The sequence below is a fragment of the Pleurodeles waltl genome, chromosome 3_1, assembly GCF_031143425.1.
Source record: "Pleurodeles waltl isolate 20211129_DDA chromosome 3_1, aPleWal1.hap1.20221129, whole genome shotgun sequence".
Lineage (NCBI taxonomy): Eukaryota > Metazoa > Chordata > Amphibia > Caudata > Salamandridae > Pleurodeles > Pleurodeles waltl.
The window spans coordinates 1,582,632,039-1,582,776,217 of record NC_090440.1 but is presented as its reverse complement, the minus strand read 5'-3'; positions in this window follow the sequence as shown (position 1 = coordinate 1,582,776,217).

Sequence of the window (144,179 nt, the reverse complement as noted above, 5' to 3'; positions counted from 1 at the left end):
GATCTTTGTCACCTCCAGGATCTTTGTCACTTCCTGAGGCTTCTTCTCTGTTGTCCTCAAAAGGATCGACTGCGTCTTCCTCAGAGAATATTTCTTCTTGTTCGCTTTCAGGCTCTCTTCGTTCTGTCTCAGTGCCTGGTACTTTCCTGTCAGTTGTTGGTAATTTCAGTGCTTCAATTTCCTCTTCTGTGGGACACGTCACCCTTTTCGTGTGACTGGCGTGAATCCAGTTGGGAACTCCTGCACACTTCACAGCGGTGGTAGTTGTCAGAATCACTTGTAAAGTCCTTTCCAATGGGGTTCCAGACACGACTTCCTCACGTGCTTCTTTATCACAACCCAGTCACCTGCTTTCAGGGTGTGTCCTGGACCTTGGATCGGTGGCAAGGTGGTTGCCTCCACCTGGTGAGAAAAAGAGCGGACCACATCAGCCAGACCTTTGCAGTAGTCCAATACCATATCATCTGTAATATTTACAAGAGGTTTTGCAGGAACTGCTGGAAGTCTCATGGCTCTGCCTATGAGACTTTTGTGTGGTGATAGTCCAGTTATTCTATCAGGTGTGTTTCTCATTGACATTAACACCAATGGCAATGCGTCAGGCCATTTCAAGATGCTTCAGGGCGGTAGCTACAATGCAATTTTTGTTCAATGTTCAGTGCTGCACACAATAATTTGATTACTTCGTTATTGAAGTGACTTCCCCTATCTGATTCTAAAGAGATCGGGAACCCGAAATGTGGTATTAGTTCTCTCAAGAGTAGTTTTGCAACTGTGAGACTGTCATTTCTGCGTGTAGGGTATGCTTCAATCCAATGACTAAAAATACACACAATCACCAACACATATTTCAAGCCTGCATGCATAGGCATCTCAATGAAATCCATTTGCATCCTGCTGAATGGCCCACCTGCTCTTCCAATGTGGCTCAAATTTATTACTGTTCTCTTCCCTGTGTTCATTTGTTGGAAAATGACGCAACAATGGCAAACTGCTTCAGCAATTTGGCGGAACTTGGGATTAAACCAAACAATTTTGAATAATCTAATCATGGCTTCTCTTCCAAGGTGGGCTTGTCCATGGTATAACCTGGCTAATTGCGTCAAAAGACTGTCTGGCAAAACCAATCTCCCTTCACTTGAAACCCACAAATCATCTAGTTTCTTTACGCATTGTAATTTACTCTTTGAGAGTTTTTCATCCTTACTAACATTATTTTGTTGGAATTTTAATTCTTCGATTGTGTCTACGACTTTTAGAGCAAAGGCTTCACTTGGTTCAAGTTCTGGCTCATTTATCAAGTTCCATTAGTCTCTGAGCAATATACAGTTCAATGCGCAAAACCTTGCGACTTGATCTGCATATCCGTTTCCCAAAGAAACAAAGTCTTGTGATTTCGAGTGTGCACTGCATTTTACCACTGCTACTTCTCCTGGTAACTGGATAGCATGTAACAATTCTCTTATTCTTTCACCATTTTTCACTGGTGATCCTGAAGAGGTCATAAAGCCTCTTTGTGACCACAATTTGTCCAAAATCATGCACTATTCTAAATCCGTACTGACTGTCAGTGTAAATGGTGACTTTCATTAATGCGGAGAGTTGGCAAGCTCTAGTAAGGGCTACTAGTTCCGCTACCTGTGCAGAGTAAACTCCCTGAAGCCAAGATGCTTCCAGAACACCAGTTACTGTACATACAGCATATCCTGCTTTCAATATTCCTAGTGCATCTCTTAAACATGAACCATCAACAAAAATAATTTGATCATTTTCTTCCAATCGGGTGTCTTTGATATCAGGTCTTGGTTTTGTACAAAATTCAGTCACTTGAAGACAATCGTGCTCTATATCATCAACACTTTCAATTTCAACATTTTCACTGGGAAACAAAGTTGCTGGATTCAATGTGGTGCACCTTTTCAATTGCACATTTGGTGAACCCAAAATTATTGTCTCGTACCTTGTAAGCCTAGCACCAGTCATGTGCTGTGTTCGGGAACGTGTCAAAAGTATTTCGACTGAGTGAGGGACCATAACTGTTAAAGGATGTCCCATCACTATTCCTTCACTCTGATTTAGGCTTATACCAACTGCTGCTACAGCACGCAAGCATCCTGGTAAGGCTGCTGCGACTGGATCCAAAGTAGCTGAAAAATATGCTACTGGTCTGTTTACGCCACCATGGGCTTGAGTCAAGACAGACAAGGAACATGCATCACGTTCATGACAAAACAATGTGAAAGGCTTTGTGTAATCAGGCATACCTAAAGCTGGAGCTCTGCACATGCATTCCTTTAATTCAATAAAGGCATCCATTTCATCTCTTTTCAACACTATTTCATCCTGTGCATCTTTCTGGGTCAGTTTCAGTAGAGGTTTGGCTAGGGTCGAGAAATTGGGAATCCATTGGCGACAGTAGCTCACCATTCCCAAAAACTTCCTCACCTCTTTTCTCGTTTTGGGGTGGACTCATTTGAAGTATAATCGTTATTCTTTCTTTCATGATTCTACTCGACCCTTTTTCTATTTGGTGACCCAAATATTTCACTTTCTTCTGGCAGAATTGCAATTTTGAAGGAGACACTTTGTGCCCATTCCTTCCCAAATGGTTCAGTAGGGCAATAGTGTCAACTGTACAGTCATTTTCTGTTTTGGATGCAATCAGTAAATCGTCAATATACTGTACTAAGGTTGATTCAAAAGTTAATTCCATTGATTCCAGATTTTTCTTTAGAATCTGATTGAAAATTTATGGTGACTCCAAAAACCCTTGAGGAATTCGACACCAACTGTAGACTCTGTCCAGGAATTTGAAGCAAAAGAGAAATTGGCTGTCCTCATGAAGAGGCACAGAAAAGAATGCTTGTGACAAATCAATGACTGAGAACCACTCTGCATCACAGAGAATTTGAAACATTATTACAGCTGGGTTTGGTACTACGGGACAACATTTGACTATTATGTCATTTATTTTTCTCAAATCTTGAACAATTCGGACCTTTCCACTTGGTTTTATTAGTCCCATGATTGGCAAATTACATGGACTACTTAGTACTTCTTTTAGTACTCCCTGTTTCACAAATTCGTCAATGAGTTGGGCGACTTTCATGAGAGTGTCTTGTGACATATGGTATTGTGGAGTCTGAGGAAAATTTACATTAGGTTTTACAGTCACTTTCACTGGTTCTGCTCTTTTGACCAATCCTACTTCTTTCCCTGTTATATCCCACACTTCCTTTTCAACTGTTTCTTGTAACTCAGCTGGAATATCTGCTTCAGTGAGCATTGGATAAGGAGTAATCAGGGGATACTCTTCATCGACAGTTTCCATTTCTTCTTCTTCTAAACTGTTCTCTTCTTCCTCATCACTGTTTGTCTGAATTTTAATTCCATTATTTGAGCACATGATGGAGCATCCCAATTTGCACAATAAATCTCTCCCTAATAGGGATATCGGACTTGAGTCACACACCACAAATTTATGTAATCCTTGAAAGTTACCAATTTTGACTTGCACTGGATCTGTAATTGGGTTTGTCAGATACCTATTTGCTACTCCCACTACTTGAACTGTTCTCCCTGAAAGTGGCAAATTTGGTACTTCGATACTTCTGACTGCAGAGCGCGTAGCTCCTGTGTCAACCAAGAATGAAACGCTGTGACCCATAACTCTTCCTTCCACATATGGTCCCTTTTGATCAACTTCCAAAGATGCCACAAGCATACAATTTCCCTCCTCATCTGAACTTTCACTCTCCCATTCATTGTTTATTCCATTCTCACTGTGTAATGGGAATTGGTGTACCGTGTTACTTTGATTAATTCCTTGACCTGTAACCTGTTGAGGAAGCATTACTTGTTGCTGATTCATTGGTGCTAAGGGTATTTGCATTTGCTGGTTAGGTACCGTAGGAAACTGCTGTTGCATTGGCTGCGATTGTACCATTTGTACACGGGGCATTTGCACCTGCTGTGGTTGTATGGGTTGTAGACCCTGCATCTGATTTACATTATTTTGGAAATTTGGATTTGGACCTCTCAATTTCGGTCCTCTCATATTCTGAAATGTATTGACATCATTGTTTTGCTGACCTACACCTTCCTGCACCAACATTGGGCACTCCCATTTCCAATGTCCGATGATTCTGCACGTGTGACATGGCATCACTTTCTTCATTGCCTGTATACCATTAGGAATCACAACAGTATTTAAATCAGGACCATTACTCACAAAACCTCCTCAGCCTCTGTCTCTCATCTGTGGCTGAAACATAGCATTTCCCTGCTGTTGCTGCTGCGCCAACTGTTGTTGGAAACCTTGCAAACCTGTCTGAGCTGCTCTAATCTGCATCACCATCACTTTTTCTTTCCACCTTTTCTGCTTTGTCTCAATCTCATCACTGCAGTATTTTGCATAGTTCAACACTTCATCGATCGATTTTGACTGCCAACAAATCAAATGCCTTTTAATCATCTGGCTGATTTCGGGTCTCAATCCTTCCACAAATCTGAACACAAAATGGAGCATGTCCTTTGCCTCAATCGTTTCCGTGCCACTGTAATTTTTAAATGCTTTCAACAATCGCTCATAATATGCATGTATCGACTCCTTAACCTCCTGTGCTGTTCTGTCGATTTTCTGCCAATCTACATTTTTCAACGCAACTTTTGTTTTCAGGTACTCAATCACTTTATGGTACATGCTCATTACCCTAGGCGATGGTGCACCTGTGTCCCTATCTCTTTCTGGTTCAATTGTTGGCCAATCTACAGCCCTTTTACAATCTTCCCACAAATCTGCCGGAACTACAATTTTGAATAAAGTATTCAGGTCTTCCCAAAGACATTTTGCGAGTTTCACAGATCTAGCTGTTTGTTGATACCATTCGATCGGTTTCTCTCTTAACTTAGGGTAATCATCTGTAAAGGATTGAATATCGCACCTGTGCCATGGTAAATGGACAAGTTTTCCCCCTGCTGTTTCTCTCATTGGTAACATGGTTATAAGATCATCATTCTGTTGTACTTTTTCATTTCGATCTGGGGTACTTTCTTTCTTCTTATCCTTTTTCTTAAGCCACCTGCTCTCCCACTTGTCTAAACATCTCCAAACCTGCGCGCTTTGCAGTATCTCTTTAAGGTGTGTTTTCATTCCTGCAGACCTCATGTGTTCAAAATCTTTTGTCTCAAAGTCTAACCTGTAACTTCTGCTCAAGTGTTTGGTTTTACCTATGTCTATTTTGTGTCTGTCTGCAATTTCTTGTAACCTCCTATGTATGCTGCTTACTTCTCTTGTAATTCTAGGGCAAATGTATCTCAGCTCTTCTTCTGTGTATGATTCTAACCTGTTCAGACCCATCGTTCCCTCTACTAGTTCATCTGCTTCCATGCCCAATCTTATTCTATTCAAATATTCTTCTCCTTTCCCGCTGGGTGTACTCTGTGGGGTGTTCAGGCTGTTCAACCATTGTGTTAACTGTTGTGCATTCAGTCCCATTAATGTGGCATTTACGTCTACTGCTACTGATGGCTTCTGTAACATTTCTGTTTTTGAAGTTAGCTGTACTATTAGTGGTGGACTTGACCTTACCACAGTTGACGGAGCACAAATTGGAATTGGACTAAATTCCAACAAAGACCCAGATCTATTTGACAGTGTTCCTACCGGAGTCGTTTCTTGAGTATTTTCTACGTATCTCCTTCCTGTCTCATTTTGTGTCATTACCCCTTGATCACATACACTTGGCTTTGCCTGTATATAAAATGGTACTGGCGGACCTACAGTGATAGGCAGAGATATTGCGTCCGGATTCGGTCTGTTCCCCAAATTCTGTGGCATGTTAATTCCCACAATATGGTTCATCATTGCTGGCATGTCTAACTGGTTTTCTGCTGTTTGAATGTACTTTGGCACTTCTTTCATCTGCTTTTGAGGCATCAAAATTTGTGTTGATTCGGTTTAAATCAATGTTGGTTTTTGGTAATTCTGTCCTCCCTGCACCATTAAATTAGAAGTCATTTCCAAATTATGCTCATCATAATAGCGTCTTTGGACCTGTGGCTGATAATCACTAACAGGTTTCAGTTTAGTTATGTCAGGATACATTCTCTGAACTTTTGGGATTTCTGGTGTAAAAGGCATATCGGGACTACTTTGCCTCTGCAATATTCTCAAATTCCGGGCTACAGTACCCTGTATTGGTTCTGGAGGGGCAGTACTAGTGCTTGGGCCATTTTCGTTTTCCACATATGGTGGTGGAGGGTCATTTAGCAATTGCAGAATGAACTCCTCATTGTCCGATTCGTCTGACCTTTTCGAGTTTCTATTGTTTTCTCTATCTCTGGACTGACTCCTTCCATCTCTGCTTCGTCAGTAATTGCTGGAAACAATTTAATTCCCTGCAATATGTCTGATCTCCAAACATTTTGAGTACTATCCCATCTAGCATCCGCTAGTGTCTTTTCTACTTTTCTCACTCTTGTCTCAAATTTCTTTTGTAGTTGTTCCCAAATTGCTAATGCTTCAAACTGTGCTGGTCTTGGAGGTATTTTCATGTCATATAGCGCAAATCTTAGATTCTCCAAGATTCTTAGGTTAAATGTCCCATGGATGGGAAACGCTACACTTCCATGATTTTCTGTTAACTTACACCATTGCTTTAACCACAGACATGGTGCGACACCCTTTTCTTCAATCACGATGTAAGCTGGTGTACCCTCAGGCGGTGTTTCTTCTCCTACATTTGCTTTAATATATACATCTCCCCTCAAGGCACTCTTAAGTGCTTGAAAAAATTTCCTCTTTCCGTCTTTTACTTTCTTAAAATGTAATCAATAAGTGACTTTAATTCCCAGAATACTCTTCGCTTGCCTTTCCCCACCAATTGCGCTTCACGGACTGCGTCCAATCCGTGCGCGACCCTTCTCACCAACCAACCTATCCCAGCGCGGCTCCTAGTGACGTCACACCCACACACTGCAGCTGACAAAGTCTCACGGCTTGTCCTCCTTCATTCAGCTTCACTCAAAACTAATTTCTGCAATATATCGCGAGCACTAACCAAAAAGAAGAAGACAAATCTGTTGGTTTACTACAGGAAGGTAATACAATCGCTTCAGAAACCTTAGGGATTTTTCACTAGCCTCGGCAGTTATTCCATCTTTTTCGGTTTCCCACTTTCGCAAGCAAAATTTGACCTGCAAACTTTACTCTCAACTGATCAATTAACTATTCTAGTGCACCTTAGAATTCATCAAATTTCAAAGTCGAAAATCTTCTTTTATTCCTCAACATTCGTACTGACTTGTTGACCACGCCCGATCAACCTATTAAACCGAACAAATTACAACATCAATCAAGTGTCTCATACACTTTTCAACATACTCCGGAGTCTCTTGACCTCGCAGGGCCCGTCTCAACATCAACAACCATGTGGACAATTTGTCCTGCACAAAGCGCTACACTCATATGAAGTTCGACGACATCCCTACTCTCACACTTTGGAGTATCACTCCTCAAAATTTTTTGATTGGAGTTCGTAACTCCCTAAAATCCTCACAAACTTCACAATTTATCTGCGGCATAAGCTATGCAAGCGCAAAACCCTAACTTCACTCATGCCGTCACTAGAAATGCAGAAAACATTCTCACACCTCCATTTCCTCCATTCGCAAGCTCCGAGATTCCGGGAAAGTCATTGGGGATTTAGGGCATCATCATCTCTCCAACTTGTTTTATCAAAGAAAATTCTAACTTGAATCCGTCTATTGTTCGGATGGGGTCCCAAAGGGCTAAACCATCAAACTCTGCTACCATGTACTGATAGCGCGACCAGTCCTTATAAATTACTTATACTTGGACACGCCGGCGGTCGGTGAACCTTTTGGCCGGGTTGAGTTCTCCTCATCCAAAAATAGTCGGATCCCTCAAATCAATAACCATTTATAATCAATGACTAATACTCAATTAATAAATCAAACAACAAATTAGTTAAACAGAAAATCAGTAATTAGACACACCATGACCTTTCAGTCATAAATAACCACACCTGTGTATTAAAGGTTAATGAGTTTATTTCCCTATATTAACAAAGCTAATACAATATAAGTAAGTCTCAAAATCAAATGATATATGTATACGAACATTACTAGCTGTCCATAGCGACGGAAGAAACGCAATCTATGCAAAATTTGGATTATAATGCACTCAGTTATAGCAATGCAAATCACTAATAAGAGTAACTGAATTTGACTAATTGCATACATCGGTCAGCATAACAAGATTTCAATTTAGCATGGTGCATCAAATGAATACCTCAACTAACCTCTGATTAACATTGGCATGTGGGGCTTCATGCAAAACAAATTTAGTCAACATAAATTTTGAAAACTTCTAGCTTGGGCTCTGCCAAAATAAGCAGTTGGTACTTAAGAAGGAAAACACAATGCATAATACAATTATCCTTTTATAATTACCAAATACAATCAGCATTCAAGGAAAGTCTTCGTCCTTCAGGTACCGGTTCGATCAGCATGGGGCAGACTTCAAAGGGGCAAAGTTAAAGGCAAGTTTTCCTTGCAGCAACAAGGAAAATGGGGCAAAAGTTATCGTATGGGCAAGACGGGGTAAAGTTAAAGTCTCTAGGGTGAGAATTCTTAAAGTCTCTCTCTCTCTCTCTTTGTGATAGAGAAAAAGCATTAAAGGGTTATCAAAATGGCTTCTTAAATCTTGCTTCAAAATGGCATCAAAGAAAATGGCTGACTTCTCTTTGTCCAGTTGGTTTAAGTAAGAAACTTTCAAATTCTTCAGGGTCTTCCATTGGAGGGTCCATGGGGTGGTTTCTCTTTAACCAATGAATAGTGTCTTTCTCTTAGTACTCATTTATGCAAAAGGTGTCCTTGGAGTTTTGGAACACAAGTAGCAGCAAAGTTTGCCAATTATTTCTGTATCAGTGTCTTTATTGTCTGCACCTGCAGAAACTGACCTTGCTTCAAAGGGGATGAAACTTGCCTAGCACGAAACTTTGAGATAAGTGTATTAGTAATTCTCCGGGAAAAATACAGCCCTTAAAGTTTAAACACGTTTTTGTTGATACAAGTGAAAACCACGCAGTTAAATTTGAGACCAGGCAACTAGGCCAAAGCCTCTGCTAAATTTAAGCTAAGCATATAACAGTTTTCAACAAGAAAATCATAGAATACATCTGCAATTATGACGGATTACTACATTGTCGATTCTTCATGATTAATTAAGCTCGTTTATAATAATGGCGAACTACTTCGTGGGCACATTTTCCTACATACATTATTTTTCTTTGCTAAAATCTCATTGCCTTATACGATTTTGTTACATGATATATGAATGTTTGATAGTCTTTCTTTTTCTGCTTCATCACAGGTACCTCGAAGAACAAGCACATCAAACCTGTTCTGATTTCCCTCAACTGTCTTACAAAATGTATTATAACAGGAAATCAGTGACATAGTCGAAAGTCATAAATTCTTATGCTTAAATACCCCATGTGCAGAAAGGAAGGACTCCGAAACAACGTTTCACTAATAATGCACCTAAATTGCAGAATTCAGTCCATCCAGTATCAGAATAAACCTCATGATGTGAGGTTTTCAATACAGAAATAAAGTGAGCATTAAAGCTTCGAAATCTTTACTGGGTACGAATGACTCAGCTGGAACGGGTCCCCAGTTTTACCTTCTCAATTTGTCCTTCGTCTGCTTCAACCTATTTTATAAATACTATGGAGCTTGTCATTTGCTCGTTTCTTTAAATATTATACTGTGTGGGCTATAGAGCTTTCTAATGATGAGGACAGCGAATATTTATATGCACGCTTACGTCTCTAACAAATTCGCTTTAACCTGTAATGTTTAACGTAGTCTGGACATAGTAAAGTAAACGGAATCTGCTATAGGTTTTGTTCTTAATCTGGAATCTCTGTGGAGTGCACGGCCACACCTTGGGTCTTTGTGTTATACAAAAAACACAAAATAAATAAGCATTCCCTTGCCTGACATGAAGACAGGATGTAGCATATATTATCTGGAGATACTTCTATGATCCTTCATTGTTTTTCTACAAACCCTATTGTCGCGTCTTTTAAAGAAATTGGTTGCTTTTCAGAGAACTTAAAAAGCTATACTATCACCCTTTCCTTTGCCACCACCCCATCCCCCCCAAAACTTTAAAACTGTTTCTTGTTTTGCAATGTGGGGTGGGTAGGGCTGTTTTTTGATTCCCAGGTGAGAGATGGTTGGGTTTACTAATAAGAATATATTTCTATCAAGCTAACCTTTTTTAGCAACATTAGGATAATTAAAGACTGGGTATAAACAAAAGATTCCAACCCTATGCCTTGCAGTTTGCAGGTAGTTCTTTGATTCCAGTTCATAGGTTACTGTGCTATATTAGGATTTTAATTTATTAAATGCAAGTAACAAAATACATTTCTCTGATCTCCATGGTACACGTTCTTTGCAGGAGGCATTTTAACTCTCTGCACTACTTTGTGATGAGTCACAACTGCTAGTAGACAATACTCGATCTCTCTCCAGCACACAAATAATCACTAGAGTCTGCATCGGATGCTTTTAAACACATAAGTTATTTCTAAACACAGCGCTCTCCCAAGTCAGCGCCTGGCGCGGCTGCACCAGTCACAGAGCTGTAGAGGGGACCGGAAGAATTCCACAGATGAAGAAAGCGAAGAGCAGTGCATCAGTGTATTGACGGTAACTATGGGGTTCTGAATGCATTGTAAGGGACCTCCACAAAAGCATCATATTCATTTTCTTATCAGAATGAGATTGTGTGCTTCTCTGGTTTTTTAAGTGTACAGAAGTAGTGGCTATTCATCACTGAATCCTTACATACCCAGAATTTTTGCATGTAACATGATTTTGACAGAGCCCTGCTTAATGGGTTTGATGAATAGGCTATCATTTAAACTAACCATTTTCTGCTCATGCTTTGTGATTATGCACTTGCTGGCCAGCCTCTTCCATGGTGATGATCAGGGGCGGCTCCTCCATAAGGGCGGTGAAGCGTCACCCCTCCCACCCTAAACTTTGTTTATTATTGTTTTTGTGGAAAAGGGGTGGGGCCTCGTGGGTGATGAGTGTGAGGGGCAGTGCTCAGCCCCTCCCCCTTCGTGCCGCCTCACCCCACCACTTCAGTGTCACGCGAGCCGCGGCTGTTGAGGATTTCTTATTCCTTACAGGGATCCACCACCTTTTGCCCAACAGTTAAAGGACATTTTTGCTTTTAATGTTTGTTATAGTCGTTACTCTTTTTCATTTTTCCCAATGATAACAAAGGATTTTTAGAAGGCAAGCCCAGGAACGAGTGAAAGTGATGGGCATGAAGTGGGCGTGGTTAAAAGCAGGTCAAAGCGCTTGCGCACTTGACCTAAAAATGGGAGTTTTTTTATTGGCAAAAATCAACTGGAAAAGATACATCAAGAATACACTGAGGGTACCCCACCACTTTAGGCTCCTACTCTGAACACACCAGATATAGACACTAACCAAAAATTGCCTTGATGAAATATTCAATGATCTATAACCAAAAACCTGACAATGAACAACACATACCAACACTTACACACTTATGAAAGACCCTTACACACAAATATTCAGTCACACATTTGACAGCTGTAAAGCATCTACAACATCATACAATGGAGACCAGAATGTATTCTGACAAGACACATCAGCAGCATTTGCAGTTGTACTCAACTCTGTTAAATCCACTGCAGGTATTTAACTGCGTATGGTTTAAGCGTAACACTTCCACACAGATATAATGCAGATGAGCTGGGACTAGTTTTGACTATGTTAACAAGTATTTTTAGAAAAGTATCAGGCGTGGTCCTGAACCCACTTTCAGTGCCACAAAATTATACACTTTTGCTTCGTTAATACACATCTTCCACCCATATAAAAATCTTGTTTTTATTAAAACAAAAAAATTGTACATTTTACGTCTGCCGCTTTTTATCTATCAACAAAGTGTAAAACCTATGTGAGCCTCCTGCTCAAAGCGCCTCATCGTCTGGTCATCCAGCTGATGCTTGGAGTTGAGCACAGTCTGGTTTCTGTGTTCTTGTTTTTGCAGTAATCGAAGTTCTCGCAGCTCCAGCCTCCTGAAGGGTTAGGAGGCAGACCATCTGCTTTATGCTATTCTGTGCATTTTTTTTAATTGAACCCTTCTGCAAGGCACTGGAATATAGGTAGTGGCATGTAAAACAAAACAAACAAAAAAATGGGTCTCGCGTTTGCTCGAGTTAGAGCTATTTGCATTGTAAACTCCTAACCGGACTTTTCTTGCCACATAAACTAAAATTGAAAAGTAATAAAATGTCACAGACGATTTGAAGCGCCACGCCATGAGCGTGAAGACCAGTCCGGTTTCGCATTTGCAAAGTAATTTAAAAAACTGAGCACAATCGTGCTGTGTAAAACCTTGAATTCGCAAAGGAGCGCTAGGATAAACAATTGAATTAAACTGGTAGTCATGAAAAGCGCTCGATTACTGCTCAGCAAGATCGAACTGCCTATGAAATAAAGAAAAAAAGTAGTCTAGAAACCATACGGAAAACATGAAGCCTCTTAAGTTTTCAGTAGTTTACCGGTGCTTTTGAGGAGGGCTAAACACTGGAAAAGGCATGACATATGCATGCCTTTCACTAATGAAATCAAGTAAATTTTAAAAGGCAATCCCACGAACCAACGAAAGTGATGGGCGTGACATGGGCGTAGTTAAAATCCCACAGAGAGATTACAACAGGGACAAAGCGCTTGCTCGCTCGACCCTAAAAAACGTCTGAGAAATGATTGAAGTTCCTGAAAGCTATGTGAAACAAGGGTAGGAATTTGACAAACAATCTAGAATGTATTTTGTGCAGCAACGCTTGTCATAGTTGTATGTCAAAATAACATGGTCCGTCATATTGACCTGCACTTATAGAGACTCCAAAATAGCAGCTACCTTAAGGTCATCAAGGTAAGGAAACATTGGGGAATATAGATTTCCTATTCTAACGCCACATCTACTTCACTTTACAATATGTTGGTAGTCGATATTGTGCAGTTGATGTAAGTGCCATGGGCATATGAGACATTTAAATTTTGGAAGATAAGGAGAGCCTCCAGATTGTAATACTGACCCAACCTAATTTGTGGTGGCCTTGGTACTGTGGTGGCATAGGCACTGCAAGTCCACATTAACCTGTATAAATCTGGAAAATCGTATGGCTTGGAAGGAAAACAGTGACAAAGAAACACATAAATGTGCATAGTGGTGATACATATGCCTTCTGCTGTCAGTGCTTCATATTTTTTTCTTTATGGTCATATAAAGCGCTACAGCTACCCACAGAGGGTTTCCTGGTGCTAAGCAGAGATTAGAATGACCTTGGCCACTGTTTAAAATAACCAGGTCTTCAAGCTTTTATGAAATTGGAGGAGTGAAGTGCAGTTTCTCAGAGACTCTGGAAGACTATTCCACAACCCACCTATGCGGGCAAATCTAAACCTAGGCACAGTGTACATGCTCTAATTCATTGATCTTAGTGTATGTATGTGCTGATAGGGCACCACCAGTTCCTGGATATACCATGGGCCCAAACCAGCTTTAGCCTTGTACATATAGCACAGGGTTTTGAATTGGATGCGCTTTGTGATCGTAAGCCAGTGGAGCTTGTGGACAAGATGTGAAACCGAAGCAAAGTTTGGCAGCCAAAACAGAAGAGCATCAGCTGAATTCTATACAAACTGTGCTCGTCAAAACAAAGCCCCATCAATGCCTAAATAGAATATGTTGCCATGATCTAGCCTCGATAGAATGGGGGTTTAAATCAGCGTCCTTTGAGCTGGTAGCAGAAGCTTTCAGATAATCTTTTTCACCCACTTGAGCACCACAAAGCAGGTGGAGGAGACCTTGGCTACCTGAGGCTTCATAGATAGATTTTCATCCAGCAACAACTCACATTTTGGTCTTGGGATTATGGTTTGGGGGGGAGCCCCTAGGGAGCCAAAGCTGTGGACCTTAGCAAAGTGGGTTCTTACCTAGGACCATAACCTCCATCTTACCACTGTTGAGCTTGAGAAGGTTGTTATTCATCCATAGGGAAATTTGGCTCAAGCTCTAGTTAAGAGCAGAGGAACCAGGGTCCTGTGCAGATGACAAAGAAAAGATGATCTGTGTGTCATCTGCATAAGAGAATAGGGTTAGGCCACAGCTATCCACTACATCTGCTAGAGGGTGGATCTAGATATTAAACAGCATGGGGGCTTAGTAAAGAGCCCTGGGGTACACCAGAAGTGAGAGCTCTTGACGCTAACCTCCCATTGGCTGAAAAAATGTGGAACATCCAATCATCAAGGAATGATGTAAGCCAATCCAGTGCTGTATTATCAAGGCCCATAGTTATCAGTTTTTCAACCAAAATAGAGTGAGGCACAGTATCGAAGGTAGCACTGAGATCAAGTAAAATAAGCATGACTGTTTCCCTCTCATCTAGACGTCGTCTAAGATGTTCGGTGACCCCCAGGAGGGTGGATTCAGTGCCATGGTTTGCCCTAAAGCCCGACTGTGAAGGATGTATATAGTTTTGAGCCCAAACAAATGATATAAGTCAGGTGTTTACATGTTACTCCAAAATGAGCAGTAAATAAATCAATCGGAAGTTTGACCAGTTGGTCGGGTCAAGATTGGGTTTTTTTAGAAGTGGGAGGACCATTACATGCTTCCAACTCTGGGGCACCCTTCAGACTAACAGAGAGTAATTGATAAGGTCCATCACCACCTGCAAAAAGTGCACGTCTAGAAGGCCAAGCTTATTAGGTGGCAAAGGATCAAGTGATGAGTCCGATTTAAGCGAGCATGAGATGTCCAAAAGATCTGGAAGTTCAATAGGGGCCATGACTCCATTTTAGATGTTGAGCCAGAAGTGAATGGGTTGCCGTCAGCCACGTCACGAGTGACGAATGAGGTGTTGTTACAGACAGCCAAACAAATTGATTGAAGGTTACCCACATTCTCCTTAAAAAAAGTGAAGATGATATCTTTCACTTTTTTGGTAACAAAAATGGACAAGCCCCTTGCATTTAGGCTGTGACAGCAGAAGGAGAGGAGACAATTTGCTTGGGTCAGAATGTTCTCTAACCATATTGAAGAGCACCTTAGGAATATTTTGGGCGTTGGTGATTTTGTCTGAATAAAACCACATTTGTGCAGCTCCGCAAAGCCCATGATAGCTTTTCATTGCTAGTTTATAAGTAGCTTTCAACTCCTCAACATAATACTTCTTCAAGTGTCTTTCAAAGCCCTTACAACATTTATTTTCGATTTGAAGTGTTTCGTTAAATCAAGATGTCGGTGAGTGAAGCCTTCCTGAACGTTTAGCTGAAGGCAGTAATACTGTCTCTAAGGTATTAGTAATCTATCTATCTACTAAATCCTGTTCCTCTTCAACTGTTTGTTTTAGGGCAGGCATAGTGCTCTGAAGTTAAGTATTCAAGGCCGGAATGTCCAGTTTGGCCCACTTCCTGGTCATATTTACCGAGTTCAACTGATCCAAACCTGGGGAGACCGGGATTCTGATGTGAAAAGGTACAGCTAAATGATCTGGCTAAATTAGTGGTTTAGGCGGATCCGTAGTCAGATCCTTTACATTGGAAAAAAACGGGTCTAAAAGGTGGCCAGCTTTGTGTGATGGTCAGATTCAAACTATTCAGATCTTCAATAAATGTAATGGCATAACTACACTTAGAATCATCCAGGTGGATATTAGTATCATCAAGCAACGTGAACTTGGCACATTTTAAAATATAAGGGGCTATTAGGTCAGGAATGGAGGAACACCAATTTTGAATTTGTATTCTTTTTTTAAACACAATAGCAATCCCCCCGCATGACCTATCCTGTGTATATTTCCTGACTATAGTATAGTTAGGTGGGCGTGCCACAATCACATATGGTAATGAACCCTCATAGAGCCATGTCTCTGTCAGAAACAGGACATCTGGGTTGTTTTCCCATAGAAAATTAAAAATGTGCTTCTGATATTTGGAGAGGTAGCAACAGATTATACAAAAAATATGGAAAGCATTAGCATCATCAGCCCCCTAGCAGTGGCAATTCAATGCAGCGCTCTGATTGCGACACTATCCGTAAGTTGGAAAGAGAAATCAAAGCAGTTGCTTGTCAGCTGATTCACCCGTAAGCCTAAAGACTGACAGCTTGAAGGGCAAGTAGGTCTTAAAGTTGAAAGTTGGGCAGATGAATATGTCAGTCTGTCTGACAGGGGGGTACCAGGGTCCCAGACCCCAGTCGGACATGGACAGACAGCAGATGAGTTTGCCTTTAGCGCACCAGCGGCACACCCGCTGCGCTTCCGCCCCTGACCTGCTCATTAAGCAGCAGCTAGAGCAGAAAGCACTAGAGCGCTTATCAGCTCTGTTGTGTTGGAACCAGGGGTATACCATGACAAAAGAGGTGTTCGGAAAGTGTTATCATCTCAAGCTGATGACAACCCTTTGTTGTGAGAGGTGCGGTTGGTTTTGCCCTGACGTCATGGGGAGAGAAAATAAAGGAGCCTGTTGGTTTGGCGCCAATAGGCAGTGACCACTAGCAATACTGGGTGTGGTGTCATTTCTTTCCTGCTGACAATTTATCCCCGGCCCACTACCACTGGTCCGATAGAAGGACCCAACAAGCTCAATGGCCAATGCAGGCAGGAAGTGGGACGAATTCCACAAGTGCCACACCCTCTCTGCTCAATCAGCTCCTGTTTGCATGGAGCTGCGTTGGACCGAAGGGAGGTAAGGCAGCACAACAATAAAAGATAAGAACAATTCTTCACCTTCCCCCAAACACAGTATAAATTCAAGATTAAAAAGGCTATTTTAAAGGAATGTCATGGGGAGCACCATTACCTACTGTGCGTCCGCGTTGACCTGCTCATTAAGTAGCAGTCAGAGCAGAGAGCACTAGAGCGCTAACCAGCACAACAGCCGATGCAAGCAAGAAATGGAACACAGTCCCCAGTCCCAAAGTAGTGGCAGCAATATCAACTTAAGCTTAAAAAAGATATTTTAAAACCAACAGCATGCAGAGATTGCTGATGTCTTCTAGCACTAGGAATTTGCTGCTGGGCACAGCACACAGTGCTGGGTCCTAAGACTGACAAGACACCACCAAGAAAGGTCATGTTGCTTGAGTTTCGTATCCCAAGACAATATTGGTTTCACCCCCAAAGTTGCTCTGGAAGGTTCAGAGCTATGCTGTTTCAGCAGTATGCCTGCTGACTGTGCCATATTCCTTCAAGCATTTGGTACTGCTTGAGTGCAATGGTCCTTTCAGTCCTGCGCTGGGACTCTAAAGAGTTATGGTAGTTATTAGTGAGGGCCTGCCGATTATGCTACACTGGATGGGCTACAGGGGCCTCCCTTGACCGGGCTGGTCCAAAGTTTGGTACTGCTGCAACCAAGGTGGGCCTCATATTGTTGCTGATCTAGCTGGCAAGTCACTTTGTTGACTCTAGACTAGGGCATGTACATCCTGGGCTTGAGATAATGATCTGAAGTCCTGAACACTGCCCTGACCCGAGAAGCCCTAGCTGCTGCTCCACTCAGACTCAGGTGGATCTCTGCATTTAATGCAAGTCTGGTTTTCTTAGGACTTCTGGCTGAACCTGTTTGACCAGTGGAATTATCAAGAGTGTCAAAATGGGCGCCAACCTGAGGCTGTGAGCTGCCCTTCTTCCGCCCCCCTTTAATGGTCATGGCTCAGCCTATGTCTATTGATAAAAAAGGAGTGTGATGGAAACCTGTCAGGATCACACTCCTCAATAATACTAAATAAAAAATAAAATCCTGCAGAAACTGTTTAAAGAGATTAATACCCGTTGTATTGAAAGAAATCAGTAATTTTAGGTGCTAACTGTGTTGTATGATAGGGATGTAAGTTATTGTCCTTTAAAAGCTCCTTAACATAAAACCTGTTAATTATGTGGATAAAGGTGAATGTGTACGTGTCAAAATAACTCTTAATTTGGTTGGTATTAAGAATAGCGAATTTTCGAAATGTATTCAAAGAAGTCTGCATATTTCAGTAGAGCAGATACATTTAACATGAGCTGAACATGATTTATCCAAATATTCTTTTGTATTTAATTTGGTTTGTAAAGATTTCTTATTATAGGTAGTCTAAAACGCACAGTTAAAAAAAAAATCCAAAATCAAAGCGTGTCTTTGACAGAGGTTGCGTTTCAGTTAGTTATTTTTTTAAAAATTAGGGCCATATGAACAAAACTTTTTTAGAAGTCGCACATGGCCCAATTTGCAGATTCCTTATTAGTTTACTGGCTCATCCAACTTTTAAAGGTGGAAAGTGATTCCAGGGTAAAACATACTGATACTAGATAAACAATGGATGGGATATACATAGAGAAGGGCCGTGAAACACAGATCGAATCATATATAAAAAAGACTGATAAACTCTAAACATGAATTTAGTAACTGCCATGCCACACCCCAATTGCTCTGATGACTATGCCATTACTGAACCAAGACTGAGGATATTTAGGGGCAGATATAAGAAAAGTGACGCTGCACCCAGTGCAGCACCACTTTCCTTGCACCCCTTAGCGCCCCCTACTGCCACCATGTGTGTGCCGTATCAAAAATACGGCGCACCATGATGCAGAGTTGGGGCAATAGCATCAGAATTTTTGATGCTATTGGTGTAGAGTTCAGGGTTGGTGCCAAAATGTTGCCGCTAACCCTGAACAGTGCATAGGAGCTCTTTGTAACCAATGGTGTGCCCCCTTTTAATGTCTGTTCTGAGCAGGCGTTAAAAATGCAGAAAAAAATGCTGCAAAGAAATCTTTTAGAATTCTTTGCACCATTTTTTCATCCCCCCCAACAGGGGAACGTCCTCCTTGCCTACATTATGCCTGGCACAGACATAATGTGGCGCAAGGGGTTACAAAATGGTGCAATGCATCCATTGTGCCACTTTGTAAATCTACCACGGAGATTTTGGCCTCGTTGGGCCACATTAGTGTCAAAAAAATGATGCTAATGTGAAGCAAGGAGGCGCTAGGCCCTCTTAAATCTGGCCCTTAGTTGTCTTGTAACCCCATTGTATTGCTTAGGTGCTATTATAGATGAAGTAGCGTGAGTATTTTAAACCATGTACAAGAGATGTTTTAGAACCGTGCCCACCCTCGAAGGTGCATTTTAAGGTGCTTTCGTGTGATAATTAGTAAAGCGAGGCACAGAGGTAAAAAAAGTTGTTGTCTAAGATCACACAATGTAGTTAGGTGGAAGCCACATGTTTCATGTAATGTTTCCAGGTTTCATATTGCGCAAGTCAGCCAGGAGAGTACTAGTTACCTTTTTCTTTCTCCTATCATACATCAGAGCCCAATTATGTGCGTTTGTCTTTGAGACACGAAATCAGTCATTATGTTACATTTATAGCACATTATATCATAAATCAAATTGACACAAGAAGCCTTGCTAAAGTAACAAATAAGGAAACCTGTGTTCACTTTTGTAATGCTGATATACCTCTGTAAAGCCAATTACACACATTAGAAAAACAATAGGTCTCAGGGATGCAACGGAATTGCACCTCTTCACTATAGTGCAGCGCTTAGATACAGACAGACACACAAGGAGCTTATATCGAGCAGGCTGTCTGCATTTCTATCACCATCTGTGAGGGCCGCCCAGGCCAGCTATTAAGACATATTAAGACCCTCTATAGAGCAGGTTAAAGTGCTTAATTGTAACAATCGGCCGATTTTACTGCAAATTCAATACAGCATTTGCATAAATAGTGCTTTCACAGTCCTACACTGGTCTTAAAAAACATTTCTCTGATCTGTAATAAACCTACAGCACAACAAAAAGCTGCACTTCAGCTTCAGTGGAAAATGAGGCTTTATGAAGGCTCGCTCTTTTTGGGTTTGAGGGCCCAAGAGGACCTCAAGCCGGGTCATAGCCAGGCATCAAGCAAGAATTTTCAGTAGCCCACCCACCTCGATTGCTCATATGCCATGCATTTTCTGTTTTTTCTTTCCCATATCTTTGCACTACCAATTTCCATTATATGACTGAAGCTCACCATTCATTTTCAATTATTTTTTGCAGCACTCCTTTGCTCTTCACATGGAGTTCTTTACTTCTCTTCCTCTTTCATTGGAAGTTTCTTTACAGTTTCTTAGTTTTCTTTTCGCGGCACCACTTACTTTTCTCTTCTCGTCTCTTATCCCTTCCACCTCAGAGTTGTGCCTGAAATGCCTGTTCTTATACCTGGCATCCTTAGGGTGGTTTTACCCCAGACTTTTTGCCTTTTACCTCCTGTTTGTTGCTGTATCTTTTTGTTGGCCTTAGGACTCAGAGCACTTTACCATAGCTAACCAGTGCTAAAGTGCATGGTAAACATGGTAACATTGATGTCTCCACAAATGGCAAATTTAATTTAGGTGTGAGTCCCTTGTAAAGTGGTATACCATTTATCCAGGGCCTGTAAATTAAATGTTATTAGTGGGCCTGCACACTGATTGTGCCTGCTACATTTGTGCATTCCCTTCAGACACCTACAACACAGGCTACTCCACTGCATCTGCATTCATCTGCATACTGATGGGTCTTCCTGGGGAGGAGGTTGGTAATGGCTCCCACTTACATTTCAAAGGGTAGTGGCCTGAGCCCACACAAAGGGGCTGATTTCCTCCCACTGATAGTCAGGAGCCAGGGCTGGGCTGAAAGGGGGACTTGTGCACTTCAGAGAAACCTTTTGAAGACATACCCCACATCAAATGCACTTTTTGGTATAAGTTTTGGGTCTCAGATCTCCTAAGATCAGTACACTTCTGGACTCAACAGAACTCTGCTCGAGTAAAGACTGATGTTTTGCCACTCTGCCAGGATTGTCTGTTCCCAGGAACTGCAGCTCCGGTGTGCTGTGCAGCCCTGTTACCTGCTGATCTCTGCCCTGCAGACAAAGAACTAAGAGCTATCCCTAGAGTGACTCCAAGGGCTGGCTGACTTGCCTCTGGTTCTACTAGGGGTCTCCAGGAACTCAAAGATCTAAGAGCGGCTTCCTTGCTACATGCTGCCCGCTTTGAGAGGACTGTGGATTGGCTTCCCTGCAACCAGCACCCGCTTCTGCAAGGACTGTGGAGCAACTTCATTTCGGCATCCGCAGTCTCCTCCCAACTGCTCAGGGAACAAAGTTGTGCTGCACCTTTGTGCACGCTTCTGCTTCATCGCCAACCTCCTCAATACTACCTTATTTTTCAACCAGTGGCCGCAGAGGTGTTTTCTTGGAGTCACCTGCTCACTTACTGCTTCCCCGTGGCCTTGACAACATTTCTTTCCACAGAGCTGAGGTGAGACCGGAGCATTGCCATTATTCACCTAAATGAAGTGCAGTCACATCATAGAATTCTCCACATCATTTTAGACCAGGTAACTTGCTAAAAGCTTTGTTTTTTAATAACTTTACAAACTGATATCAAGATCTGATAAAATTAGATTTTTTGTCATTTTGGTCTTGATTCACACAGATAAATAATCTGTAGTTTTCATAACCCTCTGTGGAGTCCTTTTGTGGTGTTTTCATTGTGATTGCTGCATGTGTTTTGCACAAATACTTTACACTTTGCCTTCTGCTCTGTGCCAAGCTATCAGAGGGTGAGCACAGGTTAATTTAGGTTGTGAATTTGACTTACTCTGACTAGGATTGTGGTCCCTATTTGGCCAGGGTGCATACTTCTGCCAATTGGAGGCCAAATTTCTAACACCCCTATAGGCATTTCACATTACTGTCAAGGTGTACACTTTGTATATGGCTTGGGAGCAGTTCTTGAAATGTGGAGAGGGTAGTGCACAGGTTTTTTTCTTCTGTGTGTGTGTGTGTATCAGGAGTGAGGTCAGCCTGTCTCCTCTTTCAATCCGACACACAAAAAAAGGGAGCACACTGCCTCACACTCCAGCATAAAATAGCCCCTATGCATCATGGTAAATGCAGTCATTTGATTTAAAGATAGAGAAATTTTTCAAAAAGTCTTTCACCTTAAGTAGGTGCAGCAAGTGCTGTATCTCTGGACACGTGTTTCTGGCTTTCGGCCGTCATCAGCAGAGAGAAAATATATCTGAAGGGGTTGCTTGAAGTGCCGCCGAATGTCTTCACAGGTTTTTGTACCACTCAGTAGGCGAACAGGTGCATCACCAGAGCTCGTCAGCTCGTAGGCTCACGGGAGCCGTCAATTAGACACACAAAAAAAGGGAGCACACTGCCTCACACTCCAGCATAAAATAGCCCCTATGCATCATGGTAAATGCAGTCATTTGATTTAAAGATAGAGAAATTTTTCAAAAAGTCTTTCACCTTAAGTAGGTGCAGCAAGTGCTGTATCTCTGGACACGTGTTTCTGGCTTTCGGCCGTCATCAGCAGAGAGAAAATATATCTGAAGGGGTTGCTTGAAGTGCCGCCGAATGTCTTCACAGGTTTTTGTACCACTCAGTAGGCGAACAGGTGCATCACCAGAGCTCGTCAGCTCGTAGGCTCACGGGAGCCGTCAATTAGACACACAAAAAAAGGGAGCACACTGCCTCACACTCCAGCATAAAATAGCCCCTATGCATCATGGTAAATGCAGTCATTTGATTTAAAGATAGAGAAATTTTTCAAAAAGTCTTTCACCTTAAGTAGGTGCAGCAAGTGCTGTATCTCTGGACACGTGTTTCTGGCTTTCGGCCGTCATCAGCAGAGAGAAAATATATCTGAAGGGGTTGCTTGAAGTGCCGCCGAATGTCTTCACAGGTTTTTGTACCACTCAGTAGGCGAACAGGTGCATCACCAGAGCTCGTCAGCTCGTAGGCTCACGGGAGCCGTCAATTAGACACACAAAAAAAGGGAGCACACTGCCTCACACTCCAGCATAAAATAGCCCCTATGCATCATGGTAAATGCAGTCATTTGATTTAAAGATAGAGAAATTTTTCAAAAAGTCTTTCACCTTAAGTAGGTGCAGCAAGTGCTGTATCTCTGGACACGTGTTTCTGGCTTTCGGCCGTCATCAGCAGAGAGAAAATATATCTGAAGGGGTTGCTTGAAGTGCCGCCGAATGTCTTCACAGGTTTTTGTACCACTCAGTAGGCGAACAGGTGCATCACCAGAGCTCGTCAGCTCGTAGGCTCACGGGAGCCGTCAATTAGACACACAAAAAAAGGGAGCACACTGCCTCACACTCCAGCATAAAATAGCCCCTATGCATCATGGTAAATGCAGTCATTTGATTTAAAGATAGAGAAATTTTTCAAAAAGTCTTTCACCTTAAGTAGGTGCAGCAAGTGCTGTATCTCTGGACACGTGTTTCTGGCTTTCGGCCGTCATCAGCAGAGAGAAAATATATCTGAAGGGGTTGCTTGAAGTGCCGCCGAATGTCTTCACAGGTTTTTGTACCACTCAGTAGGCGAACAGGTGCATCACCAGAGCTCGTCAGCTCGTAGGCTCACGGGAGCCGTCAATTAGACACACAAAAAAAGGGAGCACACTGCCTCACACTCCAGCATAAAATAGCCCCTATGCATCATGGTAAATGCAGTCATTTGATTTAAAGATAGAGAAATTTTTCAAAAAGTCTTTCACCTTAAGTAGGTGCAGCAAGTGCTGTATCTCTGGACACGTGTTTCTGGCTTTCGGCCGTCATCAGCAGAGAGAAAATATATCTGAAGGGGTTGCTTGAAGTGCCGCCGAATGTCTTCACAGGTTTTTGTACCACTCAGTAGGCGAACAGGTGCATCACCAGAGCTCGTCAGCTCGTAGGCTCACGGGAGCCGTCAATTAGACACACAAAAAAAGGGAGCACACTGCCTCACACTCCAGCATAAAATAGCCCCTATGCATCATGGTAAATGCAGTCATTTGATTTAAAGATAGAGAAATTTTTCAAAAAGTCTTTCACCTTAAGTAGGTGCAGCAAGTGCTGTATCTCTGGACACGTGTTTCTGGCTTTCGGCCGTCATCAGCAGAGAGAAAATATATCTGAAGGGGTTGCTTGAAGTGCCGCCGAATGTCTTCACAGGTTTTTGTACCACTCAGTAGGCGAACAGGTGCATCACCAGAGCTCGTCAGCTCGTAGGCTCACGGGAGCCGTCAATTAGACACACAAAAAAAGGGAGCACACTGCCTCACACTCCAGCATAAAATAGCCCCTATGCATCATGGTAAATGCAGTCATTTGATTTAAAGATAGAGAAATTTTTCAAAAAGTCTTTCACCTTAAGTAGGTGCAGCAAGTGCTGTATCTCTGGACACGTGTTTCTGGCTTTCGGCCGTCATCAGCAGAGAGAAAATATATCTGAAGGGGTTGCTTGAAGTGCCGCCGAATGTCTTCACAGGTTTTTGTACCACTCAGTAGGCGAACAGGTGCATCACCAGAGCTCGTCAGCTCGTAGGCTCACGGGAGCCGTCAATTAGACACACAAAAAAAGGGAGCACACTGCCTCACACTCCAGCATAAAATAGCCCCTATGCATCATGGTAAATGCAGTCATTTGATTTAAAGATAGAGAAATTTTTCAAAAAGTCTTTCACCTTAAGTAGGTGCAGCAAGTGCTGTATCTCTGGACACGTGTTTCTGGCTTTCGGCCGTCATCAGCAGAGAGAAAATATATCTGAAGGGGTTGCTTGAAGTGCCGCCGAATGTCTTCACAGGTTTTTGTACCACTCAGTAGGCGAACAGGTGCATCACCAGAGCTCGTCAGCTCGTAGGCTCACGGGAGCCGTCAATTAGACACACAAAAAAAGGGAGCACACTGCCTCACACTCCAGCATAAAATAGCCCCTATGCATCATGGTAAATGCAGTCATTTGATTTAAAGATAGAGAAATTTTTCAAAAAGTCTTTCACCTTAAGTAGGTGCAGCAAGTGCTGTATCTCTGGACACGTGTTTCTGGCTTTCGGCCGTCATCAGCAGAGAGAAAATATATCTGAAGGGGTTGCTTGAAGTGCCGCCGAATGTCTTCACAGGTTTTTGTACCACTCAGTAGGCGAACAGGTGCATCACCAGAGCTCGTCAGCTCGTAGGCTCACGGGAGCCGTCAATTAGACACACAAAAAAAGGGAGCACACTGCCTCACACTCCAGCATAAAATAGCCCCTATGCATCATGGTAAATGCAGTCATTTGATTTAAAGATAGAGAAATTTTTCAAAAAGTCTTTCACCTTAAGTAGGTGCAGCAAGTGCTGTATCTCTGGACACGTGTTTCTGGCTTTCGGCCGTCATCAACAGAGAGAAAATATATCTGAAGGGGTTGCTTGAAGTGCCGCCGAATGTCTTCACAGGTTTTTGTACCACTCAGTAGGCGAACAGGTGCGTCACCAGAGCTCGTCAGCTCGTAGGCTCACGGGAGCCGTCAATTAGACACACAAAAAAAGGGAGCACACTGCCTCACACTCCAGCATAAAATAGCCCCTATGCATCATGGTAAATGCAGTCATTTGATTTAAAGATAGAGAAATTTTTCAAAAAGTCTTTCACCTTAAGTAGGTGCAGCAAGTGCTGTATCTCTGGACACGTGTTTCTGGCTTTCGGCCGTCATCAGCAGAGAGAAAATATATCTGAAGGGGTTGCTTGAAGTGCCGCCGAATGTCTTCACAGGTTTTTGTACCACTCAGTAGGCGAACAGGTGCGTCACCAGAGCTCGTCAGCTCGTAGGCTCACGGGAGCCGTCAATTAGACACACAAAAAAAGGGAGCACACTGCCTCACACTCCAGCATAAAATAGCCCCTATGCATCATGGTAAATGCAGTCATTTGATTTAAAGATAGAGAAATTTTTCAAAAAGTCTTTCACCTTAAGTAGGTGCAGCAAGTGCTGTATCTCTGGACACGTGTTTCTGGCTTTCGGCCGTCATCAGCAGAGAGAAAATATATCTGAAGGGGTTGCTTGAAGTGCCGCCGAATGTCTTCACAGGTTTTTGTACCACTCAGTAGGCGAACAGGTGCATCACCAGAGCTCGTCAGCTCGTAGGCTCACGGGAGCCGTCAATTAGACACACAAAAAAAGGGAGCACACTGCCTCACACTCCAGCATAAAATAGCCCCTATGCATCATGGTAAATGCAGTCATTTGATTTAAAGATAGAGAAATTTTTCAAAAAGTCTTTCACCTTAAGTAGGTGCAGCAAGTGCTGTATCTCTGGACACGTGTTTCTGGCTTTCGGCCGTCATCAGCAGAGAGAAAATATATCTGAAGGGGTTGCTTGAAGTGCCGCCGAATGTCTTCACAGGTTTTTGTACCACTCAGTAGGCGAACAGGTGCATCACCAGAGCTCGTCAGCTCGTAGGCTCACGGGAGCCGTCAATTAGACACACAAAAAAAGGGAGCACACTGCCTCACACTCCAGCATAAAATAGCCCCTATGCATCATGGTAAATGCAGTCATTTGATTTAAAGATAGAGAAATTTTTCAAAAAGTCTTTCACCTTAAGTAGGTGCAGCAAGTGCTGTATCTCTGGACACGTGTTTCTGGCTTTCGGCCGTCATCAGCAGAGAGAAAATATATCTGAAGGGGTTGCTTGAAGTGCCGCCGAATGTCTTCACAGGTTTTTGTACCACTCAGTAGGCGAACAGGTGCATCACCAGAGCTCGTCAGCTCGTAGGCTCACGGGAGCCGTCAATTAGACACACAAAAAAAGGGAGCACACTGCCTCACACTCCAGCATAAAATAGCCCCTATGCATCATGGTAAATGCAGTCATTTGATTTAAAGATAGAGAAATTTTTCAAAAAGTCTTTCACCTTAAGTAGGTGCAGCAAGTGCTGTATCTCTGGACACGTGTTTCTGGCTTTCGGCCGTCATCAGCAGAGAGAAAATATATCTGAAGGGGTTGCTTGAAGTGCCGCCGAATGTCTTCACAGGTTTTTGTACCACTCAGTAGGCGAACAGGTGCATCACCAGAGCTCGTCAGCTCGTAGGCTCACGGGAGCCGTCAATTAGACACACAAAAAAAGGGAGCACACTGCCTCACACTCCAGCATAAAATAGCCCCTATGCATCATGGTAAATGCAGTCATTTGATTTAAAGATAGAGAAATTTTTCAAAAAGTCTTTCACCTTAAGTAGGTGCAGCAAGTGCTGTATCTCTGGACACGTGTTTCTGGCTTTCGGCCGTCATCAGCAGAGAGAAAATATATCTGAAGGGGTTGCTTGAAGTGCCGCCGAATGTCTTCACAGGTTTTTGTACCACTCAGTAGGCGAACAGGTGCATCACCAGAGCTCGTCAGCTCGTAGGCTCACGGGAGCCGTCAATTAGACACACAAAAAAAGGGAGCACACTGCCTCACACTCCAGCATAAAATAGCCCCTATGCATCATGGTAAATGCAGTCATTTGATTTAAAGATAGAGAAATTTTTCAAAAAGTCTTTCACCTTAAGTAGGTGCAGCAAGTGCTGTATCTCTGGACACGTGTTTCTGGCTTTCGGCCGTCATCAGCAGAGAGAAAATATATCTGAAGGGGTTGCTTGAAGTGCCGCCGAATGTCTTCACAGGTTTTTGTACCACTCAGTAGGCGAACAGGTGCATCACCAGAGCTCGTCAGCTCGTAGGCTCACGGGAGCCGTCAATTAGACACACAAAAAAAGGGAGCACACTGCCTCACACTCCAGCATAAAATAGCCCCTATGCATCATGGTAAATGCAGTCATTTGATTTAAAGATAGAGAAATTTTTCAAAAAGTCTTTCACCTTAAGTAGGTGCAGCAAGTGCTGTATCTCTGGACACGTGTTTCTGGCTTTCGGCCGTCATCAGCAGAGAGAAAATATATCTGAAGGGGTTGCTTGAAGTGCCGCCGAATGTCTTCACAGGTTTTTGTACCACTCAGTAGGCGAACAGGTGCATCACCAGAGCTCGTCAGCTCGTAGGCTCACGGGAGCCGTCAATTAGACACACAAAAAAAGGGAGCACACTGCCTCACACTCCAGCATAAAATAGCCCCTATGCATCATGGTAAATGCAGTCATTTGATTTAAAGATAGAGAAATTTTTCAAAAAGTCTTTCACCTTAAGTAGGTGCAGCAAGTGCTGTATCTCTGGACACGTGTTTCTGGCTTTCGGCCGTCATCAGCAGAGAGAAAATATATCTGAAGGGGTTGCTTGAAGTGCCGCCGAATGTCTTCACAGGTTTTTGTACCACTCAGTAGGCGAACAGGTGCATCACCAGAGCTCGTCAGCTCGTAGGCTCACGGGAGCCGTCAATTAGACACACAAAAAAAGGGAGCACACTGCCTCACACTCCAGCATAAAATAGCCCCTATGCATCATGGTAAATGCAGTCATTTGATTTAAAGATAGAGAAATTTTTCAAAAAGTCTTTCACCTTAAGTAGGTGCAGCAAGTGCTGTATCTCTGGACACGTGTTTCTGGCTTTCGGCCGTCATCAGCAGAGAGAAAATATATCTGAAGGGGTTGCTTGAAGTGCCGCCGAATGTCTTCACAGGTTTTTGTACCACTCAGTAGGCGAACAGGTGCATCACCAGAGCTCGTCAGCTCGTAGGCTCACGGGAGCCGTCAATTAGACACACAAAAAAAGGGAGCACACTGCCTCACACTCCAGCATAAAATAGCCCCTATGCATCATGGTAAATGCAGTCATTTGATTTAAAGATAGAGAAATTTTTCAAAAAGTCTTTCACCTTAAGTAGGTGCAGCAAGTGCTGTATCTCTGGACACGTGTTTCTGGCTTTCGGCCGTCATCAGCAGAGAGAAAATATATCTGAAGGGGTTGCTTGAAGTGCCGCCGAATGTCTTCACAGGTTTTTGTACCACTCAGTAGGCGAACAGGTGCATCACCAGAGCTCGTCAGCTCGTAGGCTCACGGGAGCCGTCAATTAGACACACAAAAAAAGGGAGCACACTGCCTCACACTCCAGCATAAAATAGCCCCTATGCATCATGGTAAATGCAGTCATTTGATTTAAAGATAGAGAAATTTTTCAAAAAGTCTTTCACCTTAAGTAGGTGCAGCAAGTGCTGTATCTCTGGACACGTGTTTCTGGCTTTCGGCCGTCATCAGCAGAGAGAAAATATATCTGAAGGGGTTGCTTGAAGTGCCGCCGAATGTCTTCACAGGTTTTTGTACCACTCAGTAGGCGAACAGGTGCATCACCAGAGCTCGTCAGCTCGTAGGCTCACGGGAGCCGTCAATTAGACACACAAAAAAAGGGAGCACACTGCCTCACACTCCAGCATAAAATAGCCCCTATGCATCATGGTAAATGCAGTCATTTGATTTAAAGATAGAGAAATTTTTCAAAAAGTCTTTCACCTTAAGTAGGTGCAGCAAGTGCTGTATCTCTGGACACGTGTTTCTGGCTTTCGGCCGTCATCAGCAGAGAGAAAATATATCTGAAGGGGTTGCTTGAAGTGCCGCCGAATGTCTTCACAGGTTTTTGTACCACTCAGTAGGCGAACAGGTGCATCACCAGAGCTCGTCAGCTCGTAGGCTTCTTTGTAGTTGCAGGGTACAGTAGTAAGTCATAAAGAGAACCATAATGTGTGTAATCTTCTCCCTAAGGGTTTTGACATCAAAATAAAAGTAACACTTGCTGTGTTTACCTGCTGCCAAAGCATAACTAGATACCGATGGATGGAGTGTCACACTGAGAAAACTACTGGTGGTTCACATTTGCACTGCAGTTTAAACGTATATTTTCCATCAGCCTTAGAAATCTCTGTATGGATAATTGAGCATCTATGTTGGCAGTAGTCTATTGGTTCATGTGGCATGTAGGCGGAATGCTGCTAGAAAGCTTCTCCCCCAAAACCCTCCTTCAGGTTCACGCAGCTATTACACTTGGCTTTCATTAGCTCCAGTTGAGGGTGAGTACTGGGTCAGTGGACTGGGTGTAGAGCCAGTGAAGGGAACCACTAAGGGAAATGGGCATTCAGTGGAAGAGGTGAGTGACAGCAGCCTAAGAAAACTTTTGGGTACCTGCACTTATTTTTTGTTAACTAAGCACTGCCAGCAAGCCACTATCCTGTTGATTGCTATGATTCCTAGTGGGTCACAAATTGTGACTTACTTCATTAATATTCATGAGGAAGGTCAATTTGTGACCCCACACTAGGAATCACTATTCTAACATTTATTCTTCAGTACATTAGGATTTGTGATTTCCAAATTGAAATGTAATAAGAATCGTAATTTGGAAATCATTATTTCTACTTTTTGTATGTATGGTCCTAAAGTAACGGATGTTCGTTTTAGTGGAACTGTGGAAAGAAAAGCAGGAAAAGATGTTCACTAAATCATTGTTTGATACAGCTAATTAAATTGTGATTTTTTTTAAATGATGGATATTTAGGGGCATCTTCACACAGAAGTGGTGCAGTGCAGCGCCAAAATTGGCAGCACTGCACTGTGTCACGTCTTAAATGCAGGGATTTGCCATATATACACAAATATGGCACACCGCTGTGATTCCTCATACTGCTAGCGCTAAATGTAGCAGCCAACACTAACACAGGCATCCTTGCACCATAGTGCAAGTACGTCTGCATTGAAGGGAATGGTTGTTTATGTGCAGGAAGGTGTCTCTTCCTGCACATAAAGAATCTACAATGGTGATTTGTTACACACAGTGCAACACACATAGAAGTAGCAACTCCTCATTATTGGATGTTTATGTGCAGGAAGGAATACCTTCCTGCACATAAGCAATCATTCTGGTGTTTTGTTCTTTCTATGTGTGCTGCAGAAGGCAGCACACATAGAAAAGGCAAAAACAAGGAGGAATAATAGTATTTCTTCTTGTTGCACCATGCTAACGCCACCCCCGGGGTGGCATTAGTTTTTGGCGATGCCACAGATTTACGGATTCTTGTAAATCTGGGGCAGCATCAAAAGCAATGGGTGTTGCGGTGGAACGCCCACAGCAATACCCATTGCACGCCCCTCTGCCATAAAAAACTGCATTAGAGGGACCCATATTTACAAGGTGGCGTTAAGCCACAAAAATAGTTTAGTGCTGTCTTGTAAATATGGCGCCATGTACAGAACCACCAAAATGCCACTAAAAGTGACGACCGAGTGGCTAGAGGCATGTAAATATGCCTTTTAGGGACATATTTAAGAGCCCCTAGCGCCACCTTAGCGCTGCCATAGCATCATTTTTTGACAGTAAGGTGGCACTAACGTGACTTTTTCCACATGCCATATTTACAAAGTGGTGCAATGCATGCATTGTGCCACTTTGTAACCCCTTGCACCACATTATGCCTGTGCCAGGCATAATGTATGCAAGAGGGGGTGTTCCGGCACTAGGAGGCCCGCAACAATGGCGCAATTAAATTTAATAGATTTCACTGTGCCATTTTTGCCATAATTTTCAACGCCTGCTCAGAGCAGGTGTTAAGATGGCACTCCCATTTAAACCTATGGGCCTCCTTGCACTTTACTACACTATTGTCAACATTTTTGACACTAGTGTAGCAAAACGCCACAATAGCGTCACATTTTTTTGCACTATTGAAATAACGACCGCCATAGTGCACCGTATTATAAATATGGCCATGGTGTTGTTAGGTGCCGGTAGGGATGCACAGAAAAAGTGGCGCATCATCTATGATGCACCACTTTTTCTTACACATGGGCCTCAGTCTGTTATTGTATATCGGGCTCCCTAACTGCTTACTTCATACTAATTGTGGAATCACTGTTGTAACGGCTCTCAATCAGTTTCTATAAGCATATATGTTTCACCCGAGGAGTCAGGTCAAAACAACACTGTCTAATCCTGGCTCTTCTGAGGTGACATGGAGTGCGAAACAACTATGGACTGGGATGCGGCCCGAGTAATTACCATTTGCTAAGATAAATTTAAGCATTCCAGCCATCAGTTTTTATACACTTTTTGTATACTTCAGTGAGAAGTAGAGCCCCGCACAGTATATTGCACGTTGTGTGCCAACTGCTGTGTTTGTTAACCAAGCGGTCAAAATAGAAACTGTACATCCTGGGGGACCTTCGGTTACCCTTCCCCCGTTCAAAAATCTGAGAGTGGGCTGGTAAATAAATCTCTTCCATGCCGCACTGTTCCTACGCCCTTAGTAAGTGTACGTCAATATAAAAACTCAATATTTTTGGAGACGCCTGCTTGTCATATCTTTTTACTTAAATAAACTCCTATCGTCATCTCCGCTTTTGTTTTAGTTTGACTCCTTGGAAATTATGATTACTCAATTACACAGTTACTTAAGAATGTGGCTGCTGCATCCCACTGGGGATGTTCATGACAATGAATTTATGCTTCTGTTTTTCTTCCTTGAATTGTCTCCAGATTTCTCCTTGCCCAGACAAGTGCACTACAGCAGAAATCACCAGTGAAATATGGAGCCATTAGACAGCACACAGAGTGCAGCTAAGTAACCTTAAGCCCAAGGAATGAATGATGGTGTGTTATAATATAGTGGATCTGTACAGTCTTCAAACCTTTCAACAAACTTTCTCAGCACTCTTTTAAAATCAATAAAAATGTAGACCTGCCAGAGGGGGAACAGTAGGGATGTAGTGAGGTAAGCAACGGCACACTGTTAGACCTGTCAGCCCTTGGCAAGGCTTCTCCAGTCTTTGGCTTCTGACCTCCTGTTTTTAATCCTGTGCTGAATTTCGTTTTTGCTGGCTTTAGGACTGTGGGCACTTTATCACTGCTGACCAGTGCTACAGTGCAAGTGCTCTCTGTCTAAATGGTATTTGTGATTAGTTTATCCATGATTGGCATTTTTGATTTACCAATAAGTCCCTGGTATGGTGCACCATGTACGTCCAGGGCCTGTAAATCAAATACTACTAGTGGGCCTGCAGCACTGATTGTGACACCCACATGAGTAGCCCTCAGACCTGCCACTGCAGTGTCTATGTTTGCAGTTTTCAACTACCATGTGTCCTGGCAAGTGCACCTACTTGCCAATGCCAAACCTTCTCTTTTATTACCTGCAAGTCACCCTTAAGGTATGCCCAAAGCAGCCCAATGGGCATGGTGGGCTTTTAAAAGGTAGGACCTTCACTGGTGTGTTTTACATGTCCTGATAGTGACATACTGCTAAATTCGGGTTTAACTATTGCAAAGCATATCTCTTTCGTAGGGTAACATTGGGAGTGCCTTGAAATATCTGTTAAGTGTAATTTTCCATTGGAACCAGGTAGAGATATGGAGGATGGGGACTCTGAACTCACAATTTAAAAATACATCTTTTGATGAAGTTTCTTATAAAATTTTATGTTGAAAAATGCCACTTTTAGGAAGTGGCCATTTTCTTACTGAACCATTCTGTGCCTCTGCCTGTCCGTGGAATATACGTCTGGGTCAGGATGACAGTTGGGCTGTTTGTAAATTCACTTAAGAAAGTCACACAAAGGGAGCTGAGGTGTGCCCATATCCTGATCGGTCTTCCTGGGCTAGAGTGGTGGGAGGAGCTGACACTTGCACCTGAATAGAGCTGTGTCTATCCTTACACAAAGCAATCTCCAACCCCCTTGAGTGTGTCTGGGGCCAGGGCAGGAAAGGCAGGGTCTTGTGCACTACAAATACTTTCCTTTGAAGTTTGTCTACTTCAAAGGCAGAAATGGGTATATGTACTGGACCTCTGACCCCACAAAGTTAGAATCATTCTGAAGAGTTAGATGCTGTAGGAGGGACTTCCACTCTGCCTGTTACTTTACTGTGCTGGCCTGCTGCTTGCTGTTTCTGTCCTTGAAGTGAAAGGACTGCACTTTGCTTTCTATATCCTGCGTCCAAAGGTTCTCCAGGGACTTGGACTGAGCTTGCATCCTGTTAAGAAGTCTCAAGGACATCAAAGACTTCAGCTCCTGGGCTCTCCTGCGGAGAGTCCTGGCTTGCCAAGTGGTGCCATATCCAGTTCCTGGCCCTTGGGAGTGAGTTCTGGTGCAACCAAGAAGAAGCCAGGCACATCGACTTCAGAGCAACTTGGGATCCGACGCCACTCTCTAACTCCATGCCACTGCCTGCTCCAGAGTTGTGGTCCCCGCTGTGTGCAAAGATTGCAACTGATGCCACAGGCCTGACGCCACCGCAACACCTCCAAAGTCCTGCCACAGCGTGAGTCCCAAGTGCCATGTCACCGACATCTGTGACATCTGACTCCGCCGCAGCACTTGTAGCCCTGTGGTGTTATTGTGACACTGCGAAGTTGACACCTTGCATCTAGACCTGCTGGATTCATCGACCCGCCCTGTTGTAAGGAACCGATGCCTCGCTATCGACACCCCATCACCTCCCCTGCAACCGTAAGGAACCAACACCTTACCTCCCTTGCCTAGCAGTGAGTAACTGCTGCTTTACCTCCACAGCAGCAGTAAGGAACCAACACCGCACCAGCTCCAGCGATGCCTCACCTCCCTGACTCCGTGCAACATCTTTGTTTCCTCGTTTTCCGAGGTACTGTACCTGGGGTCCCTTGCGAGTGGCGTCGGACTGTTGAAAACAACTCTGTCAAGCAGACGTGTTAGCCCCAGTTGGAGTTATTGTGTTTCTAAGCATTATACTAAGATTTAATCTTTGAAAATTCATTTCTTTGCTTGTGTATGTTGGATTTTTGTCATTTTGGTCTTGGAGCACTTTTGTGGTGTTTTCACTGTGTTACTGTGTGTCTGTATAAATACTTTACACATTGCCTCTGAGATAAGTCTGACTGCTTGTGCCAAGCTACCAAGGAGGTGAGCAGGGGTTATTTTAACTGTGTGAATCCCTTACCCTGACTAGATTGACGGTCCCTGCTTGAACAGTGTGCAAACCAATGCCAACTAAAGACCCCATTTCTAACACACCCAGAAATTTGAGGCTGCTTTATGCTTATGAAAGCTGTCAATGGGTTCAAAAGGATGCAAGGCAAGAGGAAGCAACAGGCAAAGATTAACACCATCTCAGAAAAGCAGCACACCAGACGATGTTGGCTTCAATTTGAGCAGAAGTGGCCCACGATTATCAAAGCAAGAGTAATGTGTGCGCCAAATGCCCTGCACTTTTCAAAGAGAATTCAATTAAATGGGAAGGAGAACCTCCAGCCTGCATCCACCAAAGTCAACCTTCACAAAACAATTAAAAAGAAACCTTCACACGGTCACCCCCACACTTACATCACTTTCAACTACTCAAAATGTTACTCCACATTAGAACACTAACTGGACTTGAAATCTGGATGTATTTGTTGTTTAATTAATAGACCATGAAAGAAATCACCCTAAATCTTCAAAGTACTATTGAAAGCTACTCAGGGAATACATTTGTTATTTATTCTACATCACAGTAGGTTGGACACACAATAAATAAACTAGGCAAGCATATTTCAAAGGGAGGCTTCTGTCTCAGAAAACGATCTGCCACCCACTTTTGTTGTCTTGAAATTTGGAACCTGCGCCAAACTTTGGTTAGAAAATCTGTGTTTCTAAGATGGTGGACATCAACTATATCATCTGCAGACTGTCATGATGTCTCTTTCAGCTGGTGGTGTAGCAAAGGTGCCTTGGGACCTAATGCTGCAACAAGGAGAATGGGCTTCTTTCCCTACCCTAAAGTTGGGTTGTAAAACACAACCATACATAGTGGGTCTCTTGAACACCTTGGCCCCCGTACCGCTGCATTTGCTGTTCCTTTGATAAAAAGGCCTTTGCTTTAAGTTCATTTGTGTTTTCCTGAATGAAGACATGGAAGTGTAGAGTTCCAAAAAACAGATCTCACCTACCGCTGATATGTACAAATTGAATTGAACATCATTCCCAAAGTTCCACTATATGTTTCAATTAACTGCTTGAAGATCCACAACTGACTGTACCATTGTATTGTGAAATAACATAAAATGTCTTCTGGTAATTGGAAACATTTCCATCACTGTGTGGATCTAATCATTTTCTCACCCAATCAAGTAAATCATTCTGATGTGTATGACGGGCCTGTGGAAGTGTTACAGAGGGAGCTGAATCACCTAGTAAATAAGGAATAATATATAAAATTATGCAGTGTTTGTTGGATGTACACTAAAAACAGTATTGCAGATGGAACTGTATATATTATTGCAAAGTGCAAGTGAGTTGCACAAAAGTAGGGCTAGAAGATGGCATGTTCACCAGCCACGTTCAGGTTTATGATTTTATAAAAAAAAAACATACCTTACCTCTGCTCTGCTCCGCTTCTCCCACGCCACCTCTCCTCACTCTTGCAGTGCAGGCACAGGCTCCCAGCCAGCCCTGCTGTCGGTTGGGACGCTGCTCAGAGAGGCGGCAGGATTTGCTAGGAGCGCCCTGGCTGGGTGCTCCTAGGCAGACTGGGAGCCTGTGCAGGCTCTCTCCTGCCCGGCAACATAGTGGCGGGCTGGAGAGAGCACACTGCGCATGTGTGTCTGGCCAGCCCGAGATGGCCGGCCAAACACACATGTGTTCTGAGGGGAGTGCACAGTGCATTCCTCTCGGTGCTCGTCACCCCATTGCCCCACCCCTTTTACAACAAAGGAATAATTGACATAGTTTATTATCCCTTCTTTGTGAAAGCTTTGCAGCTTCTGCTGCTGGCAGGGGGCGACGTTCCTCTGTAGAAGAGTAGCTGTCACTGGGCATTATCTTGTTTGTTGGGACGACCAAATTGGCGCAGTTTCTTTTTGGGGTTGAAGTAAATAACAAGATAGGTGGGACAGAAATTCTGGAGAGAAAGGGGGTCGGCACAATGTGAGGAGGTCTAAAGAATACTGTAGGAGACCTAACAGATCTTAGTCTGACATCAGGTTGTAATGTTGGGGGAAGAGGAGTGATGAAATTGTGGAGCAAGCCTATTTGCAAGGGTGGTTGTGTACCTCATGAATTTCTCATGATTTTTTGTCACATAAGAAATAGTCTTTTCCTCTGAGGGGTGGAGCGTAATTAAGCTGGGAGACGGGTGTAGGAGTGTTTCTTTCAGAAGCAACCACTCACTGGGCTTCACAGAACTCTACCCCTAGTGATGCATCCTGCCACAGTTAAATGTCACAAAGTAAGGGACTTCCAGACTGTCAAGTCACAATTGGGGAGACAGAAATAACTGTCTGAGACACTCTCACTTCCATTGTAGCGGGAAGACACATCAGGTTTCAAGTCAGCAACTCCTATCTCATGACCTTATCTTGTCCAGGGCTTTGTATAAACAGATGCCTCCCCTTGGATATAGACCGAGGTCTTGCCATTAACGATCCCTCTCCATTTCACTAGATGTAGGATTCAGGCCTGGACCATATGCTTCACTAAATTACTTACATCCTCTGAGATCCTCTTATTCCTTCCTTCCAAAACGTGACCACACTCATTGTGGCATGCCCTTCCTTTCACTCAGTTGTAAGCATTCTGGTAAGAATGGCCATCTCCCTCAACTTCCCACTGCAGGCACACTAGAGGTGCACATGCAGCCTCCTACCTTCTTTGGCAGCCAGAGGAGCTCATTGCTTCCATTATTCTCCTGCTCACACACACCCAACCCAGTAACAGCTGTTTTAAACTGCTAACCCGAATTTGCCATTTAAACAAATAGTAAATCCCAGAACTCCATTTTTTAGGTCTTGGTTCTAGATGGCTCGGGATGGCATACATGTGCTGTCTCAAACCGAGACATGCTCTATTTACTTTGTGAGCTTCAGCCCGCTCATAAGCTTCTGATTTGCTTGCTCCATCATTGCTCTCCTAATCTTATTCCTCATTTGTTATGGCATACATGCGTCATCCCTCTTCTAGTCTTTTTCCCTCCCATAGGAGCAAGGATCAAGTACTACCATACATCCACTCCTCCCATTTTAGATTTGTGTTTATGGACTACATTTTTAGTTTGTTTTCCACACCCAACACAAGTGCCAGTGCTCCCAGCTACTCTGCGATCCCACGCGCATCTCCTTGTTTCTTTTGAGCACTCAACCTGTCGTAGTTTGACTTGCTCTAGGCAACACTGCAGGTTTAAGGATGACAGTACTTGTGTTTGTAGGTGACTATGCCTGTTCTGCAACAAATCGCAACTGTCGTCCCAAACCTCCAGGCTCACAAGCAGCCCCTCACAAAAAACCCGAACAGTAAAAGGTGATTTGCGGCAGCCTTTACGCATGGACTCAAGAGTGCGACATCTCAGGGAGTGTTGTGGTTAAACGGAGAGTACCCCTTTCTCACATGAACAGTATGTCTCAATCAAACACAGGCAATGAAGGAGATGCAGTAAAGTTTTCAATAGGTTTTATGAACAAAACAGCAATCTACAATAAGTTGCATGGGCTGCAATTATAAGGATAATGAAAAATGCAAGAAACAGAATTGTGAACACAAGAGTCATTAATACGAAGAGCCCCACCATCTTGCAATAGCATATAATGACATGAGATATGAAATATGTCCTAATACCCTAGCATGATGAACCTAATCTCTAACCTAAAGAGAGCTAGCTGTGTTATACCTGATCTGCCAATGACATGTCCATGAGAAGAGCCCCCCAAACCTTGTTAACTTGGAATGAGGTCTCTAACCCAGACTCCGTAGGGACAAGAAGACTGGGTCAGCATCAAGGCGGCGTGCAGCATCGATAGCAGCGATGGCATCTGGCCGGAATCCCTCTGACTATCTGTCTATATGAGGTGCATTTATACAGATCTGCTTGGACCCCTGGCGTAGGTCTGTTCTCAAACAATAGATAACAAGACATGCTTGGGGCGGCAATTACATAAACAATTCCTCAAAAGCCCAAAGTGGGAAAGTACCTAATGTGAATACCTACATCTTATCTATCTACTGGTGCTGATAGTGACGCCTTAGCAGAGTGGCACTGAGAGCACAAAACTAAAACATTGTCCTAACTAAAAACAATGCAGCCATCTTAGAAAATATAATCAAATAATAGCGCTGAAACAGAGCAAGCTAAGTAGGGTAAAAGTCACTGGGTGACGGGGGCACAGGTCTGCAAGCCAGAAGGCTAAGCTAACTCCTGCTTCCCATTAAAACAAGATAGGATTCACTACACCCTCCCCATTGCCGGAACAAGCATGATGCCATAGGATGACGGCATTGAAGGCGAATGAATCCAAGCTAAAATGCTCTGGCCTAAAACAAACTAAAATAATTAAAAACTAGCTAAAAAATGTGTTTAAAAACATGTTAAACACAGCAAAAAAAAACATACAAATAGATATAGGCCTTCATTAGAACATTGGCGGTAAATGCCGCCTACCGCCGCGCTGACGCCCGCCAACATACCGTGACCACGGCAGTATACCGCTACGGGTATTATGACCCACACAGAGAAATCCGCCACAATACAGACACACACACACAAGTCCGCCAGCCTAAAGGTCAATGGTAAACTGGTGGTAGTAAAACCCACACCCTTACGCCAACAGAAATACACCCACAGCATCATGACCCACGAATCACCGCAGCGGACATTCAACCGTGGTAAACCATTGGCAGTACACACCGGCGCTCTCATAATACACACACACTAAAAAAACAGCACCACATTGGACAATTCAAACTACACACACACACATACACCACACCCACACAACACTATAAAACACACACAAACACTACCCACAACCCTTTACGTCCCAAAGAATTTGACAACGAGAGAAAGACAAGCCAGGAGCACCCACTGAATTAGAGCCACAGAACACCATCACCCATACACCATCCACGCACCTTATAGCACACACCCCAACACATCATCCCACACACACTCACACATACCACTCACACTACACCCATGGCACCCCAAAGACACCCCAGGTTCTCTGAGGAGGAGCTAAGGGTCATGGTCGAGGAAATCATCTGGGTAGAGCCACAGCTATTCGGATCACAGGTGCAGCAGACGTCTATTGCTAGGAAGATGGAGCTATGGCGGAGAGTCGTGGACAGGGTCAATGCCGAGGGACAGCACCACAGAACAAGGGATGACATCAGGAAGAGGTGGAACGACCTACGGGGGAAGGTGCGTTCCGTGGTTGCAAGACACCAGGTAGCTGTCACGAGGTCTGGCGTTGGACCCGCACCTCCTCCCCCACAACTAACAACTTGGGAGGAGCAAGTCTTGGCGATCATGCATCCTGAGGGCCTCGCAGGAGTAGCAGGAGGACTGGAATCTGGTGAGTCAAATCTTTACCACTATATCCCCCACTCTACCTGCATGCTATCACAAACTCCTACCCCTACCCTCATTCCTTCACTCCACCACCTCACATATACCAAACTATCATAACCCACCCATCCCAATACCAAGCCCGGGATGCAACACCAATGCATGGACACCCATCACAGACCTGCATGGACACCCACCACCACAGCATGCACACTAGTGACAATCACTTAGCTAAACCATGCACAACTCTCACAAGCCAAAGCTGCCTTGCTAATAACAACAATAGAGGGAGACATATCCATGCACAAAATGGCACACGCAGATACAATAACACTGAATTTACATCCCCACAGGACCCCTACTCAACGTCATCGGAGAGGAGGTGCCACCAACATCCAGCCCCCCCCCAGAAGAGGCCCACAGTGATGACAGCAGCTCTGCACGCCTGGATCCCGATGACCAACCTAGTCCATCAGGGACCTCTCGACAGTCGGTTACCCTGCCACAGTCCCAACCCACCACAGAGCCTCCCCCTCAGGAAACACCAGCACAGCACCCACCCTGTGGGCCCATTCCTCTGTCCCCAGGACACGTCAGTCAGCAGTGTGTACATCACTACAGGGACCCCAGGCAACCCCACAAACCTAAGACAATCAGAGACCTGGGGTCAGTGGCAGTGGGCACACGGTTCAGGGGACAGAGGCACAGGACAACAGGGAAGCTGGGAGGACTGCTGTGCGACAGTGGGAGGACAGGCCCAGGGAACCCACTCTCCACAAGGCACTTGCAGGGATCCTGGGAGCATACCACCATTCCCAGGAGACTATGGGCCAGATACGGTACAAGTTGCAGGAGACCCAGCGCCTGCAGGAGGGACAGTACCTGGGGATCAGGGAGGACCTCAAACACATCCACACCACCCTGTTCACCATTGCAGGGGTGCTGGCTGACATGGCCAACACGATGAGGGAGGCAGTGGCACACCAACGGGCCCCTGACACTAGCCACACCGAAGAACAGCCCTTAGCCTCCGCTAGAGCTAGTGGAGAGGAGGCCCCGCCATAGGACCAACAGGCCACCAGCACCCCACCCCTGCAGAAGGAGAACCACCCCGCAAACGGTACCTGCGATCCAGGCAGAAGCCAGAGAACATTGCCAAGACCCCAGCCAGAAAATAAGACTCTCCTGATTGTCACCCTTGTGTCCCACTCTGTCACCCTATCCACCTTGAACTGCCATTGCTCCACTTCCCATGCCACCTTGGACAATGTACCTATGATACAAATAGACTGTACTCTACCCTGGACTTTCCTCCATCAGCAACCCAGCCCATTTCAATGCCCCCTCCACTTATCAGCACCTAAATAAACACCCTTGGAACAAAAACAAGTATGGAGTCTGTCAACTGATTGAAATATGTATTCGTTTTACAAGCTGTAAACACTGCATTTCTGATCTACTGTAATATTAACATAGGTATAACCGTAGTGGGCAGCAGTAAACACACCAGGAGCCAGAGTGGGGCACAGAGATCTGAAAATAGAGATGCCAAAGGGTACAGTAAGTGGCCATAGACATAGGGAAATCAGGCTGCCATGTTCAATGTCAAACACAAAATTGTAATGGAAAGTGAAGTTACAGTGTCTTACCTGTGTGTCACTGGAAGTACTGTTGAATGAGTGTACATCTGTTGTCCACATCTTCTTCCTCTGCCTCCTCTTCGTCACTGTCCACAGGCTCCACTGCTGCCACAAGACCATCTCCAGGCTCATCCTCCTGCAGAAAAGGCACTTGGCGTCTCAAGGCCAGGTTGTGCAACATTAAACATGCAACGATGATCTGGCACACCTTCTTGGGTGAGTAGTACAGGGATCCACCTGTCAGATGGAGGCACTGGAATCTGGCCTTCAGGAGGCCAAAGGTTCTTTCAATTATCCTCGTTGTTCACCCATGTGCCTCATTGTAATGTTCCTCTGCCCTTGTCCTGGCATTCCTCACTCGGGTCAGTAGCCATGAGAGGTTGGGGTAACTAGAGTCACCTGTAAATATCGAGGGATACAAGTTAGCCACACACTCACCCTTAGGGTCAAGTTCACACCCATATACCTACATCGACTGGGTGTGGACCATGGGCTCACCTGTTAGCCACACCAAGTGGCTCTGGAGTTGAGACATCACATATGGAATGCTGATATTCCTCAAGATAAAGCCATCATGCACAGAGCCAAGATACCTGGCATTCACATCGGAGATGTACTGGTCCGCCAAACACACCATCTGCACATTCAGGGAGTGAAAGCTTTTTCTATTCCTGAACACTTGGTCATTTCTCTGGGGGAGGTGGAATGCAATATGTGTACCATCAGTGGCACCAATGATGTTTGGGATATGTCCCTGGGCATAAAAGTCAGCCTTCACTGGGGCCAAATCATTCACCTGGTGGTATACGATGTAGCTGCAAATGTGTTTCAGCATGGCAGACAACACCCTGATCAGCATGTTGGAGAACATTGGCTGAGACATCCCTGATGCCATGGCCACTGTCGCTTGGAAGGAACCACTTGCCAGGAAATGGAGCACTGACAGGACCTGCACTAGATGGGGGATAACTGTGGGGTGGCGGATAGCTGAAATCAGGTCTGGCTCCAATTGGGCACACAGTTCTTGGATTGTGGCCCTATCAAGTCTGTAGGTCAGTATAATGTGCCTGTCCTCCATTGTCGCCAGGTCCACCAGGGGTCTGTACACGGGGGATGTCTCCATCTCATATTCATCCTCAGCGGTTGAATTCTAGGGTGAAAAACGGTGAGCAGTGGGTCATATTCACATATATGTTAAAATAAAATGCATTTCTTCCTTTACAGAAACAGTATGTGAATTTGAGAGTAAGTTAATGTGCCAATGTCTGCTGTGACGCAGTTAGGTGCCATGGCCTGTGCCCCCCTGAAATGGCGGCTGCCTGACCTGTGAGGAGAGACAAGTGGAAATGAGGTAATCACCTATATGGGGTCCATAGAGCACTGAATAATCTCCCATGGGGGGACGCACTCCCTATGAGGTTCTCTTTGGGATATCTATGTATGTCCCAGATCTTGATGGCCCTGGTTTGGTGACAGCAGGTACACCTTTTGACATAAATGAACATCTCACTGTCTTATAGGAGCTTCAGCAATTTTGTGATGATAAATCATGCACCAGTGCTGCCACCTTAGGAATAAGAGATTTACCAACAACTTCTACTGGCTGGATTCCTAAAGTTGGGGATCTGGTAAGTGAGAAGATCGCTGTGAAGAAGGAATTCGGTCCATCCTAGAGAGCACCAGTCCCAGTCCTGGGAATACAAGGTGATGAAGCCAACTGCGGCCAGAACCAAATACTCTAGCTGTTAATGACTGCTTTAGATCATGATTCCCCCTCTCCACGACTGAATTTCCCTTGGGATGGTATGGTGAGGAGTAATGGAGTTCAACACCCATTGTCCCCATTGTATTCCTGAATGCCTTAGAGGAAAAAGCAGGTCCCTGGTCTAAATGGAATGCTGCAACTGCATATGTACCAATAAAGATCAGCAAGTCTTTTATAACAGTTTGAGCATCAGCCGACCGCTGAGGCCATACCCACAGGAATCTAGAACAGGAATCCACAGTGACTAACATGTATTTGTATGCACCATCAGGTTGAAGAGGACCGCAATGGTCCAGGTACACACATTGTAGTGGCCTGTTGGACATTAGGAGATATGTCTGCAGTGGACTTTTGATGTTTGAGCCCTTTATCTGCTGGCAGATGTCACAGCAAAGGACATATTGCTTGGTCTGCTTGTATAGACGTGGCCACTAGAAGTGTTTCTGTAAGAGTGTCACTGTGGCCGAAATACCAGCAGGAGCAGATGCAAGACCCTCATTCGCTGCTTTTATTAGATCTAATCTCTGGTCGAGATTGGGGGGTTCACTCGATCTCCAACCCCAGGAAGTGTAGAGTAGGCAACATTCTGTGCACTGATGTGGTAAGAGTATTTTGCGGGGTATGCTTTAGGGAGAGGCGTGCCTTCACCCCAAGCTTTCACGATAGCCAATATTTTGTTATTCAATCTCGTCTGAGAATGAGTTACTGCAGCCAAAGAAGTCGTACTTACTGCAGATTTGGCTGCTTCATCAGCCAAATTATTGGCGATAATGTGTACTTCTACACATTGGTGGTCCAATGTATGCACTACATGGATGCAAGGTAGCTGGTCCTTAAGATCAGCCACGCTCCCTCACAGAATTCTGTGTTTTATGGTGTTCCCTTTGGAATCTCTGAACCCATTCAACCTCCAATGATAAAGGTAATCATTGTAGGACTAGACGCAGTAGTATTAGTCACAGACAATCAAAGTCAGTAATCCTGTCTCTGTGTGTTCTAGTGCTATGATAAGGGCTTTGAGTTCAGCCAGCTGAGCTGTACAGCCCCCTAGGGTCTGTGCGTAGGTATTGTGAGGGTGGAAGACTACATCCTTCAGCACTCCGATCACAGCTGTGCAAGTGGCTGATATTGATGTTGGTACCTACAGATGGTTGTCTTGAACCATCAGTATAAATGACAGTATGGTATCTGTCAAATGGCAAAATATCCAGAGGGGCAGAGTACTCCTGTTCGTATTGGAGAAATTCTTGTGTCTGACATTTTGGATAAAAGATGTAATCAACATCGGTGGCAGTTAGGGAGGTTGCCCACTGAGTCCAGTGTGGATGTAATGCTTTAGCATTAGGAACACTTGCTTTGGTGACGGCCTCTAGGGCGGGCACGAGGTAATGACAATGATGCTTTTCCCTTGGGCAAGTGGCCTCTCCTTAATGACAGCCATCTGAACTGCAGTTAGAAATGTTTCTGTGGATGCAAAACGTTGTCCTTCATTGGAGTATAGATGTGATTTATATGCTATGGGCACGGTGTCACTCTCATTAAAGGTGACATAAGTGAACCCAATGGCACTAGCAGTTATTCTGATGACCACATTTGTTTTGTTATCACAGGTGTGCAAGTGTTTTGCTTCTAGCATGTCCTGTTACAATTCCCTAAAGATGTGTGTGTGTTCAACTGTCCAGTGTCTCTTAGAAAATCTGGGCGTATTAACTCGTAAAGTGGCTTGATACGTTATGCATAGTCAGGAATGTATGTTCTGCCAAAGTTGAAGTAAGACTGTAGTTTCTTGATTGTATTTGGTGGCTGTAGTTGAGCACATTTTTATAGAAAGTAGCGGGCCAGGCTCTTGCCTTCGTTTGATAGCTCGTATCCCCTGAATAATATGCTGAGAATGGCTATTTTATTTGGTCTAAAATTTAATTTGTAACCAATGGCTGCGAATCCTTGAATGATCCGATAAACCCTGGCAAGATGAATGTTGAGGTCTTCATCTGTAAGATAGATGTCATCCACGTAAGACAGCGCCTCGCGATCAATATCATATAATATTGATGTTACACGGGCTGAGAACAGCCATGGGCTGTACTTGTAGCTTTGGGGCACACGCAGAAGCATTTTTGCGAGCCAAATGTGTATGCACTCAGGTCTCGACTTTCTTGTGCTAAGTTCTGGCAGAAAAGACCGTTGGAAATATCCAAGGTTGTTTTGTATTTTTTGCGCACTATGCTGTTAATTAGTGCTGTACTATGTGAATTTTGTATAGTGTATGTGCGTGTATGACTGTTGAATTGCCTGTAATCTAAGAATATTCTGTAGGAATGGTTTGGCTTCGCAACGGGGAATAACAGGTTATTCATTGCAGAGACACAGGGCTCAATTACTCCCTGGTATTCGAGCTGAGTGGGGATCTCCCTCACCGGAGCTTTATGTTTAACATGATATTGTGGCTGAGGCTGGGGTGTAGACCTGATAGGTATTACATGACAAGGTGAGTCCTTGTCCCAACCTACATGATTGCGGTACAACGCAGGTGCCTGAGCTAAAGCCCAGTTGACAGCTTGGGCTTGTTTTACCACTTCTGGAACAAGATCAGAAAAAGAAGGCAAAATGAAATCTTCCCCATGTGGGAGCTTACGGACGTGCTCAGGTGGCCGGTCCCTTTCGGCCAGTAGGATATCACAACTAAGTTCATCCCAGAATATCACACCAACAGTGCGCTCTACGTCTCCCTCAATTTGGATATTTAAATCATAAATCCTGTCGGGTAGGAGAACGCACCCGTCCGCAGTCTCAACTGCAATTAAATCGCTAGTTGCTGCCGCATCCAGATGATCTTTCAGATCCTGGCAACATATTGTGACCTCTGCTGCGCTGTCTAACAGTGTCACTGCCCATGTCTTGTTCTTCAGCAATGTTCTCAAGTGTACTGGCATTTTTAATTGACAGTGCTGTCACCTTTTTCTTTTTAAACTGTGGCTTTTGTTGTGGGGACTTGTCTTCTTTTTTGTCTGAAGACTGTGGTGTTCTTCTGTTTCACACAGTCAGGACGTCGCTCTGACCGGCCCACTCTCTCACTGGTCTATCCGGTGCATCCTGAAAGGAACGAGAGGGACGTGAATCAGTATATATGACAGGAGCTTTTATATTTTCTCTGTTTCTGAGAGTATATCTCCTGTCGGAGTTCTCCGGGTGTGGAGAATCTGTTCTCTAATTTCATCTGTCTTTAAATTGTTTTTGTTTATTAACACTTCTGGTAAATTGGCAAGTGTTAGGGTACCATGCATGGTAGTATAAATTGCAGCGAAGACTGTACCCCATGTGGCGCAGTCATCCACAGAGGGAACCATCCGAAAGGGCAAGCACTCTGTGAGAATTCTATGTTTTTCCTGTGGTCCCATATGGGGAAACTCAGCTTCCAGCTGATTAGTTTTCTAGGCTATCCAGAATGGGATTGTGACAGGATCACCATATCCCTGCCTTCCAAGAGTCCTTCGGGGCCACCCAACCTATGCCCCGGGGGTACCGTGGAGTATATCAAACAGGAAATCGATCAACCAGATATCCAACCAGGAAGGCCAGGAAAAGGAGAAGCGGGAGGAGAGACGAGCAGAGAGGAGAGCGGAGGAGCGGGAGGAGAGACTAGCAGAGAGGAGCGTGACGAGTTAACAGCCCGCATCGAATACGCCAACAGATCCAGCCACGTCCCTGGAGGGACGTGGCTATCCCAGGTGCGTACATACATCCCCGGCACTTGGGGATACTGGTGGGCGTAGGGAGGCAGGAGAAGGGATAAAGGGCACAAAAAGGCAAGACTTTTGATCACTCGGGAGTGCAGCGGGGTATTGAGCATAAACCACGGCTCACTTTTCAGGAGCTAATTTTGTTTGGTGTGTATATTATGATTTTCCACGTACACTATCCCTCACAGTCCTTGTTTCACCTTCCCTTCCTCCCTAGTCCTTAACTATAGAAGGTCCCAGATAAAAGAAAACAATCCACTGACCGTGTAATTCTGGTTCTTCTTTCCTCCTCCCACAGCGCTGTAACCCCGAGGGACGAAATCCTGAAGGTCACCGACCTAGAAAACAAAGAAAAGAAGACTCTTTTATAGAGAGACAGACTGGGAAACAAAGGTCAACTAGCAGGGAGAACATTAAAGAGATAATACAAAGAAGAGAAACAAATATTGCATAAGAGTACAATGGAAGAATGTAAATAAAATAAAATACTCCTGAGAGTTTTCAGTTGGACAAAGAGGCTTGGTATCTTTCTTTTCCCGGGGGAACCCACTCCAGGGATTTTCTCTCGTTCTGGGGGTACTTTACCCATGATAGAATGTACTGTTTGTGGGACTGATCCCAGTAGTAGCCAATGGGTATCCAGCAGGTGCTGGTGGTGCTGGACGCACTGGTGTAGTGTTCAGAGTTTGCATTACGAACTGAACAAGTCGTCTATACAGTATAGTGTTACTAGCTCAATGTATAAATTGCGCAGGTCAGCTGCCTGCATGTTTTGTATACCTGGGTGAGGTGTGTGACCTAGTCTCATGGGTTGTATTATGTGTGGTAGGGCGCCATTAAACCAGTTCGGATGTTCTTGATAAGTAATCAGGATTTCAAGATACTGGTATGCTTGGTACTGTTGAGGTACGTTTGCAATTCTGTATGTGTGAAATGTAAATGATCTTTGGTCTTCCTCAGCAAAGGTGACCCAAGAGTAGAATGTTTCTGTTTGGTAAGTTTCACTACCTTTTACTAAGAATGTGACATCCCCGCCCTCATCTGTTAAGCCATGCGCTACTAGGTGTAATGTTAATGCTTGTCTAGAATTTTCAGAAATGTCTATGGCATTAGCCACATTGTGAAGTGAGTAAAGAGATGGAACACCAAGTGGAGAGAAAAAGTCCTTTTAAGTGTTCGAGCTCGAACTACCTATAGTCTATTTAGGTGCTCCCTGTTCAGCTGAGGAGCATCTTCCCCAGGACAACGGACGTCTCTATATAATAGTACTTAGGGCACCTATTGCATGTGAGACAGTGATTGTCAGGGTATCCGTGAATTAGTGCCTAAACATCATCGTTGGTGGCGCCATGTCGTAGTTTGACTCTTGCTCTAGGCGAAACTGCTGGTTTAAGGATGACAGTATTTATTTTTGTAGGCCACCATGCCTGTCCTACAACAAATTGCAACTGTCGTCCCAACCCTCCATGCTCACAAGCAGCACCTCATCCAAAAACCCAAACAGTAAAAGGTGATTTGTGGCAGCCTTTACGCATGGACTCAAGAGTGCAACATCTCAGGGACTGTCGTGGTTAAATGGAGATTACCCCTTTCTCACATGAACAATATGTCTCATTCAAACACAGGCAATGAAGGAGATGCAGTAAAGTTTTCAATAGGTTTTATTAACAAAACTGCAATGTACAATAAGTTGCCTGGGCTGCAATGATAAAGATAAGGAATAATGCAAGAAACAGAATTGTGAACACCAGAGTCATTAATACGAAGACCCCCACCATCTTGCAATAGCATATAATGACCTGAGATATGAAATATGTCCTAATACCCTAGCATAATGAACCTAATTTCTAACCTAAAGAGAGCTAGGTGTTTTAAACCTAATTTGCCAATGACATGTCCATGAGAAGAGCCCCCCAACCCTCGCTACCTTCGAATGAAGTCTCTAACTCAGACTCCGTAAGAACTCCGTAAGAACACAAAGACTGGGTCAGCGTCAAGGCAACGTGCAGCATCGATAGCAGCTATGGCATCTGGTCGGAATCCCTCTCACTATCTGTCTATGTGAGGTGCATTTATACAGATCTGCTTGGACCCCTGACGTAGGTCTGTTCCCAAACAATAGATAACAAGACATGCTTGGGGCAGCAATTACATAAACAATTCCTCGAAAGCCCAAAGTGGGAAAGTACCTCATGAGAATACCTACATCTTATCTATTTACTGGCGCTGATAGTGACGCCTTAGCAAAGTGGCACTGATAGCTCAAAACTAAAACATTGTCCTAACTAAAAACAATGCAGCCATCCTAGAAAATGTAATTAAATAAATGCGCTAAAACAGAGCAAGCTAAGTAGGGTAAAAGTTACTCGGTGACAGGGGCACAGGTCTGCAAGCCAAAAAGCTAAGCTAACTCCTGCTTCCCATTAAAACAAGATAGGATTCACTACAAACCCAAGCGCTCAACATGAGCGCCTGTCTTCCCCGTCTTTGGACAAAAACACAAATGCTCATGTTAAGCGCTGAAAACAAAAAATTCAAGTAGGAGCAACCGAAACACAAGCGCCCACACCAAGTGCTGAAAACAAACCAAACACTGAAGGGAATTTCAGTCTATGCCCTTAACCAAATCCTTTTCAGTCCCGAAGCATCTGATTCACTCATTTTAAGTCACATTTGAGGAGTCTATAGTTACTCTTCAGGGGGCGGTGCATGAACAAGCTGGGCTGACTTCTAAATTCATGGTGTAAACACTCCCTTGTCTAGTATGGCAGCCTCACACTGCAGGTTGGGCTTGTTTGGAGCTTCTTTTGGAAGGTGGTGGGGCTAATTGTCCAGACAGAAACTGTGCTCCTCTGGGCATGTGCCTTGCCTTCCATCACACTCCTTGTGCTGCTGCTTGCTGCAATGATTCCCAGAGACCGTATTGCTGGATTTCTGCCATCTGAAGCTTTTTGTCTGCGTTCCACGAGGGAAAAACGATGACAGGCGGATTTAACGTTGGCTAGGTTTGGTGGGAAGTTTGGAGAAAGTTTTGGATCCTGTGATCTTGCTTACAGATGGGCCACTGGAACGGGAATGTGGCAGACTGGGATTTAGGATCCAAGAACTATAAGCATTGACAATGTTAATACTTTGTGTATAATATTAAAACCAGCCTTAGAACGGTATCCAAATGCTTTAACATTGTTAACACCAATAGCTCTTGGATTGCAGAGACTTATTGGCCTTGCCAAAGCTTGTTAATGTATGTATGCCACCCCTACAGCAGGCCTATCAAGTGTTAGGACACGGTGCTTTATAGTAAAAGGTAAGACATCTGTTGTCAAAGTTTTCCAGTGGCCATTTTCAGATCCTGGCCACAGAAGAGACTTCTGCTCTCCTGGGGAGAGGTGTGAACAACTTCCAGGAATGGAAACAATAGACGTCTGCTGTAGGAGGAGGTGTCAACTATCCCTGGCAGTAAGCCAAACAAGGTCTAAGTCCATAAGGCGAGTGTTAAAGGGGAAGCTGCCTTTGAAGGACAAATAGTCGACATGTGAAGGCTGCTCTTTTATTCTGGTAGACAGGATGGTCTTGGGGACAGAAAGGGAAAAAGAGTTGCCAAACAGTTTTTCCCAGGGGCGTGTAGCCCTCAGGTAGCCACACCTCTACAGTGGGCCACCAAGCACACACACTGCAAGAGCGGTCCTGCCATCTTGGAAATGTGCTGAATGTTGCGCTTGCGGATAGATAGATGCCACACATCACAGGAACTCATTGTTAAGCATTAAGGGACCTGGTAGCCCATTGGCTAGTAACTGCTGCATCCCTCACAGGAGCTTTCTGGGCATAAATATGGCACCCATGGACCCAGACCTCAAATCATGTCTGGACTGGAGAGAGGACCGAAGGACTGCCCTGTTGTTCCCTGGACCTGGCAAGAGTGTCTGCACCAACCATTGGACCGCATCTGCTGATCTTTAGGGTGGCAAAGAGATGACTGTGTTTGTGGTGCCTGGCTAGTCTAATAGTCAACCTCCAGACAGAAGAGGGGAACTCCAAGAGTCGGTTGGCTGAATTCCTGTTACATCCACAGAGCAACAAAAGGTGAAGTAGTCCACCTTGGCAAGTCTATAGCCAGAATTGATTGATCACCCCTGATCACCGACGTACAGCATGTTAGTCTGAGTCCTGATACTCAAAGGTTGAACCCAAGTCCAGTGGACCTGGGAGAATCGTAGGAGCGCAGTTTGGTCACCCAAGGAGAACACTAGCTTTCACCAAAGATAACCAATGGTTTCATTGTACCAGAGACCAGAAGTGCAGTGGCGATTGGAACTTTGCTGGACCCATCAGGTCTTTGAGGGACATTGACCACTGCGGCCAGAGTCACCCCACAAAGATGGTAGACTGAGGAGCAGCCCTAGTAAGCCCCACGTTGACCGGACAGCTGTCATTGCCCCCTCATCTTTTTCCTCCATGACGTCTTGACCATCATCCTCATACCCACTGTCAAGGGTTAATTTCCATTTAACTACTTCTTGGGCTCTCTTGGTTTCATCCCAAGCTCTTAGGGCCTTTTCCATGTTCTTGTTCTTTGCAGCGATGTCCAAGCTGATTTTCCTGTCCGTGCTGATTACCCTCAGGCCGTTGATTGTCAGTGAGGACAGGGTGCAGCATGAACAGAAATGTTGCTGCAGCCATTAAAGGACTCAGGGACTTGGTCCTCTTGTCCTGAAAATTATTTTTTAAAAGGACATAATGGCGAAGATTTCTGGCACCTTGGGCCTACATTTATATACATGTGTCCTGTTTTTGCAGTAAATAACAAATGACAGAAATTCACTGAAAAAACAAAGGTTAAAGTGATTTTATAGTAAGAAACCAATAAAGATGTACTTGATGAAATATACCAAAGATTTGGTGTGAATTACTTAGAGACATTCAAAATTGATAAACCCAGTACTGAAAGTTAAATGAAATAAGATAAAGTTTGAGTATGTACCTTTGCTTGATGGATACAAAGTAAAATGTAACCAGCTGAGCTGGTTAGTAGGTGAAGGTTCCCAGCCATAGATTCCTAACACCGAAATCATTTTACTCTCCTTGCCACCTACTAAACCAGATGTCACTGGTAGAGATGATGAACTCTCGTAAGAGACATTGAACACTTGTAAACAAAACAACCGCACAACCTAAACTCCGTGGACACAGGCTGTGGCTGGCTGTTAGGGTAACTAAAAGGGTGATTGCAACCTTGTTTTTCCATGTGTATTTCTCTCCCTGTTTGCACAGACAGGTTTTAATATATTCAGGGGGAAAACACTAAGCATTAGAAGTGCCATAAAACTTCCTAAGACTATTGACCTAATAATAATAAAAGGCATATTTTCTAATCAGGAATCATTGCTTAAGCCTATATTTATTGTGAGTGAAGTTTCTGCTGCCTGTATTAGTTGTTCTGTCCACCCCACCCTCCAAGATTTAGACCTAAATGATCCACTTCCCATAGAAGCCACCCACCACTTGCAGTGGAGATACTTTCTAATTCACTGAGCCAGCAGTATCAATGGCTTCCTGTGCTTTGAAATATAGAGGTGGATCTCGTCACAAGGTGTCTAGCTATCCTTGAGTCACAGAGGCTCTGGAATATTGGTTTGACACTGGTGAAGAACTGTGAGTTAGGTATGGATGATATTTTTTAATGCGAAAAATGGCAACTGTACAACTGCCACTATAAGTAGTTGGGACCACCATCTTGTCCAATCAGCCATGCATTCCTCAAACCCTACACCTAGCCCCTATGCTACTGCCACACCTAAAAGGAGCTTGCACAGCACCACAGCACCTGCAGTCAGCTAGCAAATTGCATCAGAGTTCACTGCTGTACAGTCTATGGTTTAAGAAAAAATATAGATGTAGAGTGTCATTGTGAGAAATTGGGTTATTGATTGACTGAGGTGTGAGCCCTGGTCAAGCACCAACCACAATTCATGTTAGAGTAAGGCACGGGCAAACCCCAAACTGACCTGTGCTCACCCTCTAATAGCTTGGCACAGAGCAGTCAAGCTTAACTTGAAGGCAATGTGTAGAGCATTTATGCACCACTTCAAACAGTACTACAGTGATAATACACCACACAGAAAGGATTCCACACCAGATTAGACAAATAGAACTTAATTTAATAAATAAAACAAGACCAAAATGACAAACCTCCAATCAGTAGAACTTAAGTTATGAATTTTTAAACAATAAACTGTAGTAAAGCACATAAAAGCAAAAATGCGCCAACTGGGGATATCTGGTCATGCCGGACCAGGACAATTTCAAAAGTTCAGGCCGACCACGATGGAGTCCTTGACAGGGACTCAGTTAGGCCCACTGAAAAAAAGTACCTTAAATTTTTGTTGTGGAGTGTTGCGTGGATCCGGGTCGAAGATGCATTGTGATGTGGATGTCTGTGTCAGGGATCCTGTTTTGCTTTCCTCCTCTTATCTTATGACCGAGCTGAAAAAACTTCTCTGGAAGGCACTTCTTAGTTTAAAGAAGACATTTATTATTATTACTTCACCACGAGGTTCCTGAAAGACGAGATTAGTAGGTTGGAAGCACACGTTTAAAAGTAGTTGCAGCAATGAAAGCAAAATATATAAAAGTACTTCTCAATTGCAATGTACACAGCAAATACATGTGATTATATTATAGCATAACTTCAAAGCAAAGAATAAAAGTCAAAATTGCATCACCGTAGGGCCTATCACTGCTCGTCATCCTTCTCAAGCCTGCAAGTTGATGACTCCTGTTTAACTGCGAGAAGGAGATTTTCCACCCAAATGGGAGGACAGGAAGCTGACGTCCGCTCCTGACTGAAGTCCTGGAGACTCTCCTCTCGCTGCTGCACAGGGCCACAGTTAAAAGCCTGGCCCCTTCCTCTCAGACACTGGAAATAAAACAAGCCATTGGAGATTGGCCAGATCTCCTAAGCCTTTCCTCTTCCCAAGGCTGAGCAGAAAGGAAAACACCAAATATACGCTCTCTTATCACGTTAGGGTTCGTGTGAATTCAATTTGAAAAACACAGCTTGGTCTACCATGTGGAAAAACATAGCTCATCTGCAATGTCCCAACTGAAATGTCTAACTCCACGTTAAAGCCAATAGGCAGCTAAACTGAATACCAAATGTAATGTCTAATGCCATGTTAAAGCCAATAGGCAGCTAACCTAAATACCAAATGTAATGTCTAATGCCATGTTAAAGCCAATAAGCAGCTAAACTGAATACAGAATGTAATGTCTCCTGATGAACATTGAACAACTAATATGCTCAGTGGTGAAACACAAATTCATTGGTCAAACACAATTAATGGCATAACAGATCCATAGTGCAACCGGGGTGATGTGGCAGTTCTGATGAGCGGAGAAGCTGTGATGCAGAGCTTTAGCATCGTGTTTGAGGCTGCTGTCACTGAGGGATGCCAGGACCTGCTCTGGGGAACTACCTTTCAGCAGTTGTTTCAAAGGCAATGACCCAAACCCAAAATGTGGGATGCGGTGGCGATGCTAGTCTTCTCCGCTGAGTCCATGCCACACAGCAGCGATGATGCATTGGTTCTGCTTGAGGATGCACTGCTCTGCCAAGAAGATGGATCTGTTCTGCTCGGGGATCTGTCGCTCAGCAGAGAGGATGTGCCAATTCCACTGGGAAGCACCTTAGGCCCACTTCCAATGGCCCAGGGCTGGGGTGGCATTGTTTGTCAGGGTAGGCTCATAAATGTCAAAGTCCAGGTGCAGAAGCAAGGTGGTTGGAAATCTTCAGATTAGGAGGCCAGCCAACTAGACCTTGGAGTCACTCTGGGTTCTGGGTTAGAGGGATGCTAGTCTAGTCCTTTTTACTCCCAGGCAAGCGGACAGAAGGCAGCAGGTCAGCACAGTAAAGCAGGAGTCCAGCAGAATGCAGTCCAGTGGAATGGCAGTTTTTCTGCAGCACAGTAGTTCTTCTTTCTGGCAAAGTATCCACAGGTCCAGAAGCATACTGAAGTGGTGGTGTTTGAGGTCTAGTTCTTATACCCAGTGGTGCTTCTGATGTGTGGAAGGCCTCAAAGATGTCCTGCCCTCCCTTGCCCGGCTCCAGACTAACTACAGGCAGTATGCAGCCTTTTGCTTAGTGGCAGGACATAGCCTATTCAGGTGTAAGTGAGGCTGCGTCCACCTCCTCCCTCCCATACTGTCCAGGATGGCCCATCAAGTCACACCTAAGGTCCTATTTTATGTGGCCGTCTAGGAGGAATACACAAAGCCCAACTGCCAACTACACCCAGACATGTGACCAGAAACAGGCTGCAGGCACCAAATGACTAAGGTAAGAAAACACCCGCTTTCTAAAAGTGTCATTTTCAGAATTGCAATTTAAAATTACATTTCACATTAAGTTAGGATTTTAAATTGTGATTCCAGAGACACTAAACTTTAATGGTTTATCTCTTTCCAGCTGTAAAACAAAAATTCCAGCTATGACAAAGCTTAAAAAGACACTGAATAGTGGGAGAGGTTACTATTTTGCCCCCCCAAACCTAGGGTGGGGACCGAGAGATGACCTAGACAGTAAGTGCATGTTGTGCTAAACATTTTGATGGTGGTCCCATTGTCCTAGGACCACCACACTTTCTGAGTGCAGCGAATATTGTAGTATATTGATTGTAATGCTCAGAACATCCCCTAGAGGACACCATAATAAAAATAGGATTTGTAAGAAACATGTTCATGTAAACATATAGTCAGCCCCTAGAGGGCATAACGACATGAAAACAGAATGGCAGAAAGTAATGCAGTTTAACCATATATGGAGCCCGTAGAGGGCATAGTGCTTTACACATTTTCAGACCTAGCTGGCCTACTGCGATACTATTACAAACAAGGCCCTTAAAACACAACCTACTCTCAACTGTAAAACAAAAGTTCTAGCCACGAGAAAGCTTAACATTACACTGAATGGTGGGAGAGGTTACTGTTTTGTGGGGGCCCCTCAACCCAGGGTGGGTACTCAGAAATGACCTTGGTAGAAAGAGTGTGTCAAGCTGAATGTCGTAGGATCACCACAGGCTAAGTTATGGGCAAAAATGTTTTGAAAAAGAAATGCCCTGCAAAGCGTTTTGCAACAAGTTTCTCGTGTGCAGTGAATATTGTAGTATCAGCTCTCCTGTTGTGCTGGTAGAGACGCTTTGAGGATTTCTGTATTTATTGTTTTTGTAAATGCTCCAGTTTGTATATTTTTCAACTGCTAAACTTGTAAATTGGTCCTTATGTAAAGTGCTCCTCTGATTGAGGTTGTGCTATATGAAACTTCAGGCAGTCATGTAAAGTGCTCCTCTGATCAAGTTTGCACTATATGAAACTTCAGCGCTCCTCCGATTGAGTTTGCGAGTTTGTTGCAATTGGGTATATGCAAATGTTACCGTATTTTAGGGAAGAGCACAAGCAGTTCAGCACTGGTTGGCAGTGGTAAAGTGAGCAGAATCCCAAGGCCAGCAAAAACGAAGTCAGCAAAAACACGAGGCCTGAAGGCAAAAAGTTAAGGGAAAACTATTCCAAGAATGTCATGAAAAGAGGTTTAGACAATGAGAATATAAACTGTATCTAGCAGAACACAGCATGAAGAGCCTTGTGTTCCTGTCCGAAAACGTCTGTGCCTTTGTTGTTCCCAGTGTCTTCTTTGAGGGGCTGGTGGGGCCCACCAACACTTATTTTTCCTTATGAGACATTTCCTGAGAGCAAGTGATGGAAAAACAAACAAACAAACGGGAACGATGACGGAAGAGAAGATGGAAAAATTGTGAACAAGGAAGAAGGCGAGAGCATGCAGGAGCGAGATGAAGGAGCAGGGAATGTGGGGAAGGGATGTCTGGCAGTGGATTAAAGAAGGAGGATTAAGGACTACACAGCCTTGCTGTTCCATGTGGGGACATTAATAGCGCTGGTCGCTCTCTTTTGAGCAGTGTTTTGGGCACTAGCACTCATTATTATTTTTTATTTCTTTATTGGCATTTTTTGTGAATCATCACAGATGGAATTGGATACAGTAGTCAACATATGCAAGAGGTGTATTGACAGACTCCCGACATTATTGCAGCATTAACAACATTTATTTTTTAGAAGGTCATACAATGACAGGGGAGGGGTTACAAAAAGAAGTAAGGGAAAGAAGCAAAGGGCCTAAGAGGAGATGTAGCATGTAAATTAGCCAATGCATATATCGCTTAGCAAAACAAAGCAAAATAGTAACTATTTTTTAAGACAACAAAAAAATCCTTCTGGCTGGCACTGCCATTTGTAGTTATGTGGGATTAATTGGACATGGGTGGCCGGAGGATACTATACACATTAAGAGTGCAGGATAGCGGTTGATCCCAGGGGGAAGAAGGAGAGAGGGAAAGGGGGATGGGTGTATCCCATTATTTCTCTCCAGAAGAACACAGGGCCTCCTAATGATGTTTTGCAATTAAGTGTGGGGGAGTTGTATGGATTGCATATTGGCTCACTCCTGTCATCTGCTCTATTCATTATGGGGGCGCTACTGCCTATGGGGGTTGGATTCATTTTATCGAACAATTTAATAACTTATGTTTCCCACATTGTAGGTGTACCACCTCCCCCTCGCAACCCACGATTATGCATCAATGCATCTGCCTGCACCAGAGCCCATTTATGGGTCACCTGAAGCCAACAGCCATCCGTGGGTGGATGAGGGGCTTTCCAGGTCACTGCAATCAAATGCGTATAGAGGACCATCGCCAAGTCTACCAACTTCAAATAGTACTTATTATGCTTAGTTCCCTTTGTGATCCCTAAAAGCCAGAGGAGTGGATCTAGTGCCAATAGGACATCAATTATCGTCGACACAATTTCCAGAGTCAAGGTCCAGGTGTGAAGCAATGACGAATATTACTAAATCAAGTAAATAAATGATGCATCCATGTGACCATATCTTGGGCATGCTGTGTGTGCCCTTTGGAACATTTTGTATAGGCGGTGCGGTGTAAGGTAAGTTTGGTGTATGTAATTAAATTGCATGAGTTTTATATGAGCATTGAGCGAGGCTGGCTTTATTTGTTCCAAGGCCATAGTCCACTGTTTGGTGGTCAGTTTTGTGCCCTAGCAGCTATACCATCTGTGCTTACTCCGGGTCAATAATTTACTGCTTCCCCCTCTGTAGTGCCACATATAAAACTGAAACCTCCCAAGGGCTGAGCCTGTGTTAAAAAGAACTGCAGACCCAAGTGCAGTGGTAGCTCTGCCGATCCTGGTGTCCATATTTCGTCGATTGCTGCCTTGATTGCAGTGTGTCCAAGAAAGAGACCTGCTCCAATCGCATAAAGTTCCTCCAGCCCCTGAAAGTATAACAGAGCCACGTCGCTGTATAAATCACCCAATTGGGTGAGCCCGGCATCACGCCATGGAGTGCGACTGTGAACCGTAGCCGGCACGCTCCATAAAATCTGCTGCGCCGCATAGGGGGTCGGTGTGTGTCTGGGCTAGATATAACGATTCCAGATGAGCTTGGCCATTTGCTTACATTTGCCCATCTCTCTAGTCAGCCTACCTGGTGAAAACAGCCACTCCAATATATCCATGTCCCCCAGATCTGCCTGAACCAGGTCGCATTCCATCATTCTATCCCCGGCTAGCCAGCCTATAGGCCACTGTAACTGGGCTGCTGCAAAGTACAGGCCTTGGTTCGAGAACCCAAGTCCCCCCTTGAGCATGGGGGGCTGAAGTATGGGGATTGAAAACCTGCTTCCGAGCAGGTCGCCAAACAAGTTCGTACTCCAGACTCCTCAAAGTCTTGAAAAAGGACCTAGTTAGTATCACATGTAGAGCTGCAAAGAGATACAGGAGCCTCTGGAGAACCAACATTTTAGCCACTGATGCTCTGCCCATAGGTGAAAGGGATATTTGCGTCCAAAAGATCATGGTCTGGTGAATCGAGATCAAGGCCTTACCATGATTGCCATTTAGTAAATCCTTATCTCTTTGGTAGACATTTACACAGAGATATTAAAAGGTCTCAAAAGTCCTGGGGAGGCACCCTACATTTGGCACTTCTTGGCATTCCTGTTCAATCCAGCATAAAGGGACTATACAGGATTTGCCCAATTCACCTTGAGACCAGCTAACTCCTTGAAATAATTGAGTAGGTCGTAAAGGGCCAGGAGCGTGGATGCATGGTCCCGTAGATATACTAACACATCGTCTATGTATAGGGACACAATGGGCCAGTTCAGTCCCACCCTGATGCAACAATTAGGGCCTCTAATGAGTAGCTTGGCCGCTGGTGGCTTCATAGCTAAAGCGAAAAGTACTGGAGATAAAGAGTGCCCTTGACGAGTCCCTTGTCCTATTGGAAAAGAGTATGAGATCTGATGGCCAGTGGGGACCTGTGCCTGTGGGGTGGTGTATAAAAGCTTGACTCAACCTAGGAAATTGGACCCATCCCAAATGCCTCTAGCACCTGTATTAAATAGGACCAACTCAGTGTATCAAACACTTTCTCAAAATCCAGGGAGACTGCCACGGAAGGTTGGTCCCCCCTGGACAACGCATCCATTGTGTGACATAGGCACTCATTGTTCAAATGCATTGCTTTTTGAGGCACAAATCTACACCGTCTCAATGAACAAGGGTGCCAAGTATCGGAAGCAATCTATTTGCAAGGACCTTGCTCAAGATTTTGTAGTCAATGTTCAACATTGACAACGGTTGGTAAGAGCCCACCTCCAGTGGGTCCCTACCAGGTTTCGGGAGCACCACTATGGCAGCCTCAAGTAGGGAGCTTGGTTAAATACCCTGTTGGCGTGCTTCTTGGTAGACCTCTAGCAGGCAAAGAGCAATAGTGGTTCTAAAGGTTGCATAGTACTCCATGGGAAAACCTGTCGGTACCTGGTGTCTTGCAGCGCACCATCTGACAGATCACCAGGGGTTAATCTCTTATACCTGGAGAGGTTGATCCAAGTCCAATAACTGCAGTGGGGTTAGACGAGGAAGTGCCAGAGCTCACAGTTGATTCTGTATTTGTGCTAAAGCAGGTTCCTGGGAGAGGAGTAGAACTGCTGATAGTGCTGAGTGAACACTTCATTGATGTCTACTTGAGTATTTCTTATGTGACCTATGCTGTCACGTATTGCGCCCACCAGAGTCCTGGATGTCTCTGATCGCAGCAACTATGCCAGCGTGTGCCCTGGCTTATCACCATCTGCATGGTGACAGTTTAGTAAGGACTTTAAGTCCAAGTCACCAGGGGCCAGACATGCTATCATTTCATTTTGCAAGTCTCTAATTGCGATTCATTGCAAATCACAATCAGAGGCTCACAAAATGAAATGTACAAAGGTGTCTGAGGCACTCTTAGCAGTTCCCAATGGGATCGCAAATTACCTATCTCATTAATATTCATGAGGTAGGTTGCAATTTGCAGCCCCATTGGTAATGGCTGCACTCACAGGGATGGTGGCCTGCTGAGGACAGCAGACCACCATGTCTGTGACAGCTTTTTAAATGAAGCAGTTTTTTGTGTAGAGTAGCCCATTTTCCTTAAAGGGAAACAGGATGCATTACAAACAAAAAATTGACAAGTTTCCCCTTCATTTTTGCAGAGTAAGCAATGATCCGTGGGACCACTTCCTCCTCTGAAAAAATGTTGGCGCACCCTTTCACAAAGGGGAACGGGACCCTTTCCTGTTTTCGAATGGGTTATCACCAACTTGAAGTTGGTGGCAACTGCGATGGTTTTGCAACAGCATTCACGGTCCCAAATCAATCATGCATGCCGTTGTGACTCCGTATTTGGAAGGGATGCCGTCAGCACACCCATACCAAATAGTGACTTGCAGACCTACTTTGCGATTCGGTAAATAGATTCCCGAAGCGCAAAATAGCATCGGAACATACCACAATGTTATTTTCTGGTCACAAACGCCCCTATTCTGCAAATCGGACCGTATTCAAGCAGACAATAGCTACGTACATCTGGAACCATGTCCCTTTACCTCCTCTTGGTACTGGCGAATTTGGTTACTTTGTCTTCCAGAACTGTCTTTGACCGCCATTCTTTAAGAAATAATTCCACGCTAGGGCTCTCAGAGCATTCGGGGATGCCCAGTAGATGAATATTATTGCAAGTAGAGCACCCCTCTGCGTCTTCCGCTCTATGATGTGGGTTGGCAACCACCACTTCCATAAGCTTCAGCTGTCTCTTCAGATCCTGCACTGTTGGTCTCACTGAGGCGAGGTTGGACTCCTCTTCCTCCACTCTGTCTGCTAGTTTGCGGTGATAAGTTCATAAAAAATACACATCTAGTGAGACAGTGTTGATCTGGGCTTCCAGGGAGGCTTTAGTGTCCTCGATGGCCTGGAGTACTTTGTCAAATTGAGCAGAATGAACTTGAAGAGTCACTTCAAGGTGTTGGAGGCTGTCAATGGCCCTATCAGCCAGCACAGAGACTGTTGTCACCTCAGCAGTGCCAGTGATTAATGATTTCATGGTTTTGGTTTCCCCATCTTTATAGGCGAAGTCAGGTGAGCTCAGGAGAATGGTGAAGGAGGAATGAGCACAGCAGATGTCTAACAGTCGCACCTAGGACTCCTAGTCTTAAATCCTCAAAGCAGGGCACACACTGGCACACCTCAGGGCAAGTCAAGTGCACCCCTGCAGCTGTAGGCAGAAACAATCAGAGTGCAAATACAAGGTAACCGGCCACTCATTATTTGGGTGGATCCAGCTCACCCCCAACTTCGCATAGGGTAGCAGATTTAGAACAAAGGTGCAGGCCTGTATCTCGTGGCTGCCAGAGATGTACTGAGCGTAGGCAGGTCACTGGCACAAGGGTTAAAGTCATTGGGTATTGCGCACAGTTCATGGCAGGCCATCCATGCAGAGAGATCTACCAGTACAACAGGGAAGGCGGTGGGGGATCAGGAAGTCGTATCATCCACGGTCTCAATTTGTAGGGCAAGCCTCTGACCTCCAGTATGTGGGCATAGATATTGATAAAGTGCTAGCTATGCTCTCCCAGACACGCTGCAGTCAGCTCTTGTGGGCCAAATGCTGAATGTAAAGAGCTCCCTCTCAGGTACAGCCTCTATCAGTTAGGCACCTGTCTTTAGGACTTTTAGGTTCACAGATGCATAATAAAAGAAAGGGCCATGTATGGGCAGGAAGCGCTTGTCATTCACCACGCTCCCTCTGTGAGTACCTGTGGGTCTCGCTATGATTATCGTCGAGTAGGCAGGACCTGTCACCCACAGTGAGGCCTCTATTTATCAGGCCAAGTCAGTCCTATGGTGTGGCCCGCTTCTGTACATGACCTGCATCTCCAAAGGCAGGATGCCGCTGTTCACCGCTCACGCAGTCCACGGTCAACACAGGCCCTCCACTGCGATGCCATCTTCAGGCCCCTGCAAAGGGATCTACAGTTGTATCACTATTCGGTGTGCAGGTGAGGCAGCACGGGCTGTAGGACCCCACTCCAGGTACTCTGAAGCAGGGATGCAGGAGTGAGCATCCGTGGCAGCTTATCCCCTGGGGACGGGAGCCTCACGTCACCACAAGGCAGCTCATGTGGCCAAGTTGCTCCACTCCTCTTCTACGTCACCACTGTCACCGGTCGCCTTCCATGGGGCTCCGGCTATGTTTTCTGTGCTCCCGCAGTGCAACAATATTCAGGCAGGTCAACGCGAGTAATAAGGGAGTACAAGTGGGTCAGATGTTGCTGATAAAAGGCAGGATTCAATTTGGGCCCTAAACGGAGATCGCTTACAGAGCATCTGATCTGGCTGTCAGTTTGGCCATGCCTCCCTGGGCACCGGCACTCATTATGTTACAAATTAAGCACAAGGTTCTACTCATCCAGCACTGGAGGGTAATGTAAAGGGAGAACCAGAAACTGCATGCACGGCATGGTGTTTTACAAAATGCTACAGGTGAGAGGGAGAAACTCCTCCTGCACAGCAGTGTAAGCTGAAATCAAGTTGTTCTCTGTCAGGTTTGAGTAGTACTAGGAGGTTTCTGCAGAATATCATGGTGAGACTCATTTACGTTTTTTTTTTATATATATTGTGAATTCGACCAGAAGGCAATGGAGCGTTTTACATGAGCCACCATTTACGTTACACGTCGTCACAGTCATGTTTTTTAGGCAGGAAGATAGTATATGATTTGCCCAGAATCACCCAATGTGGAGCCAATACTGAAACTTGGACCCACTATCCTAGTTCAAAAGTCAGCAGCTCTGGCAATTATTGCCACATCCTCTCTCACTGAGATGTTATCCAGTGGAAACTAGAACACCTCAACCAGATTATCCTTTCACTGGCTGCCAGTGCATTAAACAATTAGATGTAATTTCAGCTGTAGTATCTTCAGGTGCCTGAACATCATCAACCTTAAATGCCTAGCTGTAAAAAATCCACTGTTGTGCCTATTAAAGAAAGCTTCACAGCAGTGGTTGTCATCGTCTGTTAATCACTCATTCTCAGATAGAATGCGCTGATCACAGGCTTGACACATTTTAGGGTGATAGAGTGTAAATTTTAGTGCTGTCCATGGTTTCACAAAAGTCATCAGACTGTGACAAGTTTAGCTTATGAACGTGAGAGAAAAACTAAAGTAGATAGCTGCACTGACAAGCATTTTAAATGTGCATTTATTTGTTTTTCAAAGTTCGATTTAGGCGCGTTTAAATTAAGTCATATGCTGGAAGGTTAAAACTGATGTTAAAATGTAATTTAGACTCTAAACCAGAGATACTCAAAGTAAGGCACTCAGGCCTCATGCGGCCCCTCTGACCTTCATGCGGCCCCTCTGACCTTTACATGCGGCCCCTGGGGCAACAGGAGCACTGAGCAACAGTTTGGACTCCACACTAACAAAAATATTAAATACACACACAATCTTTTATTTCAAACTCAATTGGTGCTAAAGAAAGGAAGTAACTAGGAACTCCTGCACTAAACTTTAGAAACGCCTTCATTTTTAAAGACATCTTGCAGCATAAGTGTAAAACTAAGACAGTCTCTTCAAAATGAATTAAGTGTATTTAGTTAACTTGCAGAACCTTTTTGCCTTGGAACAATTTATTTTATCAGTGCATTGAGATGTATTCATTTAAAAGTGACAGTTTTCAAACATAAATTTGGAAACATTAATTATTTCCCTTACCCTGAGAACACCACCAACTGTAAATTAAAGAGGCAAGTCACTTGGTATGTGCACTTTCTGGGTGGCCTGGGTTCCTATCATGCATAAACAACATTATAGTTTATTAAATCAAACATAAAAGCAGGTTTTGTGCAGTGCACACCATGAATCATGTATTTCGAGGTCTTCCTAAATGTGATAATGCAGAAAAAGGAGTGAAAGTGACACTAAACAATTGCTTAGGATCATACAATTTGAAAAGTGGTAACCCGGGATTAATTCCAGGTTTTCTGGTTTCCCATTGTTTATTTTAGCCACTAGATGTATAGCCTTTGCTTCCTCTACACCTACCTTGCTGCCAATGCCCCTCGTCACCCGACCGCCACCGCCCTGGCATCAATGCGGCCCCCAGGCATGTCACAAACCAAACTTTTTGGCCCCTGGGAAAATGTTTGCGAGTACCCATGCTCTAAACTAACAAAATATACAGAAAGGATATTACATTTATTGTGATTTATGAAATGTTAGTGACTAAAAGTATGTGCAAGTGAGAAAAATGCAGTTCTCTGTTATACTTAATGTAATGCAGTAACAAGCTTTTCCATTTATATGAAATGTTTCGCTCATACTGATGAAATATTATTAATGATGAAATTATAAGTTTGAATATCATATGTGGTTTACTAAAAAGTATTAATTCAATGCATTTTATATTTTTCCTTGTGTTAGCATAATTGTGGCCAACAGAGCTTGCATTCTGCAGTCATGTTAAAGTATTGAATTATTTTTTTCATAATGTGAAGTCTTCTTTCGGATTTGGTTTCCAGGAGAAGCAAACTCCATTTGTAATAAATCTGTGGGAGAACCATACCATTTGTCCTTGGAAAAAATGTTATAATGCCGGAACATGGACTGAGATTGTATACATTTGATTCAAACCTTCTTGGAGTCACACGGAAAGATGTTCCCATGACAGACTTTAGGAAATGTTCGAACTGTTGCAATGTGGAGTCTGGTGATAAGTTATGATTGGCTGCTGCTTAGTCAGTGTAATATGAACTGAGGCATTTGAATCAGAATACTTTATGTGAATTGATATACCAATGGAAATTCATACTTTAGTCAGAAGCAGTCTCGTCTTCGTCAGATCCATGATGATATCCTGATGCATGCAGATGCCTTGCTTACCAGATGCTTTGCTGATGAAGATTCACTGAATACTGGATCCCTTGGAGAGGTATCTTCCTCTCTGCCATTTACCATTGCCTGAAATGCCCTTTTATGTCAGAAACTCCATTATGCTGATTGTTAGAAATGGGGTCTTTGGTTGGCAGCCAAGTTACCTCCTGTCCAAGCACGGACCCTCACTCTAGTCAGGGTAAGTCACACACAATCCAAATTATTCTGTGCCCACCCTCTGGTAGCTGGGCACTGAGCAGTCAGGCTTAACTTAAGAAGGCAATGTGTAAAGTATTTGTGCAATAAATCATGCAATAACACAGTATAACACCACAGAAATACACCACACAGTGTTTAGAAAAATAAATAATATTTATCTGGTTAAATGCAGGTCAAAATTATCAGGATTTGATAAGTACATGTTGAAATATCACTTTAGAGAATGATAAAAAGAGTCTTTAGTCTTTAAAAAGCAACAAGTGTCTCTTGCAATTGCAAAGTACCTGGTTTGCGTTCAAATTCTCCGCAAGGGACCGCAGAGGATGACATGCGTGGAAAACAGGGAGGTGTGCATCAGTTTCTCCAGGCGCACACAGACGATGCAACGATAATTTTCCACGCAGGAAAGGCTTTGCGTCGATTTCCGGCGCGCTGACTTGGATCCTCTTTGGATTGGGGGGTATTCAGACGCCCCGGGGATGATGCGGAAAAATCCTGGGCGTGCAGGATGAAGTCACAGGAGCTGCGTCGATCCAGTGGGCGATGTGGAGAAATTTGAGTTTCACAGCAGGCGCTGCGTCAGTTCTTCTCGCAGGAAGTCAAGCTGCATCGTTCCGGCTCGGCTATGCGTCGATCCAGTGGGCAGTGCTTCAAAGTTCCGATTGCAACACTGGCGCTGCGTCGATCTCCACTCGGGGAGCCGGGCTGCATCGTTCCAGTTCGGTGTGCGGTGATTTTCTCACCGTGATGCAGGCTGTGCATTGTTTCTGGCAGGCTGTGCGTCAAATTTTCACCACACAAGGAGTTCTTTGCAGGATGAAGTCTCTTTGGAGACTTCAGGGAACAGGAGGCAAGCTCTATCCAAGCCCTTGGAGAGCACTTCTCAGCAGAGCCAGAGGGCAGCAAGGCAGCAAGGCAACAGCAGGGCAGCAGTCCTTTGCAGAAAAGAAGCTAGGTGAGTCCTTTGGGCAGCCAGGCAGTTCCTCTTGGCAGGTTGCAGGTTCTGGTTCAGAGTTTCTTAACCAGTGGTATCTTGGCTAGAAGTGTCTGAGTTGGTAGGGTCAGAAGCCCTGTTTAAATACCCAAATGTGCCTTTGAAGTGGGAGAGACTTCAAAGAGTAGCTTAGAAGTGCACAAAGTCCCCTTTCAGTTCTATCCTGTCTGTCAGGGCCCAGTAGGGGGGTTTGGCAGTCCATTGTGTGAGGGCAGGCCACGGTCCTTTCAAATATAAGCGTTCGGCTCTCCACCCTCCCAACCCAGGAAGACCCATTCAGTATGCAGATGTGTACAGGTGTGACTGGGCATCCTGTGTTGGGGGTTGTCTGAGTGAAATGCACAAGGTAGCTGTCAACTAACCTGGCCAGATGTGGATTGTAAGGCACAGAAGGGTTTAAGGGTAGAGAAATGCTCACTTTCTAAAAGTGGCATTTCTAGAATAGTAATATGAAATCCAACTTCACCAGTAAGCAGGATTTTTTATTACCATTCTGGCCATACTAAATATAACCCGGTTACTCCTCTCAGATCAGAATCTACAACTGAAACAGAATATGAGGATAGCCCTAATGCTATCCTATGAAAGAAGCAGGTCTCACAGCAGTGTAAAATGAATTTAGGAGTTTTACACTACCAGGACATATAGAACACACATGTTCATGTCCTGTCTTTTACCTACATAGCACCCTGCCTATGGGATACCTAGAGCCTACCTTTGGGTGACTTTTATGTAGAAAAGGGGGAGCTTAAGGCTTGGCAACTACTTTTAAATGCCAAGTTGAAGTGGCAGTGAAACTCCATACACAGGCCTTGCAGTGGGCTATTTATGTGGGTGGCACAACCAGTGCTGCAGGCCCACTAGTGGTATTTAATTTACAGGCCCTGGGCACATGTAGTAAACTTTGCTAGGGACTTACAAGTAAATTAAATATGCCAACTAGGAATAAGCCAATATCACCATGTTTTAGGGAGAGAGCACATGCACTTTAGCACTGATTAGCAGTGTTAAACTGTGCAGAGTCCTAAAGTCAGCAAAAATTAGGTCAGAAAAAGAGAAGGAGGAAGGCAAAATGTTTCGGGGTGACCCTGCAGAAAGGCCATTTCCAACACTGATGCTTATTTCTTCTTTTTATTTTAGTTAGTAATCTGTAGCCCGAGTTATTGTTTTCCCAATTATTTTCGTCCTTTTTGTATTTTCCCCGCAGGTGTTGCTCCCAACACATCTTTTCTCCTGATTTGGTTAGTCGTAGGGTTGCCCTGTGCCCAGACAAAGATTACTGACTCTGCTAAATTTGAATTGACTAATGATTGTAAATTCTGAGCAACGTGTTATATCTGTAGTTCAGATATTCTTATTGACTTTAGGTATCATTCTTTTTGAATGCTTAGTTTTGTTAACGCTAGTTTGCTTGAATCTATTTTGTTGCCTTGGGCAACCCTTGGTGATTATGTATTTTTATACTTATAGGATACGGTGACTACAGCAACAACCCTGGGAGATCCATGTTAACCAAGCATAGAATGTTTCTAGTAGACAGCCCTTCACCTATAGAAGTCTTTCTGCCATCTATCGCATTATCTGACCATTTACATATACAGATCAGTCAACAGGTCACTCCATGACTGAGCAACCTCCATTCCCCACCTCCTTCTTCAGGGTTCTTTACTTTCATTTTGCCCAATTGTTTAATTATTCACACCATTTCCGAATGCCTGGACCCTTAGGGTTCTTCCAAATCACAGAAATGCGACGCCTACCCAGTATCAAAGCTAGGTTCAGTAATCTACTTGTCACTCTGTTGGCCTTAGTCCTTGCAAGTAAACCCTGTAGGTATAGTCCAAGAGTACCAGAGATATCCTGCTAGGCAGCTTCATACCATATGATAAAAGTAAACCACTATTTCTCTGCATCTGGGATACCCAGGAGCTGCCATATGGAACATACAATTTAAATTTTTAGGTGTTCTTATACCCTGTGTATGTAGTAATAGTGTATGATTTTAAACCGCACAACTCTAGAGTGTTATGCCGTATACAAATCTAATCTGTAATCTACCTCACTCACTGGGGTCTCCATGTCCTCCACCCATTTATCACACACTGCCTTCAACTCTACTTTGGAATGCAATAATATTGCTTCTGAAGCAAGGTCACCCCTTTATGTCTGCCATCTAAGATGCATGTAATTTGCAAAGCATTGTGGACTAATGGTTCTGGTACTTCATTGTTCCTCCAGATACTGAGGGCCCTAAGCAAGTCTTCAAATGACAGGAAATGTATGCATAATCTCTGCAAAGATCCTGGAAACCATCTACAGTGCCTCCCTCATAAATGTCTCCTACTTCTGTGAGTCCCTTCTCTTTCAGTATCCTAAAGGCATGCCGATTTACACTGCGAGGCAGTTTGCTCAGTGAGAACAGTCGAAGTTCCCATGCGTATGGGGATCGAGTATGTGTTCTGAGCAATGCTTGCTAGGAGCCGGAGCAGACTCTGAATATGCAGAATGGATTTTCAGGTTTTTGGACTCTAGTCTGAGAATGCTTTTACTTCTTAGATGTTTATTTCATCCTGAGATGTTTATGATGGCTAGGCTGAATTAGATTTTGCCTCCTTGATTTTTGATGATGTAGGCTAGATTGAACTTGATTTTGACCTCCTTGGGGAGCTAGTGCAGTTCACATAGTACTGTGGTAATGTCCCCCTTTTGTTTGGGTGTCTAAGATTGGCTGAAACACTTCATGGATGACAGCTGTAAGAGGAGTGATTGAAGAGTCAAGAAATCTGATGAGAGTAATATTTACATAATCAATGCATAAGTTTACCAGGGCTTGGGCAGAAAGCCAATAGTTTATCGGTGGTGAGAAGGGTTGGAGTTGTTTAGGGAGAGCAATATTGATATAATCGCGTTCACTGCATGGTGATTTTTGAGGATAGTGATCCATTCTGATGCCTATTGATTTTACTTTAACATATCTCTTATGGTAGCTATTACCACTGAAAACTACATAACCAGCCACACTTATCCCCGAAAACAACATTCTTTGGGCACACCTCTCAGACTCCTTACTATAATGCATAAAGCAGCCCGCAAACCTGCACATTTTGTTGATGAGGTATGCACATTAGACAAAGCAAAATAATGTAAATCAAGCCTCTGGACTTCCCCACAGCTCTCAACACAGTCAATCAAAAGACGGTGCTCAAACTCATGACGTCACATATTGGGAGCAACGGCCAAGTACGTTAATGGTTCTAATTTTGTCTCCCCATCCAAATTCTACCAGTTAAATTAAATGACTTGAAATGTGGTCCCTGCAAATACTTTGTGGGGTACTTCAAGGAACAAGCAAGTCCTGCATGCCCTTTAATATTTACATATAATCCTATTGAGCAATGTATGGAAAATGGAGTATGAAAATGCGCCAATGTGCTGCTGGTTCACTAATACAGCTCAGAATAACATCTGAACAAGAAATCACCCATCTCTTGGGATACATTATTACTAATAAAAAATGTCAATTCCACCATGTCCAAACAGAGGCGAGCGTTCCAGTGAATTAACCACTGGACTACAATTAAAAAAAATAGTCACAACCTTAAATTCACCAAAATTAATATGGAACAGAATCTGTTTTGCACTCTTTACAGCCTGATTGGTGGATTGTTCCAAATATTTTGTTAAAACAGTGCCTAGTGCATAGGTTTTATATTCGTTCAGATAAGTAGACCACATTAATTGATTCCACCTGGTCCCACCTATACGTCCCATGACAACCCCTTCTGCGTTTCCAAGGATTGGACAGTGCTAGCTATCAGATGGAAGGCGTACCGTGGGTGAGAGCTCCATTTATCAGGGAAGGAGACACAGCTCTAAGTAAAAACAGATTGGAGACTGTGATTATGACATATTTATGGGTGGCCTTTTTTCCCCTTAAACGCTGCAAATCACTTCGGCACTCCTAATTTTATACTCTGGATTATCCCATGCACATATTAGGTATTACGTCATCTAACAGCCACCTAGTCAGACAATCCGCTCATGCATATCCATGCCCGACAGTTGCCCCCAGAGTCAGAGATCCAGCATTGTCAAAAACAGGATGAGGACAGATTCACAAGGACGCACCGGAAGTACACTGAAGCCAAGCATTTTAATTGCAGTCATGCAAAACTAGTGATGTCATCACTTCAGTCACAGTCCCTCAAACCTCGGGAAAGGATTACATCGTAAAGCCGATTCACAGGCCACGCCGCCCCTTAAGATCCTAATGAAATGTCTTTCAGACTTAGACGCTAAACGCTGGAAGCCCGTCACTCCCCCTGTGGCACATTCACTGGTTAGACTTTTCGTTGTCCATAGAGCCCATGCCCATCAAATAGGCGTTTTAGTGTTGCACGCTGGCGTGAAGCAGAGTTTTGTGTTATCGCGTTAGACATACACAGCGAAACGCGTATTCGCACACGTTTCAGCAAGTCCTCTAGAAACACCCTCTTCACCATTACACATGAAGGTCTTTCTTATTCTGTCATTCATTTCGTTTAATTTCAGACACAGCGTGCCCAGCAGTTTTCAAAATGTCAGTTAATTGCGGAGTTGCCCCCGGATGTGCACTGCTGGTTATTGCGTTAGGGCGTCATGGGGCTGCTTCGAAACGTGAAGCAGCAGTCTACGATTAGTTTGACGCGGGTCTGTTACTGGCTATCTCTTTAACCTCGTTACCATTTACAAGAGTCGTCACGTTTCTGGATCCTGTTTTGCTGCGGCCCCATTACATGATCCAATAATCCAAGTGCTCAGCTGTAGCTGGTGACCCCAAAAGCACCTGCAGACCCGAGTGGCCTGCTGTGGCTGCCTGTACCCGTCGCAACATGGACTCTTCCATCCTATTTCAAAGCTAATATCGTCTATTTGGACTTTTGGGTTAATGTGTTCTTGTTAGTGCATATGTTGTTGTAGATTTGCTGTATTAAAAAAAGTATTTGATCAAGGTACCTAGAAGTGATTTCATTCACCGTATGTTAGTTCCCTACAGGGATGAAATTATGTTTTCAGGGCCTCTTCCTCCTGCTGCAAATTCTATTTATATGTTTGAAAACAAATCTGCCATCTTTATTTATGACAGCAAATATAGCTCGAACCACTGGGTGGAGTCAGATACTAACCCCTTACCCTCCAGCAGGATTTTATTTGTCCCAGGCCTGCAGGTTCATCAATAGCATATTCCCAGACATCCTGCATCAGTATCTTGTGTAATACTTTGACGATATTCTGCCCTTCTTTGCTTCCCTTCTGGAGCATTGAGGCCATGTTTGTTCTGTTCTTATTCCTCTCAAGTAAAAACATCTATCCTATAAGTCGGGCAAGTGTGAATTCGATACAGCAGAAGTGGAGTATCTGATATTGTCTCTCAGAGGGTGGATTATCTATGGACCCTTTTAAAATCTCTGCCAGTTTAGAATGTCCATCCTCTAAGTTTTACAAGGAGGCTCAGAGATTTTTTGGGACTGGCTAACTTTTATAGACTTTTTGTTAAAAACTTTGCTGAAATGTATAGTCACATTTCTACCACTCTGAAAAAGGAGGACCTAACTAAAGTTTTTGCTTGGACTCCAAAGGCTCAGGAGGCCTTCATCAAGCTCAATAAGGATTTCACCTAAGCCCCTTTTCTAAGGCAACATATCTGTTCAAGAAATGTATGATGGTAACTGATGCCTCTAAGTTTGCAGTGGGAGAAGTTTTGCTTCGGCTCCAGCAGGAGGACAATATGGAGCATGCCATCTTTTATCTCTCGCATGTCTTGAGCTCTAGCGAACAAAGGTATTCCATTCTGTAATTCAAGCTCTTGGCCATTAAGCATGCCTGAATGGAGTGGTGGTACCATTTAACGGAAGCAGTTGAATCTTTTAAGGCTTTAACAGGCTATTGAAATCTCTAGTTTCTGCTTAGCATGCAGTGTAGAAATAGACAAGCTAGCTGGGTCTATTTCTTTTCGCAGTATGACTTTTTTGTAACTCGTTATCCAGGACATTCTTGCTGATGCCTTGTCTAGATGGGACATTGTACTGAGGATTCTGAGACACATGCCCTTTTGCTCCATGAGAAAGATACCTGTCCGATAACATCCTTCTTACATCGGGAATGAAATGGCGGAGAACATGGCGGCCGGCTAGAGTGCGGGCCGCGGGGAGGCTCAGACCCGATTAGAATTTTTCTTTAAAAACAAAGGAAGAACATCGTCCATGAGAACGCGCTAGCCTCAGGGAACCCCGCAGAACCCCTTTTGCTTACCGGACGGCAGCCGAGGTGGAGGAAGCAAGCCTGGATAGGGCGGCGCCGGCTCTGTGGTCCCGGGCTGCCTGGGAGCACCAACGAGGTAGGGAGGCAGTAATTAGAATTCACCTCCGGGGGAAAGGTGGCAGGGGCAGCACAAGACGCGGTGCTTCCCTAGACAAGGGGCACAAGGGCGACTTTCTAAGGGATTCATCTCCCTGCCTGGAGAAGGACTTTGACAGGAAAGGTAATGTGCCTCCCTTGAATCATAGGATTGCCCCTCTAGGGGGTATGCAAGAAGGAATAGAGGGTTTAAAGTCTGACTACACCGGCATGCTTGGCCCTAGGGGGGTGAGCAAAAAAGTAGGAAATACAGCAGGAGGGGTGACAGGAGTGACGGGAGTGACGGGAGTAAGTAAACCGAGCACAGTTTATTCTCTCAGGAGCGGTAAGAAGGTTTTTGGCTCTAAGGGGGAAGAGCTGAATACTGGGGGAGCCTTTCCAGAGCAAAGAACTCATAGCAGGCGAAACGACAGAAGGGGTGGAAAGGTCGTACCAAATTTAAAAGGAGGGACTTTATTTAATAAAGAGCGTAGAATTACCCCCTCTTTAAAAACTTACTTCAGAGTCCTTCCTAGCACCCTAAGGATGGAGGGGAGTGAACCTGGACAGGGGGCAGTTTCGGGAGAGGCGGTGGCCCAAATTGGGCGGATTCAGTGTGACCCGAATAGGTTTCAGGTGTTGGGGGACCCGCATGCGAACGAGTTGGATGCCCCGGGCTCCCTAGGAGGAAAGGGTGCGGTAGTTCAATGCAAGGGCATGCACAAAGACGGAGTACAGGCATCTGATTTAAATGACGAACAAGGGACTAGAGCGGTCAACCAACAGCCTGGTACGTCCCTGGGAGATCGCCTGAGATTTTCTCCCCGGGGTATAGAAGGGCACCAGTTGGGGTCAGCAGAGGAACCCTTGGAACAATCTATTGCAGGAATGTTGACAGCACTCTCTTTGGAGCTTAGGGCTGGTTTCGAGACTTCAAATGCCAATCAGAAGGAGATAAGAGGTCTGTGTGAGACTCTTGGCGGGAAAATAGACGAACTGGCAGGTAGGACAGCTGCCCTGGAAGAAGAAGTTGGAGATTTAAGGTCAGCGTTGGAAAAAAACAAGGTGGATTTGCAGAGTTTAAGAGCAGGAGAAGAATATGTCCTATTGAAATTGGAGTCTTTAGAAAACAACCAGAGAAGGAACAATTTGAGAGTCTTAAAAGTACCAGAAGGTATGGAGGGGGGGACCTGAAAGAGTTCATAGTCCGTTTGATTAAACAAGGAGCACAGTTCGAAGACACTAAAGATGTTATCGCGAAAGATATTCAAAGGGTGCACAGGGACCCCCCTCGGAGATGGCCCAATAAGGACAAGCCCAGGAGAATCCTGGTTTGCTTTCAGACATATGCAATTAAGGAGCGCATTTTGTCTGCCGCATTAAGAAAAGGAATGCTGACTGAGGAAGGTACGAAGTTCGAAATTAGGTCAGACCTATCAAGTATGACCTTAAATAAGCAGTGGGAACTGGGGAGAAGAATTGAGGTCTTAAAGGGGCTTGGTGCTACCGCCCAATTAAAATTCCCAGCCACTTTGAAGGTAATGGCGAACAACAAAATGTATAACTTTATAGACAGTAAAGAAGTTGATGAGCTGATAAAGAGCTTGGAACAAATAGACTAAGGCGGGGGTGACAGTTTTCCTTTTTTTTTTTTTTTTTTTTACATTACGTACACGGGTCTGGGGGCCTTCCCGAGGCGTTTTCGCCTTGATTAGGACTTGAGGGGGTTCTCCGAGGGTGTAGGGGGAGGGGAAATAGGTGGGGGTGGGAGGAGGAGGTAATCACAGGGTGGGGAGCATGGGGGAAAAAATAAAAAAATATGTCCTCATTCAGTGGTTTTTCTTCTTTGTGGGGTTTGGAAGATGGGAGATAATGAGCTGAGACTTTTGTCCTGGAATGTCAATGGCCTCCGGGTGGCAAAGAGGCAAAAAAGATTGCTGCAATACTTTAGGGACGTACAAGTTAATGTGTTGGCTTTGCAGGAAACTCACTTGTCTAATGAGGAATGCATTAAGTTGTTTAGAACATGTAGTTGGGTCCAGCAGATTTCGAGTACTATTCAGCCCGGTGGAACCAAAGGGGTGGCTATTGTAATAAAAAAACATCCAAGGATTTCCTTTCAGGGGGGATCAGTTGATAAGGCGGGTAGGTGGGTAATCGGGAAATTGGTAGCGTTTGACTCTACATTCACTTTGGTGGCTTATTATGGGCCTTATAAAGATGACCCTGCACCTCTGGAAGAGCTATTTCGGCAGTTGATCCATTTTCCAGACCCAGTAATATGGATGGGCGACTTTAATGTCGTGATGAATTACCAATTTGATAGATCCTCTGGAAGCAGATCGACATTTAACCATAAGATGCGATCTTGGTTATTAATTATGATGTCGCAATTGGGTCTACATGATGTATGGAGAGAAAAGATGGGGTTAAAACGGGGGTATACATACAATAACAAAAAATATAGGCACCAATCAAGAATTGATTATGTTTTGGTGGATGGGAGGATAAGAGATTGGGTAAGGGAAATAGCTCACGTTGGTGTCCACCTATCGGATCACTCGGCAGTTAGTTTGAGTATTCGGTTAAAAGGCAGGGTCGCCCAGGACAGGTGGACATTAGATAGAACTCTGTTACTAGATAAGGACATAGTAGCAGGATTAAGAGCAGATGTGGAGGAGTTTTTTGAGTTTAATGTGGGGTCATCGTCACTTGATATGGTATGGGATGCTGTAGGAAGTTGGCTCTGTATGTGCTATTTCAAAGTAAGGAATAGCATGCACAGAGTCCAAGGGTTCCCCTTAGAGGTAAAATAGTGGTAAAAATAGATAATACTAATGCTCTATTTTGTGGTAGTGTGGTCGAGCAGTAGGCTTATCCAAGGAGTAGTGTTAAGCATTTGTTGTACATACACATAGACAATAAATGAGGTACACACACTCAGAGACAAATCCAGCCAATAGGTTTTGTTATAGAAAAATATATTTTCGTAGTTTATTTTAAGAACCACAGGTTCAAATTTAACATGTAATATCTTGTTTGAAAGGTATTGCAGGTAAGTACATTAGGAACTTTGAATCATTTCAATTGCATGTATACTTTTCAAGTTATTGACAAATAGCTATTTCAAAAGTGGACACAGTGCAATTTTCACAGTTCCTGGGGGAGGTAAGTTTTTGTTAATTTTACCAGGTAAGTAAGACACTTACAGGGTTCAGTTCTTGGTCCAAGGTAGCCCACCGTTGGGGGTTCAGAGCAACCCCAAAGTCACCACACCAGCAGCTCAGGGCCGGTCAGGTGCAGAGTTCAAAGTGGTGCCAAAAACGCATAGGCTAGAATGGAGAGAAGGGGGTGCCCCGGTTCCGGTCTGCTTGCAGGTAGGTACCCGCGTCTTCGGAGGGCAGACCAGGGGGGTTTTGTAGGGCACCGGGGGGGACACAAGCCCACACAGAAATTTCACCCTCAGCGGCGCGGGGGCGGCCGGGTGCAGTGATAGAACAAGCGTCGGGTTCGCAATGTTAGTCAATGAGAGATCAAGGGATCTCTTCAGCGCTGCAGGCAGGCAAGGGGGGGGTTCCTCGGGGAAACCTCCACTTGGGCAAGGGAGAGGGACTCCTGGGGGTCACTTCTCCAGTGAAAGTTCGGTCCTTCAGGTCCTGGGGGCTGCGGGTGCAGGGTCTTTTCCAGGCGTCGGGACTTAGGTTTCAGAGAGTCGCGGTCAGGGGAAGCCTCGGGATTCCCTCTGCAGGCGGCGCTGTGGGGGCTCAGGGGGGACAGGTTTTGGTACTCACAGTCGGAGAGTAGTCCGGGGGTCCTCCCTGAGGTGTTGGTTCTCCACCAGCCGAGTCGGGGTCGCCGGGTGCAGTGTTGCAAGTCTCACGCTTCTTGCGGGGAGATTGCAGGGTCTTTAAAGCTGCTCCTTGAAACAAAGTTGCAGTCTTTTTGGAGCAGGTCCGCTGTCCTCGGGAGTTTCTTGTCTTTTTCGAAGCAGGGCAGTCCTCAGAGGATTCAGAGGTCGCTGGTCCCTTGGAAGGCGTCGCTGGAGCAGAGTTCTTTGGAAGGCAGGAGACAGGCCGGTGAGTTTCTGGAGCCAAGGCAGTTGTTGTCTTCTGGTCTTCCTCTGCAGGGGTTTTCAGCTAGGCAGTCCTTCTTCTTGTAGTTGCAGGAATCTAAATCTTTAGGTTCAGGGAAGCCCTTAAATACTAAATTTAAGGGCGTGTTTAGGTCTGGGGGGTTAGTAGCCAATGGCTACTAGCCCTGAGGGTGGGTACACCCTCTTTGTGCCTCCTCCCAAGGGGAGGGGGTCACATTCCTATCCCTATTGGGGGAATCCTCCTTCTACAAGATGGAGGATTTCTAAAAGTCAGAGTCACCTCAGCTCAGGACACCTTAGGGGCTGTCCTGACTGGCCAGTGACTCCTCCTTGTTTTTCTCATTATCTCTCCTGGACTTGCCGCCAAAAGTGGGGGCTGGGTCCAGGAGGCGGGCATCTCCACTAGCTGGAGTGCCCTGGGGCATTGTAACACGAAGCTTGAGCCTTTGAAGCTCACTGCTAGGTGTTACAGTTCCTGCAGGGGGGAGGTGTGAAGCACCTCCACCCAGAGCAGGCTTTGTTTCTGTCCTCAGAGAGCACAAAGGCTCTCACCGCATGAGGTCAGACACTCGTCTCTCAGCAGCAGGCTGGCACAGACCAGTCAGTCCTGCACTGAACAATTGGGTAAAATACAGGGGGTATCTCTAAGATGCCCTCTGTGTGCATTTTTTAATAAATCCAACACTGGCATCAGTGTGGGTTTATTATTCTGAGAAGTTTGATACTAAACTTCCCAGTATTCAGTGTAGCCATTATGGAGCTGTGGAGTTCGTTTTTGACAGACTCCCAGCCCATATACTCTTATGGCTACCCTGCACTTACAATGTCTAAGGTTTTGCTTAGACACTGTAGGGGCATAGTGCTCATGCACATATGCCCTCACCTGTGGTATAGTGCACCCTGCCTTAGGGCTGTAAGGCCTACTAGAGGAGTGACTTACCTATGCCACAGGCAGTGGGAGGTTGGCATGGCACCCTGAGGGGAGTGCCATGTCAACTTAGTCATTTTCTCCCCATCAGCACACACAAGCTGGCAAGCAGTGTGTCTGTGCTGAGTGAGGGGTCCCTAGGGTGGCATAAGACATGCTGCAGCCCTTAGAGACCTTCCCTGGCATCAGGGCCCTTGGTACCAGGGGTACCAGTTACAAGGGACTTACCTAGGTGCCAGGGTTGTGTCAATTGTGGAAACAATGGTACATTTTAGGTGAAAGAACACTGGTGCTGGGGCCTGGTTAGCAGGGTCCCAGCACACTTCTCAGTCAAGTCAGCATCAGTATCAGGCAAAAAGTGGGGGGTAACTGCAACAGGGAGCCATTTCTTTACAGATGCTTTTAAAGCTTTCCTAAGAGGTAGATTAATAAGGGCGGCCTGGATTAAAAGGAAAGAGTATAAGGAGGAAATCAGTCGGTTGGAAGGGGGTATTCAACAAGTGGAGCAGGAAATGGTAGATTTAACTCCCGGAGAAGAGGGGAAAATGAGGAAACTTGCCGAATTACATCAAAAGTTAAGGTATGAAATACTAGCAGTGCTGGACAGAAGGATTAAGGCGAGGGTTGAGGCAAATAGATTTGCCCATTATGAGTATGGAGAGAAAAATTGTGGGAAATTTTTGGCTTGGAAAATAAGGACAAATTTAGGTAAGAACAAGGTGGTTGGGATCTTGGATAAGGAGTCAGGTTCCATCTCTAATAGCGACGACGAGATTCGCGAGATTTTCCGAAACCACTTTAAGGAGCTGTATACAGAAGATCTAGAAGGACCTATAGAGAAAGTTAAGGAATGGTTGAGGGACCTGAATTTAGTGGCGCTGGAGGAGCAGGATAATAAAGTCTTTCACTGGACAAGAGTCTCTAGGGGGAGATTAGTGGTTATTTCAACTGATCTCCTTCCATCAAGAGGCTGGACAAGTGAATGAGGACAACAACAAAAAAAAAATCCTTCTTACATTGTGTGAGGCACATTCATACTAACATCTCTCTGAAGGACCCTGGTACTGTGCAGAATCAAGTGTCCTTGGCCTACTACCAGTCTTCAAAGCAAGGTTCTGGAAATGTGTCATAACTCAACAGTAGCAGGCCATCATGAAGGTCAATCAACCTTCAGGTTTTCTTATGTTCCTTCTGGTGGCCTTCTGTTTGACAGGATGCAGTACTCTATGTCAAGTCCTGTCCTATCTGTGCACAGTCCAAGGCAGGCCATGATAAGCCCTTTGGTTTTCTTCAGCCTTTGCCTGGTCCTCCTCATCCACGGAATACAATTTACACTGGCTTTGTTGTGGACTTAGCCACATCAGGTGGAAACAGTGGTTATGGTCACTGTAGACATTTGTATAGGATGATTCACTTTTTCCTATTTCAGAGGCTTCCGAACGCTAGCATGATCACTAGGAAATTCTTGACTTATATTTCACCTGCAGGTTCTCCTTGAAACCTTAATTTCTGCCAGGGGCTCTAAATACATTTCTAGGTTCTGGTGCTCAATATGTGCCTCCCTGGGTATCCATCAATCTACCTCCTTGGATTACCATCCACAGTAAAATGATCAGACAGAAAAGGTCAATCAGAGCCTACAGCATTATCTGAGGTGCTTCTGTAATGCAGCTCATACCAGCTGGCCACAATACTTGTGCTTAGCAGAGTTCTAGTATAACAACTCTGTTCACTCTACTACTAAATTCTCCCCACCCTATTGTATACAGGGCATCAATACTTTTTCCTTTCTCTCTTCTCCAATGTGTATGCCTCTTGTGTCTACTGCCCGTGATTTTCTATAGAAACCTGACTAAAAGAAGAGTGATCTTTAGAATTCTAAAATGGCTACGAAGGCTTGGACTGACAGGTTAAGGTGACTGGTTCCAAACTTGAAGGTGGGAAAGAATGTTTGCTTGTTTTGCAGGTTCTTGCTCACATAGATTCTTTGAGCCCTATGTTATATCCAATCTGATCAATCTATTCACGTTTAGGGTCTGTCTTCCTAACTCTTGGAAGATTCGCACTACCTTTCATGTTTTCCATGTAAAGCCTTTTGCACCTTATTAGTTTCATCAGATCTCTTCCCATTTGGTGTCATGGTAGATGTAGAATCTGCAATTTTCCGAAGTCATTTGCAATTCTTTATTCACTGGAAAAGGCTTTCCTGCTAGTGAGTGCCATTGGATTATTCCTTCTTCAGTCCATGCCCACAAGACTGGTTTGTCAATTTTCTCTGGCCTTTCCTGCCTAACCTGGGGCCCCCGGGGAAACCAGGAACTGTGGTACTTTGGTGGGTTCCCCGATTCTCAGGTCTCAGTAGAAGCTGTTGAAGCCTGCAGCTGTCAGCTGGGAGAGTCCTTCAGCTAGTCTTGTTTCCTTTTGTGCTCCCAGGTTTCTGGCTGTTGTTCCTTATCTTTTCAATTCTAAAATGGCAATCACCTGCCTCAGTGTTTCCGACTGCCCTTTAAGGAAACTTTCCAGCTAGTCCAGTTCAGAATTTTCTTATGTTTTCTTCCTTTCCATCATAGCTATTCCTCCCTTGGTTTCTTCCTGGCTTTCCCACTCTATTATGTTTCCTGTCATGTGGTGTTTGATATAATTTCCTTTTACTTTTCTTTTAGTATTTAAACGTCTCAGTCTGGTTGTGGGGAGGAGGGGTCTGTCCACTTGCTGATCCTGGCTCATCGCTATTGAAAGATTTCACTATTGGGTTCCGGATTGCTGGTTTTGTCCTGTCTTCTGAAGTCTTCATCCGGCAAAGAGTTTTTTTATTCCTTTGGCTTTTTCCTCCTGAGAAAGTGGCAGCTTCTTGAGAGCACTTGATTACTGATATTCCAGTAGGTGGTGACATCAGGCTTCTGGAAACTATCATCCGTACACTGGACAGTGGAAGTCGTTGACCAGATTACACATAAACCTCCAGACCTGAACTATCCCTTACAGATTGGCAGCTTGACTGGCAGTCCCCAGGAAGCTATTTGGCTCTGACATTAAGGAAACATTTAAAAGTAAATAGTCTGGAATAATGAAGGAGCTGAGAGAGGGAATCAGTTCCATTACCTCATATAGAGCATGACATAAATAATTGATACTGTTAGAACTTAAGCTGGTTTTGGATAGAATGCACACCAAGTACCCATACCTGAGACAAACCACAGGGCTTACTCTTGGAGATAATCAGAATAGTACAGAGAGCAAATAAAATAGTGCAACTGGCATCAAGTCAAATACTTGGCAATATTGACAGATCAAATATAGGACACCGGTGTCAAACCAATTAACTCATATTGAGACTGGATGAAAATTAAAGAGACGATAATGCACCCATTAAACTTATTGTTAGTACGGAAAATCAGTTTGATGATACTATGGCAAAAAGCTGCACTGGTGAGGTTAGATCAATGAAGTTATTGTTGAAACATTTTGATGAACCCATACTGAAAGCACTCCAGGAGCTAAAAGTGGGGTAAACCAGCTGATATTGGGATAAAACCAAAGAGGTGACCCACGGAATAAAGAAAAAAATCTAATATTGGATGTATAGCAATAACTGCTACTGGAGGAATTATTGAAAGCTGATAAGCATGGTAAATCGTCAACGAGAGGATGGGGGCATATTGGTAACTAACACTTACTCTAGATCAATCAATAAGCTTATATTGGGGTATCCAAAAGAACTAAATCCGAAGCAGTGATTTTCTCAGCTATAAATGGGTATCATTGTCTGTACCTGAGAGCCATGGTCACCTGGAGAACGCTGGCTTCATCCTGTGATGTCACTGACCTTGATAGCCAAGGTAAACCCAGAGCATAGCCCAGCTACACATTTCATTGGACATCTATTCCCGCTACGTATTGTTAAAGTTATCTTCAAATTTAGCTCTTCGGCACTGGTTGTCCTCATCACTAGTTATTTCTGACGGAACAAATGACTTTAATCTACCGTTCAGAAACAGTGGCGTTATTGTACATTACTGAGTACATGTTGCCCCTTTTAAATGACTCCCTTACACTTGGAAGGAGAGGATATTTCTGTCATGATTATGTTGCGGATGTTCTATGACAAAGCCCATACTATTATACGTTTTTTGTTTTTCCCTTTTCCACTTTCAAGGAGCTTGTGTGTTCCCTTTCTTCCACAAGAGACATCGCCTTTCCTTTTGGCATTTCCAGTTATTTTCCTATTTTTAGATCCTAGCCTGAAATGGTGCAGATATCACATAGGCTGCTTCCAAGCAACGTGCCCTGACACCTGTGCTGCCCAGGTGAGATGGGGAAAAATGGCAGCTAGCATCTCCTAACGTCTATTTATTCTTTATGTTTCCAGTGTCTGAATCGTAATGAAAAAGCACTATTGGGCCATGAAACCTACAACGAATCTCCAATTGGTCAATAATAACACTTTCTGTCTTTTATTGGTTCATGGAGTGCTTCCTTCACTGTAGCATTATTTACTTTTGCGCATTTCCATACAGCTCGCAAGAGACAGATATTCAGCTGCCTACAGCTCATATTTAATGCATCTTTCTGCACAGGAAAAGATTCGGAGTCTTCGAAGCAATGCAGCCTTGTTGCCATTTGTCCTTCATTGTTGTCTCGGTGGCAAGCATGCCATCTGGGCCATGTAGTCAAGCTCTAACGCAAGTAAAGGTATGTGTAGTACTTAATTTATGCCGGTGTTTGCAAGCGGTGGGCACCTGCACTCATTGTGGTGCAGAACGCATATCTCTTCATCAGACTTTGACAAAAAGCAAGAGAGAGAGAGTTAGAAAAGGGAGAAAGAATGGTGAAGAGAAGGATAGGAAAACAATGAGAAAGGGAGAAAGCAGGAGTGAACAATAACCCATTAGAACTAGAAAAGGAGACAAGAAACACCTTCGTTCGGCAGTGTGGACGACAGGCAGAAAACGTATGAGCCCAGTGCTTAATTTGTGCTTGTTGTTTCCGGTGCTGAGCACCGGCACTTATTTGTGAGGGCCGGGCTTATTCTTATGCCTCAAGCATTTGCTGCGAGCAAAAGATACATATGGGAAATACGGATGAAGAAAAAACTAAAAAGCGTCATAAAGGGAGAAAGTAGAAAGTTGTAGGATGAGCTAAAGGGGCAGGGGTGGCCGTAAATGGATTGAAGAGGCCCGAGATGGCTTCAGGATTACGCTGCCTCAGTATTCAGTGCTGGCAGATTTAATTACAGCAGTCTCATGTTTAAGAGAAGGGCTTTGAGCACCAGCACCTCTTTATTTACAAATTAAGCACCGTATGAGCCCCTGCAGTTTAAACAGTGGATATATGTGTAGGAGTTCAGAGCACCTTGACCTATACCTGCTCAAGCGCTCCCTCCATTTTATAGGCACTCCTTTGAACGGCCGGTCCAGCAAGTCGCCTGCAGCAATGAACTATTAACTTCCACTGATGGTGAGTCCACTGTGAAACGAACGTTGTTATTACCTATTCTCTCAAATTCCATTTTAAGCCAATATTTCCATTACAATTCCGTCATTTTTTAGTGGCAAAATTATTCTTGCGCGCCTAGTTTGCAAACAGAAGCAGAATGTCGAAATGATGAAACGCGGAAAGCTTTCACCGAGTTTGTAAATCAAATATCTTCCTGAAATATGAGCCCAGTGAAGTAAAAAAAAAGTCGTAGAAAATGCCAGACTTCGTATTTCAGTAAGTGACAAATGAGCTTATAAAGTAGTTCATAGAATAGATAAAATGGCTAGTATAGGAGCCAATTTTAAATAGGTCATTATGCTGCAGTATATCTGGCAAACGCTGAAGATGCAGACAAATTCCTTCAGCATTTCTTATTTAAGATCAATAGTAACTTCAACAGAATACTCCACTTCTTTGTCACTTGGCCAATTTCTTGGTTTGTCATGCATATTTTTACTGAAAATATTAAACAGTAGCAACAGTAGCATGGCCTTGGGAAGCTCAGATGGAAATAAATAAAACAAGCTTTGGCAAAGCTAATAGGTCTGGCTTTGACGGCCGGCATTTGGCAATTCTTGTTTTATCATTCATTTTGCCAAACGTTATTGCTGTGGAAGGTACCAGGACATCATCAAGCTAAACAAAAACATTCGCAAAAGCCAAAATTGTTGTTTTGGTCTCAAAAGCCACACATTGGTATATTGGAAGTCAATTCACTGAAATGCCAGGGGTAGCGAAAGTGATCTCACTCGCCCTTTGACATCCACTTTCACTCACACACACATACTTACACATACACACAAATTCACACTTACATATACTCGCTCACATAAGTACACTCTCAACTGTAAGCATGCACACAACATACATTTAAAAGTATTTTTTACTTATCTCACCTGCCATGGAAATGCATATTCCAGCTAATTGTACTGCATTTGTATTACACTAATAGTGAATAATGTATTATTATCCACTGCTATTGTGATAAAACAAAATTGACAGAAAACAAAGAGTGGAGCCTCAGTCAAACCAGCTGTCCCTTTGTTCCTAGCACTGAATTTGCAACTTCTGAGCCCAGGGGTCGCAAAGGCAGGGCCGGGGGTACCAAAGGGCAAGCCAACCCTAAATGATGTCCATGATTGCCATAGTATTCTTTGGCACTGATGGGATTTACTCTATGCGTTGATGTGCTCCTCTTGAAAGGGCAGCAAGTTATAATTTATAGTGAAGTCAACCAGTGGCTGAAGTGGGCTGACACATTGCCTCTTGATGCATGCAGGAGAGGGTGAAATAAAACTGTGAACGGCAGAACTGCACACTAATGGGTGAAGTCTGGCTGAAAACCCCTATAGGTAACCATATTATACACACATTTTTAGTAAAATCAAAAGGCCTGGGCTAATCTAGACTTAAAAAAGCCAGTCATTCTAATAATGGCAGCCATCCTCTTGCTTTTAGGAGGGAAAGAAAGAAAGAAAGAAAGAAAGAAAGAAAGAAAGAAAGAAAGAAAGAAAGAAAGAATCCACAATATCTGACAACAAATTCTGAGCCTGGGTCACAGAAAGATTGAATTGGACCATTGATTCTGTGAACTGAGTATACAGCCCTATAGATATATGCCCTAAATGAACTTTGGTCTCTGACTAGGCTACTCAAGAACCATTGTAGAGTCATTGTAGAAGCATATTGTGGATCAGTTTTGATTTATGTACTATATACTATTCAACACATTGCAGGAGCACTTTTGCACTAAGCACAGAGAACTTTAAGTTTTTTAATCTTTACTCTCATTACATGTTCTTTGATAAACATTTTACATAAATTGTTTTCTTTATTCTATCTCTCCAGTGAGTTTCAGATGATGACCATACATGGTTAAGCATACTTGTATTGTTTTCTGTAGATACACTATGGCGCAGTTTTGGCTGCATAGGGCCAAAGCAGGCACCCTTGCACCAATATGGAAGGTTGTCTGCATTGCATGCAAGATTATTTTTGTACAGGAAGGGGCACCTTCCTGCACAAAAACAATCTTGGGAGGCTTTCTGCTCTTTCTATGTGTGCCGCAGAATACAGCACACAAAGGAAGAGGAAAAAACAAGGAGAAATAAAGACATTTGTTCTCGAGGCGTAAGGCTTTGGTGCATCCCCAGGTTTACATCATCTTGTAAATCTGGGGATGCATCAAAATCCATGGGTAATGCGTGGGAACACCCACCGCAATGCCCATGGAATGTCTCCCTTGCTCAGAGTAAGGCAGCACAGCGTTTTGCGCTGCCTTGCCATGCTCCATATTTATGAGGCCATTCAAAGCCACGCAAAGTGGCTTTGTGTGGCTTCAGAAACATGATTTAGTGGTTTGCACTGCTGTTTCATCACAAAACGTGAGCGCAAATGCCTCGTAAATATGGTGTTTGAAAGGAAATGAAATTTCAAGAAATGATGCTACATAAGACATCGGTAGAAAATGATACAAAATCATATGTGATGAAAGAACAGTGTAGGGCTAAACTTTGTGCTGATGCCAGAGAGGTGAAGAGTTCAATTGAAAGTAGAATTCATGACCAGCAATTTCATAGTTAAAGGAAAACCCGTGTTTGTAAGACTAAAGGAATTCATGGTCTTAAACACACAGGCACATATTCTGTTGTCTCAGTAAATTAAAAACGTGATTGAAGAATGGGAGCAGGAGACTGAATTAGCATAGGGCATACAAAAACTGTTAAGAGATCTTGAGAGCAGAGTGATAAAGCATGTACACAAATACAAATGCATTCAAGAGTAGTGGATGGTTAGTTTGTTAAGCAGTGTTAGAACTGCAATAAAGAATGTGTAAGAAATAGGTTAAATGTTAAGGGACATCGGTGATGAGATTTTGCAGCAAGTATGTAATTGCTAAACTTACTGATTAACCTTTTTGTATTGTTCATATTGCTATATAAGTGGATGCCTGTGAAGCAGCAAATTGAGACCAGCTGATTACCTGTATGGAGATAGCTACTCTCCCGGCTGTGTTTTGTTATGCCAAGAGTATTGTCTTCTTTATCTTAAGTTTACCTGCAACATTTGTCGAGCTCAGTCAGGAGTCCCTTTTTCCCTCAGTCGACTGCTATCACCAGAATACCACCTACCCCCACAGCATAGATCTTTCTGCATCTCTGATGAGGCAAGCAGACACTGTGTTCTCTCTAAAGCTCTGCCTATTCATGGGGGCGGGTAGGATCCAGTGATTGTCATCTTTTAAGGTGAGGACAGATGCGGACTTCGTTCCATGTTTTGTATAAATTGCATGACTTGTCTCTCTGGTAATGGTAAAGACAGATGTAATATAGATATAAGGGTGTTGCATGCAAGATTGTGTACATGTGTTGCACAATATTAATTTAAGGCGCTGTGTAGTCGGTAGAGTGTTTTGCTAATTTAACAATTTGATGTAGTCAATGTGGGTGATTCGAAGTTGTGTTTCCAATATGTGGTCCAATATTTTGACATAGAGGGACACCTAAAAAACCCCTGTTATTAAACTTTACCTCCAAATATAATCCAAACACTCAAATTACTGTCCTGGATCTAATGTCCAGATGTCACTCTATGGTCATAAGGCGCATGGTTTGAGGGTTATCCCCTCTTGGAGCACGAGGTAAGTGACCAGTTGCTACCCACAGTATTTACCATTTAGAGTTAGAACAATTGTGATTCATATTTAGAAGTAGTTGAAGTGTTTATATTTTTAAAATGTTGATGATGAGTATGTTACATGCGTAAATAGAAATGTGGCCACATAGTCATTTTGTTCACATTGCATTGTGTTATTATGATGTATAAAGTTTAACATTTGACTAAGAAGACAAGTTGTCAGATTTTTTGTTTGTAAGGACTAGTGTAAACATTTTAAAAAGAGGTATATTGAGTAGACAGATAAAATTTACATTGCAAAACTTGTTAGAAATACAGGGATTATGGAGACTCATTTACAGCATATGCAAAAGACATTTCCAGGCGACCAGAAAAAATTACAGAAATATTGTCAGGAGTGGTTGAAGGCTGCTCAGAAGCATACATATCCCTGGACAAAGGAAGGGACATTTTATGACAAAATATTAGAGCCTATTGTGACATCCCTTAAGAGCAAATATGCAGAAGTTAAATTGCAGACGTCACCTTAGCCTTTTTTTGTGAGAAGTCTGAGGACTTCTCAAATGTTGAGACCCCTTGTACCCGTCCGCTCCCCCACCTCCTTATGATTAAGTGAGTATTTCCCCTAAGGTACCTGGTATGTCTTCACTGACACAGCTACAAGAAGGCGCAGTGGGATTTGAGAATCATGAAATTGAGACCCCTTCACAATACCCAAAGGAATCCCCTATTTGTGCCCCCCAGATGTCAAAGCAAAGAAATACAAGTATTCCCAGACAACAAGTAGTGGTAGCTGATTCTCAGTTTTTGGGACAATTAGAAGCATAGTTTACATTGCATTTAGATCCATCTCCTCCCCGGGATGGTAAAAGTGAAGAGCAGGGTTCAGGAGACGGTGACAATCAGTTGCATGTTTCATCAGCAACATCGCCCCTATGACAGAAGAGAGATGTAACAGGAAAGGTAGTTAGGGAACGGATGTCTACACCGCAACAAAGATATGCAGATAATGCTAAATGGAATGACTAAGCAGACAGGGCTGTTAGTTAAACACAAAGGCCAGTATTCCAAGAAAGAGATGAGGATTTTAGGAGGACTGAAGATAATCTACCACCTTGGCAGAAGGAGAAGGTGAAGGGGAATGTAATCGATTCACCAGAAAGTGTTCAGGAATGGTTATCACAAAGTGAGGAGAGAAGAGATACGAGAGAAACAAGGGGAGAACAATATCATGATAATCTTTTAGGGCAGATTCAGGGAAATTTTGGGAGGAGGGCAAATAGAGTCAACACATAGACATGTAGATAATATGGGTGAAATACTTTGATCTTCAGAGACCTGAGCGCTCTACTTATGATATTATTGCTCAGGAAACACCTCTTATTGATCCTGACCATACAAAGGAAGTAATGGGATTGCCTAATTGTACTTCTATTAGAGAAAGAGAGCAGGACATGTTCTCTAGAGCTAGGAAACCCCCAGCGACTGACCTTGAGTGGTTACAGTTCCAGGGAACGCATGGCCAGCCAGACCCTAGGACGGGATCTTGTGAAGCTATGGAAGGATTGACACTACATGATAAACCAATGCAGCAGAAGAGTGTTCAATCAGTTTTGCACTGCACTGATCTCACTCCTAGTAAGATAGTTGCTGAAGAAGAAATAAGTTGATACAGTGTTGCACCCTTTGTGGATAATTTAGCAGGATGGACTGAAGGCTTAGCCCCGCAGATGAGTCCATGGCCACTAGAAAGGTCCTTTGATCCACATGACATGGCAAAAGCTGAGGATTGTATTCTTTATGGTGAGGGAGATCCAGGCTGGGATTATCCCTACAGGCGGACATGTTTGCATATGTGGCAAAAATATGCCAGACAGCACAACCCCCAATATTCTGTCACTCCCATATATCAGATGCCCTGATACGTAAGGGACCTGGAGCACCTCATTATGTTCCTTGGCCACAAATGGATGCGGAGAATCTTAAAAAGTTGTTATTGCCACTCACAGAGGGAGCAAGGAAATGGATTAGGTCTTTTGAAAAGCAAACTGCAGGTATCAACCTGGCAGTAGGTGACAGAAAGAGTTTACTTAGCTGTCTTTTAGGAGATGAGACAGATACTGTTTTTTAGAAAGCTAGAGTGAGAAAAGTTACCCTCACTGTGACAAGGTCTGATGGTTCCCCATTCAATTTAGTACGGACAGTAGTTTGGGATCAGTTGAGGAAAACGTATCCTGACAGACCAGATATTGGGTCCTTCATGGCTCAATCAATACAGCCAAATGAGGATCCCGCTCAGTTCCTCAGTAGGATGAAAGAATAGTAGACTCAAGAAGTAGGTCAGGGTTGTGAAGTAACAGGTAGAAATGCTGTGAGGTTCTACAAAGTAATGAAAAAAGGGTTTGCCCTCTGATGTACAAGACAAACTTGATAACATTGTGGCTTTGGAAGCCAAGCCCTGGACAACGATACAGGCACATATAAGCCATTTCTGTAAAAAAAGCAGGAGAAAAAGAGAACCAAGCAGGAGGTGACAGAGAAAGCAGCAGCCAAGTTAGTGCAGCCAAAGTTGGCAAAGAAAGGAGCAGTGGAAGGAGTTGTAGTAGCAGCACCCATTCGGATGACTGCGATGTCTGTGCAATCGGTCCCAGGTACCACCCAACAACTGTACCCACAGCAGAATAATGTAAGGGCACAAAGAAGTAGCAGAGGAGGACAAGGAGGAATAGAAAGAGGCAGGATAGGTCCCCAAATGATGGCTCATACATGCCATTACTGTTACAGAAATGGACATTTCATTAGCAATTTTAGGACTAAGAGATGGGATGACCAAAATGGAAGGACAGGTGTTTACAATCAGCCCAAAGATACAGTAGTACAGCCACAGTCAAACCTACAAATAATATATGTACCTCAGGTGCTACCACAACATGTGCGGCAACCAGCAATGCCTCAGGTGCAACACATATCACCACAGCAAAGTCACCAAGCACCCCCAATGGCAACTCCACATCAAAGTGGACTGGGAGGTGTGATTGTGAGATGAGGAAATCCTTTCCAGACAAATTATGTGGGAGGATACACGCAATTAAGGTACCCACAGAGTAGTTCCATATGTCCAGTGTTGTCAGTGACGCACAGGCCAGATGGGGAACCCCCTGTGACGGTAGCTATTAATGACAAGAGGAATGCATTCCTCATAGATACAGGAGCAACCCGATCATGTACTAGTTTCTAATAGATCATTGGACACACAAGGATTCTCTGTGGCAGTAATGGGGGTTCCATTTACTAAACCAATGGAGATAAAAATAGGAGGGAAGTACATTGATGGCTGTTTACTGTTCTCGACAGATGCCCCAGCTAATTTATTGTGGGGAGATCTTATGGCCAAATTAAAAAGGTCTATTCATTTTGAGCTTCATGGAACTATGATTTGTTCAGCCCTGGAATTTCACCCTCCAGGATCATGGCTGTAACAGTAGATTCTTCTACTAGAGATCAAATCAGAGGTTGACCTGCTAATATAAAAGCATTCATTACAGCAGTGCATACAATAGTAGCAGAAACACCAGAGTTATTGGGAAGAGAGGTCCAGTTACCTAAAGAGCTCTTTTTCCAGTAACAAGTGCAAGATCCTTGGATACCAGACAATGAGTACATATTACAAATAGAGGTCTTAGAGGTAACACCAAACCTATGGCAGTTCTGATAGCCAGTGATCATAACCATGTCTTGTGGGCATGTGTTATATTCGTTGATCCAGGTAAAATGGTTAGAGAAAAGTGGATGTTCAACTGTTTGATGATGCTCCTACAGTGAATCCTGTGACATTCTTTGTTCATCCTATATTAGACTCACTCTGAGGATGATGCACATGACTGTGCAACATGTATCCCTAAGGAATCTAGTCAAGCAACAGAGGATCCTATTCCAGGTAGTATTGCCTTTTTTTATTGATGGTACCTCTACTATTGACCAGGATACAGGAGTGAGACACACAGGTGCAGCAGTAGTCAGAGCACAACAGCATGCTTCTTCAGACACACTCCACCTAGTAGAACACTTAACACTATCAGCACATTATTCTGCACAAGCAGCAGAGTTGGTAGCCTTGGTAGCAGTCCTAAGCAAGGAAAAGTCATCACAATATATTCCGATTCAGCTTAGGTAACTACCACTGTACATACTAGCATTATGAGATGGAGCAGGAGAGGTTTCCTCAAGTCAGACGGAAATCCTGTTATGCACAGGAATCTTTTAGAGGCTTTAATAGAGGCTCTAGCATTACCATAGGCAGTGGCAGTTGTAAAGTGTGCAGCACATACAAATGGATAGCATTTTGTATCACAAGTAAATGCACTAGCAGATTGGGCAGCCAAATATACAGCTAGGCACACACCTTCGCCTGTACCATCAGGTTCATATGTCCCTGTTTTGGTGGGTCAGGCTGCCTCATTGTCTGAGTCTGAATCTGACACTACTGCTGATTATGTCATGCCTCCTTATGAAAACAGGGGGACTAGAGGGTGCTCCCAGTCAGGGGAGAACTTAGTTTATAGGCAAATATCTACAGGTAAACCAGTGATGCCTCAGGCTTTAGTTATGATAACACTTGATCAATTGCATTTTCCAGCCCACATCTCGAGAGATCATTTGACTCAATGCAAATGCAACAAGATTGGTTTGTTCCCAACTTACATAATGTGCTTACCGTGTACCTTCATAACCTTCATAACGTTACTGCTTGTCAACAATTCTCTCCAAATACCATACTGCACACAATAGATTCTACCATTCCACGACCACAACATCCTTTTAAAGCTCTCCATCTTGACTTTGTGGGCATGATAAAAAGGTGCAACAACTATCGGTATTTAATAGTTGTAGTTTGCTCTTTTTCTCGATGGATTGAAGCAGGACTGCGCATCCATTGTGATGCTAAGTCAGCTACTAATTTTCTTATTTGTGAGGTGTTTCCCCTCTGGGGAATTCCAGAAGGGATAAGGTCTGATAGTGCCACACACTTTGTTATTACAATCTTCACACATCTCACAGCAATGCAAGGGATAATACATAAATGATCTTCTGTTTATCATCGCCAAGCTATGTTGAGCATCTTAATGGTCTGCTGAATAAAGAATAAGATCAGCAAGCTAGGCGCCACTTTGCATAAGAAGGGGTTGTAAAGCTTACCATTGGCACTCTGCCCCCTTAGGAACAGAACTAGCTCTGATCATCACTTGACACCGCATCAGGGAGACTTGACAAGGAGACTTATGGTGAAGCAGAAAATGAAGGTTTTGATTTATTAACGCATAAACGTAGTGCTGACATAATCGTGTGTGACATTAACCGAATTAATGAAGATTGTACGGGGACAAAATGTGCCCTCAGAGTAGTTTGCCATCATTTATATGCGTGCTTTATATAACGTGGTGTATTAGAATTGCACTAATCCGACTAATCCGACATAATCATAAACGTGTGCTACGATTTGCTTATTTGAAATGCCTTAGCTTAGCATTACTTTAGCGGAGGCTTTGGCCTAGTTGCCTGGTCTCACGGTTTAGATGTTCGTATTTTTTCCACTGTGCTATTAAACGTGTATTTCTGCTTGAAGCTGTATTTTTCCACAGAAACTGTTCACATGCTTATCTTAAAGTTGGTGCCAGCATGGCATATTTTCTCTTTAATTCAAGGTCGGCTTGCAGGTGCGGACAATGGAGGCTCTGAGAGTAAGCTAATCGAGAGACAATGTTGCAACTTGCGTACCCATCTCCAAGGATAATGTATGCTTAAGTAAAAGCTTGAGAACTGTCGTTTTTGATTGGTCAATTTGAAGCTAACCTATGAACCCTCCAATGGAGACCCTACTGGACTTGAACTGTTGTCTATAAAACCCAGGTGCACGAGAGGAAAGCTCTCTATCTTCGGACATCCCGCCATTTTGACTTCGTAGCTACTATGACCCATTTTGCTGCGACGCCATTTTGAGAGACTTTGATGCTTTCTCTAATCGAGAGAAAGAGACCTTAATGATTCTTGCCCTAGAGACTTAACTTTGATTTGCCCCTTTGCATGAAGTAGTAATCTTATCTTGCCGCCGTGAGGCAATTGCCCCGTTCACCTTTGCCCCTTTTGTCCCGGCCCTATGCTGATCGAGAAACGATACCTGTGAGACGAAGACTTCATTGATTGCTGATTGGAATTGGTAATTATGAAAGGAAATTGTAAAATTGCATTGTGTTTCCTTTAGGTAACCAACTGCTGATTTTGAGAAGGATCCTAGCTAGGAGTTTTCTAAATTGATGTTGCCAAATTGTTTTTGCATGAAGTCCCACATGCTGATGCTAATTTGAGGTTAGACGAGGATTCCATATGCCGCACGATGCAATTTGAGATCTTGTTATGCTGACTAAATGTACGCAATTAGCCCATTGCAGATTATCGTATTAGTGCTTTGCATTGCCACTATTGAATGCCTTGTGATTCAAATGCTACATAGACTACACTTGTTCCGACGATATGGACAGCTATTAATGTTCATTTATGTTTATCATTTGGTGTTGAGACACATCTATATCGTGCTAGCCTTGTTAATATAGGGAAATAAACTCACTAACTTTACAATAAACTGGTGTGGTTATTCCTGACTGAAAGGTCAGGGTTCGCCGAAATGTATTCTGGATTAATTGTTAAGTGTTATGTCGTTCAAGGTGTTGCTTATGTTCGTTATTGATTATCGATTTGATGAAGTTGATTGATGAATAGTACAGAGAGTTCCCACAATAGTCAAAAGATTCATCGACCTAAAGAGCGTCCGAACGCAGGTAAATTGTTACCACGTTCCGCTCTATCAGTAGATGGTAGCAGAGAACGGTTACGTCTTTTGGGACCCTGTACCATTAGAGTACATGGTGTCGAATTAACGGTTACGCATTTTGAGGCCCCATTCGAGAAGTTGAATTAGATTTTTCTTGGATAAAACGATTGACAGAATGATGATGGGCTAGGTCCACCGCGACTTTCCCGGGATCTCGGAGCTTGCGAATGGAGAGAACGGAGATGTGGAAACAGCGTTGGCGGTACTAGTGATGGTATGAGTGAAGTTAGGGTTTTGCGCTTGCACAGCTTATTGCCGCAGAGTGTGTGAAAAGGTTGTGAGGATTTTTTCTTTAAGGATAGCGGAGGCGCGACTCCGAGTGTAGAAGTAGAGAAGTCGTCGAACTTCATGGAGATAGCGGAGGTGCGGCTCCGAGTACGAGAGTAGGGAAGTCGTCGAACTTCATGTGCGTCTGGCGCTTTGTGCATAAAAAGGTCCACGTGGTTGTTGTTGTTGAGACGGGCCCTGCGAGGTCAAGAGACTCCGGAGTATGTTGATCCATGTTGTGGTTTGGGCGGTTTAGTAGGTTGATCGGGCGTGGTCAACGAGTGGGTACGTGTGTTAGGGAGTGAAAGAAACTTCGACTTCGGGCTTTGACAAGATTCTAAGTGCACTAGAGCAGATCATTGACAAGTTGAGAGTAGGTCTGCGGGTCAGATTTGCTTGCGAATGTGGGGACTGAGAAAGACGGAATAGCGGCCGAGGCTGGTGAAAGAGATCGAATAGTGGCCGAGGTTAGTGAAAAGTCCCTAAGGTCCTGAAGCGATTATGTTACCCTTCCTGTAGTAAACCGACAGATCTGTTTTAGTTTTTGGTAGCTCGCGATACATGCAAAAAGTTGTTACGGGAGGAACTGAGTGAAGGAGGACTAGCCGCAAGGCTTTGTCAGCCGCAGTGTGCGTGAGTGTGACGTCACTAAGAGCCGCGCTGAGATAGGTTGGTTGGAGAGAAGGGTCGCGCACGGATTGGATGCAGTCCGTGGGACTCGGTTGGAAGGGGAAAGGCAAGCAAAGAGTATTCCGGGAATTAAAGTCACCTATTGATTACAAATTTTGTGGAATAACAGTGAACTATTGATTGTAAAATTTGTGAATTAAAAGACGAGAAAATGAAATTCCTTAAAGCATTCAGGAGCGCGATGAAGGGAGAGTCATACATTAAAGCGAGCGTAGGAGAGGAAACGCCGCCCGAGGGTACACCAGCTTACATTGTAATGGAGGAAAAAGGGGTAGCTCCGTGCCTTTGGCTAAAACAATGGCACAAGTGGACAGAGAAACATGGGAGCGTAGCATTCCCGATACATGGGACATTCAATATAAGGGTCCTAGAGAATTTGAGATTTGCGATGTATGACATGAAGGTGCCTCCAAGGCCAGCACAGTTTGAGGCTCTAGCAATTTGGGAACTCATGGCTAGACAGCAACAGAAAAACAAGTTTGAAACAAGGATGAGGAAGGTAGAAAAGACACTAGCGGATGCTAGGTGGGATAATGCGCAGAAGGTGTGGAGGTCAGATGTATTGCAGGGAATAAAATTGTTCCCAGCAATCACAAAGGATGAAGAGGAGACAGGTAAGAAAGCTACCTGTAAGACAGACAGGAAATGTTCCAAGGATAGAGAGGACGAGGAAAAGCTGAGAAGAGAAGAGGAGTTAGAGGATGAGGAGTTGATAATGCAATTGCTGAACGACCGTCCACCACCCTATGCGGAGAATGGACAAGGTCCAAGTACCAGTTCTGCCCCTCCGGCATCGGTACAGAACAATGAAACGCAGAATCCAGGAGCACCATCGGGATCTAAGGATCCGAGTTTACTGCTCACCCCACAGATACCGCAGGTTAGGAGAATGTATCCAGATGTGCCCGTGTTGAAACCAGCAGAAAATTATCAGCCGCAGATGCCAGGGTACTACAGCAGTAACAACAGTGGAGGAATGATTCCAGATCCAACCATAAGGGGCGTACAGAATGGTTACAACCCAACAATGGCACAAGCTGAATCAACTCAGTTTATGATGCCTCAAAAGCAAATGCAGGGAGGAAATGTTCATGCTCAAATGACGGGGAGTCAGATGGGCATGCCGGCAATGATGGCCCATAATATGGGGATGAATATGCCTCAAAATATGGGAAATGGACAAAATCCAGATGCGATATCACTGCCCATTACCGTAGGTCCAGTGGTACCTCTGTATAGTCAGCCTAACTTAGGCATGAGCAGTCAGGGACCAATGCTGCAGAATGGGACAGAAAGAAGGTGCATAGAAAACACTCCAGGGATAACCCCGATAGCGACTCAGCCAACTGGGTCTGGGTCCCTGATGGAATTTAGTCCCATATGTGCTCAGTCAACACTGGTGAGGTCGAGCCCCCCACTGATAATACCATTAACATCAAACACTGAAAAGTTGCCGCAACCATCGATGGCAGTCGATGTGAATGCTACACTGATGGGGGTAAATGCGCAACAGCTGACACAGTGGTTCAACAGTCTAAATTCCACACAAAGTTCAGACAGTGGGAAAGGAGACGATTACTTGAGCAGGATGAGGCTGAACATGGAAGCACAAGAATTGGTGGAAGGAAATATGGGTGTGAACAGGTTGGAGTCCTACACGGAAGAGGAGTTGAGGTATCTATGTCCAAAGATCACGAGAGAAGTAAACAAGGTACATAAAAGTTTGCAGGAAGTAGCAGACAGGAATGGGATTGACATAGGCAAGACGAAACACTTGAGCAGGAGCTATAGGTTGGATTTTGGGACCACAGATTTTGAACACATGAGGTCAGCAGGCATGAAGGCACACCTTAGAGAATTGTTGCAGAGTGCCCAAGTGTGGAGGTGCTTGGACAAGTGGGAAAGCAGATGGGTAAAGAGGAAGGATAAGAGGAGGGACAGTGCCACAGAGCACAATGATAAAGGACCGCAGAGTAGTGATACAGTAACTATGTTACCAATGAGGGAGACAGCAGGGGGAAAATTAGTACATGTACCATGGCACAGGAGCGATATTCAGTCTTTTACGAATGATTTTCCCAAACTGAGAGAGAAGCCGATTGAATGGTATCAACAGACTGATAGGTTTGTGAAGCTTGCCAAATGTCTCTGGGAAGACCTGAACACCCTATTCGAGATTGTGCTTCCGGCAGATTTGTGGGAGGATTGCAAAAAAGCTGTAGGTTGGCCGACAAGTGAACCAGAGAGAGACAGAGAGACGGGCGCACCATCACCTATGGTGATGTGTCTGTACTATAAGGTGATTGAGCATTTGAAGACAAAGGTTGCCGCGAAAAATGTGGATTGGCAGAAAATTGATCGAACTGCCCAAGAGGCTAAAGAATCGATTCATAGTTACTATGAGAGGTTGTTGAAGGCGTTCAAGAATTACAGTGGCACGGAAGCAATCGAGGCGAAGGATATGCTTCATTTTGTGTTCAGATTTGTGGAAGGGCTGAGACCAGAGATAAGTCAGATGATAAAATCGCATTTGATCTGCTGGCAGTCGAAACCGATTGATGAAGTCTTGACTTATGCGAAATACTGTAGCGATGAAATCGAGGTGAAACAGAAAAAGCTGAAAGAGAAGGTGATGATGATGCAGCTTAAGGCGGCTCAGACAGGCTTGCAAGGGTTGCCAGGGATGCAAGGGTTCCAACAGCAGGTACCGCAACAGCAGCCGCAGTTGCAGGGAAACATGGTGTTTCAGCAACAGCAGCCGCAGTTGCAAGGAAACATGGCGTTTCAGCCACAGGGCAGAGGCAGAGGTAGAGGAGGTTTTGTGAATAATGGTCCGGATTTGAACACTGTTGTGACGGGTGTGCAGGCAATGAAGAAGGTGATGCCGTGTCACGCGTGCGAAAACGTCGGTCATTGGAAGCGCGAGTGCCCGATGGTGGTGCAGGAAGGCGCAGGTGCAGGTGTAGGTGTTGGTCAGCAAAACAATGATGTCAATGCATTTCAGACAATGAGAGGACCGAAAATGAGAGGTCTAAACCCAAATTTTCAGACCATAAATCAATTGCAGGGATTACAACCTATGCAGCCGCAGCAGATGCAGATGCCCCGTGTGCAGATGACGCAGATGCAGCCGATGCAACAGCAGTTACCTATGGTACCTAATCAGAAAATGCAAATACCTTTGGCACCAATGAGTCAGCAGCAAATGATGGTTCCTCCACAGGTAACGGGTCAGGTAATGAGCACAAACGGCACAGTACAACAGTTCCAATTACACAGTGAGAGTGGAATAAACAACGTATGGGAGAGTGAAAGTTCAGGAGAAGAAGGAGACTGTGTGCTTGCGGCATCCTTGGAAGTCGATCAAAGGGGTCCGTACGTAGAAGGAAGAGTAATGGGTCATCGTGTTTCATTCTTGGTTGACACGGGAGCCACACGTTCAACTGTTAAGAGCAGTGAAGTGCCAAATTTGCCACTCTCAGGGAGGACAGTTCAAGTGGTGGGAGTAGCAAACAGACACCTGACGAACCCGATTACAGATCCGGTACCAGTCAACATTGGTAACTATCAAGGGGTGCATCAGTTTGTGGTGTGTGACTCAAGCCCGATAGCACTGTTAGGAAGAGACCTATTGTGTAAATTGGGTTGCTCGATCATGTGTTCAAACGAAGGAATAACAATAGAGACGAGCAATGATGGGGAAGACGAGGACAGTGTAGAGGGGGATGAGATAGAAACAGTTGACGAAGAGTATCCTCTGATTTGTCTTTTACCAATGATAACTGAAGAAGATATCCCAGCAGAATTACGGGAAACAGTCGGAAAGGAAGTGTGGGACATGACAGGGAAAGAGGTGGGATTGATGAAAGGAGTAGAACCAGTAAAAGTGATGGTAAAGCCCAATGCGATCTTTCCCCAGACCCCACAATACCACATGCCACAAGATACCCTCATGAAAGTTGCCCAACTTATTGACGAATTCGTGAAACAGGGCGTACTGAAAGAAGTATTAAGCAGCCCATGTAATTCACCGATAATGGGTCTAATAAAGCCAAGTGGGAAAGTCCGACTTGTACAGGATTTGAGAAAAATAAATGACATCATAATCAAGTGCTGCCCTGTCGTACCGAATCCGGCTGTGATAATGTTTCAGATCCCTTGCGAAGCTGAGTGGTTCTCAGTCATCGATTTGTCACAAGCATTCTTTTCTGTGCCTCTTCATGAGGACAGCCAATTCCTCTTTTGTTTCAAATTCCTAGACAGAGTATACAGTTGGTGTCGAATTCCTCAAGGGTTCTCTGAGTCACCGTCAATATTCAATCAGGTTCTAAAGAAAGATTTGGAAGAGTTAGAGTTGCCATTCGAGTCAACTCTAGTACAGTATATTGATGATCTACTGGTTGCATCAAAGACAGAAAATGGCTGCACAGCCGATACCATTGCTCTGTTGAACCATTTGGGAAGGAATGGACATAAGGTGTCTCCTTCCAAATTACAGTTCTGTCAGAAGAAAGTGAAATATTTGGGTCACCAAATAGAGAAAGGGTCACGGAGAATAATGAAGGAAAGAGTCACAAGCATACTTCAGATGAGTCCACCAAAGACAAGGAAGGAGGTGAGGAAGTTTTTGGGAATGGTGGGATATTGTCGCCAGTGGATCCCCAACTTTTCGTCGCTAGCGAAGCCCCTACTGAAATTGACCCAGAAAGATGCCTTGGATGAAATTGAGCTGAAAGGAGACGAGATGGATGCTTTTGTTGAACTGAAGGAATGCATGTGCAGGGCTCCAGCTTTAGGTATGCCTGACTACACGAAGCCTTTCACATTGTTTTGCCATGAACGTGATGCATGTTCTTTGTCTGTCTTGACCCAAGCCCATGGTGGCGTAAACAGACTGAAGAACCAGAACCTTATGGGCCTGGCGGCGCAGGGTACGCCTAAAATCTCCTTGGATTCACCTGCCTCAACTAACAGAGACACGGGACACTCTGTCAGGCGTAAAAGATCAGATTTTATTAGCTGCAGCTAGTACAGTTGTCCAAGAAGTACACAAGGTATGTTCTCAGGAGACTGCCACTTTACTTTGTGGCGCACAATCTTATATACCGTATAAAAACCATTTATTAACTACATACACTCCCAGAACACATAGAAAGGAGCCAGTAAGAATAATGTAAAGATAGAACAGAGCCAATAGAAATGTCGGAAAACAAGACAGCACCAATAGAAGGAATTGGAAAACAAAGTATCAAGTGACTTAAGGTTGCCTCCCCTCCAGCTGTGTTTGTCACCCCTCCCTTGAACTAATTCATTAACCGATCCACAACGAAGTTGCATGTGGTGTGATAAGTTTGTGTGCGTTTGGAGGACAGTTGTGAAATGAGAGAATACTAGCAAAGGACAGCGAAGGCCAGACGATAAGATAAGATCGGCGGAGAATAGTGTGAGCCTACAGATAGTTGAAACAAGGATTAGAAAACCAGACAGGGATTAGTGTACTCGATCAGACCTTAATACCAGCCTTGTAAAGATAGAGGCAGAAGGCTGTTTTGAACACCATGTTGCAGAATAAGCAGAAAAGGCAGAATGGACTTCGTTCGCTGTGCTGCCTGAGTGAAGGCAACATAAAATGGCGGCGGGCCACAAAATGGCGGGTCGATACGATCGTATTAAAAATCAAATTTCCTCAGACCCTCCTTTTGCCAGAACTCAGGCAAGATACACAAACTCATGTTAATCTGAGTCGATGTCTATGGCCATGAGGTCATCAAGCTGTTGCTGTACCTTCATTTTGATATTCTCTGCTCTTTGTGACTTGGGTTTGGGAATACATGCAGTAGCACATAGGTTGCAGATGGCAGGACCGCAGTGCATACAAAGACAACAAGAGAATATAAAAGCTAAAATTACTCCAAAGAATGTCAATACCTTCCAACCCCATTTGGACAGTAATCCCCAAAACCACTCTGAAAAGGACCAATCTCCTTCGTCCTGATGAATCGACTCGGAGATTATGTGTAACTTAGAGATAGCTTGGTATACTGTCGGAGCGTCATTAGGTATGAAAATACAGCAACTTGATCCGATCAATTTGCATACTCCACCACGGTCCGCAAGAACAAAGTCTAAGGCAACACGGTTCTGCAAGGTCATAAGACGATCAGCCTGTAGTTCAGCTGTAATGTTACTTAAAGCTCCTACAGTGATGTCTATGGTGGTTTCTACGACACGAACCAATTGCCTTATATTTCTGCTGTTGGCCATTGGACCCCAGAAGGGAAGAAATCCTTTGAGGAAATCTCCTCCCTCTTGTCCTGCTGTGTCTTTCGAATCCACAATCCCTCTGCCAGATCTATTTTTATGATGGTTCGCAGGAGCGGTGTATGTAGGGGGAAGAAGAAAGGCTATATAACAAGTACCAGAGAAATCAGCTGGCAACCATGTATAAGCCCTATCGTGGCAAACGAAGTATGTACCTTGAGATGGTACTAACGGCAGTGAATTCAGGGCTGAATAAACATATGTATGGGAACATAAACTTTCTCTTTGTCCGGTGTTTGGAGTTCTACCATTTATTTGCAGACAGAAATTTCCTTGTTGGGGTATGACCCGTATCGGAGGAGATTTTCCTTGCTTAACCTTATCATTGAGGCTGGAAATGTAATTAGTTATGTTCCAATTGGTATATGCTTTTCTTTCATCTATGGAAGCTTCACTTTTTTCCATGATTTTAGCCATAGCTACCATTCCCTTTATCAATAAACTATGACTGAAATCTGAACCAACACTATGTGAACTGACAGGTTGTTTAATTTTACTTTGATATGCATTATTGAAAATGACAAAATAAGCCCAAGCGGAACCTTCATAGGAGAATGGAAGAACTAAATATGGCATTCCTTTTTCTACCGTATGTGGTATGAGTCCACACACCCAACAGTCAGTTGTATTGATCACTAACTGATGTTGATGTAACAACTGGACGAAGGAATTGTTAAAGTATTCAGTTCTTCTGATGAGTTCATGCTGGGGAAGAGTGTGAAATAGGTGCGGAGAGATAGTAGAAGAAGATGTAGAGGTAGGAGAAGAGACAACTTTTTGCTGCAGAGTAATAATGATCCAGTTTACAGATGCCAAAAGAATACACGACAATATAATGACGCATAGAGCAATACTACAACGACTATATATTTCTTTACAATTATTCTTTACATTTTTACTTTCTCTTTTATCTAATGTAGCCTCCATCTTTCTAAGTGGATGCTCACGGCAATCTTCCTCAATCACTGTAGTCACGATTATCTACCGTCCTATGACACTGTGAGGTCCTGCAGGCCTATTGCCACTTACTCAGGTCGTAACTAAGACTCCTACCGTGACCCTGCAACCGGGATAGAGTACTACATAGGAGAGAAATTTACAAGTTCTTTGGTCTTGGTCTCAAATTATAGCGTTCCTGTCCAGAGGCAGTCTGGTTTTGAAACAATGTTCCTGGATTTGTCGTGTTCAAGCGACGATGCGATGGTATTGCTTCTTGAAGGATGTCGTCGTCCTCTTTCTCAGAAAGTGTTCCAATTAGACGCGCATCACTGAATGGTACAAATTGCGGAACTTTCTCACTTTCAGAGTCACTGATGCCTCTACGGACCCACTGATCGAAAGGCAAGGGCAAAGGCACTTTCTTGCAGTGCACGGCATGCACCCAGTTTTTCTTTCCTTCGACTTTAACTGCTGTTCTTGTGGTCAAAAGAACCAGGCGTGGCTCTCTCCATCTGGGCTCCAAATTTCTCTGTCGTTGGAAATTTTTCGTGCAGACCCAGTCACCTGGTCGGATGGAATGACCTGGGTCTGTGGAAGCCTCTGGTAGAGCACTCTGAACCTGTTGATGAAGAACACGCAATTTAGTTGTAAGGTCATGCAAGTAGTCAATCAACATCGGGTATGGCAAGTCTGAGTATTTTTTAGGGCGAGGAACTCCCCATACATTAGCTGGGCGACCAAATATCACTTCGTAAGGGCTAAGCCCCAAACGAGAGTGTACTGCTGTTCTGGTGGACAGAAGAGCCAATGGTAAAGCATCAGGCCAATTAAGTCCTGTGCTAGCTTGCACCTTAGCAATTTTAAGCTTCAAGGTTCCATTGTAGCATTCTACTAAACCAGCCGACTGTGGGTGATTCGCCGCGTGGAACTTCTGTTTTATGCCAAGACCTGCACAAACTTTTTGCATGACTTGACCCACAAATTCGCTCCCATTGTCACTCCAGACAATGCGCGGCAAACCAAACCTAGGGAAGAATTCTTTCAAAAGTATTTTGGCAGTTGATAAAGCAGTATTGTCCTTCAGAGGGTAGGCTTCTACCCATCTAGAAAAAGCACATACTACCACCAGAACATATTTGAGGTTGTTGCATCGTTCCATGTGAATATAATCGATCTGCAACACCTCAAATGGATATGTTGGAGGAGCAAAATGACCTGCTGGAGTTGGGGTTCCCTTTCCCGGATTGTACATCAAGCAAACAATACAATGTTTTACTACATTATTTGCACACTTTGGGATCCCCTCATTTTGCCACACTGGAGCCAGAAGTTTACATATTCCTTTTGCACTTAGGTGAGCTGGACCATGTGCCATAGTAACTACAGGTAGTACATAAGCATCTGGTAACAGCCAACGTTGATGTTCTGATAATTCAACCCAACATCCCATCTCATCTAACATTCCTGTACTTTCCTTCCACTTTCTCAACTCATTCTCCGTAGCCTCTCCTTGAATTGATTTCACACTCTCTACTGTATCTTCACACATTCCCTTTTCTCTTACGCAGTTTGCGGGACCTGCAACATACATTCGACTTGTGTTGTCTCTGGCTGTCTTTTTCGCTACCTCATCTGCAAATGCATTTCCTCGACCAACATCGTCCACAATCTTTTTGTGTGCACTACACTTCACGATCGCTATCTGAGTAGGCATTGTAAGTGACTCAAGAAGTTCAGTCACTAATTGACCATGTTGTATCTTAGTACCATTGGAAGTAAAGAATCCTCTTTCCTTCCATAAACGCCCAAAGTTAAACGCTACACCAAAAGCGTATTGGCTATCAGTGTACACGTTTACTCTTTTTCCTTTGGATAACACACACGCTCTAGTTAAGGCTATCAATTCAGCTGCCTGAGCTGAATTATGTCTAATGCGTGCTGTCTCCACAATCGTATGCAAAGTAGTAATAGCGTAGGCTGAAACTGTATCTCCATTCGGGAGCTTGAAACAAGAACCATCTACCCATAGTGTTCCATCTGGATTCACTAATGGCGTGTCTTTTAGGTCAATTCTACCCTTAGTCTCTTCTTCAGTACGGAGAAAACAATCATGCTGTTCAGAGACATCTCTCTCTTCTGGAAGAGGCAACAAAGTAGCTGGATTCAGGGTATTACATCGTTTGATGTGTATGTGACTAGTCAAAAGCGTCAGCTCATATCCGGACAACCGAGCACTCGTAAGATGCTGCGTTTTTGTCCTATTTAGTAAAGTATCCACTGCATGTGGCACCATAACAATGAGAGTATTATCTAGCACTACTCCAGCAGACTGTCGAATAGAAATTGCTGCTGCCGCTGTTGCCTTAAGACAACTAGGCAATGCTTTAGCTACTGGATCTAACGTAGCTGAGAAATATGCGCATGGTCGCTGTTGATCTCCAAAACGCTGCGTTAAGACTGACAATGCACAACCCTCTCTTTCGTGGACATAGAGCGTAAAGGGCTTACTGTAATCAGGAGTACCCAATACAGGAGCAGAACACAAAGCAATACGCAAATCAGTAAAACTCTTCTGACATTCGTCAGTCCACGGAAGAGGCTGAGGCGTATCTTTTAAAGTTAGCGCCAACAGCGGTTTAGCCAATAAAGAGAAACTCGGAATCCACTGTCTACAATAGGAAGTAATGCCCAAAAAAGCACGTACCTCTCTTTGTGTGGATGGCACTGACATTTGTGCAATTGCCTGAATTCGTTCGGGGGTCAATCGTCGTCCCTCCTTTGACAAGAGATGACCCAAATAAGTCACCTCGCGACAGACATATTGTAATTAGAAGGAGAAACCTTGTGATTCAGATCAAACAAATGACGCAACAGTGCAACGGTCACGTTTTTGCAAATCTCCTCTGAATCAGCGGCAACTAATAAGTCATCCATGTACTGAATGAGAGCGGCACCGGACGGTAAGGAAAAGGCATCAAGATGACATTTTAGAGCTTGACTGTAAATAGAGGGACTTTCACAATAACCTTGAGGTGCGCGTTTAAACCGGAAGCTTCGGCCTCCGAGGGAAAAACCAAAAATATCTCTACTCTCTTCGGCGATGGGAATACTAAAGAAAGCATTCTTTAGATCAATAACTGAAAACCAAGTCGCTGTAGAAGGTATCATCGTCAACAGAGCAGTGATATCTGGGACTACAGGAAACTGCGGTACGACAATCTTGTTTACCTCCCGAAGATCAATTACAAAACGATAAACAGGAGGCTGAGAAGGATCAGTGCGTTTAAGAACCGGAAGAACAGGACTGTTACATGTATTTCCTCTCGTTTCCTCAACCACACCCTTCTGAATCAAATCATGGACAATTTCCAGAAGTGCTTTCTCACCTTCAGTAGAGATTCTGTATTGCGGAATACGTGGCATTTCAGCATTGGGCTTAAGAGTAACAACATAAGGTGGGATCTCAAGACAACCAACGTCATTCGGACCCGTAGCCCAAAGCGTTTCGGGAAGAGAAAGCAATTCAGGTGGGAATTGATCTTTTGATAAGTACATTGGACTAGTCATTTTCTGTCCTAGAGTGAGGTATACACCAGAAGGTGAACAATATATCGTAGCATGCATTCTTTTTAATAGATCTAAACCCAACAGATTTTCACCACAACCATTCGTCAGAAGAAGCGGAGCTTCTAAATCATAAGGGCCTATTGAAACAGGCAAAGGGCAAGAAACTGGATTGCGAACAGGGGCGCCAGAAAATCCTACAGATACATTCGTTAAGCCAGACAAAGGTGCGCCAGGGAGTTTAGAATGAATGATAGAGCTTCTCATGGCACCAGTATCTAAAAGAAATGGCTCTGAAACACCCATTGTAGTGACATTAACATAAGGTCCATTCTGATCCACTGGAATTGACGTAACCCCCTTACTTTGTCCATGGCTGTCCTATTCAAAATGAAGACTTTCATTCCCTCCTTCAATATACTGATCCTCACTGTAATACTGTGTAGACCTAACATTTTGCTGGTCAAAGTAATTTCCGGAATTTGGAGGAACAAAAGAACGCTGCTCTTGGGTTAACACACCTCGACCTCTACCTCTATTTGCTGACTGAAGACCACCATGACCTCGTGAAGCAGATGTTGCTCCATTACGCTGCAACAATGCCGGACAATTGTTCTTAAAATGACCTTCCTCCCTACAATAAGCACATTGATTGGGACCTAGCAAAGGTCTTGGAATGAATGGTTCAGGCTTTTGATACAACCTCTGAAACTGCGGAGGCTGTTGAAACTGAGGCTGAACATAACGAGGAGGATAAGCCTGTTGCAAGAGAACTTTAGTTTTTAATTCTTTCGTCTTTTTCTCTTGTTTTTCCCTTTCTTCTTTGTCTCTATTTTCATAATATTGTGCAGTAGCCAATATCTGGGCGGAAGAAGAAACTGCCCATGAACTCTCGGAGTCTTTTAGCTTGTGTGATAGTTCAGGAGGCAAGTTATATACGAACTTATCCACAAATAATCGCTGTCCCCCTTCTGTAGCCATATCTTGACCACTGTGATCAATGAATGTCTCCTCGAATCGGGTAAAGAAATCGGAAACACTTTCATCTTTCTTTTGTTTACATGCTGCTAGCTTATCCCAATTAACTCTCAAAGCAGGCATCATTGTTTTCATTAATGTAATAATCCTACCAGGGAGTTCTGAGATCAAAGCGTCGGGCTTTGCACCACCTACTTGACCTCTATCTGCGGCAATAATAGCGTTCCAATCGCCGCCTAATTCTTGAGCGTGATCCTCTCTACGAATTTTAGCCCATATTGTCTGTGGAACTACATTTCCCATCAACATGTCAATATCTGCTAGATTCATAGTACATGCATCAACTGTTTGCGACAACTCTTTATAGTAACCAGCAGGATTTTTGCGTGAATCTGGTAGTGACTGTTTAAGTGCTAAAACTTCAGACCTTTTCCAGGGGACATGTATCCATATGCGCTGAAAATGCGCAGGAATAGCTGGATTAGCACCTGCTGCTGCAACTTCTTCCTTCCATATTGGAGAAACCTCTCTCATGGGATAGTTTTTCAGTGCTGTCCTAACTGAAGGATCAGAATCAGGAAAAGTCTGTGAGAACAATAGGGATCTGAAAGAAATAAGTGTTCTGACAGCGTTTTCAACCTTAGGACCCACAATAAGTCCTTTGTCAAAGTCAGCCTGAACATCTAACAGATCCTGTGGGACCGAACCCAAATTCATATCCTCCCATTCTTTAGCGAGAGTATCGCACATAACTTTAAAAACATATCTCTGCGTAGGTGCATTCCATTGCAGAAAGGTGGACATAATATCAGACGTACTATATTGGGGACCCTTCTTGATCCATCTACAAGCAAGTGAGTCCAATTTTTCTCGCTCTTCGGAGTCTGGGAATTGACTACGAGACTGTCTTCGAGAAAAAGCTGGAGACACATTTAAAGCTTCAAAGAAAGGTGATAAGAGACCAGAGACAGTATCTGCAAATCGCTTACGCATAGATGGAGAATTTGACATAAGGATAGGGGACAAGGTATTAGGTGAATTAACTAAAGGAGCATTAGGAATTGCCAAAGGAGCAGAAGGCAAAGGAGTTAAAGGCAAAGCTGGCATAGGCAATACTTGAGGAGGCAAATGTGGAAAAGCTGGAGCAGGCGGAAGCACAACTGGCGGCTGAACAGGCTGTAACATCGGGGGTGCATTAGCACCTTGTACATAGGGCGGAGGCAATTTCAATAAGTGGGACATTAAGGAATCTTCCTCAAAATCTTTTCTCTTATCAAGGGAAGAGATAGGCAACGTCGGATAGCATTTATCTATTGCCATTCGATGCTGTCTGTCTGAAATTTCCATTGCATTATCTATTTCATCATCTTTGAATTGCTGAGCAGCCTGTATAATCGTCATTCCCTGTGTTTTCCTATCTCGTTTCGCTTGTTTAATTTCTCTCTGTTTGGCTTCCTTACGCCAAAGGCGAAAAGAGTCAAACATTGCCGGCCGGGCTTTTCTTTTAAATAACGTTGCTTCTAAATTATCTAGCACATCAGTTTCGAAACTACCATTTTCTGGCCATTTTAAAACACCATCTTTCTTTGTATATCGGGTCCATGTCTTATTAAAGGCAATAGGACCAACACCATGTTTAGAATAGAGCTCATATGTGGGAGTTCCAACCGAAGGAATCGGACAGGAGTCCTCAAGCTGGGAGTCCCTATTACAACCAAAGCAACAAAGTTTTCCAAACTTAGTCAGACCAGACATCTCACGATTTTTACTGGCTGTTCACAAACATCAAGGGGGTAAAACTTTCAGTTTACACAGCACAAATGCACTTACCCCTCGGCTTTGGCCACTGCAATGGCCAAATCTAAGGACCTAAGGACAAAACAAAGACCAAAATTTGTGGGCGCGACCCACCAAATACTTAACTAAGGATGTCTTCTTACACCAACAGAGGCCCGTCTATCGTCTCGCTTTACCATACATCATCAAAGAAAGGGCCAAGGCAGGGCGGCAGTCAGGGCAGCAGTCGTCAGTAGCCGTCAGGAAGGAGTAACCGCGCTGAAAAAGACCTTCGGACCACTTCGACATACAGGGGTCGCTTGACGTGGCTCGCGATTCCTCCAGAATTTTCTTGCGGGGTTCCTCACGACCTTCAGGCAGAACCGGTACCGCTGAAGCCGCCCCACGTTGGGCGCCAGTTGAAGAACCAGAACCTTATGGGCCTGGCGGCGCAGGGTACGCCTAAAATCTCCTTGGATTCACCTGCCTCAACTAACAGAGACACGGGACACTCTGTCAGGCGTAAAAGATCAGATTTTATTAGCTGCAGCTAGTACAGTTGTCCAAGAAGTACACAAGGTATGTTCTCAGGAGACTGCCACTTTACTTTGTGGCGCACAATCTTATATACCGTATAAAAACCATTTATTAACTACATACACTCCCAGAACACATAGAAAGGAGCCAGTAAGAATAATGTAAAGATAGAACAGAGCCAATAGAAATGTCGGAAAACAAGACAGCACCAATAGAAGGAATTGGAAAACAAAGTATCAAGTGACTTAAGGTTGCCTCCCCTCCAGCTGTGTTTGTCACCCCTCCCTTGAACTAATTCATTAACCGATCCACAACGAAGTTGCATGTGGTGTGATAAGTTTGTGTGCGTTTGGAGGACAGTTGTGAAATGAGAGAATACTAGCAAAGGACAGCGAAGGCCAGACGATAAGATAAGATCGGCGGAGAATAGTGTGAGCCTACAGATAGTTGAAACAAGGATTAGAAAACCAGACAGGGATTAGTGTACTCGGTCAGACCTTAATACCAGCCTTGTAAAGATAGAGGCAGAAGGCTGTTTTGAACACCATGTTGCAGAATAAGCAGAAAAGGCAGAATGGACTTCGTTCGCTGTGCTGCCTGAGTGAAGGCAACATAAAATGGCGGCGGGCCACAAAATGGCGGGTCGATACGATCGTATTAAAAATCGAATTTCCTCAAGACCAGTAGCGTATTTTTCCGCTACTTTGGATCCGGTTGCAGCAGCACTCCCAGGGTGTTTGCGCGCCGTAGCAGCAGTTGGTATCAGCCTCACTCAGAGTGAAGGAATAGTGATGGGACACCCAGTAACAGTCATGGTCCCTCACTCAGTTGAGATACTTTTGACCCGATCCCGAACGCAGCACATGACTGGAGCAAGACTCACAAGGTATGAAACGACTATTCTGGGCTCACCGAATGTGCAGCTGAAAAGGTGCACCACGTTGAACCCAGCTACCTTGCTTCCTGGAGAAAATGCTGAAATTGAGAACGCTGAAGACGTCGAGCATGACTGCCTTCAGGTGACTGAATTTTGCACAAAACCCCGACCGGACATCAAGGATACCAAACTTGATGAAAATGACCAAATTCTTTTTGTTGATGGTTCATGTCTAAGAGATGGGGTGGGAATTTTGAAAGCAGGATATGCTGTATGTACTGTGACAGGGGTCTTGGAAGCGGGATGGCTCCAAGGAGTCTATTCTGCACAAGTAGCAGAACTTGTAGCCCTTACTAGAGCATGTCAATTGTCTGCATTGATGAAAGTCACCATTTACACTGATAGCCAATACGGGTTTGGGATTGTGCACGACTTTGGACAACTGTGGTCACAGAGAGGTTTCCTGACTTCTTCAGGATCCCCAGTGAAAAATGGGGAGAGAATAAGGGAGTTGTTACATGCCATTCAAGTGCCAGCTGAAGTTGCAGTGGTAAAGTGCAGTGCTCACACGAAAGGACAGGATTATGTGTCTCTGGGAAATGCCTATGCAGATCAAGTCGCAAGATTTTGCGCTTTGAACTGTATATTGCTAAGGGATGATTGGAATACAATAAGTGAACCAGAACTCGAACCAGCTGAAGCATTTGCCTTGAAGGTCGTAGATACAATAGAAGAACTAAAAGCACTACAAAGTAATGTCAGGGAGGATGAAAGAGATTCTTGGATTAAATCACAATGTATAAAGAGACAAGACGAGCTATGGGTTTCACATGAGGGAAAATTTGTTCTGCCAAATGGTCTCTTATCACAGCTTGCGCGGTTCTATCATGGGCAAGCTCACCTAGGGAGAGATGCCATGATAAGATTGTTCAAAACTGATTGGTTTAACCCCAGATTTCGTCAAGCTGCAGAAGCAGTTTGCCATCGATGTGTCACTTGCCAACAGATGAACCCAGGAAAGGGAACAGTTGTGAACGCGAGCCACATTGGTAGGGCAAGCGGTCCTTTTAGTCGTATGCAGATGGACTTCATTGAGATGCCTGTGCATGGAGGTTTAAGATATGTGTTGGTGGTTGTGTGTATTTTTAGTCATTGGATTGAGGCATACCCCACACGTAGAAATGACAGTCTTACAGTTGCCAAGCTATTATTGAGGGAGTTAATACCACGTTTCGGATTCCCGATCTCTTTAGAATCAGATAGGGGAAGTCACTTCAATAACGAGGTGATGAAGTTACTTTGCGAAGCACTGAACATTGAGCAAAAGCTGCACTGTAGCTATCGCCCTGAAGCATCAGGACTGGTGGAGCAGATGAATGGTACGCTGAAGTCGAGAATGGCAAAAATATGTGCATCAACAAATTTGAAATGGCCTGACGCATTGCCCTTAGTGCTAATGTCAATGAGAAACACTCCGGATAGAAAAACTGGATTGTCTCCGCACGAAATTCTCATGGGCAGGGCTATGAGACTTCCTGCAGTTCCCGCAAACATGCTTTTGAATATTACAGATGATATGGTGTTAGACTACTGCAAAGGTCTGGCTGACGTGGTTCGCTCTTTCTCTCACCAGGTGGAAGCGACCACCTTGCCACCGATCCAAGGTCCAGGACACGTACTGAAAGCAGGTGACTGGGTCGTGATAAAGAAGCACGTGAGGAAGTCGTGTCTGGAACCCCGTTGGAAAGGCCCTTTCCAAGTGATCCTGACGACAACTACCGCTGTGAAGTGTGCGGGGGTTCCCAACTGGATTCACGCCAGTCATACAAAGAAGGTGCTGTGTCCCACAGATGAGGAAGTTGAAGCGCTGAAACTACCAGTGCCTGATAAAACGGTGCCGAGTGCTGGGACAGAACAAAAGCGAACTGAAAGCGAACAAGCAACAGCAGGAGAAAAAGAGATATTATTGGAGAACGAAGAGTCCGACTCACTTGGGCAAGACCAAGGAGAAAGTTCAGACAGCGACGACGAAGCTGCAGGTGACAAAGAGCCTGAAGCAGCTGAGGGTAGCAAAAAGCCTGAAGCAGCTGAAGGTGACAAGGAACCTGAAGCAGCTGAAAGTGATACAGAGCCTGAAGAAAGTAACGGTGACGAAGGGCTCGAAGAGAGTGAGAAGGCAGGAGAGCCTGAGCAGAAGGGGGCTTTCCCAGAAACAGACGATACAGAAAAAGAAAAGGGAAACGTTACTGATTCCACTGAAGGTGGGAACCAAGAAGAACAGAACGAAAGAGCTCAAACCTCTACAGAAAAGATCGCAGGTCCATCAAATGGACACGGTGCAAAAAGAAGACTAAGTATATCACCGATAAAAGAAAAGGGTAAAGAAGGTTTGAACGAAGGAGGAAGGCCGAAAGTGAAAGAGAAAAGAAAGGAAGTGACTGTCGTGGAACAATCGTCAAGTGAGGAAAAGGACTTGGCGAAGGAGGAGAGTGCCAGCGAAGCAGAATCAAAGAGAGAAGCAAAATTGAAGAGGAAAAGGATACCAAACAAGAGGTATTCCGGTCCTGAATGGGCATATGCGGTAAATGATGATTGGACTGATGAGTTTGTATCTCTAAGCATCGAGAACGAAGAAGAAGAAGAGATACCAATAGAAAAGAAAAGTTTCATAGACTCTGTTGATTGAAAAGGTAGTAAATGGTATTGCTTGCTGCAATCTAACGTGAGACAAACAACCAGCTGAGACATTGCTAAACCGAATTGAGACAAATGCTGCTAACCGATAAGTGACTGGCCTTTTGAAGAAGACGGTGTGAACATTGTGCTCGTTCAGCTTTGTAACTGAATTGCTAAGTAGTTTTATTTATAAGTGCTTCTAGCTCTCTGATTCTATACAGATCATGCCTGGGTACGCTATGCAGAATAATAGAAAGAAATATTGTAAATATGTGTGTATAGGCTTGGTACTAACATGTGTACTAATAATAATGGCAATTGTATTTGGAATGCATGGGAAGGGTGAGAAGGAAATTATTGCTGCTTCTACTATTGTTCCTGTTACTGTCACTGAACTAACACCATTGAAAAGACTAGCAATGGATGAGAGGCTCTTGCATGATAAGAAAGAGCTTTCGTATAATGTTTTCTATCGCTTACTAACAGAATATGTTGAGACTATGGATGCGAAAGATTGTTATGTGTGTACACAGATACCGACATCAGTAAAGGAAGGGGTGACTTATCACCACATGCCTCTTACATACGGGATTACATGTAGTATAGTAATGTCTAGGTTTTATGGTCAATCTAACATACAGTATTTTTTCTCAAATTATGATGTTACCTTTGCTTCTGTTCCTATAATAGCGCCGCTAAGCGAGACTGCAAAATATTGGGATTACAAAATTATGAGGGACTTTTTCGAGCCAATGCAACCTTTTGAAACGGCTCATGCTCATAGGGAGAACCTTACTTGCTCTGTCTCTGCCGTAGAAATAAGCTTTTTAGATCGCACAGATGATAGAAGGGCTCAAATGAAGGCGAAATTAGAAAAAGAACTACATAAGAGGACTTCAGTAGATAACTATGACTTTGCTGCTATAAAGACACAAGGGAAAATTGCTTTAGATGCTTGGCATGTAGGGAAATTTTGTATATATCGAGGTGAATCTTACTATGACAATATTTTTGTAGGAGCGAGTGAATGCAAACATACGTTTATCTTTAAGGCCAAATGGACATTCATGATGGACGGACTTGACCCTGTCATTCCAGGGGTGTATTACATTTGTGGGCATAATGCCTATTTTCGTCTTCCAAAGGGATGGTGGGGAAGATGTTATTTGGGTATAGTGTTTCCAAAGGTTTATCAACTGGATGACATATCGATGATTGAAAAGACACCTGGATCCCATCGTATCCAGAAAAGAGAGACCGCAGCTGCTGTGGTAGGTGATATATTTGGAGCTATGATTCCTTCATTGGGAGTTGTGCTGAATTCCATCAAAATAAGGAAGTTGTCTACTATAGTGGATAACATGTTGACAAAGTTTTCAGGTGCTATAATCCTGATGGATGCTGAACTTGCAGCGGAAAGAGCTATGACTCTTCAAAATAGGCTTGCTTTAGACATTCTTTTAGCAAAGGATGGAGGCGTTTGCAAAATGATTGGTGCACGACACTGCTGCACCTATATACCTGATAATAGTGTGAAGATTAAAACTATGCTTGCTAATCTAACAAAAGAAAGTACAGATTTGAAAGAACTGAAAGAACCAGGAGTGTGGGAGAAGGTTGGAAAGGGACTTGCTTCAGTGGGACATTGGATTGGGGGAATTTGGAATGGAATATTATTGAAAATAATAGAAGGAATATTAATAGTAATAATTTGTGTATTTGGAATTTGGGGAATAAAAAGGGGAATAATAATGATTATGGAAAGAATTAAAAGAAGAAAGGAGGAGAAAATAATGAAAAGAATGGCAGAAGAATATAAAGCGCAAACTAGGGGAACTAAAAGGAAAAGGGAGCTGACAGAATTTTAATGGGATAAAATTTGTGGGCTAAATTTGTATGATGACAAGTAGTCATCAGAGGAGGGATTGATGAAGCAGAAAATGAAGGTTTTGATTTATTAACGCATAAACGTAGTGCTGACATAATCGTGTGTGACATTAACCGAATTAATGAAGATTGTACGGGGACAAAATGTGCCCTCAGAGTAGTTTGCCATCATTTATATGCGTGCTTTATATAACGTGGTGTATTAGAATTGCACTAATCCGACATAATCATAAACGTGTGCTACGATTTGCTTATTTGAAATGCCTTAGCTTAGCATTACTTTAGCGGAGGCTTTGGCATAGTTGCCTGGTCTCACGGTTTAGATGTTCGTATTTTTTCCACTGTGCTATTAAACGTGTATTTCTGCTTGAAGCTGTATTTTTCCACAGAAACTGTTCACGTGCTTATCTTAAAGTTGGTGCCAGCATGGCATATTTTCTCTTTAATTCAAGGTCGGCTTGCAGGTGCGGACAATGGAGGCTCTGAGAGTAAGCTAATCGAGAGACAATGTTGCAACTTGCGTACCCATCTCCAAGGATAATGTATGCTTAAGTAAAAGCTTGAGAACTGTCGTTTTTGATTGGTCAATTTGAAGCTAACCTATGAACCCTCCAATGGAGACCCTACTGGACTTGAACTGTTGTCTATAAAACCCAGGTGCACGAGAGGAAAGCTCTCTATCTTCGGACATCCCGCCATTTTGACTTCGTAGCTACTATGACCCATTTTGCTGCGACGCCATTTTGAGAGACTTTGATGCTTTCTCTAATCGAGAGAAAGAGACCTTAATGATTCTTGCCCTAGAGACTTAACTTTGATTTGCCCCTTTGCATGAAGTAGTAATCTTATCTTGCCGCCGTGAGGCAATTGCCCCGTTCACCTTTGCCCCTTTTGTCCCGGCCCTATGCTGATCGAGAAACGATACCTGTGAGACGAAGACTTCATTGATTGCTGATTGGAATTGGTAATTATGAAAGGAAATTGTAAAATTGCATTGTGTTTCCTTTAGGTAACCAACTGCTGATTTTGAGAAGGACCCTAGCTAGGAGTTTTCTAAATTGATGTTGCCAAATTGTTTTTGCATGAAGTCCCACATGCTGATGCTAATTTGAGGTTAGACGAGGATTCCATATGCCGCACGATGCAATTTGAGATCTTGTTATGCTGACTAAATGTACGCAATTAGCCCATTGCAGATTATCATATTAGTGCTTTGCATTGCCACTATTGAATGCCTTGTGATTCAAATGCTACATAGACTACACTTGTTCCGACGATATGGACAGCTATTAATGTTCATTTATGTTTATCATTTGGTGTTGAGACACATCTATATCGTGCTAGCCTTGTTAATATAGGGAAATAAACTCACTAACTTTACAATAAACTGGTGTGGTTATTCCTGACTGAAAGGTCAGGGTTCGCCGAAATGTATTCTGGATTAATTGTTAAGTGTTATGTCGTTCAAGGTGTTGCTTATGTTCGTTATTGATTATCGATTTGATGAAGTTGATTGATGAATAGTACAGAGAGTTCCCACAACAGTCAAAAGATTCATCGACCTAAAGAGCGTCCGAACGCAGGTAAATTGTTACCACGTTCCGCTCTATCACTTATTAATGCATAAGTGCCTGGCACCAGAAGTAAGGTACAGGGAGAAAGTACAGCTGAGATCTTGAATGCTGAAATGCAAGTTTATCTCTGAATTAATCAAAGCAGTAAAGTTAATTTCAAAACAGATAACCAAGGTAAAGGAGAAGCACGCCACCACTGAGGTCGACCGCCCAGTTGTGCATAGGCAATACAGTTTTTGTTAGGAATTTTGTTAAAAAATGGAGAGGGACAAGGTTCAATGGACCTTTCACCATGACGATGGTTACTTCCACTGCCCTCAAGGTAAATGGCAAAAAAGCACTGGATTAATTTATCGGACCTTTGATTGAACACTGCGTCACGCCGAAATCCACCAGCGATATAAATGGAACAGGAGGAGGGGAGAAGATTGTGACCGTAAAGATACCCCCCTCCATCTCTGCCTTTTGGACAATTATTTGCTTTTGGACAATCTTTTGAACTAGCAAAACAAAAGTTAGGTATTTTTGTTTTCTTTTTCCCTTTTGTCTCTTACTACTATCACTTCTACTATTGTTCTTTAATAGTAATGTATATTCTGGTTCTACTAGTTACATCATACAACAGCAAAAATAATTATAGGATTTTTAGGAGTGACACGCCCATCCACTGAGTGTAGTAGTTCAAGTCAATTCAAAGAAAGCTTTATTCGCTCAGTACAAAAGTAATAAAAGCACTCATATAGATTTCATACGCAAAATATAAAAAGTAACTTAAACAATTCATAAAACTCATCACTCAATCTTTAAAAACAAATAGTGCATAAAATCACTTAGCACATAAAATATACAGTGTAATCTGTATTCTATCCTAACTTATGCTATGCGCAGTTAAACTGCCTAAGACTCACCAACCAAGCTAAACGTGCACATGTACAAAAAAAGCAGGATATCATAAAATGCACTTATGTTTATTCTCATGCACAGGTATACCTTTACTTTCCAATAATTCTCCTGCTTCTGACTACAGAAGCGAGAAACCTATACTCGGTGTAGCATCCTATATCAGTTTGGCACAGCTGTGGATGCTCTAGTGCTTTTTTTTACAGCTTCAGATGTTTAAACTACACAATAAAGGTCTCAATATGCAGCTACGTTGGTTCCTCTATAGTTCACACAAAAAGAACAAGCAGAGTTGTGACTGCTGTGGTTAGGAGTCACAGGGACAAGTCCATGCTCTTATATACTCTAGAGTGGTACGGTACTAAAAGGTGGGCCATCCCCAGCATAAATCTTGTAAGATAGAATCTTTGGTCACAAGATGCTTTAAGTAAATAAGGCTTAATAGCTGAGGTAGTACTTAACGGAAGATATGATTCTACAAACTTCTTCTTGAAAATAGGAAAGTAGAAAGCAAGAAAGAAAAAGGAAAGAAAGAAGGAAAAGGGGAAAAAGGAAAGAAAGAGGAAGGCAAGACCAAAAGTGAAAAGAAAAAAGAAGGAAAGACAGAATGAATGATATAAAAAGGAAAGAAGCAAAGAAAGAGACAAAGAAGAAAAGAAGGAAAGAAAGAGGAGCAAAAGAAAGAAAGAGCAAAAAAGAAGGAAAGATGGAAGGGAAGAAGGAAGAAAGAAGGAAAGATAAAGAAAGAAAGAAGAAAGAGAAAGAAAGAAGGTAAGAAAGAAAGAAAGAAAGAAAGAAAGAAAGAAAGAAAGAAAGAAAGAAAGAAAGAAAGAAAGAAAGAAACTAAGAAAAAAAGAAAGAAAGGAAAAGACAAATAAGTTTGTAGTGAGCTGCTGGTATGAAAAAGGAGCAGACCATTACAAAGATACTTTACAGCAGCACTGGCAGGAGCAGGAAATGATAAAGCTGGAATGTGCCCTGTGCTCTCATGTGGTAGAAAGTGTCCTACTTTCACATCAGGCTCTACAAACAAAGGCAACACTTAAGTAGTAATGAAATAAAAACAAAAAACATTTGGACTAAAGGGAGCTACCTTATGTGTGGATGTGTCCTTGTTGAAAGGCTAAATGCGGTCACTCGAAGTGAAGTTAGTCAGTGGCTGAAGAAGGCTGATCCATTGCCACATGCTGTATGCTGTAGTTGGTGGAAGCAAAATGTGAATGACATAAGAACAGACCAATGGATGGAGAGAGGTGGCTACAAGCCCCTTTATGTAAGTATATTGTACATATAATTTTAGTAAAATGAATAGGTCTTGGCTAACGTCAGACCTAAAAAGAGGGGCTGCTCTTGGTGATATGTAGGATAGAGGTTAAAGGTAGAGCAACACTTACTTGAGCACTGCCCCATTGACTCAATTACCCTAACAGTTGCACCTATAAATGCGGTGTAGCACACAGGTTAGATGACACAAATAAATACAGAAATCGTTAAGCATTGTGGGTTTTAAGGTGTTCTATAGTCCTGAATATACACATATGTCAACCACCAACAGGTAGAATATGGACAATATCAATCAATCAATCAGGGATTTGTAAATTGCACTACTCACCCATGAGGGTCTCCAGGCGCTGAGAAGGGGAGGGGGGAGAAGGTGGGGATGGGAGGTGCTGCTACTGCTCGAACAGCCAGGTCTTGAGAAGTTTCCTGAAGGTAAGGAGGTCTTTGGTCTGGCGCAGGTGGGTGGGAAGAGTGTTCCACGTTTTGGCGGTGCGAGAATGATCTACCGCCAGTTGTAGTTCTGCTGACGTGTGGGACTGTTGTGAGGGCGAGGTCGGCGGAGCAGAGATACTGGGTCGGGGTGTTGAAGGAGAGTCGTCTGTTGAGGTATTCTGGTCTGGTGTTGTGCAGTGCTTTGTGAGCGTGGGTGAGGAGTTTGAAGGTGATTCTCTTGTTGACTGGGAGCCAGTGCAGGTTTTTCAGGTGGTCTGTGATGTGGATGTGGCGGGGGATGTCCAGGATGAGGCGTGTGGAGGCGTTCTGGATGCGTAACAGCCTCTTCTGGAGTTTGGCCATGGTTCCTGCATAGAGGGTATTGCCGTAGTCCAGTTTGCTGCTTCCGAGGGCTTGGGTGACTGTTCTTCTGGTTTCGGTGGGTATCCATTTGTAGATCTTTCGGAGCATGCGGAGGGTGTTGAAGAAGAGGAGAAGATGTCGTTGACTTGCTGGGTCATGGATAGTGAGGGGTCCAAGATAAACCCTAGGTTGCATGCGTGGTCGGTGGGAGTCGGAGTGGTTCCGAGAGTGGCAGGCCACCAGCAGTTATCCCATGCGGCGGGGTTGGAGCCGAAGATGAGGACTTCCGTCTTCTCGGAAATGAGTTTGAGGCAGCTGCTCTTCATCCCTTCGGCGATGGCCTTCATTCATTCGTGGAGGTAGGTCTTGGCGGAGTCCTTGGTGAGGAAGAGGATCAGCTGGGAGTCGTCGGCGTATGAGATGATGTTGAGGTTGTGGGATCGGGCGATGTTAGCGAGCGGGTCATGTAGACATTGAAGAGGGTTGAGCTGAGGGACAAACCCTGGGGTATGCCGCAGATGATTTTGGTGGCCTCTGAGCGGAATGGGGGAGGCAGACTCTCTGGGTTCTGCCGGTGAGAAAGGAGGTGACCCAGTCCAGGGCTCTGTCGTGGATTCCAACATTGCTGAGGCATGAGCGTAAGGTGTGGTGGCAGACGGTGTCGAATGAGGCCGAGATGTCCAGGAGGATGAGGGCCGCTGTTTCGCCGCTGTCCAGTATGGTTCTGATGTCATCGGTGGCGGCGATGAGGGCGGTTTCGGTGCTGTGGTTGCTGCGGAATCTGGATTGGGATGGGTTCAGGGTGTGGTTCTCCTCTAGGAAGCGGGTTAGTTGTCTGTTGACGGCCTTCTCGATGACTTTTGCCGGGAAGGGGAGCAGGGAGATAGGCCGGAAGTTCTTGAGGTCCTTTGGGTAAGCCTTGGTTTTTTTGAGGAGGGCGTTGATCTCGGCGGGTTTCCAGCTCTCTGGGAAGATGGTGGACTCGAAGGAGCTGTTGATGATCTTCGGTATTTGGGGTGCGATGATGGAGCTTTCTTTGTTGAGGATGTGGTGAGGGCAGGGGTCAGATGGAGTGCCAGAGTGGATGGTGTTAATGATTTTGATGGTGTTGTTTTCATTGACAGGGTCCAGGAGAGTAGGATGTTGGTCGGAGGTGAATCCGTGGTGTTGGTGGTTGCCGGGGGGGTCTGGGTGCTGAAGCTGTCATGGATGTCTGCAATCTTGCAGTGGAAGTAGGAGGCTAGGGTGTCGCATAGGTCTTGGGATGGCGGGATGTCGTTGGCGTTGGAGCTGGGGTTGGAGAGTTCCTTAACAACGTTGAAGAGCTCCTTGTGGCTGTGTGCGTTGTTGTTGATTTGGTCTTTGAAGGTAGTTCTTTTGGAGGCTCGGATGAGTTGGTGGTGTCTGCGGATGGCGTTTTTGAAGGCTGTGTGATTGTTCAGAGTCTGTTCTTGGCGCCACTTTCTTTCGAGTCTTTGGCAACTTTGCTTAGATTCGTGGAGGTCGGCGTTAAACCAGAAGGCCTTTCTGTCAGTGCATCTACTGGAGGGATTCTTGATTGGGCTGAGAGTATTGGCACAGGTGTTGACCCATTGCCTGAAGTTGCGGGCAGCTGCTTCAGTGTCAGTGGGGTTGATGGGTGGGCTCTGGGAGAAGGTCGCGATAAGTTGGTCTTCGGTGACCTTGTTCCAACTGAGGTGGGGGATCCGTTGTGGGTGGTGGTGTGTTGTGGGTTTCTTGAAGGAGAAGTGGATGCAGCGGCGGTCTGTCTAGTGGAGTTTGGTGGTGTGGTAGAAAGAGACGTGATTGCTGGCGGAGAAAATAGGATTGAGTTCTCAAATATGTATCAAATATTATCAAACTGGTTTTCATCTAGAATATGTAGACTTGCTGGATTAAAACATTTATTTATCTAATTGTCTCAATTCGTTTTTTGTTTCTGCATTTCGTCAATTCATTTTACTTTTATTTAGCCCGCTGTTATGGGGATGTTTTTCAAACAAACTTTATAAAAAAACTAAAATAGCACACAGAAGTAAATGTGTTTGCCAATTGCATAAATCATAACATTGTTTAAACACAGTGTGCAAGTTAAGGAGAAATTTGAACCTTGTACAAGTAGCTTGATCAATCTTTTTGTACATAACGAAATAATGTCATATTTCAGAATCTTTGTTTGTTTCATATTGGACTGCCATCAAAGGGAAAAATCATCAACAGCCACTCTTAGTAAATGGCTTTGTCAATATATTTCCCAAGCTTTTACATTGGGAGTGTTAGCCATCTCCCAGGAATCTGAAAGAGCTATCTAGTAGTGGAAAAGTTGCTTCCCCTGCCAAAGCTAGTTATATTCCATTGGAAGAGATATGTAGATATGTTGCATGGTGAAATGGTTATACTTTTCTTTAAACATTGTCGATTAGATGGGGGTAACAGTGACAACATTGTTCTTGGTTCTGGTGTTCTGAAATCTCTCGGTAATGGAACTATGAGGATAAATACACTATTATATTTTGGATTATCAGGTATATTTAGCATATGTTTTTAGTGCTGGCAGGTAATTGAGCATGGTAGGTCCTCACATGGTTAGGACTGCAACGGGGATGGTGGACGAAGGGGTAATGTGTCTATTACTTACCAGGCCTCTTCATTACCCTGCTCCGAGTCTTCCCCATCACATTCCTCTCCCTGCCTCCCTCCCAGTCTTATTTTTCTTGGCACATGCAATTTTACTTGAGACTTGACTACTGAGCAGGTGTAAATAGAGGAGGATATAAGAAAGAGGAGGTGGAAATAGGGATGGATATAGGAAGGAGGCAGGCATAGTGATGGAAAGGAAAGGAATATGTATGCAAAAAAATCCTTAAACCTCAACATATGTCTGTCTTAGCGGGCTGGACACTTCACAGGGTTAAGAGTGTGATGGTAAGAGTAGGACTCAGGGTAATGAAGATTATCAGTGACTAACTGAAACATTCACCTTCGACTTTTAAGAATTAAACAGTCTGCTATTGTGAACTCTTGAACAATTCAACTTTCATTAATGTAAACACTCTTTTAAGCTCCACCAAGCAGCACAGTGGCTTGTCTCAACTAGGGCCTCATTTACATCAAACTGGTGCATCGATCATGATGTGCCAGTTTGCATGTGCCACCCTGCCCTCCCTAGCGCCACCATGGTAGCTCTGTATTTTCAATACAGTGCACCATGGTGCTCGTTACCACAGCTGCGTCAGTGGTGCTTTGCCGGACTAGCATCAAAAATGTTGACACTAGTCCAGCAAACCTCAGGGAGGCCCATTTAAAACATGGTAGCATCACTTTAACACGTGCCCTTGAGCAGGTATTAAAAAATTACATTAGAATGGCATAGTGAAATCTTGTAAATTTCACTGCACCATTCCTGCGGGCCTCCTAGTGGGGGAACACTTCCCTTGCAAACATTTTACCTGGCGCAGGTATAAGGTGGTGCCAGGGTTTACAAACTGGCGCAGTGGTCCCACTGCACCAGTTTGTAAATGCAGAGCTGTGTGGGGCTGTTTGCACCACCATAGCATCAAAAAAAATATGGGGGCTCAAGGGCTTCTAAATGAGCCCCCTAGTTTTTCACAAACGCGAAGGTCAGCCCTGATATTGCTGAACCCAAGAAATGGCAGTAGATACAAGGCCTGCCAGACAGAGCAAAATTCCGTATTCTAAATGACACCACATCTTGTTGTTACAAATAGTTTTAAAAATCTTCACTATTGCAAACACACTTTATTGGAAAACTACAAATGCAGAATACATTTTCTTCTAAGGTCTGGCTTAAAAGCATGACCCTCTAAATTTATTTGGAAAGGTGACATGCAAGTTTCAAAATTAATAATATATTTTTTATCAACTTTTGGGGTAATTATCTTGCTTCGCGCACATATTCACCTTGGATTTTCTATACCATGCATTGTATTTTTTGTGTCTGCTACACCTCTCCTTCTGCCCCCATTTTCTTTTTTTCTCTTTTACTTAGACTAATTAGTACAAAACATTCCTTTCTTTCTGGTTCACGCTTCTTGCATTAGTCGTTAATATTCTAATGGTTCGACCTAGTGCAGGTGGTGGGCACAAGCGCTCTTTTTTGTGGAGTGAGACTTATTTTTCATCATCAAACTTTGACCCAGGGCAACAGATAGAAAGTCAGATACACCAGAAAGATGAAGATACGGGATGATTAGGGAAAAAACAGTGACAAAGAGATAAAGCAGGTAATTAAAAGAACCTGTAAGAGTGAAACCAAGAAGCAGGAAATGTAGGGAGTTGGAAGAAAAATCCATGAGGTGGCATCAAGACTGGTCACCCTTTCAATTGGGCAACCCTGGCATTTGGCAGATCCGCCGGCAGGCTTCTAGGAAAATCTTTGGACCACTGTACATGTTTTTTTAATCAAATTACGAAATCTATATGTTGATATAAACGGGTTCACAATAGGGTGTAATGTGTTACTAATACACTCTTGTGCGCCAGCACTGTAAGATGTAATATTAAATAAAATATTGTTAAAAATAAAACATTTTTAAAGTATTTCGTTAGATGTCTGAGTTGCCTATGAATTCTAAAGAGGTGTACCAATTTTAGCACATTTTCCTGCTGCTACTAGAATACATAGAAAAGCAAGCACAACAGGCATTGACTAACCTCACTGGTTTGCATTGAATACATAATTCTACGCGTTGTCCTGAGCAAGCTCCTGCCAGCTCACCGGCCCCTCACCTTTCATTACATCAGGTGAAAGGTAAAGAACGATACACTTTCATTTACCAGAAGCATATATATTTATGACTGCCCTGTAAGGATCTAAAATTCAACCTGAGGTTAAAAGAGAGTGACAACAAGCGACAAACTGGCACTGGGGAGAAATCACCAACGGATGAATCTTTACAGCTAGTGTACCATCACAGAGCAAGTGAGAGAAAAAAGGTGTATGATAGGTTGCCAGAACTGAGTCAATAAATGCGTGCCTGAGCCGAGGCATTCGACGTGACACAATCCAAGCAGTGTAGAGTAGTTGCATACGTTCCTGGTGAAAGGTTATCCTGTGGGAACCCATTTAGAGGAATGCTTCTACACAAACCAGTTTTCATACATTAAAGCAAATGACTGACATTCCCAAGTTGTTGGAGTCAGCCAGGTGACTGGCTTTAATTTAGAACAAGCATTGGCAAACACAAAAGGCCTGGCATTGGCTGCAAGCATATATGGTTTGCCATTGCTTTTTTGCACAGGTTTTGAAAAACGTTATTTTTCGGGAAGCTATGGAGCCCTAAATAATCTAAGGCCCATATTTATACTTTTTGACGCAAAACTGCGCCAACGCAGTTTTGCGTCAAAAAAATTAGCGCCGGCTAACGCCATTCTGAAGCGCCATGCGGGCGCCGTATTTATTGAATGACGTTAGCCGGCGTTAGCCGGCGTTAGCCGCCAGCGCCGTCTGGTGTGCGTTAAAAAAAACGACGTACACCAGGCAGCGCCGGCGTAGGGGGATATGGGGCTTGGGCGTCAAGAAATGGGGCAAGTCAGGTTGAGGCAATTTTTTCGCCTCAACCCGATTTGCGCCATTTTTTTTCACTCCCAACCCCCATAGAAATGACTCCTGTCTTAGCAAAGACAGGAGTCATGCCCCCTTGCCCAATGGCCATGCCCAGGGGACTTCTGTCCCCTGGGCATGGTCATTGGGCATAGTGGCATGTAGGGGGGCACAAATCAGGCCCCCCTATGCCACAAATTTTTTTTTAAAAAAACACTTACCTGAACTTACCTTAATGTCCCTGGGATGGGTCCCTCCAGCCTTGGGTGTCCTCCTGGGGTGGGCATCGGTGACAGGGGGTGTCCCTGGGGGCATGGGAGGGCACCTCTGGGCTCCTTCAGAGCCCACAGGTCCCTTAACGCCTGCCTTTTGCAGGCGCTAAAAAACGGCGCAATAGCAGCCGTACGTCATTTTTTTTGACCCGCCCACTCCCGGGCGTGATTTTTGCCCGGGAGTATAAATCCGACGCACATGCCTCGGAGTCGATTTTTTAGACGGGAACGCCTACCTTGCATATAATTAACGCAAAGTAGGTGTCCACGCTAAAAAATGACGCTAACTCCATGGACTTTGGCGCTAGACGCGTCTAACGCCAAAGTATAAATATGGAGTTAGTTTTGCGTTGAAATTGCGTCAAAAAAAATGACGCAATTTCGGCGCAAACGGAGTATAAATATGCCCCTAAATATTATAAAATACTTATGCAAAAAGCAAAACTATTTTTGGTTTCTAAAGGCACTCATTGCCATAGCAGTCCCTGGCACTTAAGGGAAATCATTTTGAAGCAGGCGTGCTCCTTGTGAAAGAAACAATTGTCACTCACTGTAAAGTTAGCCAATGGTTCAAGTTGGCTGATAGTTTGCCTCGTTCTGGATGGTGTAGGGAACAAACGAAAAACGTGAATAAAACATTAACAGACCAATAGATGAAGAGCTTGCTGAAAGCCCCTATAAGTAAGTATATTGCTCATACGTTTAGTGAAGTGAAATGGTATTGGTTAACACCAGAAAAAAATTGCATACAGTCTTTTTTGCTGCATAAATCTTTTTGATGCATTTTATATACTGAGAACCTTTCGTTCCCGCAATTTTGTTCCCCTCTCAGCACTCTCTTGCCTTCCTCGGCGGAAGACTTCCAGCCTCCAACCTCCTCAAGACTCTCCTCCTCCTTTCTGCTCATTTGCTCTAACCCCTGCCAACTTGCCCCATTCCAACCCTTTGATAGCTCAACTCTAGCAAGACTTCCCCCACATAGCGCTACACAGCTCCTGCCCCTAATCATAGCTGCCATCAGTGTGGCATTTTCATAGTTTTCGTGTTTTCATGTACTTATGAATTACATTCCTCTACCTTAATTGTGACATTTTGATTGACACTTTTCCACTAGTAAAAACAAGTAACGAAGACCGTATAAATGGCTAAATATCACACATTACCATCTTTTGTGCAATGAACAGTACTGTCCTGAATAAATGGCCCATTCTAACCCCATTAACCCCTACAGAACCACCAGGGGCGTAACAAATCGTGAGGGGGGGAAGCTGCAAAGTACCTGGAGGAGACCTCCTCTCCCCTGGACCCAGTCAGGGGCCTGCTGTCCGTAACAGTGTATTGTGCTGAGAAGGCCCCCTGGAGTTCGCCTCCCCTACACGGGGAAGAGGGGCTGTGGGGGGGGGCTTTTTTAGACCACTGAGAACCACTGTGGTCCTGCCCAGTCACCTCCAGTTGCTCCATTCCCAGTCTGAACCAGCCAGCCCTTCCCAGTGCATTCAAGCACCAGTTCATTCCAGCCACATCAACAAGAGCCACACGGTCGCCACATGGTTATTTTGTATCGCCCTGACCAGTATTTTAATATCCAAGCTGGCTGAAAAATAAAGAAAATCACCTTAAAGCCCATATTTTCCCTCTTATCAGTAAATACTTGAAACACAAGCATAAGAAAGTACTTTAAAAATGTGTTCTAGAGCTCTTTTATGATTCGTGACTAATTGAACAAAGGCAGAAAAGCAAAAGTAACATTTATCATGTTTCACCTGTGCCAAAGATCAATATACTGGTCCTACCACCCCTCCCCAATAAACCAGAAGCATTGCTGGGGAGCTCCTAAGTCGCATTTCTACCGCTCCTCCTACTTTACAGGGTTGTGCTGTCTCAAGTATAAAAAACATGATCAAGACATCAAGGGCACGACACATGTCGTGCTCATACAATAGACACTTTGAGCTTGAGCAGATGAAGTTCACCCACATGCATTTGCTTTAGTCAGGGTCCGGCAAAACATTTTTTTACGGTAGGTTCAGTATTCTTATAAGCAGTGCTTTAAATGGGTAGTGCCTGGCCAGTACTGAGTACCTGCGCTTTTTATTTTGAAAGGTAGAGTACCTGCACTTCTCAGCCGCGCAGCCCTGCAGCAATACATTTAATGGGAGAGGACCTGCACTTCTCAGTAGCAAACAGGTACTCTATATTGTGAGTACCTGCACTTCTTTAATTCCATGAAAACACTGCTTTTTAGCGATTGTCAGCATTCATCTCGGAACCTTAAACACACATAGAAAGCATAATCCTCGCCGTACAGGAATGATCATATTGCGCGCATCTAAGAGTGCAACACTTTGCAGGCATTCATCATCCCAAACGTGCATCGCGAATGAGTCCTCCCTTTCCCCAGCACCGGAGTGACTTCAAGACATGAAGCTTAACAATATAAAATGTCAAAAGGTTTATTTTCCAAGCTAGAAGGTCGGTACGGTGACGTGTACTACACCGTTGGGGTGGCACCCGCCTGATTAAAGAGGGGCAGGCCTTGTGATACATTAGGACCTCTGAGGCGCGGTCGGGCCTCAGCTTCAACAGGTCAATGCAGTGAGCTGAGCCCAGCCCGCTCCACTATGACCAGTTACAAACTGCTTAATTTGTTCATGTTTCTAGTCTTTATTTTGCAATTTTGTTAGGCGGTAATGTTTTTAAAGTATTTTACATGTATAGTCTATTCTGATACGTTACACCTTGTTTTGCTTCTGGAGCCTCACATTTACGCATTCAATTTTTTTTTCAAATCTGTTCATTGTGATACAACAACAACACAAAAGAAAGTCAGTTAGAACTTGTACATCATTGCTTCATGGAAATACCATAGACAGAGACGGCATGGTTTAATATAAAAATCACAAAGGGAAAAAAGAATAACACAGATACGATGCACGGTATATCTTCAGCACCATAATAGTGGGGACAGGGGGAGAAGGAGCAAAGCGGGAGGTCTTGTGACAGACAGAGCGAGAGGTCTCTGGTACACATTGCAATGGTCACTGACAAACAGGAAGGCGGCCGTGGTGCGACCCAGGTGACTGTACTGCATACGCCATTGGACCGCTAGGTGGGGAGCTTGTACGTCACCCGTATCTTTTCTGTGTGGCGTGAGAGATATATGAACAGTGCGCACACTTCAGGGTGGGCGGGTGTCACTCCTGGCCTCTATGTTCATGACATAGATATCCCAGTTTTCATCCCCTGCACGTGCCAGTCCCTTGACACCACCGCAGCACACTAGATTCCATGTGCGCCCATTGTAGTAGCATAGCCAACCATTTACCCATGTCAGGGGTCAGGAATGCCTTCCACTGCATGGCGATCTGTGGTTTAAATAAAACAAACACAAGGTCAATAAACGGGTGGGGGGTTTATCACTTCTAGCTTTGGTCCAAAGGCCAAAGAGACAGGATTCAGGAGTAGGTGTCAGTGTATTGCCGGCTAGCTCTACAGTGGTGGATGTGATTTCCAACTACGTCAGTTTCAGGGGCAGGCAATCACCCACCATGTGGTAGATGCCAGCCTCTGCCAGCTTACATCTCGGACATTTGAGTGTGGTCATAGCAAATATGTGCTTAATACGCTGGGGAGAGAGGTAGTTGGTGTGTATGGTTAAACTGCGTGAAGTGAAACCTGGAATTCCAGGAAACCTCTTTTACATTTTGTAGAGCCCACGCCCAAGTCTTGTGTGTCAGCGGTTGAGGAAGGAGCTTGTTCCACAGAGGAAGTGCCTTCTCCGTACCCATCTTGGCGCCAGCCATCAATGCCACATGTAACGACGATATGGCTGGACATATTCTGATGTGTGAGGAGCATGATATAGGACGAGCAATTAAGGTGGTTCAGCCTCCCCTGTTCCCCATGTGTTTCTCACCACATGTTGGATGGCGTGGTAGGTCTGAAAGTGGCCTGTGCCCAAGGTGTACTCATCCATAATGTCCACAAAGTACATGAGGGTTCCCTTCTGAAATACGGCTCCTAAGATGTCCCACCCCATCGCCATCCATCGAGTCAGGTTGTGTTGAGCAGCTCACTCCTGCATAGTTGGTAGTTAGTCTAGTGTGATCAGTGGGTTGTAAGGGGCAGTGGGGTAACGTCGGTGCACAAACTGGCACCAATATGTTTATGCTACCATCATCAGGTTCGAGCCCTGTTGTGGAGGACAGCCAGGTGAATACACTCATGTCACTGAGTCTAGCCCGGTCAGCTGCCCGTTCACACTTTGTGCATTACCAAACTAGAGTAGGCTGCTTAGTTAATGTCAAATTTTTGATTTTATCAGAATAAACCCAGGCATACTAGACTGAGGTCATTGAGTGTGAGTCTCCTCTGCAGCAACTGTGCATAGCACTCGCTGCACTGCTATTAATGTAACTCCTCTCCACCCGACGGTCACTCCCACCTTGTGTCTAGCAGCGTGCAAGTGGTATCAAGGCATTAATCAGGCAGGTAGCGACTATGCATTTTAGTGTGGCGATGTGGACCACCACACTAAAATGCATCAGTCTAACCCCTGATGCATGGTATTTGGCAGGGCTGGCAGGTACAGATTTCACCAGGAGCATGTTATGGAACACATAGACTCTATATATTGTAGCACATCCACTAAGAGCAAGCTGAGCTTCGGCTGGACAAAACCATTTATGGGACCTCATAATCAGTGGATTGAAGTCACGCTCTACATTGATTTCCTCCAGATTTCCATAAGTAAACAGACTGCCACTGTACATGGATAGTATTCAACCCCTATGGTGCCTGGGACGTAACGGTTATGTCCTGGGCAGCACCGCTCGTGTGCCCAGGACGTAATCGTTATGTCCTGCACCCGGCCCTTGAGGGAATCGCTGGCGTTCCCCAAGGGCCTCCCACCCACCCCCACTGGGCAGGGCTGGAAGGGGAATCGCTTCCCCTTCCACCCCGACCCCCCACTGAGGGGTTTGCGCACTGACCTCATCAGAGGTCACCTAGGATCGCATTCCGGAAGAGAAATGCAAAAGCATTTCTCTTCCGACCGGGTGGTCGGGCGGGAGAGACATGAAAGGAAAGACCTTTCCTTTCATGTCTCTCAAAGCATTTCTGATGCCCGAACGCGATGCGCTCAGGCAGCAGAAATGCCCACTAAATACAATGGATTTGTTTTTGTAGATTTCAATAAGGGGAGCGGCCACTTGGGTAAGGACCCCTCCTCATGGGGCCAAATCATTTTTAGGCCATTTCTGCCCCTCCTGGGGGCAAAAAAGCCCTAGACACCAGCGCTAGTTTTTTTTTGTTTCTTTTTATTTTTTTTATGTGTGTGGAGTGACCCTTTAGGCAAGGATTGCTCCGGGGGGGGGGCAAATTATTTTTAGGCCATTTCTGCCTCCCCTGAGGGCAGATCAGCCATATATAATTAGGTCGATCTGCCCCCGGGGGGGCAGAAACCCCTAGATGGCAGGCATTTTTTTATCAATACTTACGCATAAGGGAACCGGCCCCTTGGACAAGGGTCGCTCCCCAGGGGGGCAAATTATTTTCAGGCCATTTCTGCCCCCCGTGGGGGCAGAAAACCCCTATACTCCAGGGATATATATATTTTTTTTTATATGTGGGGAGCGACCCCTTAGGCAAGGGCCTCTCCCCGGGGGACCAAATTATTTTTAGGCCATTTCTGCCCCCCCGGGTGCACAAACCACTAGACACCAGGGATTTATTTTTTTTTTAAAATCCTACTTACGCATAAGGGGAGGGGCCCCTTGGGCAAGGGCCGCTTCCTAGGGGGCCTAATATAATTAGGCTGATCTGCCCTCGGGAGGGGGGGGGCAGAAAACCTTTAGACACCAGGGATCATTTATTTTTTATTTATTTTTTTGGTTTATATGTGGGGAGTGACCCCTTAGGCAAGGGTCGCTCCCCGGGGTGCCAAATTATTTTTAGGCAGAAACCACTAGACACCAGGGAATTTGTATTTTTTTATACCTACGCATAAGGGTCGCTCCCCGGGGGACCAAATTATTTTTTGGCCATTTCTGCCCCAGTATAGAATGAAAACTCATTGCAAGGTGCAGCTCATTTATTGGCTCTAGGTACACAGGGTTCTTGATGAACCTAAAAGCCCTATATATCCCGCAACCATAAGAGTCCAGCAGACGTAAAAGTATATTGCTTTTAAAAATCTGACATCGCAGATAAAAGTTACAGAGTAAAACGTGGCGAAAAAGTTCAGTTTTTTCGCTTCAATTTTAATAATTTTTCATTTCAGCTGTTATTTTCTGTAGAAAACCCTTGTAGGATCTACAAGAATTACCTGTTGCTGAATTCAGAATTTAGTCTACTTTTCAGAAATATTTAGCTTTCTGGGATCCAGCATTGGTTTCATACCCATTTCTGTCACTAACTGGAAGGAGGCTGAAAGAACAAAAAATAGTAAAAATGGGGTATGTCCCAGTAAAATGCCAAAATTGTGTTGAAAAATTGGGCTTTCTGATTCAAGTCTGCCTGTTCCTGAAAGCTGGGCAGACGGTGATTTTCGCACCACAAGCCCATTGTTGATGTGATTTTCAGGGAAAAAAATCACAAGCCTTCTTCTGCAGCCCCATTTTCTCCTTTAAAAAGAAATAATAATACATTTTTGCTGTATTTTGGCTAATTTCTTGGTCTCCTTCAGGGGAACTCGCAAACTCTGAGAATCTCTAGAATCCCTAGGATGTTGGAAAGAAGGATGCAAATTTGGCGTGCGTAGTTTATGTGGACAAAAAGTTATGAGGGCCTAAGCGTGAACTGCCCCAAATAGCCAAAAAAAGGCGTGGCACCTGAGTGGAAAAGGCCTGGCAGCGAAGGGGTTAATCTGTATTAGAGTTCACATACCTCTAAATTTGTATAATGTTTTGTGAGTTTCTTTGAGGTTAACTGTACTATTTATTCAATGTAAGTTAAAAAGTTCTCTCAATTATTGAAATATACGTTTAGATAAAATGAAGTTAGCCGATAAAATGGCAAATGTCAAGCTATTAATAATTTTAATTTCAAATTGGCACATTTGACATGCAGCCCTGCCAAGTACCATGCATCAGGGGTTAGACAATAGCATTTTAGTGTGGTGTCCGCATCACTGCACTATAATGCATTGACCTCACACTTATAGCGCCCGCGTCACCCTGTGGGAGGTGTGCTCAACACAGAGCTGCATTAATGCAGCAAGCACTCTGCCAGTGAGTGTTCCCACTGTGCTGCCTGCGGTCTCAAATACACAGTGCATCCTCTTGAGTATTCACAAATCACAATGGAACTGTGCAGCACTTATTGGCACTGGGACCTCAGCCAAGCCCAGCCTTTCACTGCAGCATACCATGTGGTCTCAGCGCCTGGCGTGGCATTAAAAAATGGGCCCAATAATGGCAAATGGATCCAGGGGTAGTGTCTTGCCTATTGTTGTTTTCCAAACCATCCACTGTGTTTAATTGGCCAACTTAGACATGGAGGCAGCAGGCCGCAGCTTGCAGCTTGGAATGCAGAGTAAGAAGATGACCTGTGCTTAGGTGCATGTTATACTCTAGTGAATCCTAGCTTGTTTTAATGGGATAACAGGAGTTAGCTTAGCCTTTGGCTTGCAGACTCATGCCCCCGTCACCTATTGACTTTTAACCTACTTAGCTTGCACTGTCTTGCTCTGTCTTAGACCATTTATTTAGTTAATTCTTCTAAGATGACTGCCTTGTTTATAGTTAGGCCATTTTGTTTAGATTTATGTTATCAGTGTCACTGCGCTAAGGCGTCAACTCATGCGACAAAGACAAAGACAAACTGTAGGTGCTCACATTAGAAATTACCATCTCAAGCATGCTGTGTTATGTATTGTTTTGGAAAAAACTACGTCAGGGGTCCGAGTAGATCTGCATAAATACATCGCACTTTTTGCAGAGACATCCTCGAATCTTTTGCCTCCTTCCTCCTACTGACCAGTTTTAGTTTTTTAGGACTCCGAGTACTTTACCACTGCTAACCAGTACTAAAGTGCATATGCTCTCAGTCTAAATTGTATTGGTGATTGGTTTATCCATGATTGGCATATTTGATTTACTACTAAGTCCCTAGTTGTAGGAAAGTACCCTCTTTCTCGGCATGGATACCCCCATTTTCTGCCTGTTGTCAGTGTGTTTGACTGTGTCTACTGGGATCTTGCTAACCAGGACCCCAATAGTATTGCTCTCTCATGTAAACTGTACCTGTTGCTTTCCACAATTAGGCATACTGGTTCCCCCATGTAATTCCCTAGTATATGGTACTTAGGTGCCCAGGGCATTGGGGTTCCAGGGTATCCCTATGGGCTGCAGCAGTTATTCTGCCACCCATAGGGAGCCCATGCAAAGTGTTCTGCAGGCCTGCCATTGCAGCCTGCGTGAAACGGGTGCATGCACCCGTTTTCACAACAGGTCATTGCACCAGGTTACTATAAGTCACCCCTATGGTAGGCCCTCTCAGCCCAGAGGGCAGGGTGCAGGTGCCTGTGTGTGAGGGCACCCCTGCACTAGCAGCGGTGTCCCCACAAACTCCAGATCCATTTTCCTGGACTTTGTGAGTGAGGGGACACCATTTTATGTGTGTACTGGACATAGGTCGCTACCTATGTCCAGCTACATAAAGGTAACTCCGAACCTGGGTATGTTTGGTATCAAACATGTTGGAATCATACCCCAATACTGTTGCAAGTATTGGAAGTATGATTCCATGTGCTCTGGGGGCTTCTCAGAGGACCCCCAGCATTGCTACCTACCACCAGTCTTAAAGGATTTTCTAGGCAGCCCAGCTGCTGCCAGCCCTCAGACAGGTTTCTACCCTCCTGCTGCTTGACCTGATCAAGCCCAGGAAGGGAGAACAGAGGGTTTCCTTTGGGCGAGGGAGGTAACACCCTCTCCCTTTGAACATAGGTGTGACTGGCTTGGGAGGGGTAGCCTCCCCAAGCCACTGGTTTGCTTTAAAGGGCACATTTGGTGCCCTCCTAGCATAAACCAGTCAACACCGGTTCAGGGACCCACATTCCCTGCTCTGGCACGAAAATGGACAATGGAAAGGGGAGTGACCATCTTGTTTCCAAGGTTGGCAGGGAACTCTGGGAGCATCTGAGTCACCAGTCCAGGCAGGTGACATCAGAGCCCCCTCCTGATAGGTGTTTACCTGGTTAAGTGACCAATCCCATTTTCAGGGCTATTTAGGGTCTGTCTCTTGAGTGGGTCCTCAGATTCGGCTTGCGAGATTCCAGCAGGACTCCTCTGCAACCTCCAATTCTACTTCTGGCCACTGAAACTGCGACTGGACCCTCCAGGAACTGAAAACGCTGCAAACAATGAAGAAGACTTCTCTGCAACTTTGTTTCCATGACTCTTGACAGCTTTGCAACATTTCCCCGGCTGTGCATCCTTAGAAGACAGCCTCTCTTCAGCCTGCAGAAGAAGAAGAAGGAATCTCCCTGGGAGTGAAGGAGTCACTCCCCTGCAACTTTAGGCACCTACAGCAAGTGACGACTGGCTGCGTGGATCTCCCCTCATCTTGAGCTGCGTGGATCCTGCCTCATGGGTGGTGGTCCGGAGTTGTCCCCTTGGCCTTTCTGCCAGCTGTCCAACATTGGTGGAGGTAAGCCTTTGCCTTCTTAAGCAGGACAGTACCCCGTGCATCGTGTCCTTTGCAGCTGCCAAGGCATGTTGGCATCCCCTCCAAGGGATCTTCAGGTAATGTGCAGCTCCCAGCACTCCTTCCTGCAAGGCACAGCCTCCTGCGTGGTTCCCCGGCAGCGTGCGATCCTCTTTTGTATTGCTGCATGGGCTCCTTCTGCGACTCCTGCGTCCCCGTCCTGTGGGACTCCTGTGGGTGCTGCCTCTGCTCCTGTGAACTCTCTGTGATGCTGAGAGTCCCCTGTGACCCCCCCTCCCTCTTGGGTTGAGTCCTCCTGGGCCTTTCTGGTCCCCGGCAGCACCTCTTTTCCACTAACCGCGAGTTTGCCTTTGCCAAGGCTTGTTGGTGGAACTCCTGCACCAACACCCATCTGCAATCTTCACTCCAGCATAGAACATCTTCTGCATCCATCAGGAACTCTTCTCCGGCTCCAAGTCTGCAGTGCTGACCTGTTCTTCATCACCGTCGACCAACTGCTGCAAGTACAGCTGGGTGGGTAGTAGCTCCTACTCCTCCTGACTCCACTGTGACTCTTGGACTTGGTCCTGTCTCTCCACAGGTATTCTTTCTTCAGGAATCCACCACTGGTTTTCTTGCAGTCTTGTCTGGGTGTTTTCTTTTTCTCCTTTTTCTCCTTTTGGGTGGTTTGGGGAAATCCTGTGATTTTCTCCTGCTTTCCTGATCGCTGGGGGGGTACTGTGTTACTTACCTCTGTGGTTTTCTAGTACTCCCCAGCTCCCCTCTACACATCCACTTACCTAGGTGGGGGTCCTGTGTTCGCATTCCATTTTGTTAATATATTGTATTGTTTGTGCTCTCCCTGGGGTCACTATTGATTATTGCTATTTGCACTGTTTGCTAACCTTTTCTATGTCTATTTCTGATTGCTTGTGCATATGTTTAGTGTATTACTTACCTCCTATTGGAGGGTTGCCCTCCTAGTAATTTGTGGTATTGTGTTCCAAAAATAAAGAACCTTTATTTTTGTACAACTGAGTGTTTTCTTTCATGTATGTAAGTGCTGTGTGACTACAGTGGTATTACATGAGCTTTGCTTGTCTCCTAGATAAGCCTTGGCTGCCCATCCACCACTACCTCTGGAAAGCCTGGCTTCTAGACACTGCCTACACTTCTCTAAGAGGGGATACCTGGACCTAGTATAAGATGTAAGTACCTTGGGTACCTGCCACACACCAGGCCAGCTTCCTACACTAGTAAAGAGCACTATATGTTCCCAGGGCCTGTAAATCAAATGCTACTAGTGGGCCTGCAGCACTGATTGCGCCACCCACACGAATAGCCCTGTAAACATATCTCAGACCTGCCACTGCAGTGTCTGTGTGTACACGTTTTCACTGCCAATTCGACCTGGCAAGTGTACCCACTTGCCAGGCCCAAACCTTCCCTTTTACTACATGTAAGTCACCCCTAAGGCAAGCCCTGGGTAGCCCCATGGGCCGGGTGCAGTGTATTTTAAAGGTAGGACATGTACTGTTCTGTTTTGCATGTACTGGTAGTGAAATACTGCCAAATTAGTTTTTCACTATTGAAAGGCCCATCTCTCCCATAGGTTAACATGGGGACTGCCTTTAAATACCTTTTAAGTGGAGTTTCCCATTAGGAGCAGATTGAGATATGGAGTTTGGGGTCTCTGAACTCACAATTTAAAAATGCATCTTTTGGTAGAGTTGGTTTTTAGATTGTCTGTTTGAAAATGCCACTTTTAGAAAGTGGGCATTTTGTTGCTTAACCATTCTGTGCCATTGCCTGCCTGTGGAATTCATGTCTGGGTCAGACTGACAGTTGGGCTGTTTGTGAATTCCCTCTAGACAGTGACACAATGGGAGCTGAAGAGTGCCCTGTAGATTCTTATGAGTCTCCTGGGCTAGAGTGGGGAGGGAGGTGCTGAAACCTGCACCTGAAAGGGCTGTGCTTATTCTCACACAACGTAGCCTCCAACCCCCTGGTGTGTTTCTGGGGCCAGACCTGGGCAAGGCAGGAACTTGTGAACAACAGAGACTTTCCTTTGAAGTTTGCCTACTTCAAAGGCAGAAATGAGTATAAGTAGTGGACCCAAAACTCCAGACTTTTCAGATTACTTCTGGATCACTTGATGCTTGAGGAGGACCTGCCACTCTGCCTGTTGCTTTCCTGTTCTGGCCTGCTGCTTCTGCCTTAAGGGGGAAAGGACTGGCCTTTGCTTTCTGAAATCCTACTCGTGAAGTTTCTCCAATGGCTTGGACTCGGCTTGCCTCTGTTAAGAAGTCTCAGGGACATCAGAGACTTCACCTCCCAGCACCTGGGTACACCTGCTGAGGACCCTGACTTGCCAAGTGGTGCCAATCCAGTTCCTGGGCCCTTGGAAGTGAGTACTCGTGAGAAAACAAGAAGATCTAGGCACCCCAACTCCAGACGTCTCCAGAACTGGTGCCGCTGCATGACTCTGCAACGTTGCCTGCAACCCGAAGCCATGCTCCCCACTGGAGTGGGATGAACCCCGACTGACTCCGCAGGCCTGCCGCTGCCTCGCTGAAGTTCTGCGACTCCGTGAGTCCCGAAGTGCCGTGTCACCGACATCCGTGACACCTGACTCCACCACAGCGCCTGAAGCCCCTTGGCGTGACCATGATCTCGTGAGGCCACCCATAGCGTCTTGACCCGCCGGGTTCATCGACCCTGCCAGATCGTCAAGAACTTACACCTTGCACTGACGCCAGATCCCCTCCCCTGCTCTACGGGAAGGAACCGATGCCGCACCGGATCCAGAGACGCCTTACCTCCCTGACTTCGTGCACTGGTGTGTTTCCTCGTTTGCCAAAGGTACTGTACCTGGGGGTCCATGTGACTCCATGACCGGCACCGCCCTCCTCGCGAGTTTGCTTTGGAGTGTTGGGAATGACTTTGTCAATGACGTTGCGATAGCCCCAGCTGGAGCTATTGTGTTTCTAAGCTGTATAGTGAAGTTTAATCTTTGAAAATTTGTATCTTTGCTTGTGTATGTTGGATTTTTGTCACTTTGGTCTTGTTTTACTCACATAAATATTGGCTATTTTCTAAACTGATGTTGAGTGCTTTTGTGGTGTTTTCACTGTGTTACTATGTGTGTTGGTACAAATACTTTACACATTGCCTCTGAGATAAGCCTGACTGCTCGTGCCAAGTTACCAAGGGGGTGATCAGGGGTTATCTGAGCAGGATTTCTCCCTTACCCTGACTAGAGTGAGGGGCCCTACTTGGACAGGATGTAAATTGACTGCCAACTAGAGACCCCATTTTTAACAGTGCAGTTCCCCCAGCACAGTCCTGAAGGAGGACTGTACTTGCCCCAGGCTCAAAATGCCCGGCTTCCAGACTAGCACCTAATGACCTACGGGACAACTCAATTTACCCCCCACCTGTGCGGATATACCTACATGAGGATTCTAGTGCTCCCAGCTAAGGGGTTGGTTTTGTCAGTAAGACTGGTGGGGTCTGAGCTTCAGAATTCCCAACAATCAAGCTGGCACATAATGTTAAAATACATTATACAACAAGCAGGGCACACAAGGAGAGGAATGCCGATTGGTAAGGGTACTAAGTGAGAGAAAGCATTATTTTCTGAAATAACCAACACTTTTTAGTCTTTCCAAACATTCAGAGGGAGAGAGTGTGTGTGCGTTTTGTCTGTTTGTCTAAAAATTCCTGGAGAAATCCAACAGATACCGCATCATACCCGACTGTAAGCATCTGTACCCAACAATTTTATCACATGATACAATTATTAGGGGGGTGTGGAGCCCCAAAATCCCAATGAAGCTATGCTCCTGTCCCAGCTGAGATACAGGCCCCCACCCGTTAGGACACATTAACCCGAGGGGGCTTAATGTGTGCCAGCACTGAGCACCTCCCAGGTAACATCTTCCAAAAGTAAATTGACCCTCTCTCGGGCCGCCCTGATTTATTTTTATGCTGCTGGTATAGTGAATGCAGTAAAAAGGTTAAAAAAAAACAAAAAACGTTTACAATATAAATGTTCTCAGAGCCGAAAGTGTGTGGAAAGTGGTCAGAAACATCCTTTACCTGGCACTCAGCAGTACACACTCAAACTGAGGTCTCTGCTGATAATAAAAAGAGAAGTTCAGTGTTTAAGGACTGGAAAGCATGGGGATCACACTTCTCTTTCTGCAACGGACGGAACAACATCAATTTGATCATGATTCAAAGCATGCATATTTCTACGCGCTCCTAATTACACCAATCTGTCCGTTGGTATATGATATATCAGTCTCAGGGGTTGAAGTGCTTTAAAAAATGTATGGAAACTTTGATGCTGCATGCAGTGGAGGCGGAGTCAGTGAGCATGAAGGTGCAGTCAAAGGTGTGGCTAAAAAAAAAATATTCTGTACTTTTTTTGGTCTTTCAGTATCAGGAGCTACTTATAAAATAATATGCAGCTTAAATGAAAAATACGTGAATAAGGTTGTTACTCATTGTGAAATGCACTATAGTTCATTATGAAACCTGTATTAGTTAATGCACTGCAGAGGGTGGTGTGTAATCTGAGAGCCACATAATTAAGTCGTGGTTGCTGCAGTAGAGAAAAGTGACTGGTGTATTTTTAGTGCTGCGAGGTCACAGCCTGTGACAGAAAGCACTATGAATATGTAAGTCATTATTTTAAACTTACATTACACACAGTATAGGATAGACTGTTACAAAATGTGCAAAATATTTAAGGTAAAATGGTTCTTCCAAGATATAGATTTTAATACCCAGAGTGTACATAGTGCATTTTGTTTACATTACTGTCCCTTTAACATCTCCTGGTGAAGTAAGTGTGATACAAATATATTTACAATTAAAAGCTCATCTCACAGCCCATTTGTTAACTCTTTGCAGTAGGACATCTTTGATTGATTAGGTCAATTAAAGCAAGTACCAGCTTCAAAGCCTCTTTTACATTTGCAGATTAACTCTTACCTCACATTTGCATTTCTTTCAGGCAAACAGGCACCCTGGCAGGAAGACTTCTTCAGCTGTCTCCCCAGCTTCAGTTTCACTGCACATTAGACTCCCTCAATGACAATTCACCTAAGGCATTTAAATTGTGGGACCGTCCCGGGACAGTTGCCTTTTTACAAAAAGTAGTGAAACGGTGTTTATATGTAATAAAAGTATGGGTGTGTCATTCCCCTCCAATGCAGCCGCTTTGACCACTGATCCACCTGCCACCCTTCAAACCCCAACCCCCAGTTTACTTTAATTTCTGCATAAATAGTCCATAGTGAGATTAGTTCGACCTACCCCGCCTTCGCACATCAGGATTTCTACTTCTGATTTTAGGCTCCGTAGAAGCAGACGCACTGGGCCATGTATGTGATCCATCCAATGCTTTTCAGTCTCCCTGTGACTGAAAAGAAAATGCTGGACTCGTCTGTGTTTTGTGTAGTCACAGATGCGGCTTGTCTTAAACTAGTATGGATGTTGATGCGCCTGCTGCAAAGCATAACACAGATTTGCATTTTATGTACATAACAGCGGGTTACTGCTTTTGACACAGAGATCTTTTTGTTACTCGCAGTTCATAAGTTACAATCATTCTAGTGCAGAACTATGAACTGGCACTAAGGAGCTACATGCAAACCACACAACATAGGTTTATTGTTTATTTTCATCGATCATTCGTCATTATAAGATTGCTAGAAAGGGTTCCTTTACACATTAATGAAGATTTACTAATTCAGATAACCCCAACCACAGAAAACCTCAATCATTGTGCTTCGTTTTAAATCCTGACTTTCTTTCTCCTGGCCATGCACTCATAACATGTACTGCCTACCAGTAGGGCGATATGTGACTCCTTCACTTTGTAACCGCTATTTTCTTGTGACATTTCTTGTAAACTGACTAAAAAAACGTGTACCATTTACTGTCTCTCTATACTATCTGTGTGATGAAAAGTTCTCAGACAACCTACGTGGGGATAAAACGCGCTATGCAAAAAACATAAATAACAAATAAAGTAGTAAGTGCTACATAAATGGTAATTAGTGTAAATACTCCCAGAAACAGATACATTTTACATTCTTAAAGTGCATGCACAGCTCCTATTTATCAGGTTCAACAAATTAAAAATTTACCAAATACTTTTTTGTCCCTTAAGCACCTTATGAAGTGACAACAAGCTCTCTACGGCAAGTTAAGAGTCGAACAAAAGAAAGGCTATTGGCCGTTTAAGTAAGGCCTTTGTGTTGGACCCTGCTAAAATTGAAAATAAGAAACCGACTCTCGCACGTTGCAGGTTGATTCTCCAAAAGCATAGCAGACAGAGTGCAGGCAATGCAAAATGTGCCTGCAAACGACACTGGGACAAATTCAGCATACTTCACTGGGGCTATTCCTATCCTAGATTTGGCCCAAATACAGCTGCAGGAGTCGGTTGCATCCCCCTCGTTCTGCACAGGATGGGGGCAACACCAGCGGTATTCTGTGTGTCAGTGTGTTCGATCCTTCACTAGTGCCAGGAGTTAAGCTGTTAAGCCTGCAGCTCTGTGCTCTCCTACTGAGTCTGATTCTTGACACACATAGATGAAGCAGGAAAGGCTCTCAATTTCGCACTGTGGATAGTCTGTCCCCATGTGTTTAGAATCTGATATGGCAAAGTACTCATCAACTGTTTCAGAATTGCAACCCCCCTTTTCAGCTCCTTTTACATACTACTACATTTTACAACAGTCTTATTTCTAAAAATCATCTCTTTATACAAACCAACTGCCTTGATTGGCTCTTGATAAAATGTCACTCATTTCCAGGGCCACTAGAATTATGCGGCAAGGGAGGGCCAAATTATGTGGCATGGTTAGAATCTGATATGGCAAAGTACTCATCAACTATTTCAGAATTGCAACCCCCCCCCTTTCATCTCCTTTTAGATACTACTACATTTCAAAACAGTCTAATTTCTGAAAATCATCTCTTTATACAAACCAACTGCCTTGTTTGGCTCTTGATAAAATGTCACTCATTTCCAGGGCCACTAGAATTATGTAGCAAGGGAGGGCCAAATTATGTGGCAGGGTTAAGTACATTTTGTGATAGTATTACTTCAATATGTTGTCATTTTGAAACTTGTTAACACTATCTGGACATTAGTTGCATTTCATTAGTACCATTTTAACCCCCAAAGATAGTAATAAGCTATAGAAAGGTAACCAGCCAACCTTTGCAAAGGCCTTCCACTGTGCTGCAACACGTGTTGCTGCGTTTTTAGTAATTTTTGAACCGTTTGAGCTAAAAACTATTTTTTTAAATTAAAATCTGCAGAGGATGGATTAGGTAGCAAATGTGGCAAATATACAACTATGCGAAAATCACTGCTGCCGCACAATCGCATAATTTCAGTGGTCCTGCTCATAGTGTCACACTTAAGGTTTGAAATGTCACACATAAACACTGTGCAAACTTGGAAATTTCACACATATGCCAACTTGAAACTTGGCAGCAATGGACATGGAACATGAACCCCTGACTGATTTGAAATGTTTGTCCTCTTAAAGAATAATGGGTTTCTTTTCAAATCAAACTCAAGTGTGTTTATCCTCACCATGAGCCTTAGGACGTTTTTCACAACGCTGTGCTGCATGACGTAGTTTGTTGATTATTGTTCACTCGCTGAAGCAGCTAAGAGTTCCATCGTGTGAGCCCGCCTACTGAGCTTTGAGCAGGTGAAGTGTTGCATCGAGTGCCATGCACCAGCGAGGGCCTAGAGTAGCTTCTGAACCCAAACCATACATAGGCCCTCATTACAACCTTGGCGGTCGGTGATAAAGCGGCGGTAATACCGCCAACAGGCCGGCGGTAACCAAAATGGATTTATGACCACAGTGGAAACCGCTCACACAGACAGCCACTTTAACACACCGAGTGCCATGGCGGAATCAACAAACACCATGGCTGTAACCGCCAACGGCCAGACGGAAGACAATGTACTGCCCACACTATTACGACCGGCCTATCCACCACCTTTTCCAGGGCGGTACCAACGACATCAAAAGCATGGCGGAAACAGATCTCAGAAGTCAAAGGACTCACCTGTGGAGACTCAGGGAACAACCACAATGCCATGGAGCCCGAGCTGCAAATATTTCTGATGCTCATCTACCTTCTGCTGCATTATGAACATCAACACCGGCGAAGACGACCACAGTGAGTACTGCCGCCTAGCACTCACGGGAGGGTGGAGGAAAAAGAGAGTGACACTCACATGCAACATGCAACACCCTCACCCCAACACCATACACACCACCAGATGCACTATCATTACATATTCCCCCGTACCCCTCAGGAATAATACAAGGACAAAAAGATGTGAAGAAACTGATTATAATACGATAAAATAACATGAATAAGTGCATCAATATACACATATTTACAAATGTAGGGACACTGCCCAGTCCTCAATGTCTGTGGGCCACAGGGCCACAACACATAGGCCAAGGCCCCAGCTCACTCCTGCAACAACACGGAGAGAACACTGCAGGGGCATCAGGTTGAAAATACACAGGCACCTCAGGGGGACGGGGAATGGGGGGCACCTCAGCCGGAAGATAGTACAACACCACTGGTCCTGGAGGGGGCAACATGCCCTGTGCGCTGTCCTGGGGAGTACCAGGTCACAGTCTCGCAAGTGGGTGGTTTGCCCACTGCTTGGTCCTGGGGAGTGCACGGCCACAGTCTCTCAAGTGGGTGGTTTGCCCACTGCTTGGTCCTGTGGAGTGCAAGGCCACAGTCTCTCTAGTGGGTGGTTTGCCAACTGCTTGATCCTGGGGAGTGCAAAGCCACAGTCTCTCTACTGGGTGGTTTGCCCACTGCTTGGTCCTGGGAAGTGCAAGGCCACAGTATCTCAAGTGAGTGGTTTGCCCACTGCTTGGTCCTGGGGAGTACAAGGCCACAGCCTCTCAAGTGGATGGCTTCTCCACTGGTTCTGGAGGGGGTATTGTGCCAGTGTGCTTCATTCTGGGAAGAATGGGGTGAGCAGATGGCTTCTTCCACTGGTTCTTGGGTGAGTGGATGGCCTCTCCACTGGTTCTGGAAGGGGCATTGTGCCCACTGTGCTATATCCTGGGAAGGATGGGGTGAGTGAATGGCTTCTCCACTGGTTCTGGAGGAGGCATTATGCCCAGTGTGCTTCATCCTGGGAAGGATGGGGGTGAGTGGATGGCTTCTCCACTGGTTCTGGAGGGGGCATTGTGCCCTGTGATGCAGATCTTTGGGAGTGCAAGGTCACAGTCTCTCACCTGGGTATCAGACCCACAGGATTTTC